The 144,179-nt window shown below is 45.2% G+C and overlaps 1 protein-coding gene, 1 long non-coding RNA gene and 2 other non-coding genes across 4 annotated transcripts; 2 read left to right on the top strand and 2 right to left on the bottom strand.

The window, feature by feature from the left end:
- The first annotated feature begins 26,805 nt into the window (after window positions 1-26,805).
- Window positions 26,806-26,878, top strand: TRNAT-CGU (transfer RNA threonine (anticodon CGU)). The gene has a single exon. It is a non-coding gene; the product is annotated as a tRNA-Thr (tRNA).
- Window positions 26,879-27,262: 384 nt separating this feature from the next.
- On the top strand, window positions 27,263-27,335 carry TRNAT-CGU (transfer RNA threonine (anticodon CGU)). The gene has a single exon. It is a non-coding gene; the product is annotated as a tRNA-Thr (tRNA).
- Window positions 27,336-58,941: 31,606 nt separating this feature from the next.
- LOC142775342 (adenylate kinase isoenzyme 1-like) lies at window positions 58,942-96,390 on the bottom strand. Its single transcript, XM_075876702.1, has 7 exons — window positions 96,385-96,390; window positions 89,015-89,110; window positions 79,692-80,085; window positions 70,932-71,095; window positions 65,685-65,801; window positions 62,929-63,114; window positions 58,942-59,019 (listed from the first exon to the last, which is right to left on the bottom strand). The coding sequence occupies exons 1-7, from the start codon at window positions 96,388-96,390 to the stop codon at window positions 58,942-58,944; spliced, it is 1,041 nt and encodes a 346-aa protein (XP_075732817.1).
- Window positions 96,391-103,095: 6,705 nt separating this feature from the next.
- Window positions 103,096-128,308, bottom strand: LOC142777258 (uncharacterized). The gene is made up of 3 exons (XR_012887994.1): window positions 128,219-128,308; window positions 116,308-116,336; window positions 103,096-103,179 (listed from the first exon to the last, which is right to left on the bottom strand). It is a non-coding gene; the product is annotated as an uncharacterized LOC142777258 (long non-coding RNA).
- Window positions 128,309-144,179: the final 15,871 nt, after the last annotated feature.

Below are 144,179 nucleotides of genomic sequence, written 5' to 3'. Positions count from 1 at the left end.
TTCTTTTAACACTGCAGAAAGATTAAACACGTGTTAGTTTTAAAAACAATGGAAAGACTTTCATACACTCTAAGGAGTTCGAGCACTTGGAGTTTTCTTGGAACACTGCAAAATGCCCATCACGTCAATGGAAGGTGACCCTCACAATCTTTCACGATTATAGAGTTCTCTGGTCAAATGATTTAATCGGAAATTCGGCTTTTCTATAACTTACCTATGTGAAGTTGAATATGCACCGGGAAGAATAGATGACATTTTTTCCTCATAGCACCGTTTTGCCCCACTCCAACGAATGTTTCTTGAAGGGGTGACTGCTATGCTGGAAGTAGCATTTATAGATCTAATCTGTTACCGTTTGGACCATTTGGTATGAACGGCAGTGCTCTTCTGTCTGCCTCACATGAATTCATTCAGGCAACGGGTAGGATATGTTGCTAGTTGAACGCTTTGATTAGTACCATTATTTCTATCTTATTTTTTATCTATGACTTTTCAAATGCTTCCATTCTTTTTTATACATTACGTTACGTCCTTCTCGTTTTTTTTTTCACATGACATAGCCTCTAGAAAGGGTTTATGAGGTGCAGGGTGGCCAGCATATGCGTATCAGCCGGGAGGGCAAGGGGGGCGCCCCTCCCCTCCTCCCACAGAGGAAAGTTAGGGGAGCTGAGCCCCCCTAACTTTTCAATAGTGGTCCCTTTCGATAGTAGTCACTGTTGGCTCCATGCTTGGGAAACCAACAAATAAGATGATGTTTTCTTTCACCACAGTAATCACACAATTATATTGTTACGACGGAATGTTATGAAATAATTTCCAAATAACGTTGCCATCTGTTGAGTAGGACGTGTTCAAGCACCTTGCCCACGCACGACGTTAGAGAGATGGGTCTCAGGATGTCTATGCTGGGTGGTTTGCCTGGTTTGGGGATCAGGACCGTTTTCGTGGTCTTCCATTGTTGCGGTAGCTTGCCCGTCCGCCAGCACTGGTTGTAGTACTTGGTGAGGGCTTCGATTGCCGTGTCGTTCAGGTTTCGTTCAAGTTCAGGTTCCGAAGCACATGCATCTGCAAGTACACCAAGAAAGAAGAACGGCGAGAGCCACGGCCCTCACAAAAGGTCACGCCAACGATCCGCGCGCGTACTACGTGGACGTGGCGAAGTATCCCCACCGGCCAAACACGTACGCAGCAGCAGTCATCGCAGCAGACACTGGAGTACTCACAACGTCGGGAAGCATACTGGTGCAAGTCGCCCACGCAAGCCGAGCAGTTTGCAATCGCACTGGCACTAGCGATACTGGATTGCCGCACGGTCCTCAGCGACTCGAAGACGGCAATAGTCAATTTTGCTACAACGTCCATGGAACCACTGCAAGAGTATGTTCAACTATAGCAAGACCGGAAACCAACGTTACCGTCAAGTGGTTCCCTGCGCACGACGGGGAGCTGGACGTGGGCCCGAACCGCAACGAGGAGGCAGATACGGAGGCACACACGCTAACTAGCCGCGGGTCTCTGTCAACGCATTCCTCGGAGCCGCAACGACCCGATGCCGAAGACGGAGAGTATTTTATCACAACCTACACCGACGTTCTGCAGTGGTACAGAACGAGCAGACACCCCCCGCCTCACGGAGACTTACAACGCAGAGAAGCAGCCACACTACGGCAGTTGCAAGTACAAGCCATATGGACCCCCGTCTGGGCAGAGCACGTTTGCCCGGAGGTTTATACGACTGATGTATGCCAACACTGCAAGAAGGCGCGAGCCACCCAGAGACACCTCCACTGGGTCTGTGCACCACCGCCGGGTAACCAAGAAGTAATGCCAACTGCCATAAGCAGTAAAATCATCAGCTGAGAGCCAGGCAACCAAAGAGACGTGGTCCGGCACGTGCTTAGCATCCTGGAACGCCAGCGGCCGAAAGCGGCGCCCCCACGGGTTTGACGCGAGTAGGTTGCTGCTCCGGTACGTCCGAGCACGCTAGTGTCTCGCTTTAATCCCTCCAACCCCTTCCCCCTTTATTCCTCATCGTCAATAAAGTTGTTTCACTCTCTCACGATTGTCACAGGTCCCGTTAATTCGGGAGGCGATCGCCGGGCTTATTCCAAGGGCCGAGGTATCAGCCCCCCGAACCGCACTACGAAAGCGTGGACAATTTAAAAGTGGTCCTTTTTGGCGCGCCAGCGGACGCCGGCTGTGGCCCAAAGAACAAGTCAGAGCCAAGAGTTGATAAACAAAACAAAATTATATTCTCAATAATTGCAGATCAAAAACAATACACAAGTATACACACTCCACAATAGTTGAGTACAATATGTCACCAATCAAACAACGTACTACACAGTACAATCAGCCACACTCGAAACAACGGACACAGACAACAATACGCACTACAATGCAGTGACGTGCATTGAACAACCAAGACACTTAAAGACTAAAGAGATAGAAAACCTATTCAGTCCAAAGTTCTTGGAAAAAAAGTCTGGATGATACTCTTCCGAGAATGACTCACTCAAAGTGCAGCATTGTTGTCATTCCACTGTCCCCAAAGTTTCTCTTCTAGGAATCCTCGCGTCTTCACTTGGCCACTATCCAAGCTTCAACCTTATTCGCCGGAAACACGTCAGCTTCACACACGCAGCTGTTGCCACGCGTCTTCGCTCCATAGCGGTAGACACGTGCTCTTGCCTGTAGCTCGAGCCTTCACCCCTCAGGTGGAAATCCTCTTCTTCTCCTGCTTTGTCCCTACGAACAAAACCTTCGCTGACTACACGGCGGGATACTCAACGCGCTCTGGCGCTAACTTGCGTCTTCTCCTGCTCTCCCATCTCGGCTGCTCGATTAAATACCTTCCGCGCGAGATTCCAGAAAGTTCTCATCGTTTCGTCGGCGCGATACGCAGCGAAGGCTGGGGAGTGGGCGAGACGGTGCGACGCATGACGCAACTTGGCATCACCACGCCCCTTTCCATCGAGAATCTTCTAGGGCCTGCTCAGCCGCCGATGTGGGGTGAGGAGGTTCGTCGGCGAGCCTACGCTTCCGAGGGGAGAGGGTCGCGTGCCCGGGGAGTCTTTGGATGCTTGTTTTCTTTCTTTTTTTTATTGTTGACCTCGCGGCGTCACTCCGGCGTTTCGTCGCGAGAATTCGGCGGCGCGCCCTTTTTTGAGCGCTCGTTTTGTGACACTACCCCCCACTTTAAGAATATTATCTCATAATATTCAAAACCACACAAACGAGCGCGAACAGTACCCACACTCTCAAAGACTGTAACATAGTCCACCGCTCATGACACGTCACATTCACAATAGATCACTCAATACAATTGTACATTGTAATTCAATCTCACAACAGATGAAATATAACTGCGGGTACATGAGTACAACACTCCATCAGATATTCGAAACAATACAATTGTACAAAGTTATCTCATTACAACAATGGTACAGTACTATACATCACATCACCGCAACAAAAGTTTTGATTTATTCGACATACAGTTGTGACACAAGACAACAACCACATTAACTTAACATATAGCACTGTCAAACACATTCCGGTTCGACCTCAACACCTATACCGTGTACTTCGAGCGGCGCTTGCGTTCTTTCTTGCGGTGCTCGCTCGAACTCTTCTTATTTTTCCTCGTTCCTTTTCGGCGAGCCCTTTCCAACGACGGTATCTGAGGCGGCGTCTCAGCCATCGTTGTCACTTCCGACACCGTTAACGGGTCATAACGTTCAACTGTCCTGTCTGTTTATTTACCAGCTTGTTCATGTCACGGCATTTGGCCTGGCTGGCCGACTCCGTCACCTTTACACTGTCGGTCGGTTGAGGTCGTGCCGACGTAAGTCCAGCTGCTCGGCCCGTGAACTCATTCGACACGATCATTTTCTCATTCACTGTCTCTTGCGCCGCGGCTTCACCTTCGGCTCGAGTGTGATCCGTCACGGGATGCTCCTCCACCGTATCTCGCGGTCGCTGGGTTGGCGAGGGCTCTATCTTAGGGTCTTCTCCCAAACATTCTGGATCATTCGGCCCTCGCGCCCCGTTGATGTTTCCGATGACGAGGTCGTACAGGGGGCTCGTCATGCATAGAGCGGTAACCTTCCTGCTGAAGTACGGGGTTTCGACCTCAATCTCTGCTTCGGGTAGCATCCGAATTTTACTGTCAATTAGGCAAACCAGTTTCGTTTTGCCTGTCAACTCACTTTCTCGTACCAAACTTCTCCGCACGATAACGGTGGAGCTACCGGTGTCTCTTAACACCGTAACCTTCTTGCCCGCAACTTTTCCAGGCAGCGTTGGCATTCCCTTCGTAACACCAGTTGGCTGTTCTGTCATTACAGCACCCACAATAGGAAGTTTCTCCCCATTTTCAACTCTACGAATCCGTCGGTGACGGCATTATCATCGGATTTCGGTGCTGCTAGCACACAGGATACCTGGTGAGTTTGACTCACTCCATTACGACATGCGTCTGCTTTGTGCCCAGTCTGACCACACTTGAAACATTTTACTACCGTAGGGCTCGTAAAGTTAGTACGACAGTTGCTCACGCGATGACCCACTCGGTTACACAGAAAACATCACGGAACACTCTCCGGTGCACGCTTCTTTGTTCGGGTGCCGATTTCTTCGAATATTCGGGACACTCCTTCTTGACTCTGGCCAAATTTGTGCCACCTTGTGCTTCCCAGAATTGATCAGCCAATTCAAGCATTCCTTCAAGTGACTCAGCCTTCCTCTCCTTCAAGTACAGCGACAGGCTTGGGTGGCAACTAATAAGAAATTGTTCTCTAATTAGGAGCTCTCTAAGTTCATCGTACTCCTGCGCTGTCCCTGAAAGTTCAATCCATCTGTCGAAATAATGGCTTAGTCGGGCGGCATACTGCGTAGCCGTCTCACCATCAGCTGGCTTTCCTGTCCGAAATCTGTCCCGAAATTCTTCCACAGTAAATCTAAATCGCTTCAGCAAAGCATTTTTCACCTTTGAATAGTTGGCTGCATCGGTCGGCGTCAGCCTACCGTACACACTGAGCGCTTCACCACTCAAGCAAGTACTCAAAGCAGTTGCCCATTGGTGTTCCGGCCAATTCTGGCTGCTCGCAATCGTCTCATATCGGTGAAGGTACGCGTCAAGGTCGTCTTTCCTTTCATCAAACGCTACAAACAGCTTGCTTGGGTTCAAGCGGAAGCCATGATCTCCCCGTTCGCTGCTTTCAACTCTAGCTTCGACGGGAGTTTCACTTCGCTGTTGCAAACGGAGCCGCTCGAGTTCCATTTCGTGCTGCCGCTGCCGTTCCCTTTCAGCCATCTCTGCTTCTCTTTCTTCTCTCGCCCTTTCGGCTGCCAACTTTTCTCTCTCCAACTCCAACTGCTGCTCTCTTTCTTCTTTCAGCTGTCGCTCCTTTGCCTCTCTTTCTTCTTTCACCCTTTCAGCTGCCAGCTTTTCTCTCTCCAACTCCAACTTCAATTGTTGCTCTTTTTCTTCCTTTGCCATCTCAGCGACCAGCCTTTCTCTCTCCAACTCAGCTGCTTTTTCTTCCTTGGCTCTCTCAGCTGCCAAACTCTCTCTCCCCAACTCAGCTTCTTTTTCCGCTTTGGCTCTTTCGACTGCCAACCTTTCTTTTTCCAGCTCAGCAGCTTTTTCTTCTTTGGCCTTCTCTTTTTCTTCTTTTTCCTTCTGGGTGACCCACTCCCGTAGTTCGGCGCCAGAAAGACCCATCATTTCACCAAGAGCAACTAACTTTTGGAGATCCATGGTGTCTTGCAAATAAAGTTTTGACGCGTTTAAAAGTATCTGCCTAAATCAGTATATCGGAACACTCTCCTGCACTCGTTAACGAGAACACTGAGCAACACACAAAATCGTTCCGATAGCCTTATCAACAACTCGAGGCTCTTTCTCACTACTTTAGACACACTGTGCACCAAAAGGTCCTGTTGCAGACGCCAGAATAATTGTCACAAGATAATTGTCACTGGTCCCGTTAATTTGGGAGGCGATCGCCGGGCTAATTCCAAGGGCCGAGGTATCGGCCCCCCGAACCACACCACGAAAGCGTGGACAATTTACAAGTGGTCCTTTTTGGCGCGCCAGCGGATGCCGGCTGTGGCCCAAAGAACAAGTCAGAGCCGAGAGTTTATAAACAAAACAAAATTATATTCTCAATAATTGCAGATCAAAAACAATACACAAGTATACACACTCCACAATAGTTGAGTACAATATGTCACCAATCAAACAACGTACCACACAGTACAATCAGCCACACTCGAAACAACGGACACAGACAACAATACGCACTACAATGCAGTCGCATGCATTGAACAACCAAGACAAAGACTAAAGAGATAGAAAACCTATTCAGTCCGAAGTTCTTGGAACAAAAGTCGGGATGATACTCTTCCGAGAATCACTCGCTCAACGTCCAGTGTTGTTGTTGTTCTGCTGCCCCCGAAGTTTCTCTTCTAGGAAACCTCGCGTCTTCACTCGGCCACTCTCCAAGCTTCAACCTTCTTCGCCGGAAACACGTCGGCTTCACACACGCAGCTGTTGCCACGCTTCTTCGCTCGATAGCGGTAGACACGCGCTCTTGCCTGTAGCTCGAGCCTTCACCCACAGGTGGAAATCCTCTTCTTCTCCTGCTTTGTCCCTACGAACAAAACCTTCGCCGACTACACGGCGGGACACCCAACGCGCTCTGGCGCTAACTTCCGTCTTCTCCTGCTGTCCCATCTCGGCTGCTCGATTAAATGCCTTCCGTGCGAGATTCCAGAAAGTTCTCATCATTTCGTCGGCGCGATACGCAGCGAAGGCTGGGGAGAGGGCGAGACGGTGCGACGGATGACGCAACCCGGCATCACCACGACCGTTTCCATCGAGAATCTTCTAGGGCCTGCTCGGCCGCCGATGTGGGGTGAGGAGGTTCGTCGGCGGGCCTACGCTTCCGAGGAGAGAGGGACGCGTGCCCGGGGAGTCTTTGGATGCTGGTTTTCTTTCTTTTTCAAGTGTGAATACACTTTATAAGCGACCCCAAACCACCCACCACCGTCGGCGGCGTCCGCAGTCTTCTCTCTATCTTTAAAAGAAAGAGGACTTGGCGGGCCGCAGTGCGACGCTGTACCGAGTAAGCCACGGACGCGACGCTGATATCGGTGTCAGTAACGCGCCTTATACACCCTCCCCCTACGCTCGCTCCTCCGCTCTCCTCGCTCGCTGCAGCTGCGCGCGCACCCCTCTCTCTCGCGCGCCTGCCTTCTCTCTCAGTCTCCCGTCGAGAGCGGGTCGTGAGGGGGAGTAAAGTTAAAATTCGTTGGCATTCGCCAGTGAGTTAACGTAAACTGCTCCGTGTGATCAAATTGCGATTCCCAGGAACCATTAGACCATAAAGGCACCATAGTGTGATTAAAAATTATAATAGTGCGAATTGATAAATACCCCACTTAGCATCACCCCGTGTATTCGCACTTAACCATGTTCACCCTCGGGGAAATTCTTGGGAGTTCTTTTTTTATCATTGACCTCGCGGCGTCACGTCGGCGTTTCGTCACGAGAATTCGGCGGCGCGCCCTTTTTTGAGCGCTGGTTTTGTGACAACGATATAATTTTTCATTCTTTCTTCTGTGCCGATTTTTCTTGTGGGCTCTTTGCGGTGCGGGCCACCTATGGGACGCTTTCGCGCCTTGTGCTTCAGCATTACGGGTCAGGCTAGCGCTGAACAGGGGCCCTATAGCATTACATCGCTTTTTTATGCTTTTATTCTGCTTCGACTCGCCGATGAAGTTACGGATGGGAAAGAGTAAACTTTCTGTGGTCTGGTCAAACCGTTTGCTGCTTCACAAAATCATTTTCTTTCATCGAAGCTGCTCTGTCGAATCTGCTGTGAGCCGATAAATAAGACAAATTTTTTTATGATTTTGTTTCTGAGAAGTGACAAAAAAAGAAATGTTTCCGCTTTAGTCTCCGATAAAGCTGATCGGCCTTGCTTACGGAAACTCGGAGGGATGGGAGCAGCTTGAAAAGTGGTGATGAGTAAAGCAGTCAAGTCGAGCACAGCGGCAAGCTTACCTTTTAAGCTTTCCCTGAATCTTGACCCACCAGACCAAGAAGAAGGTGAAAGACTATGGCTTTAGTACTAATGGGGCTTAATTAGGAGTTGGCCTAGCTGATGTTTATAAACATAAATTGTATTTTTCAGACCAAAATACTACTTGGACAGCAAAGAAGCACACAGGTGCTGTGCTGTTTAGTACTCTTTCTTTCTGTTTTTCTCTGCAAGGATTAGCTCCCAGAGATGTACACGTGCACAAACTTCTAAATGTCCTAATGTTGCCAGTGAACATATTTTATTATACTCATATCAATCCATTTAGCCAGCTGCTATAAGTATTGCTGCTGCTAATGGGACCGGTGGCTAGCCAACTTGAATTACATTTAGGAAGAGATGCCCTCCGGCTATTCAAAAACGTGTTAGGTATTGTTCAGCACGCGAATTCAATATTTATTCTGGATAGACTGCGATAAACACCACAATTCACAGATTCGTGACGTGATATTACAAGCAAGGGATGGTATGGCACGCAGAAAATTTAGAATGCTGAAGAATCGATGACAACCAATATGCCGCATTGAAAACGGTTCGTTTTTTTCTATTTTTTACGTGGTCGTGGATGAGTGGTCACTATGCGATGAATCATTTTAGCGTCAATTGTTGCCTCACGTAACAAGCTGATGCTGTGTGCTTGACCCGGAATGTCTGACCAATCATATACAGCTAAGAAACATTTCAAAAGGACGCAATGAGGCATAGTTTACGGTTTTAATCACGCAACATTTTCTTTGAAAAAAAAAGTTTGCTTACACCGTTTGTGTTGGCGTATTCATGTGGTTGCCTGGGGACCGTTTAACAAATGTTGTTAGTACAAATACGAAGAGTGTACACAATGTGCCTCGCCCCGTGATGCAGGTGCGTGCCACAGAGTTATTTTTGGTTTCGATGCGCACCATGAAGGAGACGGACCCTTAGGCTGAGGCCGCCACCTCGTGGCGCGTTAATGCAGTGACAAAATTGCACTTGAATTGAAAAGCGCAAATGAGACAGACGCGTGGCAATACGTGTTACAGGTGCTAATCACAGAGGCCACAGTAATGAAGAGCTACTTTACCACTTCAAAGAGATGACAATACCCTGCTGTTGTCCTCTTGTGTGTGAGATATATAAGGCGCCTATGTGCACCAGCTGAAATCTGTGGCTCTCGTGCAGTGAGTAGCATGCTCAGCACTTGTGGCGACAAATGAGTGTGTCATCACGTAACTTTTTTACATGCGGTTACATGCACTTTCTCAACGCTGTTCCCTAGACGGATATACGTCACTAAAGTCCAGTGAAGCGCCGCACATAACTATTTCGCGTTAATATTCTATGAGCTGTGGGAATCGATTTCACGCGAAGCTGTCAGTGAGTATACTCGTCTATGCCATAGTTCTTGTGTTCTTTCGCACAGGATTTACGGGTTGCATCAACAAAATCTTGTCAATCTTTAGTAGTGGTTGATTACACTGGTGTTTATAAGGGAATTTAGTACCTGACGGAATCTCAGCACTCACGTTATGGCACTGACATAAGTATAATGAAAACAAAGTGCGCACTATGATGGCATGATGTGAATATTAATCATCAGCGCATTCCACCGTTGTCAAACAACGCTCATTTATAGCTTGCTAAGTGATATGAGTGCGCATGCTGTTCATGAGACTGAATATCGGAGCCGACACTGAAGTCACATTGGTTTCAACCCAACCTAATGTGCGTTTGTATAGTAGGAGTACATATGCAATATTTATCTCCGTGTTGTAAATTTAGATAGCTTGCACTGTAACCATAATCGTTTTGCACTGAATGATGTCTGCACAGTACCTTTTTCAAATAGGATTCAAGACCTTGTGGGATTCCATGGTAGAATGCGTTACTGCCACACGATATTCTTGGGTTGGATTCCTGCTGGTATCGTGATTGTTATTCTTTGTAGTCGTCAAGCCAAGGCTGCCAATGCCGGATGTTTAAATGTTCTCGCGTTTGAATACGAACGTCTGCTGTCACTGCTTCTAGGTAGATACAAACTTTGAGGCGCATACCCGCAATGCGTAGCTTGTGGTATACAGGTATGCCACGTCGCGGTGGTCTAGTGGCTAAGGTACTCGGCTGCTGACCCGCAGGTTGCGGGATCGAATCCCAGCTGCAGCGGCTACACTTCCGATCCAGGCGGAAATGTTGAAGGCCCGTGTGCTCAGATTAGGGTGCACGTTAAAGAACCCCAGGTGGACGAAGTTTCCGGAGCCCTCCACTACGGCGTCTCTCATAATCACATGGTGCTATTGGGATGTTCAACCCCACATATCAATTATCAATCGATCAATCGTGGTATACAGGTATGTGTGACACATGACTGAAACAAGGAATTTCTTGACGTACACGACATGATTTTAAATAGAATACCCAGCTTTATTTTTCAGCCATCTGGAAAAACGGCGCTGGATCTGAACCGCTGGAACAATTGGTCACAAATTCAACCACCGTTAAACATCGTCGAGAATTATAAAGCTCACATAAGTATCCACGCGCAATGTTTCATTCATTGTCTCCATGATAGATCTCAATGGTTATACGTAAGATGTATACCGTATAATGAAAGTATGTTGACAATCTCTACGTCGAGACATGTGAGACACTGCTGAGTAATACCCAGCAGGTTTTATGCGGCGCATGTGAAAAGTATGCGCTCGAGTTTTGCATTATTGCATCAAAAAATTGTATTATAAAATTCTCGAAGCACGGCAGGATTTATACTTCGGTTCATTTTCGTCTTACATGTTTCGATATTCTTTTACAGCCTGCCATATTCTATCTACTCCTTTGTTGCTCGAGGCAATTGCTGAAGAAATAATAATTTATCGAATTATTTTTCTTGATGGGCCTTTAATACTTTCCGTTCATCAAATAACAAGAGCCGCCACTGCGCGACTAAAAAAAAAAGATAAATAATTTTACATTCGGCTTTCCGTCCTTCACACTTTCTACAAAAATGTGTCTCTATCCTATGCTTTTCTACAGATTAACATGAAATTACTCAAACTTTCAAATTTTGTCGCTATTAGCGGTCACGGCAGGTTCCGGTTAGACATAAATGAAAGGCCGCGCTTCTTTCTCCGTCGGCGTGCTCTGTTTCGATGTTCTAATTACGATGGTGAACATCCCAAGTTATGTGCAAGCTTATATCCAATTCCTGAAAAATAAGGAGGCTCTACTCATTAAAGGCATCAAACTTGCCCATATAAGCATGGCCGTCAAGTTAGTGATTTGATGGTTAACTAGCTTTTTCCTCTCGACAATGTATGAAGAAACAACACTGAACAGGTGTCTCCTATCAGAGCATATTTATAAAAATTCATATTACATCAAAGAAAAACTACGTGCATGGTTGCCACCACAACTTCCGGTGGATTTGGTTGCACGCAGGGTGACGGACAGTATGTTCTTTATGCACTGAATAGTGTTTATTTCTCTAGTTGGTTCTCCCAGTTGTATATATGTTCGACATTCACTTCTCTTTCAAGGTACGAAAGTTCTATGTATGGTGTACATTTGCTTGTATTTAGAGGAAGGAAGGCTGTGCGTTTTCTGCCCATGCGCATTCGGTCCTCTGGTGGTTTGTTTTCAATACATCTGGATCCGATGATTCGCTGTGAATGCGCAGATTACGGGAAAGTGCGGCGTTTTCCTAACTAAACGCAATGTATTAGTCTGTGCACCCACGCGTTGTGCTTGCTCAGAATGTGGCTATTTGTAACTCCAGAGAACGCTTTATGTGCTGGCAACACTGGTCGAAAAACCAAAGATGGCTGCACCTATCTAGGTCAACATGGCACTTTCACTTGGCTATGTGCTGAAGTTTTCTGATTGTGGAGTCGGATCACATTTTTTCGTGGAAGGCGAAAGGTCCTCTATGCCAATGAAATGAGGCAGGGCCCCCTCTTTGTCATTGGCATAAAGTATTTTACTCGCCAAGCAGTGGAAGTTGTAGCACTGTGCGCGCAAACATTGAGCCTTTTTGACGAATCGCATCACAATTATTTCAAGTTTATTTATTTTGTCAACCTGAGTAATGAGCCTGAGGTTGAAGAAGGCAACTGCTCATGTGTAGCGGACTTCGCCAAAAAGTTCTACCACTTTTACGCTGCGTTGCTACATTGCTACAGGAAAGCTTTAACAGTGTTCGAGATTACTGTTGACGCTGCGACTCGTGCTGCCGGTTGCAAGTTTCCCATTAAATTTCGTTGTCCCGTCAAAAGCTGAATACCAATTTTGTTAACTTGATAAAAGAACAGAGCTATGTCTGGGCATGTGTATTTTCAGATAAGGCAATCGTTGTTTCGATTGTAATAGTAGTACCCCTTTGCTTTGTTGCTTTTCCATTTCATTATGTTCACAAAAATTCCGATGATGCATACAAATTCAGAAGCTCACTCGCACATTATTTTTCCATCATTCGCATCTTTGAAACTTAGCTCTGCACTTATGACGGGAAATCGAACGAAGCAGAATACTGCCACCGTCATTCAGGTAGCTATGGTGGCTCTGCTATCTTTATCGCCTCAGGTCTTTCTTACAACCGACGAAAATACCTTTCTTTAAACATCCCGCTTTCTGAATCCGTGTGAATTTCATTTGATTATTCTTTTCCAAAAGGTTACCACTACATCAAGTTTGGGTGTACTTACCATTCCTCTTTTTTCGAGAGAGAAGGATTTTATTTCTCGCCTTAACACCATTTTGAATCAGCTGTCTTTTGAAAATAAGCGCACTTTCTTGGTTGAGAATATCAACATTGATTGATATGTGACGTTTAACGTACCAAAACCACCACAATATGGTGAAAGACGCCGTAGTGGAAGGATCCGAAAATCTCGACCACCTGTGGTTCTTTAACGTGCACACAAATCGGAACACATGGGCCTACAAAATTTTCGCCTTCATCGAAAATGCATCCGCCGAAACCGAGATTCAATCGCGCGACCTGCTTGTCAGCAGCCGAGTATGTCAGCCACTAGACCATCGCGGTGGGGCGGGGATATCAACACTAATTCACTTACATATCACCATTGTTTTTGCACGGAATATTTAGGTAGTTTTTCTGGTTATGGTTTTGAATGTCTTATTTCATCGCCTAATAGATGTCTTTGTCTCGTGGTATTTCAATGATTGATCATGCTATCTGTAATTTTTCACCACCTCCCTCTACAGGAGTTATTGAAGTGAATACCACTCATAACTATCCTATTTTTCTTGCATTTAGTGTCGTGAAGCCATTTGACACACCTTCGCATGTTACTTGCATACTTCACCAAGATTTGTTTTTCACGGCTGTAAATAAAACTGGTTGGTCAAGTGGTTCGTCAATACGCAATGTAGACGAGGCATTTAACATGCTCTCTGTACGTTTCAATAAAGCCGTAGATAAGGGTACAAAGATAGGTAAATGTAAAAAGAAATACAAATATCATAAAAGCCGATGGGTATCCCCAGGACTGTTGAAAACTATGAGTAAAAAAGATTACTTTTACTTTAAAAAAAGACAACCATTTAACGCTGCTTAAGTTCAACGTTGCAAAAATATTCCAGTGTTCTTTCATGTCTCTTGAAAAATGCTAATAAAAATTATTATAATGGACAATTATCTAATGAAAGTAACAACTCTAAAAGACAATAGCAACCGTTAAATGATTTTCAAAATCTATCACCACATAGTTCATCTTTCCAGAAAGTGATGTATAGCGGCATTGCATATTATAACCCTGAACGTGTTGCTTGTGCTTTTAGCAACGAACTTTTGCATTTTTTAGTCGGAAACAAAGAAGGTCACACTGTAATCTGCAGCGTTCTAACCTTGATTTCTTTATTTCTTTTCCTGCGTGAGCCTTGATGATGTACCAACAGAAATCAAAACTCTTGAGGAGACCAGCCCTGGCATAGATAGCCTTTCTGCACGCCACCTAAATCTTGCAGTAGATGTTCTTTATGATTCACTAGCTGCAATTATAAATCTTGCGTTCAAGCATGGCATTTTCCTACTTCTCTTAAGATAGTCAAAGCACTTTCAGTGTTTAAAAAAGGTGATAAACATTGTGTTTCCAATTATCGATCGATCTGTATTCTTTCTTATCTGAGTAAATTCATCGAAAAATTATTTATAGCTTGGCTAAATTAGTATCTGAATAAATTTATTGTATTAAAGCCGGTCAATTTGGCTCTCGCTCTGAAAATTCAATTAACTTTGCCCTTCTTTTTCTTTCTGACTACACCAAAGGCTCCATTGATTCATAGTGTATCGTCAGGTCAGTTTTCTTGGATTTATTAAAGGCATTCTACACCACTAATACTTTTCATTTTGTCCAAGAAGCTTGACGCATACGATATCATGGGTCCATCCCTCAAGTTCTTAAACAGTTACTCGGTTAACGTAAAACATGCTGTCTACACAGCAGGTTCATTTTTGTCTACTAAAACAATAAATCAAAGGGTTCCCCAAGGCTCACTATTGTGTCCCTTACGTTTTTGTTGTATATTATCGACCTTCCTGACATTATACACTTGGCTCATTGCGTTTTTTATGCTGACAATAATACCAATTTCTTTGCGGATAGAAGTGTTACTAGTATCACTAGTAAATTACATGCTGCACTTTGTAACGTGTCAATGTGGAGTCAAGAAAATAATCTAAACATTAATTCAACTGAATCTAAGTTCAAGGTTTTTAGATCACCTTATTGCAAACTAATTTCATCACTGGGGAGCACAGTTGTCTCTCATGTCATTTATATAAGTTACAGCGTATGATGGTGTTGTGTTCAACTCGATACTCACCTTAAATTCAATCTCCACATTGCTTACGTTAGAAAAATGGCAGCATTCGGACTGCGCGTGAACTTTAAAGCTTGCTCATATTTTTCTCACGAAGCACTCGTTTCTTTATACTTCGCATTTATGCAGCCTCTAAAATCAGTTATGGTATCGGTTCGTGGAGCAATACTTATCAGAGTCATTTTTCATCCTTGCAGCATTTACAAAATAGAGCTCTACGCATTATTTTTTACTGTATTCCTGACAGAAACTTCACTTACCTTCTCCATTGCAATATCTTAACTGTCAGTGCCCTATTTAGGTTTAATCTATTTATGCTTCTGTATCAACAATTAACACACAACCTTTCTACAAATTTTATTGAAAATGTTCTTTAGTAAATACTAACTCTATCACGTTTGCGGCTAACAATAACTTCCTGCTTCCTAACGTTCATAATAACTAAGGTAAATTGTTCTCACAGTTCTAAGACATCTCATTAAGGAGCTCCTTACCCTCTCCATTAAACTGTAAAATTTCATTGATCTCATCAAAAAATTCATTGAAGCAATATTTGTTTAATTTATGAAGTTCATTTTTCTATGATTGTACCCACCCAATTTGTATTGGTGTATACTGTACTTAAGATGTGTGTTTTCGTTCCATGTCTTTTCGTTTCTCATTCTACTTTATGCATGCCTTGTTTCTTCAGTTGTACCAGAATTGTGCTGATTTAAATTGGCCTCATTTTACGTTGTGTTTTTGGTTTCTTGCATTTTTGCTTTCCATGTGCGTTGTGTATTCCTTGTTTGGGCATTTCATTTCGGACTGCTGTTTATAATAGTTTTATTCATTTGTAACCATAATCAATGATACCGTCAGAGTCACGTACTTTTGGATCCTCGTAAGTATGTTTCATATATTGCTGTCATGAGAAAACTCATTGATTGATTGAGGTTTCTATTGAAAAAGCCGAGTCTTTCCGAGCACTCATGAACACAACATATATATATATGTAACGGATGAGACATGGCGTCAGTCAGAACACCAGTTTATTCTGACCCTTCGTCTTCCTCATCTTCCTTTCCCCCATTAACCTGTGAAGCGTCACACGTTTCCCCCTCCCCCCGAGAGAGCGTCAACTTATTGGGACAATAGTAGCGACGCAGTTTGTTGACGTGCACAATATCAGTAGTTCTGCTTAACGGAGCTACGCATCGGTCGATCTCATAGTTCACAGAAGAGGCTCTGCGAAGAATTGTGTAAGGTCCTTCCATGAGTGAACTGAGCTTTCCTTTGTTCGGGTGCCAAGGTGTTTCGTAGAGGACCAATTCACCAGGTTGGAGATCTTGTGGTAGGAATTTTTTGTCGTAGATTATCTTGTTCTTCTCATGATAGGCAAGCGTGTTCTTGATTGCACTTTTCCTTGCTTCTTGCACACTCTCCATTGGTGCGTCTAAAATTGTGTCGTATGAAGGAATTCCATACATTAGGTACGATGGTGGATATCGTGTTACTTCATGTGGGGTTCTGTTGTATTCATCGACAACATCCGAAAGATGTTTGACCCAAGACTTCTGTGGCTGCTCATTCATTTTTAGGCGGGTTACAATAGTCTGATTTGTACGTTCGTTCATGCCATTACATTGAGGGTGTTGGGAGGATGTGAACAATTGGTGGACACCATTTCGTTTTAGAAACTGCTTGAATTTTCCAGCTGTGAAAGCCGGTCCACGATCAGATAGGAATTTCTTGAGTTTTCCTGCTGCAAAGATGGCGGTGATGCACGAAATGTATGCGTCACAAGTTTCGTTCTTGTGGGGAAACGCCCAGACATACCGCGTAGCGTGGTCGATCGCCAAGTGAATAAACTTCTTTGTCGAGCCATATCCTGAAAAACCACCTATAGTGTCCATTGCTAAAAGATCAAAGGGTTGTTCTGCAGGTGGTAGTGACTCGAGAGATCCGAATCTCTTGGTTTTCGGCTTCTTGCAACGCTGACATATGTCACAGTGGCGGATGTAGGATGAAACGTCTGTGATGATTTCCGGCCAATAGTAGGATGATGACAACAAGCCCAGTGTTTTTTTTACTCCGACGTGTCCGAACTGACAGTGTGCTTTCTGCAGAAGGCCCAGTCGAAGCTTGAGAGGAACGTACACTTTGCGAATTCCTTTACGTGTCACGATAGTGACCCCGTTTTCCGTTGTGTACTTGCAGCGAGGGCGGTCATCCTGGTAAGTTTGGAGTTCTGGTAATGAAAGGAGTTGAACCATAGGGCTTCGCGAAAATGCGTCCGCGTCGATGTTTTCGCTGCCTTTTTGATGTCGAATGTTAACGTCATACATCGAAAGCTTCAAAGACCATCGAAAGGGCCGGCCATGTGGGTTTTTTATGTTTCTGAGCCATTGTAAAGCAGCATGATCGGTGACAACAGTGAATGGTCGTCCATGTAGGTAGCAGTGCCACTTGTCAACAGCGTCAATTATAGCGAGGCATTCGAGCTCTGTAATGGCATAATTTAATTCGTGCGTGAGTAGCTTACGCGAGTGATAGGCAACGGGGTGTTCTTTACCATCATGATCTCTTTGCTTCAGAACTGCACCTACGCCTACGTTAGATGCGTCGCAATAAAGAATGCATGGCTTCTCGCAAGACAAAATTCGTAAAATGGGTTCTTTGGTCAGACAGTATTTCATGTTCTCAAAGGCTTGTTCACATGAGGAATCCCATTCCCATGGTGTGTCCTTCTTCAACAGCTTCGTAAGTGGGAAAACTATGTCACTGAAGTGCGGTATAAACTGGCGGTAAACGTTGGTGGTGCCTAAAAAACGCTGAAGCTCTTTCGGGGATTTCGGTCTTGGGAATCGCAATACAGCTTCTATGTTTCTTCGTATAGGCGACACTGTACCGTGCGACACTCTGTGACCCAGATATTCAATAGAATCTTGGGCAAAATGGCATTTCTTCAATTTAAGTTTTATATTCTCCATTTTAGGGCATGCAATAGAGCTTGGAGGTGCTGTATGTGCTCAGTAAATGTGTCGGAGAAGACTACAATATCATCAAAATAATTAACGACATTCTTTAAGTTATGTTTTCTGATAACTGATTTCACAGCTCTTTCGAATGTAGCAGGAGCATTTCTCAAACCGAAAGGCATAACAAGCCACTCATAATGGCCATTCGGCGTGACGAAAGCTGTTTTTGGGATGTCCTCTGGGTTCATTTTGACATGCCAATAGCCTGATGTGATATCCAATGTCGAAAAATATTTCGATTTTCCCAGGTAGTCTAGAACATCGTCTATACGCGGAATAGGTTGGTAGTCAGGCACAGTGACAGAGTTAAGTTTTCGATAATCAATGCATAAACGTGTGCGTCCTTCACCTTTTTTCTCTGCAAGAATGACTGAAGCCGCGTATGGGGAAAAGATGGACGCACTACACCTTTCTTGAGAAGTAAGTCCACTTGCTTGACAATTTCCTCTTTGTCTGCCAGGGAGCATCGATACGGTGGTCTGTGGATAGGCACGTTGTTGCTGAGGGCAATGCAGTGTCGTTCCTCCGCGATACATCCGAAGTCCATCTGAGACTTTGAGAAAATGTCTTCGTAATTGTGAAGCACCTCTCCCAAAGCAGCTTGTTGCGATGGTGGAAGGTGCGTGACATCAACGGCTTGGAGAGGGGTTGTATCGGCGCTGAAGACACACTTTTGTGTTTGAAAGGAATTCTGCAAAGCTTTGTTGTCTTGAAACAAAGTCATTGTGTTTAAATCCAGTGACAGGTTGAAAAAGGAGGCGTTGTCCAAGCCTAGCAAGAATTCAGTCTTCATGCCTGGTAAAACGTGTGCTTGGACTGCCCGCTTTAACTTCCCTATTCCCAACTGTATGTGTACGCGGCCCAAAGTTTTTGTGGTTGAGGTGACTTGTTGGACACTAATACATGAATCCTTGAGCAACTGCAGCTTGAGTTTTTTGAACACAACTTCATTGATACAGGTAATAGTCGCTCCTGTATCCAGAGTTGCGTTCACTATGTGTCCGTTCACAAACGCACCAAAACGTATTAATGAGCCTTTGGGCCGCCCTCTTCGTTTCCCTGGTTGTCAGTTAGAGCAGACACCATTTTACGACGAGGGCACTCATTGTGCCAGTGAAACTGATTTGGCAAACCAGTAGATGCACAATGTCGGCACTCACTGTGAGGGGTGCGCATCAATCCTGTAGGGAGCCATGGTCGCGTAGAATGAGGCTCTCGACGCATGAGCTGCCGTTTTGACGAGTGTTGGGAAGCATCTCCGTGGACACAGTCTTCCGCTTGAAGCGCAGCAGCAAGCCACTTGGCTGGGGTGGTAAGCGTCAATCCAGCGAGGCACCTTTCGATCTCTTCAGGTACACCATCAGTCAATCCTGATACTATGTGAATGTCTTTTAAGCCTGCGAGGCGACCAAGGTGTGTCTTCTCTTCGTAGTAGTGCCTGATGCGCTGTTCTCTTTTGAGCCTGCAGTGTATGAATTGGCGGAAAGGGTCGCTAACAGGTGCAGAAAATCGTGATATCATGCTTGTTTTGATGCCTTCCCACGTATCTTCTGCGTCGAAAATCTCGGTGAGGTACCAGCGGAATGCCTCACCTTCCAGGTACTCGATGATGCAGTTGATGCGATCTCGTTCGGACCAGCTGACGTTGCTCGCCTTCGTTTCGAAGAGGTGCAACCACTTGTCAACAGGGACGTCGTCTTCAGCTCCGGTGTATTTCGGCAGGCTGATCATCTTCTTTGGTGGGCTCGTGATGTTGCTGCGTTAGATCCTGTCGACTTAGTGTAACGGGTGAGACATGGCGTCAGTCAGAACACCAGTTTATTCTGACCCTTCGTCTTCCTCATCTTCCTTTCCCCCATTCACCTGTGAAGCGTCACATATATATATATATATAGACGACGTTGCTTCTACTACGATTCCCCTGAGTGGGTACGAGCCATGGTGGTGTAATGGTCATCATCATCATCATACTGTGATCGTGGACCTGGTGCGCATTAAAGCGCCACCCGTTAATTTACCTTACGATACGTAACAATTTGGTGGATGGTGCTGGGTAGGACGAACCCAAAGACGGGAGCTTCACTACCAGGACTTCGTCGCAGCCACCGCCTCACCGGACTTCCACCTTCGCCGATCGTAATGGCCCAAGAGCTGCCATCCAACGCTTCGAGGCCAACTCCGATGGGTTCCGTGCCGTACTACAGAGTGTCACCAAACTTCGGCGGGACCTCAGGAGAAGACGCTAACGTGTGACTCAAGAACTACAAGAGGATGAGCAGAAGAAATGTCTGGTTTCGAACGAGCAGCTCAATCATGTTGTATTCTCGTTAACTGACACCGCCCTCATGTGGTACGAGAACCATGAGGACATGTTCACGACTTGGGATTGTTTTGTTGAAGAAGTGCAAAAGTGCTTCGGTGATTCTAATGCAAAGAAGAGACGCGCAGAGCAGACATTGTCTCAGAGGGCACAGCTTCTAGGAGAAACATGTACGGCGTACATTGAAGAAATCTTGAAGCTGTGCAACATCGTGAATGCAAGGATGTCTGAAGAAGACAAGGTTGGACACGTTCTCAAGGTTATAGCCGAAGACGTGTACAACTTCTTAATTGGGAAAGACTGCTTCAACTCCATGTCCGACGTGATGAAGCACTGTCGTACCTTTGAATCCCTCAAGATGCGACGAACTTCTCCGAAATTCGGCCGCCTGTACATCGTACCCGCTGTGGCTAGTGTTGAAACAGTGCCGCCTAACGACCTTGCTTTGACCATACGAAGATTGTCAGAGAAGAGCTGCTTTGATGTCAGCAGAGCTATCATCGACCCAGCGATTTTCAAAATGCGTACGCAAGCGAAGAAGAACGTGTGCAGACTCCTGTTTCTCTTCCACCATGGCAAGCATCGATCAACGCAGCAGACGCTTATGAATCAAGGCACACGGCAGGCTCGAATCCCACGTCAACCACCTTCAAACTACGAACTAAGTTTTCGCCCACCTGTTTACCCAACATCACCTACCTAGAGTGTGCCCCTGAAGGCTGGAACCAATATCCCATGCCTTCCGAGAGGAGTCGTTACTCTGAGCAGCCACGTTCCCCTCGACCGATTCCGTTGTGCTACAACTGTGGCATCTCTGGTCACATCGCACGTTTTTGTGACCACCGCCCATATCAGTGACAGTCTTGCTATATGTCTCACCAACCTTCCAACCATCCGCTCGCCATGTCACGAAAACCACACGCACCTACCGGGTCACGCTACCCATTGCCGGCCTCTGATCGAGGTTTGGCGCCACCACCAGCTCCCCGTGCTCCACGATCACCGTCGCCTCGGCGACGCGCACGTACACCGTCGCCGGAAAGCTAGTCGGTGCGGCCAGTGGGGGTGAGGTCGCGAGATCACAGGTGCTATCTACAGATATACCCCCGTCAGCGTTTATGTTGAAGAACAAAGTTAATGTAGTTGTCGATGGAGTGGCTACTATGGCACTTGTGGATACAGGCGCGACAGTCTCGGTGATGAGTGAAAATTTAAAGAACCTGCAAGGACCAAAAGTGATGTTTTGCCTGAACCATGGGGTGACTATTTGTGGTGTAAGCGGTCACGTGTTGTGTCCGGTTGGATATTGTACTGTGGACGTCTCGCTGTGTGGTAAGGAGTTTTGCACAGAGTTTGCGGTTATTCCGCGGTCTACACATGACGTTATCTTGGGTATCGACTTCTTGTGCGAGTGTGGGGCAACTGTAAGCTGCAGAAGTGGGTACCTTTCTATAGACGGCACTTTCCCAACGGTGCTCTTGGAGAATTCCTGTCTGGAGGAATCCATCTTTTCCGTCTCCGTGGACACAGTCGTTCCTGCATTTTCTGCTGTGTGTGTTCCCGTGACATGTTCCAGTAACAACTGTGGCACGTTTGACGCCATGCTCGAAGCAATTTATTTGGCATGCCTGAAAAAAAAAACATCCTAGTTCTTCATTGTATAGTGTCAGTCCTTGATGGACGGGCAGGTGTGTGGACAATAAACAGTTCCATGGAGCCTGTAGTTTTGCCAGACGGCATGAAACTTGCAGTATTTAGACCCGAATCATCTGCAACGCTGGTGCGCTTGTTGATGCTACAAGCCAAAATGAACATCTAGGCTTAAAAGGTTCAGAGGATGCCAAATTCACTTGGCATGCCTGAAAAAGAACATCCTCATTCCCCATTGTATAGTGTCAGCAAGTCACTTGACCAAAGCGAACGTCATACACTGCTCGGCGTTCTACCCAAGCACTCGAAATTGTTTGATTTTTCTAAAAACATCCAAAGGCCCTTAATCCCAGCGTCCCGGATACGTCATCAGATCCACACCAAGTCGGCGCATCCCATTAGGCAGAAACCTTACCGAGTGGCACCATCGGAGCGCAAGATCATCGACGAGCCAGTCCAAGAAATGCTGGAGAAGGGAATAATACAAGAATCGGCAAGTGCGTGGGCTGCTCCCGTCATTCTAGTGAGGAAGAAGGGTGGTACGTGGATATTTTTCGTTGACTACCGCCGACTGAATTCTGATAGCAAGAAAGACGTCTATCCACTTCTGCGCATCGATGACGCTCTAGACTGCCTGCATTCCACGTCCTACGTTTCGTCCGTTGACATGAGATCAGGTTTTGATGCACGCATCTGACAAAGAAAAGACGGCATTCGTTACGACCAAAGGAATTTACGAGTTCAACGTTATGTCATTCGGATTTTGTAATGCTCCTACGAAATTCGAAAGATTTGTGGACTCTATATTGCGTGGTTTAAAATGGCATATATGCATGTGTTACCTTGAAGAAGTCGTAATTTTTGGACGTACGTTTGAGGAGCACAACACCCGCCTGCACCTCGTGCTCAACTGCATTGAAAAAGCTAGCCTTGTATTGAATTTAAAAAAGTGCCACTTTGGTGAGCGACAGACATTAGTGTTGGGACATCTCGTCGACAAAGATAGCATTAGACCTGACCCCTAAGAGGCCGCGGCCGTTTAATTGTTCAAGTGTCCTAAATATGTGAAACAACTGCGTAGCTTTATCGGGCTGTGCTCGTATTCCCGCCGGCTCATATCCAGTTTTGCGGATGTCGTTCACCCCCTGACGAGTCTTCTACGCAAGAACAGCCTGTTTCAGTGGACCTCCGAGTCTGATGCCACTTTTCACCAGCTGAATTGTTTGTAAACTTCGCAGCCAATACTTCTGCACTTCAACCCTTCGTAGCACAAGGAAATTCACACAGAAGCAAGTGGCGTCGGTATCGGTGCCGTTCTCGTTCAGCGTTCTGGCAATAAAAAACACGTTGTGGCGTACGCAAGTCGTTCTTTAAGCAAGCCTAAACGCAACTACACAGTGACCGAATAGGAATGCCTAGCGGTAGTATTTGCCGTACAACGGTGTCGCTCATACATCTATGGTCTCCCGTTCACTATCGTCACAGATCACCATTCCCTGTGTTGACTGGTCCACCTTCTTGACCCTTCCGGCCGCCTCGCACGATGGGCCATTCGTTTGCAAGAATGTGTCTTCACCATTTCATACAAGATTGGCCGTCTACACGCTGATACGGATTGCCTCTCCAGGATGCCGCTACCGACGACAGATTGTGAAGCCGATAACTTTGACCACCCTATCACTTCTCTGTCGTCTGGCTTTCCCGATGCCGTGACTTTCGCCGCTGAGCAGCGTAATGACTCAAACTTGAAAGCTCTCTTCCCCGGAGCAAGAAAGTCATTAAGTGAAGGCCGATTCTGCGTCCGAAGTGGTCTTTTTTACCAGTGAAAGTTGTCCATGACGGGCGCCCGCTTTTTGCTGCGGTTGTTCCTGCGTCCCTCCAAACGTCTGTTCTGCGTCTCACGCATGATGATCCCACCTCTGGTCATCTAGGAACCGCACGTTTTTTTTTTACCTTCACACACGTCAATGTTTATTACGTGTCACCATTGGATGCTTTATTATGTATCTGTATTCTTTTATGTTCAACTCAGTGTTAATGAACTGTCGCGTTTCTGCATTTCGAAATCGTTATCTCCCCCTACACTAATGCCACTCACGGGCGCTGTAGGTACTGTAAATAAATAAATAAATAAACAATTTATCGCACGAAAGAGCAGTAATATTGGCCGAAAATGAGCAAGACAATTCAAAACTACGTGGCCAGCTGTACGCAGGGTAGGAGCCACAAGCGGCACACCTCGGGTCTAGTTCACCTGCAACCCGTAAAACTTCCCCGGTTCCCCTTTTGAAAAGGTCGGCATTGATCTGATGGGACCATTTCCACGCTCCTCAAAAGGTAACCGGTGGATAATTTTATGCGCCGACTACCTGACGTGGTACTGCGAGACGGCTGCCTTATCCTCTGCCACGGCAGTCCAGGTTTTGGAGTTCCTGTTGCATTCAGTCATCCTCCGACACGGGCCACCTCGTGTGATAATAAGTGACCATGGATGACAATTTACCACTGATATTGTGGAATCATTACGTCTTTTGTGTGCCTCCAACTTCCAACACTCAACTGCGTATCATCCACAAACTAACGGCCTCACCGAGCACACAAACGGAACGTTCATCAACATGTTGTCAATGTACGTCACCTCCAACCACAAAAACTGATATGAAGTACGTGCGCCTTCAACATGGCGAAACACGAAACGACAGGCTACAGCCCTTTCTATCTGCTCTACGCTCGCTTACCTCGACATACTCTGGACACTATCTTTCCTTTTGCCGTCCATGACAATTTAACAATTGCGGAAGCTTTGTTTCGTGCGGAATATACACGTCGACTTGCCTGCTTACGTACCCTGGCAGTGCAAGAGTCCTTCAAAACTTGCTACGACAGTAACACTGGCACGTAACCTATGCCCCCGGTGATCTAGAGTGGGTGTGGACCCCTATACGCAGACGTGGCTTGAGCCAAAAGCTACTCGCACACTACGCCAGTCCGTTCGTGATACTCCATCATCTCAGCGAGGTTAACAATGAAATTGCCCGTGTCACCACTAATGGCCGACGTTCATGCAAGACAGAGGTGACGCATGTTGCCCGCCTGAAGCCGTTTACACGAAGGATAGTAGAATGACTCGCCCAGAGGGCTTCGTCAGAGACAGGAGGAATGATACGAAGTGTCACTACCAGGAAAAACAAGGGTGGCGCGGGTAGAAAAGGAAGACAACGTTGCTTCTACTGCGATTCCCCTGAGTGGGTACGAGCCATGGCGGTGTAATGCATATCAAACTAACTCTAATACCTTCATCAAACTGTGATAGCGGAATATATATATATATATATATATATATATATATATATATATATATATATATATATATATATATATATATATATATATATATATATATATATATATATATATATATATATACGGGCTGTACGGGCGCAACGCCGGTCAGCGTTGTAAGTTCCTCCCTGATTATGTCACGTAAGGGCATTCCCGAAGGCTGTGTAGGTCGTGGTGTAGGAGGTGTGAAGCCCATGGACCGCAATTCTTCGCGTATAATGTCCCGGATAAGGTCGCGCAGGTGGCCATCTGACGTGGAGTGGTGGTCGCCAATGTCTGGTTGGAGGCGAACGGAGTCCAGCGCATCAAGGCGCTGGCATGTCGTCACGACATCAGCGATGGTAGCTGGGTTTTGCACAGCGAGTGCATTAAAGGCAACAGGCCCAATGCCTTTCAATATGTGGCGCACTTTGTCCGATTCCGGCATGAATTGATTGACACGCCGGCACAGTGCGAGGACATCCTCGATGTAGGAAGTGTACGATTCACCGGGATGTTGTCGGCGAGTATCAAGTGTCCTCTTCGCGACGGCGGATCGAACGTCCGGGGTGCCAAAAACGTGTCGCAGCTGCTGCTGGAAGGTAGCCCAGCCGGGTAAGTCAATGACGTGGTTAAAATACCATGTCTTTGCGACTCCGGTCAGATAAAATGGGACGGAACGCAGTTTGGCGGCCTCGTCCCACCGATTAGCGACACTTACGCGGTCGTAGTCCTCGAGCCAATCTTCTACGTCTTCTCCACGACGACCAGCGAAGAGCGGGGGTTCCCGCTGATGTCCGTGTATGTAAATAGGAGGGGCAGCTTGCGTCGGTGCGTGGTTGATGACATGAGCGCCGGTAGGCTCGGTCTGGGACATGCTGCCTGACAGTGGGCGCAATCGGCGGCCTGAACGAAGCTCCAGCGGGTAGAGCGGGCTGCGGGAGGTAAGAGGACCGAAAATCCACCTCCACCACGTATGAAGTCTTGGTAGTCTGGGTTGCGACAGCGTTTAATTGAGGAAAGACCTCGCAAAACGAACGGGCAGAGCCAGTACACAGACGATGACGATGATGATGAACCAGAGTGGCAATGAGGACAAAGAGACAAGCGGATGATGGTGATTGTGATCATGCAGGGATGAGGACGATGCAAGTAACAAATGCCCACAATATATATATATATATATATATATATATATATATATATATATATATATATATATATATATATATATATATATATATATATATATATATAATGAGATATAACAGACAGTAATGCCAAGGAATGTACAGGGGAAGTTATTAACATTAATGGAATGTAAATAAGAAGAAAGAAAAGTGGATGAAAAAATTACCAACTGTAAGCAGGAATCGAACCTACGACCTAATAAGTTCACGTGCTACGAACCTAATCGTGATCGAACCTAATAAGTTCACGTGCTACGTGACGCCAAACATGCGCATAAGAGTGTGTTCACACTCGTTGTTTGGCTTATAGATGGCGCTGACTGTCGCTCCTACTTCTAAATTCACAGATAAACCCAAAAAAAGTGGATGGAGGGAGTGCCGCTGTAATAGCTCAGTGGTTAGAGCATCGAACGCGTAATTCGAAGGTCGTAGGTTCGATTCCTGCTTACAGTTGGTAATTTTTTCATCCACTTTTCTTTCTTCTTATTTACATTCCATTAATGTTAATAACTTCCCCTGTACATTCCTTGGCATTACTGTCTGTTATATCTCATTATTATTGTGTTAAAAACACGGAAAAACGAGCCCTTAGGTATACACTTCTTTCCCTTATTTCATTGAACGAGGGTCTCGTACTGGCAGACTTGGTGTGTTTAGGTTGTATAAGAGGGACAATTAATCAGCTGCCCGCTCATAATAAGTTCACGTGCTACGTGACGCCAAACATGCGCATAGGAGTGTGTTCACACTCGTTGTTTGGCTTATAGATGGCGCTGACTGTCGCTCCTACTTCTAAATTCACAGATAAACCCAAAAAAAGTGGATGGAGGGAGTGCCGCTGTAATAGCTCAGTGGTTAGAGCATCGAACGCGTAATTCGAAGGTCGTAGGTTCGATTCCTGCTTACAGTTGGTAATTTTTTCATCCACTTTTCTTTCTTCTTATTTACATTCCATTAATGTTAATAACTTCCCCTGTACATTCCTTGGCATTACTGTCTGTTATATCTCATTATTATTGTGTTAAAAACACGGAAAAACGAGCCCTTAGGTATACACTTCTTTCCCTTATATATATATATATATATATATATATATATATGTATGTATGTATGTATTGTTACGCATGCCTGGGAAGAAAACGAAGATGGCTGAACATGCTGGCTGCCCCAAGCTGAAGAAAGAAAGAAGACGACGACACTGCGATCATCAACCTGTTGGCCGCTCCGGCGCTTCTCTTCTCGACCAAAATAAACGGCCCCCTTCAGCCGTATACCTCCTGGTCCTCCTTTTGCGTAACACATTGGTGGAAGCGTGCTGGGTAAGACAAGCCCACGACGGGAGCTTCACTACCTGGACTACGCCGCAGCCGCCGCCTTGCCGGGCTCCCGCCTGCGCCGATCGTAATGGCCCAAGATCAGCCATCTAATGCTTCAAGGCCAACTTCAATGGGTTCCGTGCCCTACTACCGAGTCCCGCCAACCTTTGGAGGAAAATCGGGAGAGGATGTCGACGCGTGGCTTTTCCAGTACAAGCGAGTCAGCAAGTCCAACGGCTGGGATGCCGCCGCTAAGCTCAGCAATGCGGTCTTTTGCCTTACGAATACTGCGCTCGTGTGGTACGAAAACCACGACGACGCACTGACGACGTGGGACGTTTTTGTTGCAGAGCTGAAAGCGTGTTTTGGCGACTCGAGCGTCAAAAGGTAGCGGACAGAGCAGACATTGTCTCAACTCGCGCAGCTTCCAGGTGAGACATGTACCACGTATATAGAGGATGTGCTGAAGCTCTGCAAGGTGGTCAATGATGAGATGTCAGAAGATCACAAAGTAGGGCATTTGCTGAAAGGCATAGCTGAAGCTGTCTATAATTTTCTCATCGGAAAAGAGCACCTGAGCTCGGTGTCCGACGTGATTCGGCATTGCCGAACTTTCGAACAGCTGAAAATGCGCAGGATTGCTCCAAAATTCGGGCGGCTCACAAATGTTACAACGGGTCCAGCATTGACACGAGCACCTGCCCAGACCTGTCCTCGACGATTCGAGAGATTGTTCGCGAAGAACTTTTTCGCTATAGAGAGCAGTTGATCACCATTCTGTAAACGACCAACATTCGGTATATGTGTCACGTAAGGCTGTGACTGCGCCGCCGCCTTCTACGACCCCTTGGCAATTGATGGTTAGTGCAGCAGCTGTTGAGTACAGCGCACCCCCACAGCCAAGGAGAGCACCACGCTTGTCAGCTCCTCGCCATGACCGACGCCCCCAGCGTCCGCCTTCTTCGCGACACCCGGTATATAACTATGATATACGGAACGAACCGACCCACTACGCCAGGGAAGACGATGTTAGATTCATCGACGAACAAAGAGAGTTTCGACCTCTCACAGTTTGCTACTCCTGTGGTGTACCAGGACATATTTCGCGATTTTTCAACCGTCGACGTGTAGCCCCACGGTATGGCTACCCACCACATTTTGCACGGCCTTCCAAACGACTTCGCGATGACCTGCGAGCAACGTATTATGGCCCACCACCACACTTCACACGATCGTCCGATCGACCGTACGACGACCCTAAGGCAACACACCTGCTGCTTCGCGACGACTACTGGACACGCAGCTTCCGGAACTACTCCCCTACATCTGACAGGAGTTTGACGCCTCCACCACCTCGTGTTCCCCATTCTCCTTCACCATGGCGTCGCAACACGTCTCCTTTGCCACAGGAAAACTAGCAAGCGCGGCCGATGGAGGTGAGGTCGCAAGAGACGTGCTAATATCAGAAATATCTCCTGTGTTGATGCTCAAGAACAAAGTACATGTTTTTGTTGACGATGTGCCTGTGATGGCTTTGGTGGATACGGGGGCAACCATTTCGGTCATGAGTGCGTGTTTTAAAGATACCTTGGGGCGGAAGGTTTTATTTAAGTGGAATCAAGCTTCGAAGTTTTGCGGAGTGAGTGTTGAGGCTTTGCATCCTGTTGGTGTGTGTCAAGCTGACGTGTATATATATATATATATATATATATATATATATATATATATATATATATATATATATATATATATATATATATATATATATATATATATATATATATATATATATATATATATATTCATATATATATATATATATATATATATATCTATATATATATATATATATATATATATATATATATATGAATCTTGCCGTGAGCAGGCTTCATCCTGCTCACGGCTGGTCATTTTTTCACCCACTTTTCTTCCTTCTTATCTACATTCCATTGGTTCTAATAACTTCCCCTATACATTCCTTGGCATTACTGCCTGTTAGATCTCATTAATATTGTGTCAAAAGACAGAAAAACGAGCCCTTAGGTACACACTTCTTTCCCTTATGTATATATATATATATATATATATATATATATATATATATATATATATATATATATAGTGTGTGTGTGAATCATATGCGCATGCATATCAGTACATAACTGCGCATTGTACACTTTAATGTACTTGAAGTGCCTAATATATTTCTTTCCATTTTTTCTTTTTTCTTCTTTTCTGGCATTGTTTTACTTTCTGTTCTGTTTTTTGTCCTTGTTTTTCTTTTCGTTTTTTTTTCTTTTTTTCCTCATTATTTATCTTTAGCAAGTGTTTAATTAGGTACATTTGACCTCGTAGTGCACCTGCGCCCGTAATGAATGCACTATGATATCATTTTGTAACTATTTAGCGACTATTAATATGCATTTTTCCCCACTTTTATCAGGTGCTGTACCCTTTCGTTTCGCCGCCGAAGGGTGGCTGGGGCTTTGTCAAGCTGCCGTTAGACAGCTTTTTTCCCGGCCTCCTTTTTTCACCATAAATGTTTTGTTTTTGGTGAAAATAAAGTTCTTTGATTGATTGATTGATTGATTGAAACCCTTGAAATTATTCACAACACCTCGCGTAAAATCTGAGGACGTAATGAACACAAGAAAATCGTCGACGTATTTGAATACTTGAACTGGGGTTCTGACGAATGATTTTGAAGTGCTACATCAATCTTTCCGAGAAAAGGTTTGCTTAAAATTGGAGATACTGAAAAGCTTATGCATATCCCTGATCTCTGGACACAAAGATTACCAACCCAAGCCACAAAGGTTGACTTCAGGTAGAAGCTAAGTAATTCTAGAAATTGAAATACAGAAGTTCCACACTTCAGGCTAAAATACAATTCATCATCATCCTGCGCGATGCAGCTTTGAACACTTGCCATCAGCTCATCTTGAGGTATCGAATAGTACAAGTCCTCAACGTCTTTACTGAAAGCGCTACATTTGCTAGAGCTATCGGTACTCAAAAAGTGTACCACCTCTTCGGAATTACTGACACGAAAAGAATCTGGGATAGCAAGAGTTTCTAAATTGCTTTGCAAGTATCTCAAAATAACGTTTTGACACGCGTCTCTGTCGGACACAATAGCTCTGAAAGGCATTTCTGGCTTGTGTATTTTGACCGAAAATATATATCAAGTTCAGATCGCTTAGCAGATTTGACCGCAGAAGCTAACCGCTGAAAATTCATGTCAGACAGCAAAAAACAAGCATTTCTTTTTAGTTTTGAGCTCTTGCAATTTGCAGGTACAAAGTTCTTGTCGAGTGCTTTCACGGCTCTCTCTGAAAAGGTGCCTTCATCCATAACAACAAAGAAACCTTGCTTGTCAGCTACAAGAAGTTGTAGTTTGTTATCTGCCAAAAATGTACAAATTGGGTGAACTCTGTCCCTACCCTGTGCGTTCGTCTCAGTCTTAGCAATGACATCCACACACTTCGAAATGCACCTGGGTGGCTCCTCTTCCACCACTTGCCTGGAAATGACCGTGCAAGAACCAACTTGTCCACCCGCTTGAGTGACGGCTCGAAACGATACTTGGGACCAAGACCAAGAACATCAAGGTGCTTGTCAGAAAGTGTTATGGCGCTGAGGTTCAACACTCTTACAGCTTGCGCATGCGACTTCTTTCTCTTTGGAAGTAATGAAAGAACTTGTCGCTAGAGATACTAGACCGCGTCGTTGCCAGTGCGTCACCAGTCCCTGTAGAATGGCTGCCAGCTAGTACCATGAATCAAGCTGCACGACACCTCCAACCAACCCTTGTAGCTCCTTACTTGCCATAGCAATTCGGACCACAGAATTCGACAGATTCTTCTTGAATGCCTGACGGAGGGTTGAAATTATCCACACAAGGCTTGAAGATCGGGAGGACAGGTTTCATAGCGAATGTGCCAATATGCCACTCTTGCCTTGCAAACGGTTACGGCAATCATTGAAGCCAGCGTGGCCGGGTCCGATAATTAAGGTAAGAAAAATAATTAGTGCCCTGGGTACTAGAAATGAATTGCAGCAGAATCGAAAGTTGGGCTAGTTGGATTTGCATGGTATAACTGTCAGTTCAAGAGCACGAATAAACAGAAAGGAAGAGAGGACAAGAGCTTTCTCGCAACTAAACTAATTAAAAGGGAAGAATGTTTAGAAAGGGAAGAACTATTTATTAAAAAGGGAAGCTGACAAGGAAGGTTTCTTTGTTGTTATAGATGAGGGTACCTTTTCGGAGATGGCCGTGAAAGCACTCAAGAACTTTGTACCTGCAAAAAGCAAGAGCTCAAAAGTAAAGAAAAAAGCTTGTTCTTTGCTTTATGACATGAATTTTGAGCGGTCAGCTTCTGCGGTCAAATCTGCTAAGCGATCTGAACTTGATATATTTTTTTGGTGAAAACACACAAGCCAGAACTTCCTTTCAGAGCGATTGTGTCCGAAAGAGACGCGTGTCAAAACGTGATTTCAAGATACTTGCAAAGCAATTTAGAAACTCTTGCTATCTCAGATCCTTTTCGTGTCAGTAATTCTGAAGAGGTGGTACACTTTCTGAGTACCGATAGCTCTAGCAAATGTAGCGCTTTCAGTATAGACATCGAGAACTTGTACTATTCGATACCTCAAGATGAGCTGATGGCAAGCGTTCAAAGCTGCATCGCGCAGGATCATCCTGCGCCATGCAGCTTTGAACGCTTGCCATGAATTATGAATTGTCCTTTAGCCTGAAGTGTGGAACTTCTGTATCTAGTTTTCTAGAATTACTCAGCTTCTACCTGAAGTCAACCTTTGTGGCTTGGAGTGGTAATATTTATGTCCAGAGATCAGGGATGTGCATAAGCTCTTCAGTAGCTCTAATTTTAAGAAAATTTTTCTTGGAAAGATTGATGTAGCTTTTCAAAATCATTGGTCAGGACTCCCGCTTCACGTATTCAGATACGTCGACAATTTATTTTGTTCACTACGTCCTCCAATTTTACGCGAGAGGTTGTGAATATTTTCAAGGTTTTTAAAGAAAGAGGCAAGAAACTAAACTTTTCTTTTCAATTGCCGTGTCTAAAGCAACTGCAATTTCTAGATCTTAACTTGGTCTTCGAACCCCAGCATGTTTGCTGGCAATATTCTCCTAGATCCGTAAAGCCTATACTCAATTACAGGTCGAGCCACTCTAAGCTAATGAAGAGAAGTATCGTTACTGCGAGTTTGAATTTTGCTCTGAAAAAGTCCTGTCAACATAGAATGAAAATGAGCTTTGATAGTCAAGTAAAGAGACTAGTACATGCATGGTATCCTAACGATGTCATCATGTCCGTTTGTAACAACTTGATTAGGAACTTAAATTTGAAGGGAACCACTCGGGGCGTCGTGATGAGAGTAGAAAAGGTAAGAGGATAGCAGTGATTCCTTATCTTGAAAAGACATCGCATGAACTTAAGCAACTCGCTAATAGATATAAAGTCGATGTGCTTTTCTCAGCCAAAAGCAAACTGCAGTCTATTTGTTCACGCATGCGCAGATAGTTCACGCAATGTCACTTGAAACGCAGCAAAAAGTTCGTGGACTGCACAATTGGCGTTGTTTACATGACTCCTTTTAGCTGTGGTAAAGTGTACATCAGTCAGTCGGGAAGGTGCGTCAATGTTCGTCTCAGAGAGCACGATTCTTTTTTGAAATCGTAGGACGCATCGCATCTCGCGGCTAATTGCAGAGATTGCGGTTGTTATCCTCTTTTTCAGGATACTGAAGTGGTTTTTTGATCTAACAATCAATTACCTCGTGAGTTGACAGGAGCTTTTCACATAAGAAAAAGAGGGGAACAATGCGTCAGCCAGCCTTCGGTTTTGATGAACGATTAAGAGTTTGCTTTTCTAGATTATATTCCGAGATCATCTTTCTTATTTTACCTTGTGTTCTCGTTGTGCTACGGGTGCACTCTAAAAAAAGAGCGAGTAAAGAGAGTGTCTTTTTGTCCCACAACAATAATCGTCATCTATATTGCGCTCCATCCTTGCGCTATCGCCCTGCACCCGATACATTCCGGTCACAATCGACATACCCACTATAAGGGTTACATTGCATTCTCGATAGGAAAGTGGCCATCGCCGAGTTTTCAAGAAAGGAAGAGCACAGAAATCTTATGACGATTATTTTGTGGGACAAAAAGACACCCTTTTTACTCGATATTTTTTAAAGTGTGTACTTTTCTGCCTGCACATGCATGCGTTGTTCTTTGATTGCCTGTTTATATATTCTTCCCTTTCTAATAAATAGTTTAGTTGCGAGAAAACGCTTGTCCTCTCTTCCTTTTTGTTTATTCGTGCGCTTGAACTGACAGTTATACCTGGGGTGCGGCCTCGCCGGTAACCACCGCCGGTAACGCACTCCCTCACCAGAGAAGAATTGGCCACCCTGGTGCAGTATCTGGTCAATACCTCCCACATGCATACGTCAATTAACTCACGGCCCTTAGTCCCCAGCCGTTGCGCAGCAACTGACCACGGCGGCGGTCAGATCTGCAACGCAGCAGAGGGTGCTAAGAATCTCTGGATCCGGACAGGCAGCCATAGGAACCTGAATTTGGCAACGTATAACAATAGAACCTTATCTAGAGAGGGAAGTCTAGCTGTATTATTTGAGTAGCTAGAGGGTGTTAAATGGGATATGATAGGCCTCAGTGAGGTTAGGACAGATGAGGCATGTATGGTGCTACAAAATGGGCACGTCCTTTGCTTTCGGGGCTTGGCTGACAGAAGAAAACTGCGAGTGGGGTTCCTAATTCACAGAAACTTAGCTGGCACCATATATGAATACTATAGCACTAATGAAAGGGTGGTAGGTATCATAATTAAACTGAATAAGAGATACAAAATTAAGGTGGTACAGGCGTACGCGCCTACATCCAGCCATGACGACGCTTCAGTTGAAAGACGTGGAATCAGCAATGAGCCAGGTAAAACACAGTATACTATACTGATGGGAGACTTTAATGCAAAAGTAGGGAAGAAGCAGGCTTGAGACCATGCAGTGGGAGATTATGGCATTGGTACTAGAAAAGCCAGAGGAGAGCTACTAGTAGAATTCGCAGGACGCAATAATTTACGGATTTTGAATACCTTCTACCGAAAACGAGAAAACCGTAAGTGGACATGGAAAAGCCCTAGTGGCGAAAATGAGAACGAAATAGGCTTTATAATGAGTGCACACCCAGGTATAGTGCAGGATGTGGAAGTGGTTTCCAAGGTACGATGCAGTGACCATAGAATGGTACGGTCTCTAATTCACCTAGATTCGAAGAAGGAACGACAGAAACTGATACGCAAGAAGCCAATCAATGAGCTAGCACTGAGAGGGAAAGTACAGGAATTCAGAGTCTCACTTCAGAACAGGTACTCGGCTCTTAGTGAGAAAACCAACCTTAGCGTATATACAATGAATGATAATCTGACGAGTATCATTACGGAGTGTGCAGTGGAAGTTAGAGGCAGGGTAGTCAGACAGGCCACTGGCAAGCTTTCCCAGGAAACGAAGAATCTCATTAAGAAGCGTGAAATCATGAAAGTCTTAAATGCAACAGACAAAATAGAACTGGCAAAGCTTTCGAAGTTGATTATTAGCCGTAAGGTATGCGATGTAACAAGGTATAACATGGAGAAAATTGAACACGCTCTGAAAAACGGAGGAAGCGTCAAGGCAGTGAAGAGGAAACTTGGGATAGGCAAAAATCGGATATATGCACTAAGGGACAAAGAAGGCAAAATAACTACCAATATGGGTAGGATAGTTAAAATAGCGGAGAAGTTTTACAGAGCTCTGTACAGTACCCGGGAAAACCACGACTTTAATACTATAAGAACTTGCAGTAACCCAGATGACACCCCACCAGTAATGATAGAAGTCAGGAAAGCTTTGGAGAGCATGCAAAGAGGCAAAGCTGCTGCTGAGGATCAGGTAACATCAGATCTGCTGAAAGATGGAGGACAGATTGTGTTAGAAAAACTACCCACCCTGTTTGCGAGGTGTCTCCTGACGGGAAGAGTACCAGATTCTTGGAAGAATGCTAACATCATCTTAATACATAAGAAAGGAGATGACAAGGACTTGAAGAATTACAGGCCGATCAGCTTGCTCTCTGTGGTATACAAACTATTTACAAAGGTAATTCCTAACAGAGTAAAGAAAACATTAGAACTCAATCAACCAAAGGAACAAGCACAATTTCGAACAGGCTACTCAACAATCGACCACATTCCTACTATCAATCAGGTAATAGAGAAATGCTCAGAATATAACAAACCACTATACATAGCCTTCGTAGATTACGAGAAGGCGTTTTATTCAGTAGAAATATCAGCCGTCATGCAGACACTGCGTAATCAGGGCGTCGATTAAGTATATATAAACATCCAGGAAGAAATATACAGGGGATCAACTGCTACCATAGTGCTTCGTAAAGAAAGCAACAGAATACCAATCAAGAAGGGTGTAACGCAGGGGGACACAATCTCCCCAATGCTATTTACCGCGTGCTTACAGGAGGTTTTCAGAAGCCTAGAATGGGAACAGTTAGGTATAAGAGTCAATGGAGAGTACTTTAGTAACCTGCGCTTCGCCGATGACATTGCATTGCTGAGTAACTCAGGGGACGAACTAAAACTCATGATTACGAGTTAGACAAGGAGAGCAGAAAGGTGGGTCTTAAAATTAATCTGCAGAAGACGAAAGTAATGTACAACAACCTCGGAAGAGAGCAGCGCTTCGAGATAGGTAATAGTGCGTTTCAAGTTGTAAAAGACTATGTCTACCTAGGGCAGGTAATAACCGCGGAGCCTTACCAGGAAATTGAAGTAACATGAAGAATAAGAATGGGTTGGAGCACATTTGTAAAGCACTCTCAAATTATGACAGGTAGATTGCCACTATCCCTCAAGAGGAAGGTATATAACAGCTGTATCTTGCCGGTACTTAGCTACGGAGCAGAAACCTGGAGACTTACAAAGAGGGTTCAGCTTAAATTGAGGACGAAGCAGCGAGCAATGGAAAGAAAAATGGTAGGTGTAACCTTAAGAGGCAAGAAGAGAGCAGAGTGGATAAGGAAACAAACCGGAGTTAAGGATATCATTGTTGAAATCAAGAAACGGAAATGGACATGGGCCGGGCATGTAGCACGTAGACAGGATAACCGCTGGTCAATATGGGTACCTAACTGGATTCCCATAGAAGGCAAGAGGGTTAGGGGGAGACAGAAGGTTAGGTGGGCAGATAAGATTAAGAGGTTTGCGGGTATAAATTGGCAGCAGCAAGCACAGGACTGTGTTAACTGGCGGAACATGGGAGAGACCTTTGTCCTGCAGTGGACGTAGTCAGGCTGATGATGATGATGATGATGCCGTTGGCCTCCCGTACCCTCGCTCATCGAGTGCTTGCCTGTCTTTGCCGCCGCGATGAGCTCCGGGCTGACGACATTGAGCTGAGACCTCGTCGCTGTATTGGAAGTCGTCGAAAACACATAGCGGGTTTTCGTAACGAGCTTTGTTGTAGTATGTCGCGCGCTGTCAGTGCACCAGCATGGGCTGGCGGGGCTTTCGCTAGCGTCGGTGCTCATTCAAAACTGGTTGCCATTACAGTTGGCTTCCCGTCAGTCGGTCGCAGGCAGCTCGGCGCCGTCCGTTGGCCGCGGTGGCGGACTCGCGTTTGCGCGCTGCACTCACTCGAGTTTGTGGAAAAGGGCCGCATTTCCGTCAAATTCTTCTGCGCTAGCTCCAAACCAGCTTGGCGCTGCTCGTGGCGGCGGCCAAGCGTACGCTCGCTTTCCTGTTCGAAGTTCGCTGGCGGCTGACACTCCGCGTACAGCGCCGTGTTTGGTCTCGCGTTCGCTTGCTCGAGCTGAACGACGTCGCTCGCTTAGGACTCGCCGACTTGTTGGCGGCAAGGTGGTTGGCTGAGTTGTGGCTGCGGCCGCCACTTCTAAGCTGTTGCGCTACAGGGATTCAAATGAGTCTGACAATGTGCGACATCATGATTAAAATATTAGCATGTGATATGTCACGTATGTTTTTATTTCACCTTGCACGTATTTCTCATATTCATTCGTATTCATCCTCTATCACCTGTGACTCACTATTTTACATGCTTATTGTGCAGCCTTGCGCACACACCGTGCTGAAGGCTGTGTGCGCTGGCGTCTGCGATGCCTGTCATCCATCTCTTTCTTCAAAGCAGCTTCAGAAGGACCATGCGAGATGTGAAGGTAAAGTTATTTGTGTGTCACATTTTACACGCATGTTTTTATATTAACTTGCACGTACTTGTCATATGCGTGCATCTTCATCTTCTGTCACGTATGTCTAACTATTTTTACTCTTATTGTATGTACAGCCGTGGGAACACAACAGGCATTAGGCTGCGTGCGCTGGCGTCTGCAATACCTGTCATCTATCGCTTCCGTCGGAGGAGCTTCACAAGGAGCTAACAAGATGTGACAACGAGACTGGACTTGTACACTTCACGATGAATTTACTTAAAATAATGAAGAAACTTCATGTGTATGTAGAAAAATAAAAGATTTTGATGTCTCACTTTTGTCTTTCGTTATTGCCGTGACTGCGAAAGCAGATACACATAGGTGACTAACTACTTTTTCGCATGTTTATTTCTCCGCTATTTGTTGCCCACTGCGCAGAAAAACAGGTGAAAAAAGTATTAGGCCTGACTGAAAATAAATAAAAAACTATGTTTGAACTGGAGACAAAAAGTTCATCTGATTGGAGTATTTGAGTGGATCAACCGTTTGTCCGGCGAGGTGCAACTGTAAGGAATAACAGTTGCCCGGTAAGGTGTAAATGTGGGGATTAACAGTTTCCCTATAAGGTGCAAATGAGAAGAATAAATCTTAGTCCTTTGAGGGGAATTGTGGGACTAACGGCTACTCACTAAGTGTAAATGTGAGGGCTAAATGTTAGTCTCTTGAGCTCGACTGTGGGGACTAACTGTTAGACCCTGTGCCGTTAGTCCTTAAAGCGATTATTGGTTGTGGCAGCCACATTAGTCCCCAAAAGGACGAACCACGCACCCTTTTAACACCCTTTTGTCTTAGAGTGCCGATACGTATACTTGCAATATAGGCATTTGATCTTACTTTGAAATGGCCAATCTTTCAGCACAGTCGTTCATTTCCTAACTGCACGATCGAGGCACGGACAGGCAACCTAAGCAGGCTAGCAGTCAGAAGGCAACGAGCATGAGTACTGATTATGCTAACGCAATCTGGTCATGAAAGGGAATTCAAGCGTCCTCCAATTTTTGGCATTGTTTCATGAACAAGTGGTGTTGAATATCTAACGTGCTACACAACCGCCTGTTGAGCAGTATAGGGCTCGAGTTATCTGATCTGTACAACTAGAATTATCTCGGTATCACATATCTTAATTGCTTGCAAAGCTAATGCTTAGCTGCGGTTTCAACTGTCTGGATAATTGCTGCACTACGTAATTACCGCCAATGTGTCTGAAATCCGGACCGACTGGGCAGATTCTGACAGCGTGCCGCTTCTACTAACATTAGCTAAAAATCAGAAAACATGAAGTTAAGCATTACGTTATACAACAGTTTCACAAAACATGAAACCGTAAGTTTACTTAGCACTGGGTAGTATTTTGCACCTCATGGATAAATAAATGCAAGTATTGTATTTGAAAACATCACCAAAACCGGAAAAGCGACCTTCAAGGGCTGGATATGAGATTTCCGTGCACATTAAAGAACTACAATTGCTCAAAATTATCCGAAGCCTCTATGATAGCCGGAGTTGCTTTGGAAGGTGTAGCTTCGTAAACCCGCTAACCGATCAGATGACGCTAGGAATGCATGAAATTAATCTATAAAAGTGGAAAGTGTGTTTGCATGAAGCCTGTTCGAAAGAAAGTTGATTTAGAATAATGATAATCGCTAGCGGTAACATAGTAGTGGGAAACCTAGAAACTTATTTACGTGATGCTGTATTTGCCATGATAGTGTCAATATAGAAACAAATTTTATATATGCAAGCAAGCAACCTTTTAGTAGGCTTCTTAAAGGCAGAGTATTCAAAGCGAAAGACTCAAACTTTAACAAAAGGTATCTAGCCCACGCTCTTGCTAAAAAAGTCTCTATGCAGTCATAGCCGTCTGTAAGCAAGAGTAACAATGCAATTGTTCAAGCATCTACTGGCCTTTATCTTTCGAGACTGGATTGATTTTATGCCTTACGTTTAATCACTAAAAAACGCTTTGTCTGAAGGGAAAGAAGCCTGGAGGAGTGAGGGTGAATGGTTGTTTTAATCTTGTGGTTATTTAACACCCGTATTTTATAACATCCTTGCATTCAACAATACACTGATTCGAATAAGTTATGGGTGGCATCTACGTTCATAAGCAGGAATGATCCCAGTGCATCACTTACATATTGTGTGTAAGAAGCGTTCAAAATGGGCGAGTTTGGCGTTCGAAATGGGCAATCTTCTAGCAAACTGCGCAGAAGGCGGGACACAAAGAAGGAAAAACGTGAAACAGGTGAGCGCAGACTCGGAATTGATTTATCGAAAATATAATCGACGTTAAGTACTGTCCAGCAAAAGGCAACGTGTCAAAGTTATTCTATAAGCGCATACCACAAAACGCGCACAAAACCCCCCAAACATTCAAAAAGGTGCATGTTTAAGACCTGAAAATGCTGTATAGGCTGGTGTGCTCAGATTCGGGCACAGGTTAAAGAACCCCAGGTGGTCGAAATTTCCGAAATTTCCACTACGGCATCTCTCATAATCACATATGATGTGAGGTTTAGCGTCCCAAAGCAACCATATATGATTTCTTTGGGACTTTAAACCCCACATATCAATAAATCAATGATTCAACGCGTAAGGCCCCGAAAGTCTGATTTGATTCATATGTGGGGCTTAATGTCCCAAAACCATAATATGATTATGAAAGACGCTGTAGTGGAGGGCTCTGAAAACTTTGACCACCCGGGTTCTTTAACGTGCACCCAAATCTGAGACACAGGCCTACAGCATTTTCGCCTCCATCGAAATTGCAGCCGCCACAGCCGGGATTCGATCCCGCAACCTGTAGGTCAGCACCGAGTACCTTAGCCACTATAAGTCACCGCGTCGAAGCAAGGCCACGAAAGTGAACAGTATATACCATGTTGAACTAAGATATGCATGTCCCTTATCCAACAGGCTTATAAAAGTTTCACTAATGCATCCTTCTCTGTTTCTTCTTATGTGGAAAGCCCATAATATTTCCCGGCCAACGTCTCTAGAAATGACGTTTTCATCTTGAAAAACAGGCCCGCAATGGACCATTCAGCAGTGCACAGGCAAATAAACCTTGAATAAAAAGTGGATAAAAAGTGCTCGTCCACTTGAATAAAAAGTGCACTTGGATAAAAAGTGCTCATGCTCTCGTGTTAGTTCTGCACCCGCCGTTAAATCTGTCAACGCATTCTATCTGATAGTATGACTGTTTTGCTCTTTTAGAATTTTGATTTCTCACCTGAGTTCTTTCTCACACAGTTTTTCTCCCATGTCAACGTCGGACTCCCTTTCCAACAACGTTTTGAGTATCATATGCGGCGAGTGTCAGATTATTCATTGGCATGTTATCATTCTTTGTTTTCACTCGAATCCTATTGGAATGCAGGCTAAGAGGGAAAGGTTTTAGAGTCTTTTGTGATAATTCTTGCTCTCAAGAACAAAGCAAATTAAAAAAAATAACTCTGGTAGGTATACTGTCAATAGTTTTTAAAATTAATTTCTTTGCATACTTCACTTTGAGCATCTATCTATCTATCTATCTATCTATCTATCTATCTATCTATCTATCTATCTATCTATCTATCTATCTATCTATCTATCTATCTATCTATCTATCTATCTATCTACCTGTCTGTCTGTCAATCTGTCCGTCCGTCCATCTGCCCATCCATCTGTCTGTCTGTCTGTCCGTCTGTCCATCTGTCTGCCTGTCCGTCCGTCCATCTGTCTGTCCATCTATTCATTCATCCGTCTGTGTGTCCGTCCGTCTGTCTGTCCGTCCGTCTTTCCGTCCGCCCGTCCATCCGTATGTCTGTCTGTCTGTCCGTCTGCGTATCTATCTATCTATCTATCTATCTATCTATCTATCTATCTATCTATCTATCTATCTATCTATCTATCTATCTATCTATCTATCTATCTATCTATCTATCTATCTATCTATCTATCTATCTATTGAATCGCCTACGTCTGGGTGCCCTCACGATCACCCCTTTAACTTAGGGTCTTCAAAATACTTTGCAAGAAGAGCGAAATGTTCGTGAAACGCCAATGGTGGTTGCAGTGTTGGCTATCTAATTTCTCGCATATATTTAGCGCCACTTCATAATGTTTCACTTAATAAAAAATCACAACAGAGTCACCTTGCATAGCATTGATTCCCAAGGTACGTGGGATCTGCGTTTTTTTTTGCGGGCAGTAGCGGATGGTGAAATGTATGCCACGAAATGATCTTCGTTTGGTATTGCAAAGCACGAGTACTGTGAAAGCAATCGAGTAGTTCTTATACAATAAACCATTATGTCAAAAAACTCTCCGAAAATGCAGGAAAATAATAGTTGGCCTCGCGCGGCTCGGCCTCCTGCAGGCTTCTCAGCGCTTGCAGATCGCAAGGATTGAATGCAAATGCACCCACTGGCACAGCAGCGCACCATGCGGGCGCTGCCGGCAGTTGTCAGCTGTGGGGCCATCTCCTAGCCCGCGGTCAGCACACTAGGCAGTATATTTCTAGACACTGTATAACGAGGGACATCAGGGCCTTTCCTACCTTTCCTTTCTCCGTGTACCATAACAACGGGAGGTAAACGACAATGCGACCGCGCCACTGTTTTGTACTAGGTTTCGCCGGCCTGTTTTTTTTTCGCGCTTGCTTGTTGTTAGAGTGTACTAGAACAAGGGGAGTGCCGGGAACGGCCACAGCACCAATGCATTAAAAGTGGTCAAAGCAGACTCAATGCGCTTGTGCGCTGTGATCGGTAGTCTGTAATGTGTCGTCGTTTTAAAAACCAAGCGCACCTTCACCGAAGTGGTTGAGGGGTAGAATGCTCGATTCACACTTAAAAGGTTCGAATCGCAGGTGTGGACGATAAGTTTTCTTTTTTGTTTAGTTTTACTTGCACAGGTATATTGGTTGTTTTTTTTTTAATCTGGCTTCAGTTGCTACATAAAGCTACAAAAAATCACGCGAGACATGCAGGTGTGCTTTCATCACAGGTGAGTGAAAGCACACCGTCTCTTATTCGCCAAAATCTCGGAAACAATGCTTTAAAATTTTCGTTAAATTCCGTGTGGTGGTGCTGCAAATAATTGCGGAGTAATCACGGAGGATAATAAGACAGTGTGGACATACAGGAATCTAAATTAGACTCTTTGAGCTAGAGCTTGCTAAGTCGCGTAACAAGTCACCCCGGAAAGGAAGACACAAACCCAAAAGTTGGTGGGATGAGGAAGTTAGGAGAGCCATAGCAAAACCTCAGGAAGCCTCTAGGGAACACAGACATGCTAAGCAGCGGGGCGAACCAACAGATGATGTTGAAAGAAAATGGGAAACCTTTCTAAGCTGTAGAAGGGCTGCATCCCTTCCAATCAATGAAAAGATTAGAAGAAAGGGAGCTCGGTGGCTGGCAGAAGTACATAAAAGATATAAAGGCAGCTGCGAAATTTAGAACCATCTAAACTCCCTAAGAAATGAGACGAGCCTAGAGTAGAGTTTTATAACTACAGCCCAAGGTACCAGGCTAGAAGGGGACGAAGCTATTGAATATATAAGAACAAGGGTGACAGAAAAAATTCAACAAAGAAGTACTTTTTGCACCACAATAGACAAGGGCAAATCAAGTGGTGCAATGGCTCAATTTTCACAACGAGAGTGGGAAAGGGCTGAGAAAAGGGTTCCTATTAGTACATCAACAGGCCCAGATGGCATTCCAATTAGGCTGATAAAGACATTACGTTCGAAGTCTAAGCAGGCGTTAAGAGAGGCAGTGAGCAAAATAATAATCGATGGTGAAGTTCCCGATGGATGCAAACTTAGCAGGATGAGCATGATCTATAAAGGAAAGGGGGACAAAGCTGACATAAACAACTACCGTCCTATAACAGTGACATCAGTGGTCGACAGGCTGGTGATGCAGATTATAAAGGAAAGACTGCAGGCATGGATAGAAGATGAGGGGGTGCGGGGGAACTGCAGAATGGGTTTCGGAAACACAGGACGTTGGAAGACAATCTGTTCTCACTGACGCAGTGCATCGAAATAGCAGAAAAGGAACACAGGCCCCTGTGGCTAGTATTCTTGGATATCGAGGGAGTGTATGATAGCGTGGTTCAAGAGGAATTGTGGGGAGAACTGGACACACTAGGCGTGGAACATGTAGCCACTAATCTTTTAAAGGGTATCTATAAAGGTAACAAGGAAGTTATAAAGTGGGAAAAACAGGTATCCAAGCCTGCAGAGGTAAAACGGGGGCTTGGGCAGGGATGCCCCCTGTCACCTTTATTATTCATGATGTACCTACAAGGATTAGAGGCAAAATTAAAGGGAAGTGGGCTGGGCTTCAACCTCTCTTTAGTCAAACAAGGAAAACTCATTGATCAGGCACTACCAGCTATAATGTACGCAGATGATGTAGTGCTAATGGCCAACAACAAGGAAGATTTGCAGAGATTGATGGACATCTGCGGTAATGAGGGAGATAGGTTAGATTTTAGATTCAGTAAGGAAAAATCAGCAGTCATGATTTTCAATGACAACGAAGGTAGTGAGCTTAGGATGCAGGAGGTCACGCTAGAGATAACAGATAAATACAAATATCTGGGCGTATGGATAAGCAATGGGACCGAGTACCTAAGGGAACACGAAATATACGTGACGACTAAAGGTAACAGGAATGCAGCAGTGATGAAAAATAGGGCACTGTGGAATTACAATAGGTATGATGTTGTGAGAGGAATATAGAAAGGGGTCATGGTTCCTGGGCTGACGTTCGGCAATGCGGTCTTGTGCATGAGATTAGAAGTTCAAGCAAGATTAGAAATTAAGCAACGTGGAATAGGTAGGCTTGCTTTAGGAGCTCACGGGAATACACCAAATCAGGGAGTACAAGGTGATATGGGATGGACGTCATTTGAGGGCAGGGAAGCTAGCAGCATGCAGATAAAGTTTGAGAAGCGATTGAGAGAAATGAAGGAGGAGCGTTGGGCTAGGAAGGTTTTCAGCTACTTGTACATGAGGAATGTCGATACACAATGGAGGAAGCGAACCAAGAAGTTGACTGGTAAATACTTAGAAAACAGCAGGTGGCCAAACCAAAAAGAACTATCGGTTAGGAAGAAAGTGAAGGAAACGGAGACTGACATGTGGAAAATGGGCATGATTAAGAAGTCCGCACTGAGATCTATCGAACTTTTAAGCAAGAAATTGCCAAGGAAAGGATCTATGATAAAACTCGGGGTAGTTTTCTACTGTTTGAGGCAAGGACGGGAGTACTGCGAACTAAGACATATCGGGCCAAATACGAAGGGGTAGACACAGTATGCAGTGCGTGGGGAGAGGAAGAAGAAACTGCCGAACACTTGATAATGTTCTGTAAAGGGCTTCACCCTATAGTTCAGGATGATGGCGCAGAGTTTTTCAAAGCACTGGGGTTTAGGGACTGGGAGGGCAAAATAGACTTTAAGCGTGTAGGCATAACTAGAAGGAGGTTATCTGATTGGTGGTTAAAGTCAAGGCACGAGTGAAAATTAAACCTTTGACTGCAAAGTACGAATCCTCAACTTCACTATTTAAAGTGGAAAAAAGATAAATGTAGTGGTTAGTTCACTTTGGTGTAATGGTTAGTTCACTGTAGTGGTTAGTTCACTTTGGGGTAGTGGTTAGTTCAAATTTGGTGTAACCAGGTCTCATTTAGTATCAACAGATTAAATTCTGCTGCTTTCCAAATATTCTATTGCTTTGCTATAACGCCATTGCAAATGAGTAAATTTATGACGGTGTTTTGCATGATAAGCGTAATGCGATATATACATATATATATATATATATATATATATATATATATATATATATATATATATATATATATATATATATATATATATATATATATATATATATTGTAATACAACGGTGCAGCTGACGCTTTATTGAAGCAACAGCAAAATGGCGCCGATCATGAAGAGGCACGGGCCGAAGACTGATGATGGTTATTGATAGATGAGGAAGATGACGTACAATGAATTCTCACACTAATTTCCCCCGTCGACGGAAGCGGCCAGCCTGGCCGCGAATTACGCTGTGGAACGCATAAAATAGGGCTTGAGACGCGAAACGTGCACAATCTCTGACCCGCGGCAGCGTTGGTCAGTGGGGACATGAACAGGTGTGACACGGTAGTTCACCGGTGAGGTCTGTTCGATAACTTTGTAAGGGCCAAGATAGCGTGACTCAAACTTTTCGCATAAGCCAGGCGTTCGCGCAGGAGTCCACAGAAGTACATTGTCGCCAGGGCGGTAGAGAACGACGCGGTGAGTGGCATCGTAACGATGTTTGCGATCTTCTTGGCTAGCTTCGGTGTTTACGCGGGCAAGACGACGGCATCGAGCAACGCGGGACAGAAACTGGTCGCAAACGAATGGTGAAGAGTTGACGGGGCCAGAAAAGAATGAAACGTCGAGTGGTGATGTCGGTTGGCGTCCGTATACTAGGAAGAATGGAGAATAGCCTGTGGTTCGTTGAACTGACGTATTATATGCATACGTGACAAAGGGTAGTATGGCATCCCAATTGCGATGGTCCGGTCGGATATACATGGACAGCATGTCACACAGCGTGCGATGAAATCTTTCCGTTAAGCCATTGGTTTGCGGGTGATAGCTAGATGTTGTTTTATGAACTGTTTTTGATGCTTGAAGAACTTCACTGAGCGTGCTTGAAAGAAATGCCTTTCCCCGGTCGCTCAAAAGGACACGAGGGGCTCCATGACGTAGATAAATAGCATTCAAGAAGAAAGTTGCTACTTCCGAAGCACTTCCTGAAGTGATTGAGGCCGTCTCAGCGTACCGGGTCAAGTGATCAACCGCGGTGACTATCCACCTCTTGCCATCTGATGTAGTTGGGAGGGGCCCGAAGAGGTCAATTCCGACGACAGAGAACGGCACTGATGGACAAGGAAGTGGTTGTAGGGTCCCGACTGGAGGAGTAGTTGGCCGCTTGCGGTGTTGGCAAAGTGCGCACGAGGCAATATATTTAGCTACTGTCGTGGAAAGACCTGGCCAGAAAAATCGACTGCGGATGCGCTCGTATGTTTTGTAGTAACCCAAGTGTCCTGACGTCGGGTCGTCGTGGGAAGCGCGCAGAACTTCAGTGCGTAGTGCGCGTGGTACGACGGGAACCCATCGGTGGCCTTCCGGGTGGAAAATGTATCGATATAGCACATCGTCCTCCAACTTGAATATTCGGAGTTGTTTCCGGAGCCTGGCCTTAGGGGAAGACGAAGCACCGGTAAGCCGACCAATGATGTCAGTGCAATAAGAATCGGCTCGCTGGTGAGTAGCAAGTGCTGACGGACGGGTGGATGAAGGTAGGGAAGAAATGGATGATATCGACGAGGCGTCCTCCGTATAGCCAATTTGACAAGGGGATGTGACGTGCACTGAAAACTGCGGCAAAGGGCATCGTGACAAAGCGTCGGCATCTTGATGTTGTCTTCCAGTCTTGTAGATGACGTCAAAGTCATAAGATTGTAATCGGAGAATCCAGCGGCCAAGTCGTCCCGACAAGTTTTTGATTGTGGACAACCAGCAAAGAGCATGGTGGTCTGTCACAACAGTAAAATGTCGACCATGTAGGTACGGACGAAATTTTTGGATGGACCAGACAACAGCCAAGCACTCTTGTTCGGTTATCGAGTACCTCTTCTCTGCAGTGGTCAGAGTGCGGCTTGCATACGCGACAACTTTCTCGCGAAAGGCATGGTCGCGCTGGAGCAGTACGGCGCCGATTCCTTGTCCACTCGCGTCAGTGTGTAATATCGTAGGTGCCTTGTCATCGAAATAACAAAGCACCGGTGGGGATGTCAGTGCCTGCTTGAGTTCTTGGAATGAGGCTTCGCATTGATCATTCCAATCGAAGGAACCGGTACTAGCAAGGAGCTTGTGGAGAGGAGCGGCAATAGTGGCAAAGTTGCGAATGAAGCGGCGAAAGTACGATGCGAGTCCAAGAAAACTGCGTAGTTCTTTGGAACGAAAGGGTCGCGGAAAGTTGAGGACTGCGTAAATTTTGTCCGGATCGGGCTGGATGCCATCTTTAGTAACGAGATGTCCTAGAACTTTTATAGCTGTGTTGCCAAAATGGCACTTCCTTGTGTTTAGTTGAAGTCCAGCGTTGGAGAGACATGTAAGCACTTGATCTAGGCGTTGCAGATGATCATCAAAAGTGGAAGAAAACACGACGATATCATCGAGGTAGCATAGACACGTTTTCCACTTGAGGCCACGAAGAACAGTGTCGATCATCCTTTCAAATGTGGCGGGAGCATTACATAGACCGAATGGCATTACGTTAAACTCGTAAAGACCGTCCGGCGTAGAAAAGGCGGTCTTTTTTTTGTCTGCTTCGTCCATTGGTATTTGCCAATATCCGGACCGAAGGTCAAGGGTGGAGAAGTATTGGGCGCCTTGCAATGAGTCAAGTGTATCATCTATACGGGGCATCGGATATACATCCTTTCGGGTAATCTTGTTGAGCGCGCGGTAATCAACACAAAATCGTACCGATCCATCCTTCTTTTGTACCAACACAACGGGTGATGACCAAGAGCTGGTAGAGGGTCGTATGATGTTTCTATTTAGCATATCGGTCACGTTCTCCTCGATGATTTTGCGTTCGGCCAAGGAGACTCGGTAGGGACGACGGCGTACAACAGTCTGACCTTCAGTGTCGATGCGATGATGCGCAACTGTGGTCTGTCCTAGTGCCGAAGCATTGGCGTCGAAGGAGGCCTGGTGTTTCCTGAGCAAATTCAGCAACGCCTCACGCTGAGAAGCAGAAAGGTCAGGATTTATCCCGGGAGCAAAGGAGGAGGACGTAACAGACTGGGCCTGTTGTGGCTGAGCTGTCAAGGCGTCAAGAGAGACCAAAGAAACCGGTTGGGTATCCACATAGCATGACACTGCAGAACCTTGGGGTAGGAAGACGGGCTCTGGGGTAGGGTTCAGGCCAATGATTATCGCTGCACTGTCTTTGAACCGCACCAGGCTGGAGGGGACTACAACGCCGCGAGCTAGACAGCTGCTGGAAGGGGTGATGAGGACGTCACCATTGGCAATATTTGGAGAAGTGATGGTGATGAGTTGCTCTTGACCCGGGAGTAGTATGGATTCGGAAGCTGTGAAGAAACGCAATGGTCTTTCGTCGACGCGTTCGCTGCAGTGATCAGTCTCGGTCATTTCGACTACACGTTGACGGCAAGAAATTAATGCAGATGCTGATGAGAGAAAGTCCCAGCCTAAAATTAGTTCATGAGCACATGAAATTAAGACAGCGAAGGTGATGTGACGAAGAATACCATCAATGAAGACACGCGCTGTACATTGGGCCGATGGTCTAATTATTGCTCCATTGGCCCCAATCAAAGATGATCCAAGGTAGGGTGTCTTCACTTTCCGCAATCGAGAACACAAGTCGGCACGCATAACTGAAATAGTTGCTCCCGTGTCCACCAAAGCCAACACCCGCACACCTTCCACAGTTACCAATAACATGTTTGACGGTCGTTCAGGAGGACTTGGGTCATTTCGCCGCGATGCAGTTTTCCCTCCAAAGACTGCACTGTTTAGTTTTCCGATCGCTGGGCAGCCAGTTGAGAGACAGGCCGAAGTGGTGAAACAGAGCGTCGGAGTGGCGAAGGGGAGCGTGGTCGGGGTGCACGTGTATTGTTGGTCGTGTTGGAAATGCGCACAGGAGACGGTGATCGGTGGTTGGAAGGACTGTCGGCATAACGGTAGTAACCTCGAGCATATGTGTCGTCTCGTTCAAAAGCGGCATAACGACGACGTTCATCTTGCTGCCGACGTCGACAGACCCGGGAAATGTGTCCTCGAATTCCACAGTAGTAGCAAATAGGACGTGGGGCCCGCCAGGAAGAATGGTAGGTAGGGTTCGGTGGACGGGCGACTAGAGGTGCGAGATGTTCGTGATCAGGTACAGGTGGTGGTGCTTGAGACGGCGAGGGTTGCATTGCAGCGATCTGTGCATACGAAGGGGGTTGGCGCATGGTGGAGCACGGTGAATGCTTTGGAACGCTGACATTTCTTCCCTAAAAATTCCACGCAGATCGCTAGAGGCGGGATGAGCGGGAACGTTGTTAGAATGAGGTAAAGTGTAGGCTTGCAATTCCTCACGAATTATGTCTCGAATGATGGATCGGAGCTCCATACGTTTGCCAGGGGGTTCTCAGAGAAGTCGGGTCGTAGGCGGATTGACTGCAAGGTATCAAGCCGCTGGCATACCGAGACGACGTCGGAAACCGTCGAAGGATTGTGTGCGACGAGGGCGTTGAAAGCGGTAGGTCCGATACCCTTCAGAAGGTGCCGGACACGATCACCTTCTGGCATGGTGTCGTCGATACGGCGGCAAAGTGCAAGCACATCCTCAATATAGGAAGTGTAGGACTCACCGCAATGTTGAACGCGTTCTGCCAGTTTCTTGCGAGCAACTTCTGAACGGACGGTCGGTGTACCGAAAATGCGTCGGAGCTGGTCTTTGAAGGAAGACCAATCGCGGAAGTCGCTCTCATGGTTCAGGAACCACGTCTTGGCAACCTGAGAGACGTAGAACTAGACGCGTGCTAATTTCGATGCCTCGTTCCAGTTGTTGTAGACACCTACGCGGTCATAGTTGTCGAGCCAGTCTTCGACATCTTCGCCAGGCAGACCGGAGAAGATTGGAGGCTCCCGAGGGGGGTTGTTGACCGGGCTATGGTTGGCGGCTGGTGGTTGCGCCGGCGAGTGGTTCGGTTGGGCTTGCTCTTGGGCCATGGTGCTCTGCTGGCGCAAGCGACGTCCCGAACGGAGCTCCAGGAGCTGGCTTTGGATAGAGAGAGGTCGAAGAGATCGGGAAGCACCTTCCACCACTTGTAATACAACGATGCAGCTGACGCTTTATTGAAGCAACAGCAAAATGGCGCCGATCATGAAGAGGCACGGGCCGAAGACTGATGATGGTTATTGATAGATGAGGAAGATGACGTACAATGAATTCTCACAATATATATATATATATATATATATATATATATATATATATATATACCCCTTAGCACAGCTCAGCTACTATTTTTAGGTGGTGCATTTTGCATTTCTCATCCGACTGCGTTCGACTCGAACTAGTTTTGTGACCTCATACTGTCGAAAAGGTGAAATTTACAGTGCGAAATACTGCAGAGCCACGCTATATTCAGTTTCGCCAATTGTAAACGTTTGGCGCAGGGCTACCCAGGATTTTTTTTTTTTGAGGGCGTGGCGTGTGCAGTAGAACGCCTAACTTTGGCCCTTGGTTGTCGTTGTGAATGCGTGTAAATATTTTAGTATACCCTGAAAAGTTAAATTACGAAAACATTTCGTGGTGTAGGGGGTTCAAATTCCCTTCCTCTCCCCTTTTTACTTAGGGCTTTCTTGTTCTGCGTGCGTGTGACATAGTAATTGTTTTTTTAATCTCGCAGCTTTCTGAACACAGCTAACTTCCAATAAATCGGCTCAGGTCTTTTGAATATTGTAGACGCCTAACCAACGAAAACAGAGTTAAGAGAGAAGAAATCAGTACAGGACACACCCCTTTCTGAATTATTTTCGATCTCTCACAAGGACTTTTATGGAGCTCAAATTCAGTAGATTGGCGTGTCATACTTCAAGCGCTATTGTATCATGTGCTAGACATGAATGATGGGCAGGTACGAAGAAATCTGCATCAAGAATGCCCAACGGGGGAGTCGAAGCACATAGCAGTTCCTGCACGCGGCAGGCATCAGGCGGCGAGGCGTGGTCACGCCACTCAACACTTCTAGTACACTCTACTACGGTGCAACACGCTGCTGGGTGTTGTGTTCTCTGGTGTTGACTTGTGTAATGCCAGTGCCACCCCTATAACTTTCAGTGCCTGGTGGATGGGGAGGAGAACAAAAGGCGTAACCGTCGGCGCGAGTACAACCGTTCACCGCCAGGCGCCGCCACCCAAACAGGGTTTCGCGGTCTTTCACTCGCTGCCCGCGCATCAGTTGCGCAGGTGCGGCTGCTAGTTTTGTGTCTTGATTTTTTCGACTTCAGGGTTTCTTGAGATGCTGACAATGATCGGTAGAAGCAAGGCCTACTCGATCGATAAGCTCTTGAGCTCGCTCGCAACAAACACAAAACAGGACTGCTGCTGTTTTGTTCAAGATCAACATCTGTGTGCCCAACAAAGCAATCCCTTTGCTTGTGGTACTGTAACTTTTCTTTTATCCTCATTTCGTCAACGATGAGAGAGCAGACCCTTGACTGAGGCTTGTCCAAGTTTTTAGCTTCTGTAGCTAACCTGGTTTCAACCAGTTTGCCGAAGCCTGTCTCACCGGTGGTAGTGCCAATGTAATTCGTCAGGGTTGTTCGACTTGGAAGTTTTAGAAGCGTTTCACGTCGCATGTGCTCGTATGCTTTTGTTGACAAATGTCGAAGGAACACGCACCGATGAGTTGTCTCTTCAGACCAGGTTGGCCTTTTTTTCTTAAAATTTGTGATTTGGTCTAGCAAAAACAATGCTGCAGGCTGTTGCTCTGTGGCCCTTTGTCTGATATACGAGGTATCTGACGCCAAAGAATCTTCTTGCAGCTTTCTTAGCTCCAACTTGTACTTTTCCACAGTCCCTTGCAACCTAAGTGCTGGGTTCCTCAGGTCCTTTTCTTTTCTTTTCCGTTTGGCTTTTTCTGTGGTCAGCAAACTTGACACTTGCCTGCTGTCGACCTCAATACCTCGGTCACATGCACGAGGCTTGAGTGCACCTTCCTTATCCTGCGTAACATAATTGCGCTGATCGGTGTGGCTGACACTATCGTCCATGGGCTCTGATTCCTCCCATTTAGGTTCTGGTGGTGTGGGTGCTGCAGGTGGCAACAACCCAGTAGCGCCGCTTGTCGCATGACCGCTCCCCACACTCAACGGAGCATAAGCTTGCTTTTCAATGCTTGCTCTGCTTCGTTCAGCGCTTCCTTTTGGCTGCAAGTGTTTTGGGTAATCTTCAAAAACTGAAGGCACTGCACCATTCTTCAACCGTCGTCTCTTTCCTTCAAGCAAGTCTTCAACGCGAAAATGACGGCTACATACCTTCATGTAACAAAACGTTGCATTTGGTGACTAGCCGTCCCGCCGAATAGCGGCCAACCACTTCTCTCGTACGTCGGCGGCAGCAGGAACTTCATGTAAAGATAGTCCAGGCACTTTCTTTTTTTCGTCCGACTTTCACAGCGGCATGCAGCAGTATGACATCGCAAATCATGCAACGTACGTGGTCACGACAAAAGAAAAAAAAACTTCCATCGCACTCAACTCGCCAAATCCAACCGCACGTGTCAAGGCACAACAAAGCAAACAAGCGCTCTAGGCCGCGCCCGCATCAGCACTACCGGCAGAGCACCCGACCCTATTTGCACAGCGCCACCACGCAGTGGCGGCGAGCGGGAGAAACGAAAGCGCCGATGGCCGCGAGAGGGTGTTCTACCAGGCACTGAAAGTTATAGAGGAGGCACTGGTAATGCGTGTGCGCTGTGTAAACTTAGGTGAAAATACGTAAACATTACACCGAAATGACAGCATGTGTGGGGTCATCGCGCGCGCGCCGGCACGGCCGTATGCTTTGCTTGTGCATATCGCAATTTTGGGATGCCGGATCAAATGAAAGACAAATTCTTCGTGGCCTTGGAGGAAGGAAGTCTCACCAGGTGGGTGGCGAAGAATGTGAACCACCGATTGTGGACTCAGCCCACCAGTACGTTGCCTCGTCCCAAAGGTATGTGAAACATGTTGTAATTAAGCCCACATTTCCTGCTCGACTCGTTTGATTGTGTTGGTTGCCGCGCAAAGTAGTGGTTCTTCGAACCCTTCCCCTTATCTTTATGTATATGCAGACCACCATGCCGTGGTCTGTATCGCTTTGCGTTGTAACAAACTAAAGTTTGCCTTGCAGTGGACTCCCCAATTTTATGACACGTAACACCTGTGCGTACTGCCGAGAAAGCATGTTTTTTGTGACGGATACAGCTGCGCAAAGAACAACTGGTGCCAACAGTGTTTGTAAACTCATGTGTCTGTTGCTTCCAAAATAACAAATGATATAATTAGCATAGGTGGTGAGAGGCGTTGTATGCACCACGATGTGCTGATCCAGTCCAGACGAGCGATAAAAAGAAGAGATGAAAAAGCTGAACCTAATTTAAAACAGCTTTCTATTTGTCTGTGCATTTAAAAGGGGGTACAAACTAAAGCTTAGAAAAAAAAGCATTTGTTGCTTGCAATACTACCTAGTCCGAATACAGCAAGTCCTTCAATGATACTAGGCATCACTGTGCACTATGCAGGTAAAGCATTATAGAAGTGGTGTGCATGTTTGGCAGCCTCATTGGGTAATTCGCCCATAGTTTATATGGAATAACTGCTTCATACCTTTCAATGCTCCTGTTCAAGGACTTCAACTGCCTTTTACTTTGCAACAGTGTACGAATGAAGGTTGAAGTAATAAGCATCAGCTGTAAGCAATACCCGTGCACTGCCAGCACTGGCTACATTAGCATGTTAGTACACTTGCGTGAAGGTCAGACAGTCTGGTTACCGTGTACTCTAGCATTATTCCTTAGTGGGCTACATGCTGGTAAGTTGTCGCCCTTTCTCTCAAGCGTGGTTTCCTCATGATTTTTTTTTTCATCTTAAAATTAGGATCACTTCTGGAATTGAGTAGTTTCCACACTATTGCCAACACAACCTTTAGCATTGCTGTGGAGGTAATAGGGCTTCAGTAGATTACCTGTACTCTGTTAAAAAGTGCCCCACATTTACAATAATTGCATTTGTTTTTATATCTATTGTATGCACATCACGGAAAATTGAGGTAGTTGACTGCAATTCAACACGAAACAAGGTGAGGCATGCAGGCACAGACAACAGAAAAGAACAAGACAGGGAAAATGTGGCTGTCAACTGAAAAGGCACACTGTGTCCTTCTAGTGAGCAACCATTTAGAAAAAATGGACAGTAACATTTACTTAAGGAAGGCTTCAGTGCACTTGAAGATCTGAGCTGGCAATAGTCCCCTAGATAATCAGGACTGTTGCTAAACCTTTGATCGAAGCAATTATTGTGTTTTTGACCTTTTATTTGAGTAGCCACTGCTGAATGCTTAAAAAGAAAAAAGTCCACCAGTTCGTCAAGTTCGAACATATCTGTTGGAAGAAGTAAACAAGAAAAGACATGTATATATTTTACCCTTGCATTCTTTGATGCGGGGGCTTAAGAAAGTACATATAGTATGAACATTGCTCTTGCAGCCATCGATAAGCTTTCAGATAAACTTTCAGCTGCTTCAACATTCTTTCACAAGGGTGTTATTAGTTCAGAAGGTCGAAGTATCGTATGAAGTTGTCATTGTGAGACTGCTGCTTTATTAAAAAGAAACACATCTTTGCAGGTCGTGCCCTGAAAAGTATAATGAAGCAAGGTTTCCAAATTTCTGCAAGCGTTCTTCAAGGATGCTATGAGACCCCAAGAAAGGGTATGCACAACACAAAGGAACAAAAATGCCAGTAAGAATCACTAAGCTTCTTGTGTATATCAGTGGAGGGGAGGGCAGGAGCATCAATACAGTATTATCAGATCAGAACATTGAAGTGTGCACAAACATGGACAGAAAGAGGTGATGACAACACAAGCCTTCACATCCAACTAGTCATTTATTCACAAAACTACACAATATTGGCACTTTCTTTCATGACGTGACAAGACATAAATGGAAAAGAGTGTACATGTTCAGAAATTGTTACTTGCGATGATAAAATAGTGAAAAGTGTGCTGATGCACAAGTGACTTGCCTTTCTAATATAATAAGCATCATTAATCTCCCTAACATGTTGGTTCTTAGTTCTCACTATTACCGGGTACTAATTATACAATTGGCTACGAAGCATCCGTCGCGGCCCGGTTGAATCTTGGACGTATTTTCGATGGAAGTGACAATGCTTGAGGCCCGCGAGCTTAGCTAGGTGCATGTTGAGAAATCCCAGTCGGTTGAAATTTCCAGAGCGCTTCACTACGGCATCTCTGGCAACTAGGGAGTTTTAGTGCTGTGCTGGGTGTCCAAGCGGCTTGCGAACGCAGGACGTTGGGGCGGCGGTATTGCGCATGCGCGAAACCTCAAACAGATGTGTCGCAAGATCGCTGGAGCGATGGGGCCATGCGTCCGCGCGGACCACCTTCGCAAGAACTCACGGTATCCGCACTGCGGATACTCTAGCCATCGAGTTAAAATAAGCCAAAGTGCGAGCACTTATAGCGATTACACGGTTTCAGCCAGATTTCCAAAGCAAGAATGGCCTGGAACATAGAAACTAAAAGGCATATTCCAGCCCCCGACCAGCTGGATAGGTGGCGCCATCTAGCACGGCCATAGTGAAACACACTACAACTTTGTTATTGCAGAAACATTGTGCATTGTACATCTGGTGCAAAAACTGTGCAGCGATAATATTAAAGATGAGTTACCTTTTTATTCATTTTCACCTCAAAAACATTACGCGTAAGCTAACATGTTCATGACTGCGGCTGCACGAAGTGTAACAAGATGTCGACACTGTCGTTACAGTAACTTTGTATTTTTCACTTTTTTGCGTACACCAGATTACTGTACAGAATAAAAAAGTGTACTGATCACTATTGATGTTTAATTTAACATTTTAAGTCATAAAAAGACTTAAATACTACTTACGCGACAAGACGCTATGGCTCTGCGAGCGCGTGTAAAATTCGTGCGGCTTGCGTTTGCGTGCGGGCCACCGTGGCGCCAACTAAAACGCATTCTGGTTGGGTATGGGTTGGGCACGCAACGCCGCACGCTCCCAAGTCCGCAACGCCCCAAGAGAATGCGTGCCCAGCACTAAAACTCCCTACTGTATTTTGGTCATGGGATGTTAAGCCCCAACCAATATTGCTATATATTTAACAATACTGCCAATCTCATCAGAGACTATAGTAGGGAGGGCATATGAGAAATAAGAAGCAGTCACAAGACTGCGTGCAGGCCAACGGACAGGCTGAAATTTGAATGAAATTTCCTGAAACCTGGTGTGTCAAGTTTTGGCTCTCTCGAAAGACAATTTTCTTTGCCTTTACCAATCAGGAATGATGTTGTTCCTAGTAGATGCCATCATAATTATGACGTTACGATGGCTGGTGACACGCCCTCACGCCTAGCCGTGTGTGGGTTACCTGTGTCTGGAGGAAAGGTTTGGTGGGGGTTGAGCTGCAGCTGGGTGCTTGGACCTTTCCGAGGCCCCCTGGAAGAGACAACACACCCCTGGCCCAGGCTTCGCCTAGAGAGCAGTCCTGAGCTGACCCACTCAAGGAAAGCCAGCAGTCACCATTTCTTATCTCACTACACATATATTTATCTCTTTCTCTCAATTTTCATGTTTCCTGCCTTATCTCTCGTTTATTTGCTTTCAATGTTTTTGGTGGCAACAATATATATGTGTTGTATTGAGCCTTGGGTAAAGATATTAGATTATAGTGGCGGTGTACAGCTGACGCATGCAGGTTCTTGAGACCTGTAGCAACTCCATGTTAGGCATGGCAGTAGGCGTCTACCAGTGCTGCTGAATTTCAAAACCATGTTATTGCTGCAACTTTCCCACACTTTACATATTGGCCTATCGAAAGAGATTGCATCAAAGCAGAATTTAACCTTATTCTCTGTTCCAGCCTATACTCCGTTTCACCAGCTGTTGGGAGTGTAGCCAAAGGTAGAGCTCTCATCCAATCAGGGCTGTGGAGGCACAGCAAATAGTCCCTGAAATATTTCAGAGATCAAATACTATTTCGCAAGCTACACTCATAGAAATTGAAAACGCGATTAAGATTGACTGTTTGAATGCATGCAGTTTTAAATCATTAGTGAAATTAAGACACACAGCCCACACGGACAGATCTCTGCGGAGTTTTTTGTGAGGTGGTGATGCGCCGTTTCTCGGAAACATGGTGTCACCGGAGTTGGTTGTGTCTGTGCAAGATGCCCCTCAAGCTGAGTGACCAGTAAGCCATCCTTCGAATGTGCGCGGTATTCCCAAGCTGGCAAAGCAGATAGCTTTAAATATTCTTTAAGGGGTTCGCATCGAGTGTGGAGACAGTGCAAGTGAGGATGCTCTTACTAAGAAAACTGCAAAACTGACCCAAGTGAGTGAGCGAACGCTGTATCAGTGGAAAACTGATACAGTTATAGTAGTGTCATTATGTTATAGCTGCTCTGGTTATGTGTGAAGTCCACTTGTCGCCGGAGTGCAGTGTGCTGGCACCAGCTGCAGAAGCGCACGCCAGCGGAGCACAGCTTGGCCCCGATTATGGAGCGTGCCATAAATGGGCTTTCTACGAGTGATTTTTGAGCATCTCCAGTAATTGGTTGAGATAAGAGAAAGGAACTTTTAGCTGACTTTAATAATTTACTGGGAATTCAAGGCCGCGTGCTGCACTGTAATATTTGGCTCGGGCGTTGTATGAAGGCTTTACCGATCGGCAGCGTTTTCTGATTTGGCTCAAAAAGTTTTGCAGGGCTTCTTTAAGTATACTTCTGGGCCCACTATTTCAAGCACTCGGCATGCCACCATTAATGTCAAAGTCACTGACGTGCTACCAAGCGCCTAACAATGATGGATTTTTAGAAATAAAAGCTGAGTTGATCATCTACAAAAAAGAGCGGAGAGAATGCACCAGAGACTAACTCAATGGTAAAACAAGTCATCTGAAGCTTACAGATCGAAGGCACTGCAAGTAAAGACCAACATGCAGCAGACACTTGACCTTTAATTTCTTGACTATTCAGTTTTAATGATGTTGTCCATGACAGCCATGACCGATGCGAACACTTTGTCCGGGTCGTCCTCAGCTGAGATCTGAAACACAAACACAACATACTTTATCAAAACTTTGCAGCAAGCCTTAAAGGGTGACTAGGAAAGTTTAAAGTATAATAGCGTGCCCCATGTATTTTAAACACACACACACTAACAGCAAGCAGAATAGACATATAACCCTACTTTGGGGTTTCTCGAGTTGTACAGGTGAGCTGACCGTGAACTCAGTCTTGCATTTGATCTTTTGGACTCGCATTGTAACCGCTCATTACTTGCATGTATGTGTTTCATGACTTGAGCCCGGATTTTTAGAAACTAAAAACAGTGTTTTAGGCAACAAAACTAAGTAGGCCGAAAAGTTTTAGGCTCCTAAACACGTAAATATGAACACAATATATTTTTACGAAAACTCAATATTTTGTGGAAATAGTTGCGCAACCTTTCTGCGACCGGAAGTAATGAAACCTTATAGCTTGTGATGGCACAAAGGCGCCAGTTCTTAGCATAAAGCCAATCAATTGTCCTTTTTTTCGCCTGGTTTGCGGAGCATTATCACCAGTTTAACTACGTCCACTGCAGAACGAAGGCCTCTCCCATGATCCGCCAATCAACCTGGTCTTGTGCTTTTTGCTTACACGTTATATCTGCGAACTTCTTAATCTCATCGGTCCACGTAACTTTCTGTCTCCCGCTCGAGCGTTTTCCCTCTGAAGGAATCTAGGCAGTTGCTTTGCATGACCAGCAGTTATGCTGCCTGAGGTTTAGTGGTTGATTATCATTTATTATTTAAGAATGCTCGCCGAATGTGATCCACCCTATCCTTATCGTTCTAGTTACTTCACTCTCATGGTTGGGCTCAACGGTTACTACCTGTCCTAAATAGATATATTCCTTAACAACTTGCAGAAGTCTCTCCAACTATCATGAAGCAATGTTCTCTGCCCAGACTGTTACACATTAGTAATATGCATGATAATTTTCAGACCTACTATTTTGCTTTCCATGTTCAGTTTAGTATTCATGACCTGTAATTTGTCCCCCGAGTTACTTATCAAGGCAATGTCATCAGTGAATCGTAGGCTACTAAGATACTTTCCATTAGCTCGATCCCCAACTCTTCATAATCTGGGGCCCTGAAAACCTCCTGTAAACACGTGGTGAAGAGCATTGGAAGGATTGCGTCTCCCTGCCTTACACCCTTCTTTATTGAGATTATGTCGCTTTCTTTAGAGAGAACTATAATGGCCGTGAATCTTCTGTAGATTTCTTCTAGATTGATTATGTAGGGTTCATCGACGCCCTAATTTTGTAGCGCCTGCATTACTGCTGATGTCTCGACTGAGTCAAACGCCTTCTCGTAATCTATGAAGGCAATGTATAGAGCTCGGTTATATTTCGAGCATTTCTCTATCACCTGATGCATAGTATGAATATGGCCCCACCGCAGTGTTCTAGTGGCTAAAGTACTCGGCTGCTGAACCGCAAGTCACGAGATCGAATCCCGGCTGCGGGGGCACGTGCATTTTCGATAAAGGGGGAAATGATGCAGGCCCATGTGCTCAGCTTCGGGTGGAAGTTAAAGAACCTCAGGCTATCGAAATTTCCGGCGCCCTCCACTATGGCATTTCTCATAATCATTAGGTGGTTGTGAGATGTTAAACCCCTCATATCAATCAATAGTATAAATATAGGCTATTCTGGAGCAGCCTGTACGAAATCCTGCTTGCTTTTTTGTTTGATTGAACTCTAATATCACCCTAATTCTACCAGCTATTATTTTTGTGAATAGTTTAGCGGGAATGGACGATAAGCTGATCGGTGTATTTTGTGGTCTTTCATATCTCTTTTTTTATAGGTTATGATGATTTTCACGTTCTTCAAAGATTTTGGTACCTTTCCTATCAAGAGACACTTGGTACATAAGGTGGCCAGTTTTTCTAACACAATTTCTCCACCATGTTTCAGCTGGTCCATTGTTACCTTATACTCACCAGCAGCTTTGCCTCTTTGCATTCTAGGGCATTCATTACTTCCCCTTTGATATTGATAGAATGTCGAATTCCTCTGGGCTATTATTGCTTCTTACGACATCATCCTGGTTGTTTTGGCTTCTGTACAGCTCCCTGTAGAACTAACTCCTCCGCCACCCCAACCACCCTATCCATAATGTTTATGAAATTGTCTTCCTTGTCCTTTAATGTATACATCGGATTTTTTGTTTATGCACAAATTTGCCTTTGCAGCTCTTAAAATTTCGCCGTTTTTTACCACCTGCTTGATTCTCCCAATGTTATACCTACTGATGTCGCCTACCTTACTTCTATTAATTAGCTTCGAAAGCGCTACTAGCTGTATTTCGTCGGTTCCATTTTTGGCTTGGTCAATAACATTTTTCGTCTCGTAGGGTAGTTTGCCATTGTCCTGTCCAGTGACTGTACCTCCGACTTCCATTGCTCAATCTTTGATGATACTAGTAAGAGTATTGTTCACTTTGCCAACGCTGAAACCGGGGATCTAATTTACAACCGCGACTCTAATCTGAGGCAAAACTATCCATTCCTGTACTTTACTTCTCAATACCAGCTTAGTTATTGGCTTCTTATGTATCAGTTTATGCGTTTCATTTTTTTTTCTAGGTGAATTCAAACTCTTATCATTCTTACCAAAAAGATTACCAGAAAGAGGTGAATCGTCAAACTGACCAGCACTTAATGGCCAACTTAATTGACGACATGCAGAATATATTCACTTATCTGAATAATAAGTATTGGGTTGATGGCATACTGCCTCAGGAACTGAAATCGGCCGAAAGTACCTTTATTCCCAAACACGGAAAGCCGATCAATATAGAGAACCTTCGTCCTATTTCTTTAACCTCCTGTGTAGGCAAGATATTGGAGAAGGCACTGTACATTCGGCTCACTGAATACATAGATATTCAGTAGTAAAAAAGAAGCATGAACAAGTACAAATATTCGAATTGTTCAAACCAACATCAGGAGACACAATCTTGTTACTCCTTCAAAATTCTCAACAATTTTGGGACGTGAATCATTTGATGAGGGACCCAACTGAATGCGTAATAACGCCACTTCAGGCTATGCGATAAGTTTGCCAGGCTCAAATCAGAGTTGAAAAGCATAAGAGCAGTGTAGCATTCACGTATGTCATCGGTTGAAACCATGCTGTCGCTTGAAAGACCATAAAGCCCTTCCGCAGTTTAGGGTGTTTTTGCTTTTGTAGGTCCATTTAAATGGCCCTGCACCCCTTTCTGAGCGTGGCCAGAAAATACTGCCGATTGGTATTATTAGTTCCCGAGAACACGCAAGCCGATAATTATAGGGTGGCACGAGCCTAGAATATACAACTCATTCTATGTCAACCAGGAAAAGCATTCCCTATTCTTCTGACCAATCATGGATAAACCGATTGGCTGGTTTGAGCATCGTGAGCAGCCTAGCTACGATGTCCGCCGCAAGATGCCCCCATATGTCTGCTCGCAAGCTCGCGACCACACTGAAAGAAAGCTAAGCGTTCAAAGAAAGTGCTCAAGCTCGTGACCCGCACTGATGAAGGCGTCATCTTTTTGCCCCCTTGTGATCTCTTTTTCTGCATAGCTTTTAGAACGCTCCCAAGTACAAAAAGGGAGTGAAAGCGCCATAAGCGCTGAATTCCTGTATGCTCCTACTTGACAGATTCTAGAAGTAGCAGTGGATTCGTGACGAAATAAGCTCTTTTAATTGAGCTATTAAACAATTACTTGCAAGAGTGTTTCAGAGCTCCATGATCAAGTCACCTTCACTCGTTTTGAACCCCGGTGAGCTGCCGAAGTTTCGATGACGAACTTCAGCGTAATGAAATGTGGGCTTCGAGTATGTGCCTTGCGTAATTTCACGTCGCAGCAAGCAAGGATACGGTCTTTTTTTCTAAAGGAAACCATAAGCCCACCTTGTGAACGATAGATTTGTACTTCTGAAGCACGGGCTCTGACTCGTCGTGAAAGGTCCTGATCCGCTTGACGATGGTGTCCTCATTGTCGTCCATGCGGCCGCTCGTCTGGCCCTGCTTCAGAAGCCGGGCCTTCATCGTATCGTCTGACACCTCGAAGTAGATCAGGTTCGTGCACTTGCACACCTGCACAGTTTCATTTGCAATAAATATGTGATTGCTCATATTTATTATTCAGCATGATATTCATAATATCAATTTTTCGATTGTTTGTTTTCTATTAGAAATATCCGGTGAAGACTGATATATTGCTACTATCTGTCTACAGATCACACAACTTGCCTATACGACACGACCTCCTTCGCCGACACGCGATTTGCTCGTTTCCCGTGAAGGCAGTGAAATTGGCATCATGACCACGATTTATTAGAGACATGTGCACGTAGCGCCGTCTGTCACATGTGGCAGCTGTGGTCAGCAGTAACTGAAGCGCAGATAGGTGAAAAGAAAATCATACTCGACAAAGAAAGCCAGTCAGGAAGAACTCCAGGTTCTACAGCAGGGACTCGCAAAGGACATTCTGGTAAAACTGTAGTGTCGAAATACAAATCGCGTGGCTTCCCCCGAGAATTTATTTCTTCATAATATGGCCGAGGTATTTCTAATGGGCTGTATTCAACTGTCCCGGGAAGTCACACGCCTTGTAGTGTGACAGTTCTTTTAGCAGAATTTTCAAGTAAGTTAGTGCATTATGGAACGGGGTTAACTTTTTGATACCTATCTTTTTTTCGTCAGATATACGTATATTTCGCCTCTTTCCCATTCACTTAAGGCAGGTCATCATTGCTTCTGTCAAAACAAGGCACCCCGTACAGGTGTCCTGGAAATCCTGGAAAGGTTCTTTATGTTCCAACTAGATTTTGCAGAAGGCAAAAGGTGTAATTTCCTGGCACGCACCAAATTAGCTCTGCTGTATATAGTCATACTTCTAAAAGCACATGCCTTTGAACTACAGCAAAACTTGTTCAGTTTAATTTATGCTAGATAATTTTGGGAAAATTTGTGTAATAGATGGTACACACGTTTCATTGAAATCTATTCATTGGTGAGGAGCAGATTATAAACCTCAGCAGTGGTCAGGTGCTTATATTTATGGATTGGCATGTGTATACTTACAGTAAATACACGAATTTTCACAGGTGCATCGGTTATCAAGTCGCATAGGAAACAAAAATAGAAAAATGTCTACGAAAGAGAAAACGATTGTCTAACAGAGTAGTATTCGTGGTAGCAACTTATGTGCTCAATGGCGCTCCCTTGGTGCGCTTTGCGTTTCAGAGTGCTTTTGCTGTGACAGGTCTGGCATTGAAAGATTATTTATTACGCATACAACAATTTGTACGCAGTATTCACCAAAAATCTAAAACTGCTATAATCGTACAATGACCAAAGTTTTTTTTACCGAAAATTAGGGTGAAAATCGCTGGCATTGCTCCCCATTGTGCAGAGATGGAGACTCTTTTGGTATATGTTTTCAGGGCTACTTGTCCTTCTTGAACTGCGGTACTAGAGTTTGCAGGGAAAACCGAAAAGGAACCTTGGCAACTTTCACCCAGTTCTAAGACCATTCACTTTACCGCGTCCTCCTCCCTCCTACTCATCATCCCAAATTCGCCTCTGTCCCAAATGAGGTTTTCTTCTGTTCCACACAACTCATTCGAGATCCTCGAACTTTTACTCCGTCATCTCGAAGGGAACTCCCCACCCTTGAAACATCTAGTGGCAAAATACGGAATCTATGGCAGCATATACAAAAGTGCCAGATTTCGACTGGAGCCACTCGATATGGACACATTTTAAGCCACTGATGTAGTACGAGGTGTAGTACAGATGCATTTTCTTTTTTTATAATAGCTATGTATTTATGGGTGTGTCTATTCTGGTAATATATTAAGGGCCAAGACCTTCGATTCCTTCATAAATGCAAAATTTGACTGTCCGCGTTAATACGAGTGAAAAAAAATCATCACCTGATGCCATGACTGTCATAAATCACCAAAATTTGACATATAATTATGGTGTCATCATGGCGTCATAAGACGATGTCAAATCGTCACTCGGTGGCGCCAATAACGGAGGCAATGAAAAGGCAGGTGAGCTGCCCACAGTTTGCAATGACTCCTATCCTAGAGGCAGTGCAGAGCCACATTACGTGCAAGAAGCTCGTGGAGGGAGGCAGTGGAGGATCAATTCATGTACGGAAAAGAAAAAAGGCGTTCGCCTTATAGTCGCCTTAGAAGAAAGGACTGTCCCAGAGAATTATATATACACCGCTTTCCAAAGCGATTTCGTGTGTGCCATCACAGCGTCACAAATGAATAGCACGTGTTCACAAAAAAAAAGTCCAGTAGGAAGCTCGGCTTTGCCTTAGCCGTATTTTTCTCTAGGCTTTTGCGCAGCAACATGAAGAATATACATATATCCTGAAAAAATAAAAGTACACAATACAACTCGACTACTTGCATTACCAACGGTTAACATGCTGCAAGAGCCACACGCAAGGACGTTATCGAAATATAGTCCTCAAATTGTTTAAGCAGCACGGTGCGTTGTTATGCTTAATTTCGATCTTCTTGTATGAAGATCAGGAATATGAACAGGTGAACACAAATGGCGTACATTCCTTGACGTGGACAAACTACCTTATATGTAAAATACATTAACGGCACGAAGCTGCACGTAGAGAAGAAGCTTACGTCAGATTCGAAGCGCTCCCCTTGCTCGACATTCCTGGGATAACCATCAAGGAGGAATCCTTTGGCTGTCAGTAAGTCTTTCTTGATTATTTCCTTTATCAGTTGAATGATCATATCCTGCAATACGAAAAAGAGGTGCTCATCAATTATATAAGCACTCGAATTTCTGGCACCTGTAACTCCCAAACAGCTGGATGATTAACAGGGCAAAGGAAGTTGCGATTATTGCTTATACAAACATACATACATGCCGACGGTATCTGCATGTTAAAGAATTGTGGTCTCACTGCATACCCAGTATAATTTCTGTTAATAATATGAAGCGAATCTGCTTAATAATCAATATCGTTCTTAATCTGCATGTGGTAGACCCGCTCAACAAGGTATGCCGAGAATATCAAAACTCACCGAAATGTTTATTTTTACCTATACAACTTGGCTAATAACTAAAAAGCACAACAAAGCATAGAACGACGAAGATATTATTTTAGTTTTGCACGCTCTTTAACAAATTCATAATACCGTGCGAACGCTAGTACAGAACAACCCTAAAAATCATCATAGCAAGAAAAGTTGCCCCACGCGGCTGCTTATTTAGGGTTAGTTGTATTGTTTTTATCTTGAGCACATATTTCATAGCGTCTAATACAACTCTCTCAACATGTAACATGGCCGTTTCGAAGGGGTAACCACCCCCTACCAGTTTGGGCAGAAGGAGGTGTTCGCGTGTTGCGCACCTACGCGTATGGTCGGATTGTGTCCTTTATCTGCATCTGTCGTCCACGAACTTAGCCCATATAGAATCTGCTCAAGAATGTTTCATATGGAAAGGACTGTATCACCTGCACACGCAGATGTGGCGAATGTGACAGGCGTGTAAGAAGAGCCATATATTGTATAATGCTGCACCTGAAAATGTTAGTCATGGTTTCTATAAAAAAACATAAGTTGTACGGATGAACGAACTATATCTGACGCACGAATTTCCAGTGCTTTTGGTCGTCTCTGTACAGCAGGGGTCCGAGCATGGGTACATGCGCCTCGAACGCAAGCTCGTGGTTCTACTTTGCCAATTATATTTCCACATGTGCTCCTTTTGCTCGATTTTTATGTAACATGTGTAACTTCGGACTGACGCAAACAGCGTCCGATTAACTGGAAACTATCTAAATAATACTAGAACCTTCCTATAAGATTATGCGCAAAACAAAACCATTATAGTTTGTTCTGGATCTCACGCGGCCTCTAGCGATAACCTCGGACTCTTCTATGGCACACATATAAACGCCGTCGCGCTTGGCCGCTTGACAGATTATCGACGGTAAATCAAAGTTTCACCTTGGACACGCCGACTGCTACCTTCGTCAACGCATTATACCCCATGAAAATATTGAGTTGCACGTGTCCTTTAGTGAACCCTAACCACTAAACGCAGACACGGTCGGGTGACTAACATTCCTGTGTCCACTCGTAACTCTTACGAACTGCTATCCCTGCTTCATCTAACGCCTGCTAAGCCACAACACCGAAGTTAAGAATCTTTAGCTGTAAATGCATTTTCTGTTCTATGCCTACACAGAACCATAAGTGTCTTATTTTCTGCGTAGATATAGCATGTCATGTCTATTGTGCGTTGAAATTAACCAATTTTAGAGCCAAATTTTGAGCGTTATATGAAACAAAACCTGAAAAATTTACTTTTTCCTTTCCCAGCTTATGAAAACGAAAAATAAAAAAGAAAAACGGGTGTCCTGGGAAGATGCTGCTCCTGGATGCCAGTACTACAGCAGGGCCACGCTCTTTAACAGCGAAGTTTCTTATACCTAGAAAGTTGTATGGGCTGTATACATCTGTTATCCCCACAACAGAGGTGTTGACGGCTTTTACCTTTTCTGAACTTTTGAGACGTCCTCCGCCTGGCGTGCTTCCGCAGAAGTGACCTATTATATACTCCCTGTTTACAATGTGCGTTGGAAACAGCTGAGTTTGCACGGACGTCCTAAGAGCCCAGTACCCGCAGCTTTGACAAATAACAACCCCCCTTCCTCGAAGTAAATTGTGAGGAAATGTGAATGCATTGCGTATCGTTCATAACGGTGTTTCGCATGTGAGATTCAAGAATTAGAAAAATATTGTTTTTTTAACCGTGCAGCCAAGAGCACCATTCGCAGCAGGTGGCATTTTTCTGTCGCGAAAAACACGATATGCGTGTCCAGCTCTTGTAGCTAGCATGCACGGTGAAAAAATACTGTGAAATGAATCAAAGTGCGTTCTCGGCTCGGGGTTGGTACACAATTCCGGATCTCCACATTTCTGGATCTTCACATTTTCGGATGTTCTTGATAGGCGCCCAGCCAGCGAACGGTCCAGAGTGAGGCGCGAGCGGACAAGAAAGTGGAGTGCAAGGAGAAGAGAGAGCGAACAGTGAGAGGAGCGGCGAAGTACTGCACCGGTCATTGTACCTGACGGCCGTAATGTCAGCATCTTATCAACAGAAACGCTACGCAAATGCTGGCAGCACAAATGCCACAAACGCGTTTCAAACGCACTGCATTGAGGCGGCGGCAAGTCAGGTACAAGGCAACAAGGTGGGGGCTCCGGTTGCTAAGGGCGAAAATAAGGGCACGTGCCTGCAGCTGTTGGTGACAGCTGCCACGCTGAAGCGTGATATGGTGGAGGCTCTGGTTGCTAAGGACGTGCACGCCCGCAGCTATTGCTATGGGAGAGGAGGTAGACAAATCCGGACGACTAAGACTAAGAAACGCATTTGCATTTAAAAAATATCAAATGAAGGACGTTCATTCCCCCGCGTTTCATTGCTGAAGTGTCCAGCCATAGAAAAAATTATTAAAGGGCTACTCACCAAGCTCTCAAAATTAAGAAAAAAAACAAGTGCAATATTTTCTTTTCTTTGCCTTGACCTTGTTGCTCACTTTTGTGACGCAGATTGTTGCTGTGACGTCTATAGTATATGTGCTCTCGATTGGTCTATATATCAAATGTGATTTGTCTTCTCCACTGCTCTGCTATGCAGCCGCCCCAGTCTTGCATGTATATCGTGCGTGACCAACCGATCACACATCATTTTGTGTGTTTAGAATTGCGCAAGAGGTGATAACAGCGTGTAGCCGATACGCCCGAAATCCTGATAGGCTTTAGTGCTAAATGCTGACATTGTTTAGGTTAGGTGCTTTTAGAACTAACTAAGGTCCAAGGATAATGCATCGCCTGTGAGAAGGGTAGCGAAAGAAATTAGAAAACCACCCCCTCGTCATTGAACAGTGGAGAATGGCCGTTTGAGAGCGTTTTCGTGCACTCCATTGCCGGTAACATCAAGTGGCCCTGCAGCACTTTTTAGCACGGTCAGAAAAGGCTGCCGGTCGGTAGTAGAAGGCTCTCATAACACGACAGCCCAACATTATAGCGTAGAACGCGGCCTGGATTTCGCAATTATTGAGAGATTTTGCAGATGTTCCGGCGTCAGCGTCGTTGATTATGAGCAAAAAATCTTCTGTGTGAGCAAAAAATGGGGAAAGATGTGAATAAAATAAATATACTAAAGTTCTAGCTCTGACAGGAGATCGAATCCGGGTCGTTTGCGTCGCAAGCAGGTGTTCTACGGCACAGCCACTCCCCTCCTTGTGAACATAGTGAAAATCTCTTCATCTGCTCAGAAATGCAAAGAAAGTAAGTTTCATGCTTTACAAATACACACGTCCTATATACATGCTTAGCAATACAACAAGAAATATTACAACAATAATGTGTCGTACAAGTGTACACTGCAATCGGGTGCTCCGTACATGTGAAATAAATAACGACTTCTTGGTTGAAAAGTTGTTCACCCATGCAGTAGAAACGCGACACACGTTACTGCGCCTATTCCCTTTTCATGCAATTAGTGCTTCAAGTACGCACTAGGGAAAGGATATCCCTCTTGGGTTCCAACTCTTAAAGGCAAAGCTTAAGGATCCCCCAATTTCTTTTTCTCAAAGTCCTCTAGAAATCATTCTCTTTTCTATATTGAAATATTGACATGTACAGTAATGGCCGCGCCATGTACTCGCATTCACGGTCATTGGGTTAATTGAGCATTCTGAGCAGCACAATTGCACCTACCACTTCTGCAGGCCACCATGTGCGTGACTGCAGACCGATTACTTTGAAAAGTAATGCAAAGTCTATTTAAAGCAACTGTCTGCCACTCGGAAAACTTTTTGTGATTGGGGCATGAATGAGAATATCGTTCATCACATTGGTGGCAAGAAAAATGCATTTGACTCATAAAAAGAAATAAGTTTATCTTGATCTTGAAAGTCAACAAAAAATGATCGCTTGCGATACCCAACAATTTTCTATTTGCTGTCCCATTTCCTTATTGTCTTGATGTAGGATTAAACTATGATCGAAATTTTCAAGCAATGGGCTAAATTCACTGGTAGGAGAATGAATCCTCACAAGTAGATTTATTTTGCTTAAAAACACATGCAAAGCTTGAAACTATTTTATGCACTTGAGGTAGCTTCAGGTGGTGCCAAATACTAACTTTTGCTTTTCTTTCTCAAGCATTCAATAGGCGCCCGGTGGCACTGCAGGCTGTTTGTTCACTTGCCTGCATGCCTGCCTACATTTCTGCCTGCAAACGGCGGAGAAACGTGAGCACGGTGCCCACCGTCACTCATAAGAACAACAAAATGTGGGTGCGCGGTTGTAACGACCGCCAGGGTATTGGTTTTAATCTGAAGCCTGCAAAAACTGCACGCGGTTTCAGTTTTCTATTTTCACCGGCAGTACAATCGCCGCCGCCGCCACCGACCAGTGCCCCGCCGCCGTGGTCTAGTGGCTAAGGTATTGTGCTGCTGACCCGCAGGTTGCGGCATTTAATCCCGGCTGCGGCGGCTGCATTTGCGATGAGACTGAAATGTTGTAGGCTGGTGTGTTCAGATTTGGGTGCACGTTAAAGAAACTTCCGGAGCCCTCCACTATGGCATCTCTCATAATCGTATGGTTGTTTTGGGACGTTAAAGACCACATATAATCAGCCACCGACCAGTGTTGTGAACATTTACCCGACCGTTAGAAGGCGACCAAACACAGATCGAAAAACTTTGTTTTAAGAGTTTCTACACACTTTCTAGACAAACTGCGGCATGGTTAGACAGTTCACATGGTAGGCTTTTTATTTCAACACAAAACAGAAAAGCCGTGAAGGACAATAGACGGTCCTTTTAAAGATGAGTCACTTACCAGTGGTTCAAGCTCTCCCTGCTTCATAATGTCGTTGATTTGCTTGCCCAGGTCGCTGCCAGACGCCACTTCAGCCCGCAGCAGGTCACCCGACGAGATGTATGTGAAGTCGTACTTCGCCACTATCTTGTCGCACTGTGTGCCCTTGCCGGATGCAGGTCCACCTGTGTGGCCCGGTACACATTTAGCGACACAAGTATAGACGATTTTATATAAGACACCCGGTTGCCGCTCCCATGGTCGGTTAAGCAAATGTTTTGTTATTTTTGCTTATTGCAGCTCGAGTTAAAATGGTCATTACACATCGAGTGTGTCAGCGCAATCATTTTATATGTATGGGTCTACCATAGCACAAACTGTGCCACTGTCGGTTTATTCGATGAAGACACAAAGTGACAAGGCTTTGTATGCTCTCCTTCTTAGTTGGGATTGGTGGAGAAGGTACGAAGCATATATACACAAAGGCAAAGGAAATCAGTCTTGAAAAAGACAAGTCCACTTGTCGAAATGTCAGCTCCTGCAACCATCCCCTGTTTATAAATTTCACAAATACACTTGTAGTAGGCACTCTGGGCCAGTTCTAATGGTCATTTACTCGTTTCTTTATGAAACGGTAGTACCGTATACCAAGGATTGAAGGTAGACTAGCAATTGAGAAGGTGATATGTACGGGGCTCGTTTATAAGATCGACTTCTGCACTTAAAAAGAAACTTCAAGCGAACTCCAATTTTTTTTTCTAACGTGAACTATGGTATCGGCTGTCCATGTTAGTTCTTGGATTTTCTCTGGTATTGGACAGTTTGGTCCTAAAGTGACTCAGGCTGTGCGCGACGCGCCTTAGTGAAAGACTCCGGACGATCTTGACTACCTCAGGTTCTTTCACTGAAATGACACAGCACAACAGTCGATCACTTTGACATCATCCAAATGTCATCCCAGTGGCCGGGGCCAAGCACGCGACTTTCGAATTAAAAGTCGAATATTGTAACCGGGCAGTCAGCCACCCCAGAAGTAACATCTGCTCTGATGTCTTCTTATCATTTTTGATAGAGTCAAGAATGCAAAAATGCTTCCTTACATTGATCTCAGTGCAAATTTGAAATTATAACTCACCCGATAGTCAAGACATCGAAAGGGTTCGTACATGCCACCTCTCATAACGCATAATGACAGCTACAGGTACACTTGTCGCGGGTGCGTGGTGGCAGACCCGAAAGGAGGAGCTTCGATTCCAGCAACGGCGAATTTCGGTGGAAATTAAACATTAGAGGTCCGTGTATCATGACATAAAAGTGCACATTAAGATACATCAAATGGTTAACTCACGTGCAGAGTTATAAGCGATCTCCATTAGAAATCTTGGACCACTTGTAGTGCTTTCAAACTACACATACACTGCCGCGTTCCTTTTTCGCCAGAACGAGGAAATCGCAACACGGAGGTTGATCTTAAACATGAGGATGCCGGAGCGTCGTCTTCAAGAGTAGAACGTTATAGCGTAATCTGACCCTGTTCGCGTTGTGTTCTCATTTACAGGCCAGACTTCATTTCTGAGTGAGCATCTCAATCATACCGCTAGGAAATGAATGCCTGTCCACGTAACACTGCCTATTGTGGACTCTCTTTGCGTGTATGCATACTGCCGGAGCATTTGAGTGCGCACTACACCACGAGTCATCATATTGTGAATCAGCGAAGTAGTAACCACTACGCGTCAACGAGGCAATATAAACGCAGGTGCACACCTTGTTGATGACGTTTCCGATTAATTACAGGTGAACACTTTGCAATGGGTGGACTTTTTATCTCAGCGGATTTCACATGGCAAAGCACCTCGTGCAACTCTACCCATTTTTATGACCGGTGCAGGGCCTGACAAGGGAACGGCGTCCTTTTTGATGTTCAAACAAGTCACCGACCGGTCGGCGGCCTATGTCTATCATGTATTGTTCCCCCCAGGCCGGAGGGTGAGGCGGCTTGCCGCCACAACGCCGTAAGCAGTTCGAGAGACGACTACAAGTGCAGCATCTTCCTTAAAAGATGACAGCGGCAGCTGCAAATCGTCCCGCTAATTAAGTGAGCAGTTCGGCAGATCATTTTAAGCTTGTTTACGGCAGCCCTTTTGATTGATGCTGTCATGAGCTTCAGACCCCTCGCCCAGCAGCACACTTCGACAAGGAGGAGCCACGTTTGTGCCACATAGCCATGCAAAGACCACGCTTCAATATTGGACGTTTACGTGGGCTGTGCATGCCCGTCACCCTCGCCGGTTATGTGTGATCCATGATTGGACAGTGCCATCTGTACGCATTCCCAAATCTAGGTATCTAGGGAGAACATACCTTTTATAATGAGCCCCCCTCCCCTCCGGCTCATTTGGGGTGCTTTTTTGAGAGGAGAGCTCGGTATGTTTGAAGAATACCACTATGTAACTAAACTTTTTATTGACCTTTCTGTAGTGTAAATAAACGTATGTTCTCTGTTTTCCTGTACAAGCATTGCTCCTCGTTGTAAGGGACGAGTTCGATGGGGTGGCCAGCTACCAATGAAGAGACCCACTGAACCAGAGTCACAACTGGTTGACAGTGGTGGGATCGAGCTCATCGACCAGAAGGCAATTCTGAGACCTGCGGCCTGGAGGACCTAGCGTCAGACGAAAGTGCTTTGCAGCATCACTGACAACACTGGAAGGAACGCGTCCGAATTCACGACTGCATAGGATGAGTGCACTGCTTTTTTTTGTTGAGATATCGCCAGGCTTTGCGTAGGATTGTAAACAATGCACTGATTTGGTAACTGTTGGTTGAAGCATTGATAGTACGTTGAGTTGTTTAGTTAAGGGTTAGCAGCACCAAGGACAGCCATGAATTTGAAGGGACTATAAAAGCCAGAGTTGTTAGAGTTGGCCTGAGAGCTAGGCCTGCAAATTGCCGAGATGAAAAGAAAGCCGGAAATCATTGACGTTATCGAGCAGACCGGGGCAGATGACGAGAAGCTCAGCGAATGCTTAGAGGACATTAAGCAAAGAAAAAACGAGCACAGACTTCGTGAGGAAAAAGAAAGAAAATGTATCGATCGTATGGAAATGAAATGCCTAGAATTTGAACTAGCGAAGGCTCAATCAACGAACGAAGCTAGCCCAGTGGCACGAGAAAGAGAGCGCCGAATGACAGATTTGATGCCATCCTATGCGATATGAGGGGACATTGGTCTTTTTCTGTTGTACTTGGAACGCACGTGTGAGAGGGAAAATTTTGCTAAAGACACGTGGCCGCATCACTTGCTTACGCTGCTGCCGTGTGAAGTAGCTGACATTATAGCCTACATGGGGAAAGAAAACGCAGACCACTATGACAGAGTCAAAGCGAGTCTGCTCAATAAGTGCAGACTGTCAGCGAAAGTGTTCAGGCGAAAATTTAGTGAGATCGAGATATCCAGAAACAAGTCATACCTAGAGTTTGAGTACACCTTAAAGGTAAATCTTGAGGAATGGCTTAGAGAGGAGGGCACGCTTGGTGATACGGAAAAGACTCTGCAGTGCTTTCCGTTAGAGCAGTTCTTTCGGCGTCTACCAGAAAACATCAAATACGAGGTTCAGGATAGGCAAGGAGTAGATACTATCACGAGAGCGGCAGAGCTCGCAGAGGAGTATGTAAATCGCCGTGCTCTCCAAGGCAAAGATGTTCCTAGGAGGGAGATGAGTAAATATCATGCCGACAAGCCTCCGCGATGGGCAAAGTCGAGTCGATATATGCTGAAAGAGGGGTTAGACTCCAAAGAAAGTGGTGACGAGAACAAGTGAAAGGAAGAAGCACCCAAGAAAAGGGCGGAGGGGCAATAGAAAAAGGCGTTCGGGGCCAAGAAGCCGATAGTTTGCTACAACTGCCAACAAACGGGGCATATTTCTCTAGGTTGTAAGAACCCGCAAGTTCTGGTAATGTCGCTGTGTAGTAAGGACGAAAATATGAAATTGCGAGAACCATGCATGCGAGACCTAGTCATGAATGGCCAACCGTGCCGCGTGCTCCGCGATTCGGCCACCACTATGGATGTAGTGCACCCATCTTATGTCGAGAAAAGTCAGTTTACAGGAGAATGTGCGTGGATAAGACAAGCAGTAGAAACTAATAGTGCATGTCTCCCAGTAGCAAGAGTCTGCATTGAAGGCCCTTTCTGAGTTCTAGACACTGAAGGTGCCGTTTCGGCACATCTTCCAGTGCAGTACCCGTATTTGTTTTCTAATAAGTCAGAGTATTTGCTGTGACAAAGAGGAATTGGGTTCAGTGAGGGTATCGTACAGGCCCTAACTCGCTCCAAAGCAAGGGAGCTTGCAGCTCAGACAATTTGTAAAGATCTGGTGTCAGAGGAAACAGCTTCAGCGGACCCTTTTTTACCTGGTACTAAACCCAACAGCCCTATAAGGGAATCTGAAAACACACTATCTAAATAAAGATGTAGGAAACCAGATGAACCTGAGGTCTCGAGAAGTAGAATGCACTATAAAGTGGTTAAATGCAAGTTCTACAGAACTGATAGCGGAACAGGAAAATGACTCCACTCTCCGTAACCTAACGCCAGACGTGAAGGAAGTGGTGGCTAAGCAGAGGGTTCAGTTCAGCAAGGGAGGCATCCTGTACAGAAAGTACAGGATTCGAAAAGGAGTTCGGTTTAATCAACTAGTTGTACCGTATTCTTTCCGCAAGGAGCTGCTGCACCTGGTCAGGGCTTTGTCAGGGTTTGCGGTCAGGGCACCTCGGCATCAAAAAAAAAAGAATATTTGTTACGGGAGTTTTACTGACCCGAATGCTATCGGGAGACGGAGGCTTCGGTTAGAAGCTCCGACACGTGCCAACGCATTGGCAAGCCAAGGAATAAGGCCAAAGCACTTATGAAGCTGGTCCCCATAATCATAGAACCGTTTCGTAGGCTAGTTATAGATACAGTGGGTACGCTTCCTGTAACGCAGTCCGGGTACCGGCATATACTCAGTGCTCTGCAGAGCCACGAAATTTCCAGAAGTGGTACCATTAAAGAAGCTTAGCTCGGAGGAGATAGTTATCTTTGGACGTGTAAGCTTCCCCGCAAAATTCATTCACACCAGGGATCTGTTTTTACAAGTTCACTGACCTTGACATTTCTAGGAAAATGTGGGGTTAAAGTCATCCACAGTTCAGTGTACCACCCTCGGTTAAATGCCGTAGAGAAGGTACATTCAGTCATGAAACGGCTGCTGCGAGCCCTTTGTCATGAGCACAAAGAGGGTTGGAAGGATCACTTGCCTGCAGCTATGTTCGCGCTTCCGATCGCTCTTGACGAATCAGCAGGGTTTTCACCTGCGGAGCTTGTTTACGAATGTACTCTTTGGTCCCCACTTCGCGTTATTCAAGAATCTTGGGAGGGCCGGGCGGACGACCCTTCGTTTGTAGCATACGTGCTTGAGCTGTTGGACCGACTTCACGCAGCTAAAGAACTAGCGGTGCACAAAATGCGCAGAGCTCAAAGCAACGCTAAGCGCTATTATGACAACACAGCCCAGATGCAAAGCTTTTTAGTAGGGGAAAAAGTAAAGATACTGAGCCCTCATTGAAAAATAAACTTCAGATCTACTGGGAGTGACCTGGTCAAGTAGTTCATAAATTGTCAGACACCAATTACTTGGTTACTGGACCGGGAAGGCGTAAAACGCAACAGGTGTACCACACTAATCTGCTCAAACCATACCAGCAGAGGTAAGCTGTTGTAAACATGTCGCTCAATCAATCAGAAAAATGCCTATTGATTTCCCGGAGTTAAAGACGGAGAACAAAGACATTGGCAATACTATTAGTAACCTGGTAGAGCAGGCGGATTTGGAGCCAGATCATAAGGCGGAACTGAAATAACTATTATTTGACTTTAAAGAAACATTTTCAGATACGCCCGGCAGAACCACAGCCCTATTTCATGATATTGAGCAGACATCATTAGATCCAATACTTTCTAAAGCTTACCGTGTTGCACCTAGGCAACAGGAAATAGTGGCCACGGAGATAAACCGAATGCTCGAGCTAGGAGTGATTGACCCAGGAGAGAGTGATTATACCTCGTCTCCGATCTTGGTTGAGGTCCCAGGGAAGGAGCCACGGCCATCTATTGACTGCTGGAGGCTCATCTCAATTACAAAAGACCAAACCTATCCGATTCCACATATTGAGAAAAGGCTTGAGCAAGTCAGAGTGCCAATTTCATCTCGATTTTGGATTTAGTCAGGGGCTACTGGCAGGTGCCTCTAACTGAGAGGGCTAGTAGGCTTGCGGTGTTTATTTCCCCGATGGGAACCTTCCGGCCGAAGGTCCTTAGTTTTGGATTAAAGAATGCCCCCTATTGCTTTTCTGGCCTAATGGGCAAAGTGCTGCAGGGTATGGTGGACTTTGCCCTCTCATACCTAGATGATATTGCTATTTTTCTTCATCCTGGGTAGGCCACATGAAACACTTGCGAGCTGTGCTATGTCTTTTGCGTGAGGCCGGCTTTAACTCTGAAAGTTGCGAAATGCCAATTTGGGTGCTCTGAGGTAGCTTATCTAGAGCATGTAATAGGTCAAGGCTACCGCCGGCCGTTAGAGGTGAAGCTGGCCGCAATATCTTCCCCCAACCACGAACCAAGAAGGACATTTGGTCATTTTTTGGTTTGGCCGATTATTACCAAAGGTACATATCCCGGGTTACTCTGACATTGCAAGTTCCTTGACAGACGCTCTTAGAAAGGCTGAACCCCAGATCGTACAATGGAATGGGGCCAAAGAACATGCATTTTCCATGCTAAAAAAGGCACTGACGAGTCAGCCAGTGTTGACTACTCTAAGCCATTCATTCAGTGTGACGCCAGCGACCGGGGTGTGGTTGTTGTGCTTTGTCAAAGAGGAGAGAACGACCAGGAACACCCTGTACTGTATGCCAGTAGAAAGCTTTCGGTGCGTGAGAAAGCCTACAGTGCGTCAGAAAAGGAATGTGCCTGCATTGTTTAAGGTGTGCAGAAGCTAGCCTGCTACATCGTCTGTTTCAGGTTCACAATAGAGACTGACCACTGTCCCCTCACATGGCTACAGTCCATGTCATCGAAAAACGGCCGTCTCTTGCGCTGGAGCTTAGCTCTTCAACAATACACTTTTGATATTCATTACAAAAAGGGTAAGCTCAACGGCAACACAGATGGTCTGAGTTGTTGCCCCTAGTGCCCCGAAGGCTTCAAAACGATTTTCTCTTTTGTTTTTGATTTGAGGCCTACTAACTTTTCTGTATTTATCCACTAATGTGTCAAGAGTTTTGTTTACTTTTATATCTTCAAAAGTGGCTCATTTGGTGTTGCCACATAGTGGGGTCCACAGGATTAAAGTTAAGAAAGAGGGAAATGACTTCCACAGGTGGAGCTAGGTCTGGTGATTCTTGGTAGGGAATGATCGTGTGTTTGATTGTTTGTGGGTGTGCTTTCGGCGCAGTTTCCACAGCCTCATTTGGGGTGTCGCGAGAATATGATGAAGGGGGTCACCTCATCCCTGCGAGCAATGCTCTCTTGGTCCATGATCATCGGATCCCGTGTTCGGGACAAGAGTAATAGAGGAAGAGCCGACAAGCTGCAATACAGATCCCGTTGCACAGTATCTGCTGGCCACTGCAACTCAGGATCTTCTTTCCCCGGCGCAGAAGCTGTTATGAGCGGGGCCGGGGCTGAAAACTGATCGGCGTTCCTTTTTATGTTCATACAAGTCGCCGACCGGTCGGCGGCCTATGTCCGTCATGTCTTGCTCCCTCTTGGCGGGAGGGTGAGGTGCCTTGCTGCCATGGGGCCGTAAGCAGTTTGGGAGATGACTAAAAGTGCAGCATCTTCCTCAGAAGATGATGATGGCGGCTGCGAATTGCCCCGCTAATTAAGCGGGCAGTTCGGCAGACCATTTTAACCTTGTTTACAGCAGCCCTTTTGATGGATGCTGCCATGAGCTTCAGACCCCTCGCCCAGTGGCACACATCGACAAGGAAGAGCCACGTTTGTGCCACATGGCCGTGCAGAGACCACGCTTCAATATTCGACGCTCACGTGGGCCGTGCATGCTTGTCACCCTCGCCGGTTATGTGTGATCCGTGATTGGACAGTGCCATCTGTACGCGTTCCTCGATCTAGGGATCTGGGGAGAACATACCCTTTTTATTGAGACCTTTCGGCTCATTTGGGGTGCTTCTTTGAGTAGAGAGCTCGCTATGTACGAAGAACGCCACTATGTAACTAAACTTTCTTATTGACGTCTCTCTAATGTAAATAAACGTCTGTTCTCTATTTTCTCATACAAGCGTTGCTCCGTTGTAAGGGACGAGTCCGATGGGATGGCGAGGTACCAACAACGAGACCCACCGGACCCGAGTCGCAACACCATCTGCCACGGAATGATACACTTGTTAACAAGACCGATTCCTCTATATGACTTATGCCTAGCGTTTCTTTAGAAGTGATTTCAAGCGCTGATGTTGATGTGTGAAAACACTTAACTCTACAGCGCAGAATGCATTGGTTCCAGTCCTACTTGCACTAAAGATTGTGACTCTTTATTTTTATATATCTTGATTTTTTCGCTCACAACCAACAACGCCAACACTGAAAATTCAGTGACATGGACTCTTCAATACAAGCGTGTTAAAACGCTGCTTCCTTGCGCATCAGCTCTATGCAATGGACACTAAACTGAAGTAACGTGTCACTGAAGCAAACTACCAATTTTCGCATCTTACCGAAGACGAACACGACTGGCACCTTGACGTCCAGTGGCCCTTCCATTGGAGCAGGTGCTGCTGCTGTTGGTGGTTTTGTTGGTGTTGCAGGCACACCTGGTGCTGCCGCTCTTGGTGTTGCACCCAGTGCTGCCGGTCTTTTTGGTGTTGCACCTAGTGCTCCCGGTCTTTTTGGTATTGCACCTGCTGCTGCTCTTGTTGATGTTGAACCAGGTGCTGCTGGTCTTGTTGATGTTGCCGGTGCTCCAGGTGGTGCTGGTATGGCCGGTGCTGGTGCTCCTGGCGCTGCAGGTGCACCTGTTGCGGCAGGTTTTTCGCCTGTTGCAGGTGCTACTGGTACAGCAAGCTTTTCAGATTCTGCAGCTCCTGGTGCTGCGACAGCAGCAGGCTGCACCTGCGAAGTGAAATGCAAGAGATCACACAACCAACTGTGCAGCTGTGGGCATGAAAATGAGCTGGTTGGGAGTAACCAGTGTGATATGCACTACCCCCCCAAAAATATAGCTGATTATGTAGCTCTTTACGCCAACAAGAAAGGAACGCATTACCACCCTGCGTTGCCGGCAAAAAAAAACAAAAACTAATGCGTTAGCGCTACCGAAAAAAGTAACAGACGTTACTTCTGCCATTACTCCACGGTCACAAATTTCTATCTACTGCGTGCCGTCATTCTAAAAATAAGAACAAGAAGTAAATAAATTTAATATTTATATTTCACACAAACGGTTTAGCAAAAACACTGATTTCCACTGAATTACAAATGTAATTAAAAACTTTTGCGCAGGTGTGTGGAACTTGAGTAATAATAACGTGGCCTAATGTTTACAGCAGCGCTGCACGCGATGGCTTATAAGCTCAGGTCACACATTTAAGACATTGTCAACATAGAAGTAAACAGAAAGGGAGATTTCTTCAAAGATACCCTGAAAGAAAAAAACTGCTCGCAACTCAACAAATATGGAGTAATTATGAAGGTGTGCTTCTACTCGCGTTAAAAACATGCTCGCTGATCTTGTAGGAATAAAGAAATACTTAATATGCATATTTCCGGAAGAAAGCGTTTTCAGCATAAATAATGTTTGGCTCTTTAACCTATATTCGCGGGATTCGCGGCCAACGGCTCCCACGGCTAAGTTCTGCTCTCGCTGTTTTAGATACCATCGCCTCGTGCCGCTGATTGCTGTCTGGCCGCTCTCGTCACCGAGAATTGGGGCTACTTCATTCTGTTCCTGCATCATCGATGTTCCCGTGATTCCATCCACTGATGTCACAACAAGAGCAGCGCCACCGTGGGCTACAAAAAGAGTACCGGCCATCAACTCTCTTTTTCAGGTAGGCATGTAGTTTGGCACACGCTGCTTTATACGTTACCTCGAGTGTATGGCCGCTGATCCCACTCTGTTGTATCTTTTTTGCTGGAAGTGTGATGGGTGTTGAGGTGTTGACGTATCGCGTGAGGATTGGCTCATTTGTTCCTTGCCGGCAACCTAGGAAGTCCAGCAATGCTCGCTTTAGCTTTGCGTCCGCTTTTGTTAGATCCCTGTGCCCTAGACCAATCTTCCTGCTTCTAGGTTCTGTTATTTCACTCATCCTGCTCTGCTGTGGTGACGTGGAATCTAACCCTGGTCCTTAGATTGATGATGTTCTCGCCCTAATGAAAGATTTTTACGATGAAACCATGGCTACTCTCACCACAAAGAAACAGTCAATCAATAGTATTATTTCAAGAATATGTGCAATAGAAAATAACCTGAGCAAAATGTCACAAATCGAAACAAAGTGTGAGAATGAAGGCGACTCTGTACGCGAAGTGCAGACAAGCATCGCAAAGGTAAACGATGAATTATTTGACGTAGTTGATAATATCAATAACAGGATGCGAAGGAACAACTTGATTGTCAAGCGAATAGCAGAAACAGAAAAGGAGGGGTACGAAGAGTCAGAAACAATCGTGAAAGAATTCTTTGCAACTCACCTAGGCGTACAAACCGGGAACATCGAACGCGCTCACCGATTGGGTCAGCGGCGTGCGAACGTCGACTGGCCCATAATCGTAAAATTTCCCAACTTTAAATCAAAAATGGATGTTCTACGCAATGCCCCTAAACTTAAAAAGCTAGAAAACCCAAAAATCTGGCTCGACAAAGATTTAACCCCTAATGTACAATTGGCGCGCAAAAAGCTTCGCAACTTTATTAAAGCTACTCGTAATGATAATGAAAGCTATTCACTTCGCTTCAATTTCCTTTCCGTAAAAACTCTTATAGGTACTTGGACAGTATCGTCCAAGTACCCGCCAAATACCAAAATTTCGCGAATAATACTACGGGAAAACAGAACAGCGCAGGCGTGGCCACAAACTATAGACCTGTAACGGCTTGACACAACGTATCCGCCAGACCATCATCTGCTAAGAAATCAACTGTGAATGAAAAGCTATCAATAATCCTTGCGAATTTTCGCAGTATATATAGCAAACTTGACTAACTTAAAGCCCTTATACACACATGCAATTCTGATGTTAATCTTGGCACGGAGACGTGGCTAAATTCTGACACGGAAAACAGAGAACTTGGCTTCCTTGCGCAGTACACGATATTTCGACAAGAGCCGCTTGTCGTGGTGGAGGGGTGATTATTGCCATTAGGAAAGAATTTCGTCTTTCCGTCATAGTCTACGACTCGTCCCTTGAAAGCGTGGGTTTTGGCACGCTTAGGGCATGTACCGCGCGTCATAGGCGTGTGCTACAGACCTCCCAGTGGCCCAGAGTTCATTGAACATTCGAATGATTTTATTGATCATGTCTTAAACAAGCACCCAAACTGTGTTGCGATTATTGGAGGGGACTTCAATTATTCCGACATAGACTGGTCTTCTTCCACTGTTAGCTGTGGTAGCATTCGTCAAGAAAGCCTTAACTTCATAAACCTAGCACATTTGCACAACATGTCCCAGCTCGGCAGAACCAACACGCAAAAACAACATATTGGACCTCATACTTACTAACCAACCCGATGATGCAGTTACTCATGTCCTGGAGAAAATCAGTGATCACCGCGCCATACATTGCTCCTTATCTATCCCACTGCCCTATAAAACCGTAACGGACAAGCACATACTCAGTTATGCACGCACCAATGTCGAGAAATTGAATCATATGCTGGAAGAGTTTACACCCCAGTTCGAAGCCAGCTTTGCAAATTGCACTGAAAATGAAGACTGGATTGAATTTCGTGACATATTAAAACAAATCGAAGATAGTTGCGTACCAAGAATGGCTATTAGATTAACCAAAAACGATCCGTGGTTCACACTGGATGTGAAAAGAAGTCCTAATAAAAAGAAGCGTGCATTTAGGAAGGCGTCTTGGACAAAATCGACAGTAGACTGGGATAATTATAAGAATGTATCAAGAAAAACCGAAGCCATCATTAAAAAAGCCAAACATAAATTTTTCAATTGCACACTGCCTAAACTCCTCAAAAATGACCCTAAAAATTTTTGGCAAGGAGTAAACCCTAAAAACACTGATTCTCTGACCTTGCTAGACGGTGAGCATGGCGATTCTTCATCAGATGAGGAAACCGCGGAAATATTCAGCGATCAGTTTGTATCAGTATTTTCAAATGAGCTTCCATTAGATTTCCTCGGCCTATCAGGGACCGTCATTCATGATATCTTTCTTTCAATAGAAATATCCGAAAATGGCGTAGCACGTGCCATTGAGCGACTAGAGTACAAGATGAGTCCAGGGCCCGATGGCATTAGCTCCAAACTTCTGAAATTAACCGCTCAAAATTCATCGTACCTATTGAAACTAATATTTCAGCAGTCACTGAACAGGGTTGCATTTCAGATGATTGGAAATCAGCATTAGTGGTACCTATATTCAAATCTGGGTTAAAATCATGTGCTAATAATTACCGGCCAATCTCTCTTACTTCTATTCCGTGCAAAATACTCCAGCATATTCTGTTTACGCACATCGTGTCTCACCTCAATAAAAATAACTTGCTAATAGATAACCAACATGGCTTCCGCAATAATCGCTCGTGCAAAACTCGGCTGCTTGAATCGGTAACTGACCTTAATGATTCTCTGAATAACTCCTGCTACACTGACGCAACTTTTATAGATTTCGCTAAAGCATTTGACAGCGTGCAACACAAAAGGTTGATGACTAAAATCTGTAATATATAGCTATGCAATAAAACAACCTCAGTGGATAAGCGGTTTTCTTACTAACAGGGTTTAGTTAGTTAAACTTAACAACGTTATCTCTACTCCCAGACCCGTCAAATCCGCGGTACCCCAGGGATCCGTACTAGGCCCTCTGTTGTTTCAGTCTATAATAACGATATCGGATCCAATAATAACTCTTCACTGCGCCTCTTTGCAGACTGTTGCGTAATTTATAAGGAAATCACCGAACCAAACGACGTAAACATCTTGCTGTTCGACTTGACAAAATTATCAGAATGGTGCCGTTTATGGCAAATGGAAATAAATGTAAACAAAACTGAACACGTGCACTTTTTATCCGCTGCACATCCTGCGCCCAGTGAGTATGTCATAAACAACTTCGTAACTCAAACAGTTTTATCTATTAAATATCTAGGTATTTTATTCCACTTTGATGTAACCTGGACTAGCCACGTAGGATACATTACCGCCAAAGCACTACGGAAACTTGGTCTTCTTAAGCGCCGCCTGAAACTTACAAACAAAGACACCAAACTTCACGCATACAATACTGTTATCAGGCCAACCCTAGAATATGCTTCCATAGTATGGCACCCCCACACAGCAACCCTTACTGATACGCTCGAAACTGTCCCAAACAAAGCCGCGCAATTTGTTTTGTAATGTTATTCCCGCTATGAAAGTGTGTCATTCATTAAAAAAAATTCAAATCTCTCCCCTCTTTCCATGCGCAGGAAATATTTTCGCTTATCTTTCTTCTACAAATTATATCACAGTGATTCGCCGTTCCGCCATACGTTCATTCACCCTGCTTTGTACATTTCCGCACGCGTTGACCATGATCATAAAATTGAACCTATATTTTCTCGCACAAAAAAACACCAATACTCACCCCTTGTCTTAGCGATAACCGAGTGGAACGCTCTGCCTGTCCGCATTGTAACGCATACACATAATCATCTTTCCAGTCTGCATTATTTGCATTCCTTGAATATGTTGGACAATCTTAGGCATTGCTGTAGAACGTGTCGTGCAGCTCTTTCAATGTGCTCGCTTGTGAAAACCTTGCTGTGTTATTTCTTGCTTATCTTGGCTGACAGACTGTGTACTCTGCGCATGTTTTCTTGTCTTCTTTTCTTGTTAAAAATTGCTGTTTTCACTATTACTGTATGAAACCCCTCTTATGTAATGCCCTAGAGGCCCTTAAGGTATATAAATAAATAAATAAATAAATATATTATTTCCATGAAAATTGCGAGTGCGTATGGGAAGGCATTAAAGCTTAGCCTCGTTCATTCAGGAATTCAACAACTAGAAATGTATACTCGCTGTTAGAAACAGGTAGAAGCGAATCTCATTTTCACCACGGAACTGACAAACTACGCTATAGTATTGCAGGGACAGCTTGTTGACCTTTAGAACTTGAGGAATTTAAGCAAAAATGAATTCTTCGCTTCTTAGTAAATTCGTCCGCAGCTATACGGTAAATAAGCACTTGGTGGGCGCATTTATGGTGCTCCTATTGGCATCTGGCGAGCCGATAGCAACTTGCTGCTGTGACATATGGATAGCTTAGAGAATGCACCGCCTACGAGACCTAGGCTCTTGGCAAAATGAAAAAAAAAGTTGCGAATAACGTGACACCTGATGTCACCGAAATGTGTTAACTTATGCTAGTCGTTACATTATGAATTAGTAACGAGTACATCACTAAAGTACCAAAACAAGCAAGGCATTCTGGTAATGGCATTACATGTAACTTGTTACCGCCAACACATAGAGTAACACCGAAATTCCAGCTCACCGTGTCTCGCAAATGGAAGTGTAGTGCTTGTTCAGACAAAAAAAATGCGGACATACAAACGTTACTCTCTGTCAAACATGCACTACGCCTTACACTGAGGGAAGATTCCCAGCGAAAGGCTAGAGGCACCTCTAGATGGTAATTGAAAACTGCACACACAATGTTAGCAGAGTGTCTAAGAAACGTGTGCACCGTGCTTGCAGTATACTGTCAGAGGTAATCGAAGGACATGACGTCAGACGTCAGCTTTTATACGGAGAGCCGAACCAATTTCGACCACCTGAGGTTCTTTAACGTACACCCAAATCTGAGCACACAGGCCTACAACATTTTCGCCTCCATCAAAAATGCAGCCGCCGCAGCCGGAATTCGATCCTGCGACCTGTGAGTCTGCAGCAGAGTACCTTAGCCACTAGACCACCACAGCAGGGCGATTATCTAGACTGGGCTTCTTGGGGCTTGCCATGACGCAAAACTGCAAAGAAACGCCGAACAACTCGATCGCAATGTCTGAGGCTTCGCTCTTCTGCTGGAAAGATAGGAGGGGGAGGAAGACGAGCGCACCGCCAACCAATGGCAGAAAGCAAAAACTTTTCAGAAAACTGCGACTTTTCGACCCACGTTTTCCCTTAAAACAACTAGCGTATGTCTTCCTGGGATGGCAATATTTATGGCACGAGAACAAAATGAAGACAGAGAGACAAGACGAACATGAGCACTAACTTCCAACTGCACATTTCGCACATTTCCTCTGATTTTCGCTGCACATTTTGTGTCCTTCTTGTCTCTTGGTCGTCTTTCTGTTCTCCCGCAATAACTATCGTCATGTCATACCAACTAGCCCAAGCTGTCACATTTCTAAGTCTTCCTGGGACACACGTCAACGAACGGGACAGCGCAGCTGGCTGCCGCAAAAGCGCGTGTCAAAGGGGGCAGGACTTCTAAAAAGCTTGTTATGAGTAAAGTGCACGAGTGAAGTGATTTTCCAATTTGGCGCAGCAAGATGAACTACTGGCAGTGTGTTACCTGTGCCAGTGTGATGAACACTGGCAATTGAAAAAAAAAAGAAAAGCCTCAAGAAAATCACAGAAAAGAATCCAGAGCCACGGCATCGAAGAAGGAGGAAGAGGAAGAATCGTGCTGGTGCTTGGAAGAATGCGGCTAGGGTGCGACTTGTGAGTTCAACGGGTGCAGGTACCGAGGCGTCAAGGCATCCACCTAGCCGGCGACGACAATCATGGGGTCCTGGTGACCATTCAACCACCACCGAGGCTATTGGCTAGTTCTTGGCACGACCTGGTTCTGGTGTTCGAGCTGAAGACAGCGCCGTAGATGATGTCGTCTACTTGGAGCTGGAGCGAGCCGTCGGGCTACAGGCCCTAGCTCATGCACTCCCACCACGGCAGCTTCACCGCCCGACTGTTGAAGAACGTGAAACACTGGTGAGCCGTATTTATCTCCTTACGCTTCTGGACTCTAACCCAAGAACTCGAGAGACTGCTTAGACTCGTAGAGGTTTCCCCTCATTAACAAGAACTGCCGGTGCTTCTCAGTTTACCTTTTGCTGATCTTAGCATTCCTCTTTTTGTGTTTTCTTGTTTTTGTGAAAATTTATATATTTTTTTTCAGGCAAATGAAATGCTCACCTCCTTTTCTCTCTAGAGAACAACGTTTCACAGCTAACCCGACTGGCTTTATTTATCGAACCTGTAACAAATTGGCATCCGCTATGACAGGACGTGAGCGTTTGACACTATAGCGTAGATTTGCATAACGATAAAAAAAGAGGAAAATGGGCTCGCGAGATTTGATGACGCTGGCACAATGCATGGGGTTGGAAGGAGCGGAATTAAAGGCGTGGTTTGACGCACGAGAGCACGTGAGCGCGATGAACGAGTGGCTGAAAAAGATGCAAAGAAAGAACAAAGGCCGCAACTTACAGCTTCAAGTAGCACAACGGCGAGCCAAAGTCGAGAAGCAAGCCAGTGGCACTTGGAAATGGAAGGAAGGAAGCTGCAACTTTGCCTGAGAGTAGCTGAAGCCGGTGTCGGTGAGCCTATGGTGGTTGACACGAGCATCCAAAAGAACGCATCTGTGGTAGTGAACCTGCACAACTTTATACCCGTTTTTATCGAGGACAAAGACGACCTCGATGCCTACCTGAAGAGGTTCGAGAGAGTGGCAACAGGTCAAGATTGGCCACGGGAAAAGTGGGCCACCGCTCTTAGTTTTTGCCTTAGCGGAGAGGTTCAGAAAGTATTTGGACGGTTGTCACCGGACAATTCCCTGTCATACGACAGAATCAAATTGGCACTGCTCCAGCGTTTTTGCTTCACGGCTGATGGCTACCATGAGAAGTTTCGGAAAAGCAAGCCTGAAGACGGCGAAACTGAAAGACAGTAAGCCATAAGACTCCAAAGTTTCTTTGATAGGTGGGTAGAAATGTCTCAGACAGAGAACTTCGATTCTGTCCGTGACTTGATTGTGGCCGAGCAATTTATGGCTAACTGCAGCAGGCAGCTGGCGCTCTTATCACGGGAGATCTGCAAGACTCTGGAAGCCATGGCAGAGGCAGCTGATATAAGTATATATATCGAAGCAAAGAGAATAAAGAACTTTTTAATAGTTCAGGATAAAAGTGAGGACACAACTGTAAAGGCTGAATTACTTTTAAGCCCAAGGGTAGAGACACAATGTTTTGTTGCTGGCCGCAAGGGTCACTATGCCATCGTATAATGGCGACTGCATACACCTGACAATAGTCCTGCCAGAGAAGTATGGAGATCTGATATGTATCTCCGCATTAGGTACTATGGTGATGCTACCATCAGCCAACCACAACGTCGTGGTAGTGCCATTCAGTGCTTCATCAAGTACTAATGACCGGCGTACTACCAACGTGTTGCTTCCGGTGTCCCTTAGGACTCGAACAATTTGTGCATTCACCTCACCTGGTAATACTGGCATGGGACGTTTCTCACATTGCGCTTGTGTCTTCATCATACTCGTAACATTGTCATCTTGGTCCGAGTCGTTGCCATTAATCATCGATTGTTGTGGTGGAATCTCCTCTTTGGGTAGCATCAAACAAGATGTAGTTGACTTTCAAGTGCTATTCATTTTCTGACAGCTCATAAAATCATGCCCTCATTTACGGCAGTTGGTGCGATATACTTGTTTCGGCTTACTTCGACAGTCAGAAGCTTTGTGCCGCAGAGATTGTCAACATACTTCCATTATACGGTATACATCTTACGTATAATCATTGAGATGTATCATGGAGACAATGAATGACACATTGCGCGTGGGTACTTACGCGAGCTTTATCTTTTTGGACTATGAATCCCGGTGTTGGAAGCTGCTTCAACTTGTGCCTCCGGTGGGTCAGGTCCAGGCCCGTTCTTCCAGAAGGCTGAAAAATAAAGCCGGGTATTCAAGGTAAAGTTATGTCATGTATGTCATGAAATTCCTTGTTTCAGTCAGGTGTGACACATACCCATATACCACAAGCTACGCTCTGCGGGTACGCGTCTCAAAGTTTGTATCTACTTAGGAGCAGTGACAACAGACATTCGTATTTAACGCGAGAACATTTAAACATCCGGCGTTATCAGCTTTGACCTGACGACTGCAAAAAATAACAATCTCAATCCCAGCAGGAATCGAACCCAACAATTTCATGTGGCAATAACGTATCGTACCACGGAACCCCGCAAAGTCTTGAATCTTCTTTGGAAAAGGTACTGTGCAGACATCAAGTCGGTGCAAAACGAGTATGGTTACAGTGCAAGCTATCTAAATTTACAACACGGAGATAAACATCGCATATGTCCTCCTACTATACAAACACACATTTGACGGGTTAACATCAATGTGGCTTCAGTGTCAGCTCTGCTATTACAAAAGTCTCATGAACAGTATACGGCACTCATATTGCTTGGCAAGATATTGCCACGTTCTATTTCCCAAGTTTTGTTATCGACCCAAAACACCACACCATTCTCAGCGCAAACCGCGCCTGCAGTTTTCGAGAAGGTTCCGGACTGTAGTAGATCATTTCGATAAGATCACGCCCACTGTGCGAACGGTACAGATTGTTCTGGAACCTACGCCGCCGCCAGCGATAACGCTAGAACATGTGACGGCAAGAGTATAAACGCCGACGCGCTTCGCCGCTTGTCAGTTGTTGATCGAAGGCCGACGCTCCGTTCACCGCTATCAGTCCGAGACTGCTATCTGTGCGAGACTGCTGCTGTAATTGGAATTTCCGTTTACCGGGCACACGTTCGCCCAAATAAACAGTTAAATCCCAACACGAAATCTCCTGTCTTCGGCCACGTCACGACCCCGTGACATCTGGTGGAGGTGCTGCTTCGTTCATGTACCGGACGCCCCCGTCAAGCCGTGAACCCAGCCCACGTCGCGGAGAAGACACCGACGCCAACCAGGAGCAGCGAACAAGCCGCCGACAGCAAGGGCTACCACCAGAGTACGGGATTCTAGAAGACAAGGCGCGGAAGACCAAGGCCATGACCACGACTGCAGCGACAATGACAACCGCCGCATCCCAGCCCACGATGGTCATGCATCAACCCAGGGAACCACCAATTTTCCATGGGTCATTGTTCGAAGACCCGGAGTCCTGGCTAGAAACATACGACCGTGTGGCCGCCCTCAACCACTGGGACAACGAAGAAAAGCTCCGTCGTGTGTACTTCTACCTGGAAGACACCGCAAGGACCTGGCTAGAGAATCGTGAGTCCACGCTACGAACGTGGGATGTCTTCTGCGGCGCATTTCTGCAAACGTTCGCGAGCGTCGCTCGCAAAGAAAGGGCCGCTGCTCAACTAGAGACCCGGGTTCAGCTACCAAATGAGAAGGTTGGAATTTTCACAGAGGAGATGACCCGCCTATTTCGTCACGCTGACCCAGACATGCCTGAGGAGAAGAAAGTTCGTTTCCTCATGCGAGGGGTCAAACAGGAGCTTTTCGCGGGACTAATGAGGAATCCACCGAGCACCGTCCAAGAATTTGTATCCGAGGCGACCACCATCGAAAAAACCCTTGACATGCGCACCAGACAGTATAATCGTCGCCTGACTCCAGAATGCGCTGCTGCTCAAACCAGTGACTCCGAAAACCTGCGTGAAACGATCGGAGCGATCGTGCGGGAAGAGCTGCGCAAACTGTTGCCTTCGGCGCACCCTCAAGTGGATTCGATCGCCGACATTGTGCGAGGAGAAGTTCGGCAATCACTTCGAATTCCCCAAACACCGCTGCCCGAGCCAGAAACTATGAGCTACGCCGCTGCAGTACGCCACAACGCTCCTCCCCGTCCACGCCAAAACGCCGTCCTGTCGCACTTCCGTCGCCGGACACCACCGCCGCCACCACCCCCACCGACGACCTACCGTTCACCAGCGGGCCAGCGCAGTGCGCCGAGGAAAACCGACGTTTGGCGCACCCCTGACCACCACCCATTGTGCTACCACTGGGGCGAGGCCGGGCACACTTACTGCCGTTGCCAGTACCGACAGATGGGACTGCGTGGCTTCGCCGTCGATGCACCACGTCCGCAGCCAGGGGAACGGCCACGTGACATCGCCAACTACCTGACAGGAACTCAATGGACACCCCGAAGTCCTTCCCGTTCGCCGTCGCCCAGCCGCCGCATGTCACCGCACCCCCGGCAGTACTCCGGCCCAACGCGGGGCCGGTCTCCTAGCCCGTATCCGGGAAACTAAGGGCAGCAACCGGTGGAGGTGCGGTTGCTGTGCGACGAACTACCGAAGATCCTCCGACGACGACGACGCCGCGACGGAGCTTTCCGAACACAATGCCAACCAGGCAAAGCCCTGACGGCAAAAGCTCACTTACCGGAGGTGGCCTGACGACGCAACATGGAAGCAGCGGATCAAGCCGACGCAGCCGTGACCCGACGCCACGCCCTAACTGTAATGCGAGACGGCGAACTAGCGACATCGACGTTCTTATTGACGGCCACAGTGTGACCGCTCTCGTCGATACTGGAGCCGACTATTCTGTCATCACTGGGTCGTTCGCCGCGAAGTTAAAGAAAGTTAAGACAGCTTGGAAAGGCCCTGAAATCCGCACAGCCGGAGGTCATCTTGTAACGCCTGCAGGAATCTGCACAGCGAGAGTCACCATTAACGGCCGTATTTATCCTACAGACTTCGTAGTCCTGCAGCGTTGCTCGAGAGATGTCATCCTTGGCATGGACTTCTTATGCCTCCATGGTGCTGTCATCAACCTAAAAACAAAGTCGATAGCGTTATCCACAGAAAAAGCACTACCACCGCGCACGCTGTCAGGACACCATGCCATGAATGTGCTGGAAGAACAAGTCACCATTCCGCCTCGCTCAAGCGTCATTATTTCAGTCGGCGCTCCTAAATCACCTGACTTGGAAGGCGTCGTTGAAGGCAGTCCGCATCTGTTGGTCACCCGAAATATTTGCGTCGCAAGAGGAATAGCAGAGCTGCAGGGAGGCAAAGCAACGGTTATGCTCATGAATTTCAGCAATGAGTACAAACATGTGAACAAAGGAACAACGGTCGCATACATTGAAGAAATTGTCGAAGCCACCAGTGCTTTCGCCCTCGCCGATTCTGCGGAACTTGCTCAGAGGAACCAAGCCCCTCCCATAGCTTTCGACGTCAATCCCAGACTACCGAACGATAAGCAAGAACAGCTCAAGGCCCTGCTCCTGCAATACGAAGATTGCTTTTCGTCGTCATCGAAAATTCGGCAGAATCCAATCACGAAACATTGCATCATAACTGAAGAAAATGCCAGACCACTCCGTCAGAGTCCGTACAGGGTTTCGACGCGAGAACGTGAGGCCATGAAGAGACAAGTTGATGAAATGCTGCGGGATGACATTATCCAGCCGTCCAAGAGCCCATGGGCATCCCTCATGGTGTTAGTGAAGAAAAAGGATGGGACCCTACGTTTCTGCGTCGATTATCGCCGCCTGAACAAAATCACAAGAAAGGACGTGTATCCTCTCCCACGAATAGACGACGAACTTGATCGGCTCCATAACGCCAAGTACTTTTCGTCAATGGACCTCAAGACTGGCTATTGGCAAATCGAAGTCAACGAAAGAGACCGAGAGAAGACGGCATTTATAACACCGGACGGCCTCTTCGAGTTTAAGGTGATGCCCTTCGGCCTTTGCTCAGCGCCTGCAACATTTCAACGCGTTATGGATACAGTACTGGCAGGATTGAAGTGGCAAACTTGCCTTCTGTACTTGGACGACGTCGTCGTGTTTTCTTCGAGTTTCGACGAGCATCTTCGGCGCCTTGAAGCTGTACTTCAAGCCATCAAGACGTTCGGACTCACACTGAAGCCAGAAAAGTGCAGATTTGCGTATGAGGAGCTCTTGTTTCTGGGACACGTTATCAGCAAGTCTGGAGTTCGTCCCGATCCACGGAAAACAGCCGCCATCGCCGACTTCCCGCCGCCCACTGACAAGAAGGCCGTGCGCCGATTTCTGGGCCTGTGCGCCTATTATAGGCGGTTCGTGAAAAACTTCGCCCGCATCGCCGATCCTCTCACTAACCTTACCAAGGCCGACGTGGAGTTCAAGTGGGAAACGCCACAGGAACACGCTTTCCAGGAGCTTAAACATCGCCTCCAGACGCCTCCGTTACTTGCCCATTTCGACGAATTCGCCGAGACAGAAATACATACTGACGCAAGCAGCGTAGGTCTTGGCGCCGTTCTTGTGCAGAGGGCTGACGGACTTGAAAGGGTTATTAGTTACGCCAGCCGATCGCTATCCAAAGTAGAAGCAAATTATTCCACAACAGAAAAGGAGTGCCTCGCCATCATCTGGGCTACGTCGAAATTTCGCCCCTACCTCTACGGCAGGCCCTTCAAAGTTGTGAGCGACCACCACGCCTTGTGTTGGCTAGCCACCTTGAAGGACCCTTCAGGTCGCCTCGCACGATGGAGCCTGAGACTTCAAGAGTATGACATTACTGTCATTTACAAGTCCGGCAAAAAACACTCTGACGCCGACTGTCTCTCTCGTGCGCCTGTCGACCAACCGCTACCCGACGACCCGGATGACGAGTACTTCTTGGGAACGATAACTACCGACGACTTCGCTGAACGACAGCGGGCCGACCTGGAGCTTAAGGCCCTAATAGAATACCTCGAAGGCAGGACCGCCGAAGTCCCGAAGGTATTCAAGCGCACACTTGCGTCGTTCTTTCTACGAAGCGGTCTTGTACAAAAGAAAAACTTTTCACCGCTTCGAGCTAAGTACCTCCTTGTGGTGCCTTCAGCTCTGCGACCAGAACTCCTGCAGGCCCTGCACGACGATCCGACGGCAGGGCACCTCGGTGTTTCTCGCACGCTCGCGAGGATACAAGAAAGGTACTACTGGCCACGTCTTACCACGTCACTCGTTATGTGAGGACATGCCGGGACTGTCAGCGACGCAATACACCGCCGACAAGGCCAGCGGGACTTCTGCAGCCGATTGATCCACCTTGCCGACCTTTCCAGCAGATTGGTATGGGCCTACTGGGGCCGTTCCCGACGTCGACTTTCGGAAACAAGTGGATCGTGGTAGCTACCGACTACCTCACCCCGCTACGCCGAGACAAAAGCCCTGCCAAAAGGCAGTGCATCCGAGGTAGCTAAGTTCTTCGTCGAAAATATCGTCCTACGTCACGGCGCCCCGGAGGTCCTTATCACCGACAGAGGAACGGCATTCACTGCCGACTTAACTCAAGCGATCTTGGCAGACAGCCAAACAAACCACCGCCGGACGACAGCGTACCACCCACAGACCAACGGCCTCACCGAGCGGCTTAACAAGACGATCGCCGACATGCTGTCAATGTACGTCGATGTCGAACACAAGACGTGGGACGCCATTCTTCCGTATGTGACCTTCGCATACAACACCGTGGTGCAGGAGACGACGCAGATATCTCCATACAAATTGGTCTACGGAAGGAGCCCGGCAACGACGCTCGATGCCATGTTACCCAACGTCACCGACGAAGAAAACCTCGATGTGAGCGAGTACCTTCAACGCGCCGAAGAAGCCCGACAACTTGCGCGTCTCCATATCAAGAATCAACAGATGACCGACAGCCACCGTTACAACCTTCGACGACGCTTCGTGGAATACCAGCCCGGTGAACGTGTTTGGGTGTGGACGCCGATACGCCGACGTGGACTAAGTGAAAAGCTTCTGCGACGGTACTTCGGACCGTACAGGGTGGTTTGACGTCTCGGCCCACTTGATTACGAGGTTGTCCCCAACGGCATCACGAACTCTCAACGACGCCGATCGCGACCTGAAGTCGTACATGTCGCGCGCCTCAAGCCGTTTCATGCGCGTTAACAAACTGAAACAGTGTTTTTTTTGTATTATAGTTGTATCGTAATTTATTCATTGTACTTTCTAGCATTATTATTTTACCTTCATCTTTCGTTAAAGCATCGGGACGATGCCTTTTTTTCAGAGGGGGGCAATGCCACGTTCCATTTCCCAAGTTTTTGTTATCGTCCCAAAACACCACACCATTCTCAGCGCAAACCGCGCCTGCAGTTTTGGAGAAGGTTCCGGACTGTAGTAGATCATTTCGATAAGATCACGCCCACTGTGCGAACGGTACAGATTGTTCTGGAACCTACGCCGCCGCCAGCGATAACGCTAGAACATTCGACGGCAAGAGTATAAATGCCGACGCGCTTCGCCGCTTGTCAGTTGTTGATCGAAGGCCGACGCTCCGTTCACCGCTATCAGTCCGAGACTGCTATCTGTGCGAGACTGCTGCTGTAATTGGACTTTCCGTTTACCGGGCACAGGTTCGCCCAAATAAACAGTTAAATCCCAACACGAAGTCTCCTGTCTTCGGCCACGTCACGACCCCGTGACAATATAAATGAGCATTGTTGGGCATCGATGGAATGTGCTGTTGATTGATATTCACATCATCCCATCCCAGTGCGCACTTTGTTTCCGTAATATTTATGTCAATGCCATAACGTGAGTGCTGAGGTTGCGTCAAATACTAAATTTCCCATTAAACACCAGTGTAGTCAACCACTACTAGAGATTGACAAGATTTCGTCGATGCTACCCGTAAATCCTGTGCGAAAGAACATACTCACTGACAGCTTCGCAATAAATTGATTCCCACAGCTTATGAAATATTAACGCGAAATAGTTATAAGTGCCACAGTTCACTTGGACTTCAGTCACGTATTTCCGTCTCGGAAACAATGTTAAAAAGGTGCACGTAACCACATGTAGAAAAAAAGTTTTGTCAACGGGAATCGAATTGATAACACCTCAATCCGTCGCCACAAGTGCTGAGCATACTATCTGCAGTGCAACGGCCAAGATAGCTACTGCACAAAGGTGCCTTAGATATCTTATACACAAGAGGACAACGGCAGGGTATTGTCATTTCCTTGGAGCGGTAAAGTAGCTCATCATTACTGCGGCCTCAGCGATTAGCACCTGTAACGCGTACTGCCACGCATACTGCCACGCGTCTGTCTCATTTGCGCTTTTCGATACAAGTGCAATTTTGTCACTGCATTAACGCGCCACGAGGTGGCGGCCTCAGCCTAAGGGTCCGTCTCGTTCATGGTGCGCATCGAAACCAAAAATAACTCTGTGGCACGCACCTGCATCACGGGGCGAGGCACATTGTGTACACTCTTCGTATTTGTATTAACAACATTTGTTAAAGGGTCTCAAGGCAACCGCATGAATATGCCAACACAAACGGTGTAAGCAAGTTTTTCTTTCGAAGAAAAAAGTTGGGTGATTATAACCGTAAACTATACCTCATTGCTTCCTTTTGAAATGTTCCTTAGCTGTATATAATTGGTCAAAACATTCTGGGTCATGCACACAGCACCAGCTTGTTATGTGAGGCAACAAAAGACGCGAAAATGATCTATCACATAGTGACCACTTATCCACGACCACGTAAAAAATAGAAAAATTAACTATTTTGAATGCAGCATATTGTTTGTCTTTGATTCTTCAGCATTTAAAATTTTCTGCATGCCATAACACCTTTCGCTTGTTATACGACGTAACGAATCTGTAAAATGTGGTGTTTATTACAGTCTATGCAGAATAAACATTGAATTCACATGCTGAATGATACCTAACACTTTTTGGAATAGCCCGAGGGCATCTCCTTCTAAATGTAATTCAAGTAGGCCAGCCGCCGCTAAATTAGCTGCAGATATATGTATAGAAGCTGGCCAAATAGGTTGATATGAATATAATAAAATATGTTCACTTGCAACATTAGGGCATTTAGAAGTTTGTGCACGTGTATATCTCTGGGAGCTCATCCTTGCAGAGAAAGACAGGAAGAGAGAGAACTAAGCAGCATTGCACTTTTGTGCTTCTTTGCTGTACATGTAGTATTTTGATTTGAAAAAGACAACTTAAGTTTAATAAAAATTCGCTAGGCCAAATCCTAATTAAGCTTCATTAGTGCTAAAACCATGGTGTTTCACCTGCTCCTTGGTCTGGTGGGTCAAGTTTCGGGGCAAGCTCAAAAGCTAAGCTTGCCGCTGTGCTCGATTAATATGTGGGGTTTAACATCCCAAAACCACCATATGATTATGAGAGACGCCGTAGTGGAGGGCTCCGAAGATTTAGACCACCTCGGGTTCTTTAATGGACACCTAAATCTGAAGACACGGGCCTACAACATTTCCGCCTCCATCGGAAATGCAGCTGCCGCAGCCGGGATTCAATCTCCCGACCTGCGGGTCAGCAGCCGAGTACCTTAGCCACTAGAACACCACGGCGGGGCACCTGCTGCGCTCGAGTTGACTGCTTTATTTATCGCCGCTTTTCAATCTGCCGTCATCGCTTCAAGTTACCATAAGCAAGGCCGGTCATGTTTATCGAATACTAAAGTGGAAAGATTTCTTTTGTTTTTTGGCACTTCTAAAAAACACTAAATCATTAAAAAATTTGTCGCAATCATCTGCTCACAGCAGATTCAACAGAGCAGCTTTGATGAAAGAAAATGATTTTTCTGAAGCAGCAAACGCTTTGACCAGTCCACAAAAAGTTTACTCGTTCCAATCCGTAGCTTCGTCGGTGAGTCAAAGCAAAATAAAAGCATGAACAAGAGATGTAATGCTATAGGGCCCCTGTTCAGCACTAACCTGATCTGTAATGCTAAAAAACAAGGCACACCGCAAAGCCTACAAGAAAAATCAGCACAGAAGAAATAATGGAAAATTATATCGTAACATTCCATCGCAATAATATATTTGTGTGATTACTGTGGTGAAAGAAAACATCACCTTATTTGTTGGTTTCCCCAGCATGTAGCCAAGAGTGACTACTATGGAAAGTGGGGGGGCTCAGCTGCCTTAACTTTTCTCAGTGGGAGGGGTGCTTACCTTGCCCCCCTCCCCAGCTGATAGGCTTATTCTGGCCACCCTGCACTTTATAAACCACTTTTAAAGGCTATGCCATGTGAAAAAAAATAAAGGACATAACGTAATGTAGAAAAAAGAACAAAAGGATTGAAAAAGTCAGAGATAAATGAAGAAGAGAGAAATAATGGTGTTACTCAGAGCATTTAACTAGCAACTTAACCTACCCATTGCCTGAATGAATTTATGTAGGGCAGACAGAGGAGCGCTGCTGTTCATACCAAGCTAAATGGTCCAAGTGATAATAGGTTAGATCTATTAAATGCTAATCTCGGCATACCAGTCGCCCCTTCAAGAAACATTCGGTGGAGTGAGGCAAAATGGTGCTATGATGAAAAAAAGTGATCTGTTCTTCCTGGTGCATTGCCAACTTCAAATAGGTAAGTTAATGAGAAGCCGAATTTCTCATTAAATCATTAGACCGAAGAACTGTACAGCGAAAGTTTGTAAAGGTCACCTTTCATTGATGGGAAGGGCATTTTGCGGTGTTCCAAGAGTACTGCAAGTGCTCAAACTCCTTAGAATGTATGAAAGGGGTTTCATTGTGCTTGAATTTTTCTACAGTACTAAATGAAAAAAAATGAGCAGTTGTATAATAGCGGGCCATTTAAAGCCGCTGTAGTGAGCGAGTCAGCCGCTTCATTGAGAAATACTCAAGCGTGCCTGGGAACTCAAACCGAATTTTTCATATGCTACGCCTTACAAAAGTCAAAAATATCCTTAGATGAGGTGACTGCATGCAGTATGTTAATTTTTTATTTATTTATTTACAAAAGACTGCAGATTCTTACTAGAGCCCATGCAGGAGTGGAAACAAGCACTTGTATAAAAAAATCATAATAAAAGTCAGTAGTGCACACACGCATTGTACACACATTATTACTCACATACATAGGAGTGTCGCCTCTTTCAATGAGCCACCTTACACCGCATAGGTTGGCATAGGTTGGCGTTCCAATATATGCACCTAAGCATATTTCTTTGCATTTTCGCACATATAATATAAAAAAAGGCAATATTGTGCGCAGTTCTAAAACGTTTTGCACTGCTCCGCAGTCAGGGCCAAGGTGTGCTCCAGGGGCCTTCTTGTAGTCAGGAGAAGCTCTGATGGTTTTTCGTGAGATATAAGTGTGTACTTGCACACTTTTTCTCAGTAAATTTTTGTTCTGTTGCGATAAGAGTCTCCTGGTGTTCCAATAGGTGTAGATGGATACCCGTGATGTGAATAATTCCTCTATTTTTTATTTACAAAAACTGTAGGCACTACTCTGGTCCAAGCAGGAGTAGGAATATCATTAAAAACAATACCAACAATAAAGCTTAGAACTATCGACAACATAAGCAGTAAACCTCAATTAACAAGAAAAAGAAAATGAATAAATATTTTCTTTGCAGTAACAAACACACAGCATTATAAATGATAAAATAGGCACATACAATATTTCAACACATGAGACTATGCATACGAAAGTAAACGTGAGAATCAACTGCAACAAAGCTGTTCAGCATAAACAGAACTTTACATATCAAACAAAAGATTTTTTAAAAATTGAACAAATGATTCAGCTGTGTTAGCATTTACAACTTTTTCGGGTAATTTATTCCATTGTGATGTAGCATGAGAAAAAAAAGGAATACTGATGTATTTATCAAAAGGCTGCTTGATTGTTTTGTTGTAGTTTGTATGACCAGACTGCATTGGGGCTCAGTTTAAAATTTTCACATGGTATTTTGTAGTAACCGTGGTAAAGCTGATATAAAAATTTCAAGCGAGGTACAGTTCTGTGATGAGCTAGTTTTTTTCAATTTGGCCTGGTTGCGAAGAACTGACTCACTGGAAAAACGGGAGTATGTAGTGCATATAAACCTCAAGGCCAAGTTTTGCACTCTTTCTAATTTCCTGATCAAGTACTTTTGGTGCGGGCTCCAGATCAGATTCGCACATTCTTATTTTTTTCTGACGAAAGCTTTTTATTCACTTAATATTACGGTCGATGACGTACAATCTTCTTTTTGTTTAAAAAATGCAAGTTTTTTTAGCGCATTGCTGCAAACGTTTCTTATGTGTGTTTCCCAAGTTAAACTGTTTGTAATTCTAAGACCTAAATAGTTTAACTGACTGGTTTTTTTAATGTAAGCATAATTAATAGTATTAAGAAAATTGTAGGGGTTCTTCTTTGTTGCTAAATGTAATACATGCTGTCTTCGAAGTATTAAGCTTCAATTCCCATGTTTCACACCATACGCCCATTGAGTGCAACGTATCATTGAGTCGAACTTGGTCGGAATGGTCAGTCACATTAGCATACACAACACAGTCCTTCGCAAACAGTCGGGTCTTCACAGGCGAATAAACAGACAAATAAATATCATTTATATAAACTAAGAACAATAAAGAGCCAAGTACCGAATCTTACAGTACTCCCGAGTGAACATCCAATGTATCGGAAATACAATCATTAATGGCAACACTGTTTCCTTGAGGACAAATAACATTCTATTCAACTAATGATATTGTGTTCAATGCCCATACAATGTAGTTTGGTTACTAAATCAGCATGCGGAACAACATCAAACGCTTCGGAAAATTCCAAAAATACTGCATCAGTTTGACCCCTCATGTTTAGTAAACTTAAAAAGTCATCCGTTATCTCAGCTAACTGAGTTATTGTAGATAAAGCAGACATAAAACAATGTTGATGTGGATGAATTGAATTGTTATTCTTGAGATGCATCATAATTGCTTTAAATAAAATATGTTCAAGCAGTCTACAAGCTGTGGATGTCAAAGAAACTGGTCTGTAATTATTTCATTCTAAAGAGGAGCCAAATTTGTGAATAGGAACTATTCTTGCAGAGCGCCAGTCATCAGGTATCACACATGTTTTTAACAACTTTTTGTAAATTATATAGGTACTCTGCTACCCACATTGCATATGGGTTGAGAAAAACATTCGATATTTCGTCTAGACCTGGCAATTTTTTCATTTCTAAATTCCGCAAAAGATTCAGAACGCCGTTCTTGCTTAAATTTATTTCGGATATCGGGTTACGAAAGCGTGTTAGGTTGTAAGTGTGTATGCGATGCTGTCAAAGTAAAAACAGACTGAAAGAACGCGTTGAATTCATTGGCAATGATAAAGGATCGTCAATACCAATGCCAGACGTTCTGATCTATGTGATGCCACTTTTATCGTTAGATAGATATCGCCAAAACTTTCTTGGTTGTTCCAACATGAAAGAAGTCAAGGTGCAAGAAAAAAACTGGTCTCTTGCGGCACGCACTTAACTAAACTTGCAAGTTGTCTCCTATCACCACGTTTTCAAAATCGCTTTATCTTGCGTTTCAGATGTCTAATGAGATGTCAAATTCAGATGATAATTGAGATGTTCAATGAATTTCGCTATTTCATCTAGCGTCACCTCTTTCCATGAGCCATCTTACACCACATAGGTACGCGTTCCAATATATGCAACCAAGCGTATTTATTTGCATTTTTACACATATCACATTTAAAAAAGGGCAATATCCTGCGCAGTTCTAAAACATTTCACACTGTTTTATAGTCAGGGCCAAGATGTGCTCCAGGGGCCTTCTTGTTGTAAGGAGAAGCCCTGCAGCCAGCACGAGCACCTTGCGCCCCAGCGAAGTTTGGACCACGCAAGTAACCAGAGTAGCTATAAGATTGTGCGCAAAGGTCAAAAGCTATACACACTTGTAGCGGTGGAAACAACTTGAGGATGTAAACAAAAACAAATCCATGAATGGCTGTGGATGTATCAGGCTGACGCAAAACATTGTCTCCATAAAACTTCGAGGATGACAGCTGAGGTGTTGTCATCCTCGAATGCTAAGCTTGCGTCAATCAATTCAGGCGGGGTTGCAAGACAGTTTCGAGCAGCGCATGTGTTTTTTAGCGCTGATACGCACCCATGCGCGCGTGACAACGACATCATAGAAGCAACTACTGACACTAGATGCGACCCTGCGTTTGATATAACGGTGCAAGCAAAACCAAAGCTACTGGAAGCTGTCATAGAAGGCCACTTCAACACTTTAAACATGCGGCGGACATTCACAAACACTTTTTGTAAAACAATTTTTTCCTGACTCCTAGGAACAGCTTTTTATCACATATATGTCATAAATTTTTGGCTATCATTACTGCTCAACATAGTCAAATTGCGAAGCTGACACTTTAACTCCATATTCGGCTTGCAAATGTTCTTTTTATTTCAGAACTTCGTTCTTACTCTTCCAAAATCACGAGCGGCACACACATCTGTCAAGTTCGCCAGCCTAGTGCACTTTTCCAATAATACACGCACATTTGTTCACGCAAAAGTCCGTGGAAAATCACAATAATGTCGAAAAGAGCAAATTCAAATTGATTTTGAAAGTTGAGTGGCTGGACTAACTACTAGAAAGTCTTGAATACACGAGAAACAAATTTAACATGCCAAAGTTGATCCAAAAGTGTCGATCACTGTTGATCGGTTTGGATAGGCGTGGTAACGAAAGAGTTAAGAAGTTTCTCCTGTATTCGACAAATGGCGTTCTTCTGCAAAAAGCGAGAATTTTATTTTAAACTTGAATTGACATCATCCATATTCGCGCTACTCGCCACTGTTTAGCATGGTTGAGAAACTATGCTTTGACTTTTATTGCATCGTTATTTTGTGATATAACAGCTTAAGTTAACTTAACGTTGTTTCGATCATCAAAGGCACTGGCTACCGCACCAAAAGAAAATGAACAGATACATTAATTTCTTTTTTTCAAGATTCAAGGTGGGGGGTGGATTAATACGTAAGTACGATATGTTATCTCTTGATGAAGCATTTATAACCAATACCTTTGGTGCATCGGCAAGTGAATGCAGGAAATACGGGTTGCTCTGTACACTTACCCTGCACAATAAACGTTCCAGTGTACTAATGCGCTCCTGTAGCTTTTTGTTCTCTTTCTGCAGGTTCTTAAGCTCATTCTCCAAGTTCGAAACTCTGCAAACAAAACATTAGACAAAAACACAACACAGTTTTTTAATCTCAAAAACCACAGTACCAGACAATAAAATGGTACGGAGATGGAGCTCGTGACAGGGACTTAGAACAATATCATTTCACACAAGATTCTAGAAATACCTTAGGAACATAGAGAAAGACCAAACCAAAACAACATTTCTGTTTCAATTTTATTTGAGTGCAGTGACAAGAAAAACATTGCACGGATGCAATGGCTTGTGCAAATAGTGAATTTTACTTTTGATGCGAACTCAAAGCGAATAGAAATTCTGGCCAAATAATTTCCGACCAACTTTTCATGGTGTATATATCACATATTATGAATGAAAATTGGCAGATTTGTCGTGACCTAATCCTGCCCAACATTTTTTAAAAATAGACTTTTTTCAAGCACACTAGCACCGCCAACAAGCATGTAAGCGCTCATGAAATAAGTCGGTACGCCGCCGCGATGAGCACGTGGGCCTCGCACTTCAACTGTCCATCGGCGCCGTACCAGCACTTCTCAGATCAAGTGAACTCTGCAAGGTGTGATATATTACTGTGGGATTCACTGACAAACTTCACTGTTTAACTGTGATGGCTTATCTATGATTTCCACCTGTCCCCATGTTCAACTATCTTTACGGCTGAGAAGCACTATTTATTTATTATTATGCTGTACCGTCTGTCTGTCTTCAGCATAAATAAAAACAAGCACAACTTGGTTGCCTAAAAGGTGTAAGTACTGTCCATTATTCGCAAATACATTAATCAATGTCCTTTGACGCTGTTTATTAGAAAAATGTTAGGTTCTCGTATTTAAAAAGTGCTCTAGAAATAAGTGCCATTTTTGAAATAAGATACATTGAATACACTACTGTGCGGCATTCGCAGCATATGTACCCACCAAATTCCCTTGGCAGTAAAACTGCAGGTTGGAATAAACCTTGCAGGGCAAAAATAAAGCCGGACTAGGAAAGTAATATGCACACCGAAAAGACTACCTCACAACTGAAAGGTTATCATGGTAAAAAACATATACAATAAAATAGTGAACATTGCCCCTGTCACAAAGAGGCACAAAAAGGCAAACAACCAAGGCGTGTGTTCACAATTGATCAATAAAGTTAGGTTTCTTGTCTTGCAACTATAATGAACGTTGACTTAAATATGATGTGGCGTCTCAGGGATTTCTTGCGTGGTCTGGTTAGGGTGATGATAAATGTAATGGTGTTTTGTGGCACAAGGGCCAAGGCTGGTCACATTTCATGTTGGGATGTCGATGAATCATGAGTAACAATGTGTTAATGATATCGTGGCTGTAAAAAGGCATATATATATATATATATATATATATATATATATATATATATATATTTATATATATATATATACAACAAATGGAAGTTCGGTTCATTTACTGGGGTGGGCGATGAGCTACATTTCCAAGTGGTAGGAGGTTGAAACAGATTAGTAGTTGACAAAAAATTTAAAATTGCACTGGTGTTTCGTGAAAATGGCAATATTGCCTCAACAGGGCCCTTGTTTGACCTCAAGGGCTTGGAGACATGCGCCTGTTAAACCTACCGCAGCAACAGCCTCTCCTGAGAGGCTGAGCTACGGAACTGTTTGGGCAAGAACACACAATGTTTGAGCTTCATTTAAAAAAGCCTTAAATCGAGCCTATGCTGATTAAGGAATCTGAGTCAAGGAATAGCACTGGTTGTAGTGGTTTATTCTGTTTATACGCCCAGGCAAAGTACTTTCTTTTTAGTGGGTCAAGTCTCCAGCATTTTAATAATGTGTGAAGGACTGTTAGTGTCTCGCCCCACTCACCACAGATAGGAGGATCATTGCCAAGGAGCAGGTGGGTGTGCGTATCGTATGTATGGCCTGTTCTTAGTCGGCAGAGCGTGACCTCAGTGCGTTGCACTTTACTACAAGGAGGTCATTTTCCTATTTGTGGTTTGATTAGGTGAAGTTTGTTCAAAGCCCTAGTATCCCACAATTGCTGCCAGTAGTCCCTCACCTTTCTACACACAATTCTTTTAAGATCTAAGGCAGGAATACCTATAGAAAGGTTTCTACATTCCGTTTCTATAGTAGTAGCCATTCTGTCAGCAAGCACATTGCCTTCGATGCCCCTATGGCCAGGAAGCCAGCATACTAATACATGTTGTTCTGCTAGGTACACTTTACACAGAGCTAAAAAGAGTTTGACAAGAATTGGATTTTTGTCTGTTTTAGTGGTTTCTAAGCTTTAACAACACTAAGCGAGTCTGTATAGATAACTGCCTTTTATAGCTTCATACTATAAGTATACCTAACAGCGGAATGGAGTGCACATGCCTCAGCTGTAAAAATACTCGTCTGTGGGTGCAACCTCTCGCATTCCGAGAACGACGGACCCACAGCGGCATAGGACACGCTCGCGTTAGATTTTGACAGCATAAGTACTTAGACTTTAGTTCTCGGTAGTGCATTTGTATGTGTATTTCTGGGGCGTGCTTAGTTACCTCCCCAAAAGGCGTGTCACACTTTAATACTTGCCACTGCCATGGTGTAAAAAGCCTGGCAGGGGGCAGTAAAACATGCTGAAGGGGGACATTCATTTCTTCACTTAGGTTTCTCACCCGTAATGAGAATGGCTGCCACACTGCAGGTTTGTGTGCATACAGTGTGGCTGAGCTCACATCATTTAGAGTGGCGTAAGTGGGATGCTGTGAATCAGATCGTGTTTTAAGAAAGTACATGAAGCTTAAATATGAACTTTGCAAGTGAAGCGACCATTCGCCACATTCCACATAAATTCTCTCTACTGGACTTGTCCTGAATGCTCCAGAAGCCAGCCGGATACCGAGATTATGAACTGGATCGAGCATTTTCAAAGCACTTGGAGCGGCAGAATGATAAGTCACAGAGCCATAGTCTAAGCGTGTGCATATGAGGCTTTTGTAAAGTTTTTTTAGGCATTCTCTATCCCTGCCCCATGCCGCGTGTGACAGTATTTTGTGGATATTCATGGTTTTAAGACATTTGTTTTTCAGGTATTTTATGTGGGATATAAAAGTCAGCTTCAAGTCTAAGATCACGCCTAAAAGTTTTTGTTTTTTGTTAAAGTCAATATAGTGCCCTTGTATATGAACATTAAAGCGACGAATTAGGCCTCTATTTCTTGAGAAAAAATTCAGGAGCTTTTCTGAGGGTTTAATTAGAACCCATTGTCATTGACACAGGTTGACAGCTTGAGACCTAACTGTATCTGCCGCTCACATACTGCAATATTACAAGATCTAAAGCCTATGAAAACATCATCAACGTAGACTGAATAAAACATGTTTCTTGGAATGAATGACCATAGAGAGGTCATTTTTACTATGAAAAAGGTACAGCTTAGTACTCCGCCCTGCAGTACACCAGTCTCTGGGATAAATGGTTTTGACAGAGCACTGCCCATTCTGACGCGGAAGGTGCAATCACGTAAGTAGCTTTCTATTACACTTTACATGTTGTCTCGAATACCAAATTCTGAGAGGTTTTGCAAGATTTGAAATCGCCAAGTAGTGTCATAAGTCTTTTTCATATCAAGAAACACAGAGAAAAAATTGCTTGTGGATGAAGGCTGCAATACACACGAGATGGTCGGTTGTAGAGCGGCCCTGCCTGAAAACCGCATTGATACATATCAAGAAGTCCATTAGTTTCGAGAAAGTACAAAAGCCGGTAGTTTATCGTCTTTTCGAATAGTTTACAAAAACAGCTTCTCAGGGTTATAGGCCGGTAACTTGCTGCGCAAAATGGTCCTTTGCTCTGTTTCAGGGCGGGGATTACAATAGCCTCTTTTCATGATAAAGGAATACACCCCGCGGTCCAGATCTTGTTGTAGAGACTCAAAAGCGCCACTTGCGCATCGGGATGTAGAATTTTTAACATTGTGTACATGATTTTATCAGCTCCCGGAGAAGAGTTGCGACAAGCGTTCAAGGAATCCATAAACTCAGCCATGCTAAAGGGACGATTGTACTGTTCATTTCTATTAAACTTGTGGTTCAGTGGCTTCTTTTTTGCTATTTCTTTGTATTTACGGAAACCTGCTGAATAGTTTGAGGAGCTAGACACGCGCTTAAAATGTTCACCAAGTGCATTTGCCTGGTGTTCAAGGCTGTAGCTCTGGTTGTCAACAAAAGGTACAGCATTGAAGTGCTTATCTGATAGTTTTTTTAACCTACTCCACAGTTTTACTTCTAGTGTGTATGAGTTGATACTCGAGAGATAGTTCACCCAGCTATCTCTTTTAGCACTACGACGAGTGCGCCTTCCCTTGGATTTTACTTGTTTAAAGTTTTCTAGCTTTTCTGCCATCGGATGCTGGCGTAGCAAATGCCATGCCTTATTTTGCTTTTTCCGTGCATTTCTGCAATGCTCATTCCAGCATAGAACACACTTTTTTCTTTTGGTCCCATTTGTCATGCGAATACACTTTAGTGCAGCATCAACTATAAAAGCGGTAAAATGTGCAATAGCATAGTTTATGTCAAAAGGTATAACATGGAAAAAATTGAACACGCTCTGAAAAACGGCCCCTGCCACGGTGGTCTAGTGGCTAAGGTACTCGGCTGCTGACCCGCAGGCCGCGGGATCGAATCCCGGCTGTGGTGGCTGCATTTCCGATGGAGGCGGAAATGTTGTAGGCCCGTGTGCTCAGATTTGGGTGCACGTTAAAGAACCCCAGGTGGTCGAAATTTCCGGAGCCCTCCACTACGGCGTCTCTCATAATCATATCGTGGTTTTGAGACGTTAAACACCAAAAATCAATCACGCTCTGAAAACGGAGGAAGCGTCAAAGCAGTGAAAAGGAAACTTGGGATAGGCAAAAATCGGATGTTTGCACTAAGGGACAAAGAAGGCAAAATGACTACCAACATGAATAGAATAGTTAAAATAGCGGAGGAGTTTACACAGATCTGTACAGTAGCCGGAACAACCGCGACCTTAATACTATAAGAACTAGTAGTAACCCAGATGACACCCCACCAGTAATGATAGAAGAAGTCAGAAAAGCTTTGGAGAGCATGCAAAGAGGTAAAGCTGCTGGTGAGGGTCAGGTAACATCAGATCTGCTGAAAGATGGAGGACAGATTGTGTTAGAAAAACTACCCACCCTGTTTACGAGGTGTCTCCTGACGGGAAGAGTACCAGAGTCTTGGAATAATGCTAACATCATCTTACTACATAAGAAAGGAGATGACAAGGACTTGAAGAATTACAAGCCGATCAGCTTGCTCTCTGTAGTATACAAACTATTTACAAAGGTAATTCCTAACAGAGTAAAGAAAACGTTAGAATTCAATCAACCAAAGGAACAAGCACGATTTCGAACAGGCTGCTCAACAATCGACCACATTTATACTATCAATCAGGTAATAGAGAAATGCTCAGAATATAACGAACCACTATACATAGCCTTCGTAGATTACGAGAAGGCGTTTGATTCAGTAGAAATATCAGCCGTCATGCAGACACTGCGTAATCAGGGCGTCGATGAAGTATATATAAACATCCAGGAAGAAATCTACAGGGGATCAACTGCTACCATAGTGCTTCGTAAAGAAAGCAACAGAATACCAATCAAGAAGGGTGTAACGCAGGGGGACACAATCTCCCCAATGCTATTTACCGCGTGCTTACAGGAGGTTTTCAGAAGCCTAGAATGGGAACAGTTAGGGATAAGAGTCAATAGAGAGTACTTTAGTAACCTGCGCTTTGCCGATGACATTGCATTGCTGAGTAACTCAGGGGACGAATTACAACTCATGATTACGAGTTAGACAAGGAGAGCAGAAAGGTGGGTCTTAAAATTAATATGCAGAAGACGAAAGTAATGTACAACAACCTCGGAAGAGAGCAGCGCTTTGAGATAGGTAATAGTGCACTTCAAGTTGTAAAAGACTATGTCTACTTAGGGCAGGTAATAACCGCGGAGCCTTACCAGGAAATTGAAGTAACTGGAAGAATAAGAATGGGTTGGAGCACATTTGTAAAGCACTCTCAAATTATGACAGGTAGATTGCCACTATCCCTCAAGAGGAAGGTATATAACAGCTGTATCTTGCCGGTACTTAGCTACGGAGCAGAAACCTGGAGACTTACAAAGAGGGTTAAGCTTAAATTGAGGACGAAGCAGCGAGCAATGAAAAGAAAAATGGTAGGTGTAACCTTAAGAGGCAAGAAGAGAGCAGAGTGGATAAGGAAACAAACCGGAGTTAAGGATATCATTGTTGAAATCATGAAACGTAAATGGACATGGGCCGGGCATGTAGCACGTAGACAGGATAACCGCTGGTCAATAAGGGTACCTAACTGAATTCCCATAGAATGCAAGAGGGTTAGGGGGAGACGGAAGGTTAGGTGGGCAGATGAGATTAAGAAGTTTGGAGGTATAAATTGGCAGCAGCAAGCACAGGACCGGGTTAACTGGCGGAACATGGGAGAGGCCTTTGTCTTGCAGAGGACAAAGTCAGGCTGACGATGATGATGATAATGATGTCAAATTCATTAAAAGCATTCGTAGGTATACAAGTTATACGAGAGAACTTTTCTCAATCTGCATATGATAATTTACACTTGGGGTTATGTGGTATAGAAAGCTCCTCTGTGGTCTTGAGGCAGATTGGTCACTTCCGAAGGGGTTTTGAACCACCTCCCAATCTAGGCAAGGTAAAAGAGTGGCTGAGCAGATTGTTAGGTCTATTGTAGAATAAGTGTTGTGTGTGGTGCTGTAATATGTTGGTTGTTTTTTTGTTGAGAAGGCTTGTGCCAGAGTTCAAGAGATACCGCTCTATCAAGCGGCCCTGTGCATCACATCGAGAGTCTCCCCACAGTGAGGTGTGTGCATTGAAATCGCCAGATAAAATAAATCGCTCTGGGAGCTAGTTAACTAGGTCTTCAAGATCAGCCCAGCTAAGCACTTGATCTGGGGGGGATATATAGAGAGCAGATAGTTATGGTTATATTAAGCAAGAGGCATGACTGGCCACTGCCTCCAAAGAAGTTAAAGGATATAACTGCTCGCTTGCAATGGACCTTACTGCAATGATAGCTACCCCACCTGACAAGGCAAGGCGGTAGGTACGGTCCTTACAAAAAATGACATTTATTTAAGAATCTTGTGTTTTTTGGCTGTAGATGTGCTTCCAATATACATAGTACTTTAGGATTAAAGGTGCTAATTAGTTCTTGCACGTCATCTATGTTATGTAAAAGGCCTCTAACATTAAACTGCAGGATCTCTGCAGTCATTACTACCTGGGAGGGTAAAGTACTCTGTACATCGTGATCTGTTTCATGGCAGACCTTCTTTTGGTGGAGCTGTTATACGATGTTTGTTTTTAGCAGCACGCTCAAGGGAGCGGTGACGCTCCTTTGACACCACCGGTGGCAAGGTGACTGGTGGTGTATCCATCGCCTCGCTGGAGACGCAGGATGAACCCGCAGTGTGCGCAGACTGTTGTTTCAGCCTCGACTCATAAGAGGCCGTGGAGGCCACTGAGCCACTAGGCTGTTGGTTTTTAGTTGAGGGCAGAGCAGCAGCAGGTGCTGCATCCCACTGGGGGGCAGGTCGCTTAGCCGCTGCATTCGTGCACGAGGTCTGAGCGGAAACCACTGGCCATTATGACACTGCCCCCTCGCGTGTCACATCGACATATGTAGTGTGCTGTACTATTGAGAACTGCTTTCGTGCTTCCTTGAACGATACATTTTCTTTGAATTTGAAAGTTAAAATGTCTTTTTCCATGCAGGGCATGATCAGGAGTAAGAAGGGTGTTCACCATCGCAGTTCGCACAGTGGGGTGTGTTGTTACAATCATCAGAGCAGTGTTCATGCTCACCGCATTTTGCACACGTTGGCCATCCTCGGCAACTCAAAGATCCGTGACCATACCTCGGGCACCGGAAACATTATCTGGGATTAGGTATGTATGCTCTGACACAAACTTTCATATACCCTGTTCCAATATGCTCTGGCAGCCTGCTCGAGTCGAATGTGAGGATAAGGTGCTTGGTTGGCATTTATTTGTTATCCCTTTTTATCTTTATTCTCTTACCATCAATCACATTTTGCTCTTTCCATCTGTCCAATAATTCTGCCTCAGTCAGTGGAATAAGGTCATTGTCAGTCACTACACCACGAACCGTATTCATTGATTGGTGTGCTGTCACAGTTATGGGGATATGTCCAAATTTCTCAAGGCTGGCAAGTTTCTCATGTTGGGACTTACAAAAGGTCTCAAGGAGAAGATCTCCACTTGGCATTTTACTGATCTTATATCCTGGTCCTAGTTTTCCTCGGAGGCATTTGGCAACAAGGAAAGATAAGACATCCCTCGCTGGCTTGTTGGTTTGCTCGCTGTGGATTACGTGATACCGGGGGAAATTGTCTTTGTACGATGCGAAAAAGCTCGATGTCACTTCGGTGCACACTCTTTTGAGAAAGCGATCAGAAAGTAGAAGGAAGGGAGTATCCAGGAAATCTTTTATGATTCAGCAGCTATAGTAGCCACCCACCATCGAGCCCAACAAGAGGACGCTACAATGCTTGGGTAACACATGTAGACGCCAGCTATACATAGCTGCTATAACCCAATATAATATATCCAAGGCTAGATGTAGAACGCAAGGTTAACCCAGGCCATTTACGAAAACTGGGAAGCAACTGAAAGGATTAGAATACAGGACAGTAAGGAAAGAAGATGGGAAGAAAAAGGTATGATAAGGTGGATAGGAAAAGGCGACCCCCGATTTCTCCTGGGTGGGTCAGCCCAGGGGTGCCGTCTGAGTGAAGCTAGGGCCGAAGGGGTGTGCTGCCTCTGCCAAGGGGCCTTAAAGGTTCAATCACCCGACGTCGCCTCAGTCCTCCAGGATCCCCTTTTTCCCGGACACGGCTCAGCCACGCACGACTAGGCATGGGAGGGAGTCGAAACCCCTCCATCAGCTGGGGTCCGTGGTGTCGCTAGACACCAAACGCCTGCTTGCACAGACACCCCTGCGGGGGTGGTTAGGGTCACTGTACACGATTACTATGCCTTCAAAGATGAAATTCCATTTGCATGACTGCAAATGCGAGGTGAGATGAAATGGCTCCATTCAATTAATTTTGATGATATCTGATGGACGTGTTGATACATCAACCAGTCTGACTGATGTATATATGTGAGCACATGAGGAAGTCGGTTAGCGACTCTTAGACAACAATGGAAAGAACAGTTGACATGCTTCTCATAGTACTATTCTCTACCCACTGCAGACCCCTGCGACCTTTTGTGCTCTACGGAAGAAATGTTACTAAACTTATGGGGCCTTTCCTTGCCTCGTATCGCTTCCAAACTTTCGTTCAGACTGTGCAGAACGTATGCATGAAATAATTGCAATATTCAGTTTCTTTGAGGGTGAAGGTCGTCTGAATTAATCTGTTTGCAGAGCGAATGAGCTGCTCACGAACGGATGCAATATGATATAGGAAGGACACCGCGCCTTCTTGCAGCAGAAAAATATTGCTCATGTAATGTTCCCAAGTTTTTTCTTTATTCTTCACCGAGCGTAAGTACATCATTATTCTTCATTGAACAATATTTGAATGTGCAGACTAAAATTCAATAGTAGTTTCACTCAATGACGGATTTACTGCCAGCAAACATGCTCCGCAGTGACGCTTAAACATCTTATAAGAAACCGCAAATTATCAGAGCAAGACATCTCGCTCATGAATTTCAGTTCCATCCCGTCGTTTTTAAGCACGTTTAGAACATCTTTACTCTTTTTGAGCGCGTGACGTTCACTGAAATGAAAAAAACTCTAGCTTAACACTTCTCTGCAGTTTATTGTTAATAGCCCAATCAAACCACGATGGTATTAAATGCCATAGCACTTTTTGAGCAGTTCATCATTGAATAACTATGAATTCAGTGTTCCAGTTGACATTCCCCTCAATAGCATGTTTTGATCACATGTATCAGTGCGCCACAAATCGCATGCCGATAATCTGCTACGTTCGATGTACACCCGCCCAGTGATACCTACACTGACTGCATTATTCATTTCACATTTCATCTGTAGATATGCATGCCGGTGCATTCGGACCTATCTATTCAACAAGCGGCAGCATGTTCGTTTTGTGCTCGCATGGCGCCAACGAGCAGTGGGCGACGGAAGAGCCGCTTCACTCGGCGTACGCACTTTTCCCAAAATGTCTGGTGCCCACGTTAGGCCTTGTGGGATTGCTTAAAGAAGGTCTACTGATACAAGGCCTGTGCACTTGTCTTTTTTTCATCTTTTTTTAAGTAGGAACAATTTTGAATAGTAGCAGGATTTGACTTTTGGTAAAATGCAAGTGATAGCTTGTAAAATATGTTACTTCTTAAAAATTTTCTATACTCAGAGCATATAATTCATTATTACAAGCTATTAAACAAAAAAGTATGAACTGATGTGAGCGTAACATACTTATTGAACCTTGAAGCAGGGCTTGGCAGGAATGCGAATTTTCTCTGAAGACTTGCTTTTACGGCTTAGCACTATTTGACTACAGTCAAACCACATTTACAGGAAGTTATGCGAGTCAAAGTGCACTTGAATAGGTGGTTTCACGGCTTGGCACGACTCAGCTGCAGTGAAACCGCTTTCACAAAGTGTTGCATGTGGAATGATACGCACCTACTCGTTCTCTGAATAATTTGAAATTTTAAAAGTTGAATTCGATTCTAATCATATTTAAAATTTGCTCTATTTGTTTGAAAATTTAGAGCATTCAAATATTTGCTCAAGTCTATAGCTAACCAATTTTATAGCAGCTGTGTTTCAACATATGTGGGCATTCTCACATTTCACCCCTGTGGCTAAGAGAGGAACCCAAATTTTTGAGCTTAACAGTGCACCAAGTTAGCCACTAAAATACCATGACAAGTTCTGTTAAATACAAGGAGTGAATGCCTACGACGGCTTCTTGAAGGACAAATGCCATGATGTGCTAATCATTGATGTCCATACATAATAAAAGTGTAGTCGAACCAAACGAACAACTGACAAAGGCATGCAAGAGGAAAAAAGTATTGCTTCTTTTCAAGGTCAGATTCACGTCTGACGTATGGCAGGAGTGATGTGTGTGAAGGTCCAGTACTATAAGTCTTAGCACAATAACACTTGCCTGCTGTTTCAGAATTTTTGAAAGTGTATGGCAAACCATCTGTTAACCAAAAAGGAGTAGGTTAAAGTTAAAAGCAATGCTCAGGGGTGAAACAGGGTACATGGGCTTGGGCGCAGTCCTGGGAGCAGGCAAAAGTGCTTCGTGTAGTAAGGTTGGAGCACCCAGAAAGACTTTTTGGAGCAAGCTTGGAGCAGCCAGAAAAAGACCCCTTTGAGCGAATTCGAAGAAGTCAGAGATTGAGACATAACATTCAGAGCAGAGCCCGTTACAGATCACTTTAAAGCAACATTTGTGCAAAGATGCATTGTCCACAAAACTGTGCCCCTTATTATTGCGATAGCAGTCACTCCTAATGGGTTTTCGCAGTGGCCGTCACGTGCCATATAAAGTCCATATTGGTAACATACCCCCGCGCATCATATGTTCTATCCGCGGGTGAAAGTGCTCGAGCGAGGCTGAGGAATATGGCTGAAGCAGAGATTGAACAAGCCGGCCCTTCTCTCACTCGGAGGGCGCGTGCTATAACATCACCCTTCTCGAGAGGGGTACCATCCAAACAGAGAGGAAACACCCCACCCGTTTGAACGAGATGCAGATGCGAATGATATGAGGGGAGGGGAGGTGTGAAGAGAGGGGTGTTGCTCGAGCAGCAACTGTGAACTTTGCTTCTAATGATGTGGTCGTGATTGCTGGTGTACGTGCTAGCTCGGCAGCCATAAGAGTATGGCACGCTTACACTTCTACACGCATAGGTATACACTTGTACACCCCTGTAGAGAACTCTTTTGTTTTTATATCTTTTGTTATTCCTTATTTCGTGGATTTTAATTCATTTGAAGTGCGGGAAGTGACTGACTTGGGTTCATAGCGCTTGCCTCCGCTCCTTGCTCCTCGCTCAGCGATATTAAAAGTTAGATCTCCCTATGTTGGCGTGTTAGCTACGGAAAAGATAAAAACGGCAAGTTGTGGCGGGCAGGTAACGGAAGCCGCAGTGAGCTACGCCTAGCAAGTCAACTATGCATTCGTCGAAGATGGCTTAATCGGGCAACATGTGATTTCCATGTCTCTACGATGTGCTGACCCTGGAATTTGTAGTTCTGTGAATGTTTTTCAGCATTTCCTAAAGGCAACGGGTGAGCACAAGAATTTCGACTCATTATTTGAGTAGGTATTGATTGTGCATGAGTACATGTGAGTAAACCCAGTTCTTTGCAAACCTGACTGGACTGACAGAAGGGCAGTGTCGGTTGACTAATTGGTGAAGACTACAGCCTAGCTTCTGACAGGCAAATGCGTTTATTGAAAGGCCTGAATTTGAGTTGGCTCGGCTACATAATTTTAGTTTCTTTTACTTTTGGAGTGTAGTTAAAATTATGACATGTAATTATAGGCTGCTTCCTGCTCATGAAATTCTTGTGGTCACAGCTTCAAAATTTGTGAGTCTTTACTTCTAACATTGTCAGTCAAATACACGTGATAGACAAAATGCTTCTAAAAATTTTTACGGAGAATGTCAATGCATCCAACTTTTTGAAATGTGAACTTTTCTTCATCAAGGCAACGCTGTTGCCCTGATGAAGACAAGTCAACTTGCTGAAACACTGTTTCCAGCTACGTTCTTTCTCAAAAAAAAAAGAATGACAACAGCGGTTCTCATAAAAAGCGGGCATGGTGTCCGGTTCCCGGAAAAGCCTAGCAGACGACAGGTGCCCAGAACTGCTCAAAGCCCGCATGCGCATATTCACTTTCATTTACGCCGCGCTCCACATTGAGGCGCTGATCAGCTCGGCGATCGACGCTCGCTCGTTCAAATTAAAAAATGGGCGGGTGTACATAATACTGAGTCACAGAAGCGTTACCATCTTAGTATGTTTACCATTCCATTATTTTTCGTTTTGCAACAAAACATGGCCAGCATTGCTTACCTTTCTGCACATGCGGGGCTGTTGCAAGTCTGCAAAGCAAGAATGTAATTAGGTTTGAGAAACATGCCAAGGCAATGTTCAGAAGACACAAAAAGACGTTTGCCCATCATAATGCTAGCATGAGAAACAAGTTTTCTCCCTGACTTATTTTTCAGAAGCATTTGTTCACACAAACACCTCGAGGCTGTTACAGCCTATTCAGTGTGTGGGGCTATGCGCTGTTATAACAAATATTATGGAAGCCATAAAACTGCAGCTGCCTTTCCAGTTGTGACCAGAATAGATCGCAGCGTGCAAGCAGGACTATATTTAATTCCATGCACCCAGTGGGTTTACACGATCTTCTGAAAAGCCTTTACGACACACGTTATGACAGACTAACGGATTCGAATGAAGTACTGATCTTCCTGACACTTCCAGAAAATCTGCTATGTAAATTGACCTACGTTTCTTTGATCTAAAGGAAGCTTTGAAGGGGTGAGACATGGTCAACCAACAATATGTGGTTTTGATTGATTGATATGTGGGGTTTAACGTCCCAACACCACTATATGATTATGAGAGACGCCGTAGTGGAGGGCTCCGGAAATTTAGACCACCTGGGGTTCTTTAACGTGCACCCAAATCTGAGCACACGGGCCTACAACATTTCCGCCTCCATCGGAAATGCAGCCGCCGCAGCCGGGATTCGAACCCGCGCCCTGCGGGTCAGCAGCCGAGTACCTTAGCCACTAGACCACCGCGGCGGGGCAATATGTGGTTTTCAGCAAAAACTAGAAGTATAGGATCTGATATGCCTATACAGCCGACTCTCATTAATACGAAGTTCATGGGGACTCGCGAAAAAATTCAAATTAACCACAACAAATCAAAAATACATTTATGTCAAAGCAGTTTGTGCAAAAATCGGTGATTGAAGTTTGCCTTTGTCTGCTAAATCTTGCAGCAGAAAGGAGTCTTGCAGTCTGTGTATGTGCCTAAAAGCTTCCTCGGCGATGCTGTCAGCAGCAAAAAACCGCTGCGCGAGGGCAAGGCCCACAGTTACATCAGCAGCTCGCGGTTGTGGCTCACTTACAACGTCGTTGTCGTCCGCCTCAGTTTCATGACTATCCTCGCTGGGCTGAACCACCTTGATGATCTCAGCGTCCGTCAACGCACTACACGTTTCTACGGCACTGTCAGTAGCAACGTATTCTTCAAAAGAGACATCACCAAGAGCTGGCAGGAGACTGTCAAGTTCAATCTCACTTGTGTCTGCTTCCCCTTGCGGTATAAAATGAATCATCTGCAGCACTTGCAATGAAACCGTGCGCCCTAAAGCAGTTCGCGATTGTCTCGTCCTTACGCGACCCCACGCTCACACCAGCGTATGTATAGCGCTGCGAAGGCTCACCTCATATTGAGTTGAATTGTCCATACACAACACCGTCCGCTCAAGAAGATGTTTCCGATAAAGTATTTTCACGTTCTTTATAATCCCCTGGTCTATAGGTTGTAACACTGATGTAGTGTTCGATGGCAAGTAAGCGACATGGATGGCACTCAAGGGCGGCACATTATGTGTGCACTACAATGGTCCACAAGCAGCAACACTTTGCGTTTTGCTAACGTGAACTTGCGATCTAATTTCATTAGCCAATCTTTGAATATGTCTGCGGTCATCCACACTTTCCTGTTAGACGCGTTGTCTACAGGCAACATTTTCACACCCTTAAAACATCTAGGCTTAACGGCTTTCCTGATTACAAGCAGGCGACATCGCTCAGAGTCCGTCATGTTGGCCACCATCAGCACTGACACTTTACTCCGCTTACCTCCTGCGCAGTCATCGTCTTTAAAGGTCAGTGTCTTCTCTAGCAACATTCTGCAAAAAAAAGGGCCGTCTCATCGGCATTAAAGATATCTTGCCACTGATATTCGTCCAAGTAGCTGCGAAGCTTATCTTCTCTCCACATTGCAAATGTTGCCGCGTCGACGGCAGCCCTATCTCCATTCACGATTTTAAACACCATATCATGTCGTTGCTTAAAGCGTCTAAGCCATCAATCGGACGAAGCGAAGTTCTCAATGCCTAGCATGGTTGCAAGCCATGAGGATTTCGCTGCATTGATTTCACCCTTGAGTGGAAGTTGGTTGCTTTGTGCCTCCCGAATCCAGGCGAGCAACGCTTGCTCCAACTATGGGTGGGCACCAGTGCGCATCCTCTTGCAAGACAACTTAAACTGGTCATTTTCATTTTCAAACGTGTCCAGCAACGAGCTTTTACTCTTGAGGATGTTTGACAGGGTGTTAGGCTTGATGCCGTGTTTCCAAGCAATATCTTGCTTGGGGGTGCCTCCTACTTCCACTTCTTTTAAAATTTTGACTTTCATCGCTAAGTTCAGCAAACGATAGGGCTCGCGAGTTGCCATAGTCATGACTGCACCTGAAATACATGTAGAGCTCCGTTGCATGTGGAAACGCTGTCCGCTCAACGAGATAAGCGGTTAGGCTCAGCGCTTGTCACTGCACAGGCCGCTCACAGAATTGCCTCACCGCTTCATGGTCTGAGGCGCTCTAAGCAGCTGCGATGTAAACCCCCATACTTCGTAAAAGTACTGCCATCTACTCTTCCCCTCGCTGCCTCCTCTCCGGTGCATTGTTTTTTTTTCCCCTTTCGATTGCGACAATGGTGCCCCCTGTTACACGCCAGGAGCTTGCAGTTTGCTTTCGAGCCGGTGGTGTGCCACCGCTGCTGCATTAGTTAGAGCCGCTCCTGTACATCTGTGGCCGTGCCTCCCATACGGCTTTATGTAATCATTCTTCTGCATTGATTTTCTCAGCAAGACTAGATGCGCTCACCATTACGGCAGAAGAGCTGCTGCTGCAAGTCATGCACAAGCTGTAGTGAATCGCACGTCATTTAAACTTCTTTTTTCAGGGTAGTGTTTCCTTGCGTATCTAGCGCTGATATACGTAACCGTTTGGAAAGAAATAGTTCCCTTGTGTACAAACAATCTCGATATTTTATAACTGCAGCAATGTCAACAATGTCTATGAAAGTGCTTGCTCAAAACTTCGTGACGTTTCACATGCTACCTCTTCTTTGCCTGTCCAATAACTTGTGCTTACAGTACGCCGTTCTAGAATGTTTGTCCTCTGCGGCACAGTTTGTTACCATTTTCTTTAGGTTTTGCATGTCTTCATGGGAGTTGCAGATAATGTGGGTGATAAAGGTCATGCTTGCTCAAGGAAACTAATATTGAATTGCTGGACGGCCAAGATGGTGCTGTGATGTAGAATTCAAAAAACGCAGTCACGTCAACACTGTCGAAATTACTCCGCGCCCATTTCTAGCGATGTATTTTGTGAACTCAATGCACAGTATCACCTCAAAGCAATGAAAAACTTTGGCACATCATCATATGTATTGTGACAAATTGTTTTTTTTTTTTGCAAGTGCCAGCGGTTCATTTCATAAGGAGCGCACGAGACGTTGTTGCAGACAGGGGCTGCGCTTGAGAACAGCCGCGATAATCATGAAATTCGGAACATTGACCACTTTTGAGAGAAAAGCTTTCACGTGAAAAACAGATATGCAGGCAATGGCTGAATGCATATTTCTGCTATATCATGACAACGCGCCACATCATGCATAACTGCAGTTCACATCTATGAATGATATGACATTCTTCAATCGTTCAATGTATGGTTAATAAATAATCTGTTTTGTCTATAATAATAAACAAATAAAGATAGAACCAGTCTTGTCAAACCAAAAACATCCCCCTACTCATTGTATACAAGTGTCACACTTAAAACGCGCATGTTCAGTGGCGGCCGCTTAATAATAAAGTAATAAAGATAGAACCAGTCTTGTCAAACCAAAAACATCCCCCTACTCATTGTATACAAGTGTCGCACTTAAAACGCGCATGTTCAGTGGCGGCCGCTTAATAATAAACAAATAAAGATAGAACCAGTCTTGTCAAACCAAAAACATCCCCCTACTCATTGTATACAAGTGTCCCATTTAAAACGCACATGTTCAGTGGCGGCCGCTTGACCGAAAATCCCGCTCAACAAGTATATTTTTTGGAAATGTTTTCTTATTTCCATAATTTTATGAAATGGGAGATATTTCGCAAAAATAAAAAGAAAGTGTCATAAGACATTTACAGCTTTTTACAGAGCAACCCGGCATAGTAAAAAACTAGTGAGATGCACACGTGCACTTCGCACGTCCTCAACTTTGCATGCCCGAACAAGCAACACAGTGGCGCTTTGGCGCATCCAACATGGCGCCGAGCAGCGAAAACCGGTTTTTCGCTGCATCCACCCGAACAGACAAGAAGCTCTGGCGGGTAGAAGAGAAAACGGCGCAGATTAGAAGAATGGTTACTTTTCCGCAGCTATAGGGGATTTACTGCGATGCCAACGGCGTCGGTAAGCTACAGGAAGTGTTGAACTGTGGTGCTGTGGTCTGCTGGGATCTCTTTGAGTGCCGGGCACACTGAAATCGTTATTTTGCACTTTAAAACTAGCAAATTTATCAAATATTATTATAATTTTCTTCGGGAATTCGATAGAAAATTTGAATTAACCGAGATTTCAGACTTCTAGCTTCCAATTAGCGAGCATTTCTTTCTATTGAATTGCATGCAAAACTGACGGGACCTCCATTGCACTTCCAATGAAGCGACAATTCCAGTTAAGTGACTTCAAATTATTGGGAGCCAACTGTATAGATATTGTTGCGTGAAGGCACGTTGCGTATTGTTGCGTGTCAAATACGTCCCAGTATGACTCAAGAACGCGAAGGAGTTCGTCAGCTTGATGCGGCAAAAGGTCTGACGCGATCATTTTTTTAACATCAGGAGACGGGCTTCCTTGCGAAGATCGAGCATGTGTGAAGCTGGAGTGTCGAGCCTCGTTCGAAGACAGAGCTGATATGACGCATTCTTCAGAAGGAGTCAGCATGGCGAGGGCGATTCCGCGCGGAAGCACTTGCGGACACAGAGCAAAGTTGAGCACAGGAATGCAGGCGTGGTTTGCACGTAACTGAATAACAGTGTGTGGTAAGGTAACACTGTGGGTCAAGAGAAGGGATGTGATGGGCGCGAGCACATAGTCACCATCGGATACAGGTGGCGAGGGCGTAACGGTGATGCAGGTCACGGTTTGCGGTAACAAACGGACATGTTCAGCAGAGCACATACGGGCTTGCGGTCGACTGGGCGGATCAATCGGACACGGTAGGTCAAGTTGCACAGTACCGGCTGAACAGTCGATGAGAGCGGAATGAGTGGACAAAAAGTCAAGACCGAGGATCACATCATTGGTGCAGTGAGAAAGAACAGTGAAGAGAACTGAAGTTTGACGGCCGGCAATAGTAACGCGTGCAGTACAGACGCCAATAACAGCAGCCGTACTACCATCAGCAACGCGAACGCTGCGTGAAGGGGCTGGAGTAAGTACTTTCTTTAAGCGGTCTCGAATGTGCAGGCTCATCACAGAAATATGGGCGCCAGTGTCTACTAAGGCTTTAACAGATAAACCGTCCACTTCAACGTCGATCAAGTTCTGATTGGTCGGGAGCGTCAACAGAGGAATTGGAGAGCAAGTCGTATCAGCAGCGTCACCTCCAGGAGCTGCAGCCGTTAGTTTTCCGAAGAAAACCGCCGGGCAGAGGACGGGGACGGGGAACGAGGTGGTGGTGGAGATCGGGAAAATCTACGTCGAGGTGAAGGTGAGCGACTGTACTGGGCAGTGGTCGTAGTGGTCGGGTCGTAATTAGCTGAGCCCTCACGCCGTGGTGGTTCCTGGTCATAGAGGTGGGCCGGTGAATGGGGGTTGGAGAAGTTTGGGTTTGCCCGATACGGTGAGGTCCACGTGCTTCGGCAATGACGGGAAATGTGTCCCACTCGTTCACATCGGAAGCAAATCGGCCTGTCATCAGGCGTTCTCCACGCATTTGGGTCACGATTACGTGGAGCAGGGCGGCGATACTGCTGTGGGTGGCTCGGGGTAGACGAACTGACAGCGCCGGGACGGTGCACAGAACAGACTGTGTGAACACCCGCGTTGGCTAGTTCCTGGCGAACAACGGTCTGTATTAGCGATATGGTCGGCTGAGGATCACTCGGTGCCAGTGCTCTCAAGGGGGCGGGTGAGATGGCTTCGATTTCACGGCGTACAATTCTCGTGATGTCACTGGAGTGTGAATTGGGCAGGGTCGGTACATGGAGATCCGCACATGTTGACGTCGCAGCAGTGTTGGGAAGGCGCGTAAAGTGGTAAGCAATGCGACGGCTTTTAGCCTCTTGAAACTGTTGGCACTCCAAGATAACATCTTGCACGGTGGAACAGCCTTTGCACACAATGAGGTTAAATGCATCGTCTGCGATGCCCTTGAGCACGTGCGCTACCTTGTCGGCTTCAGCCATGGTTCGGTCAACTTTACGGCAAAGGGTCAGCACATCTTGAATATACGCCAGGTAGGACTCCGTGGACGTCTGAACACGTGTGCCAAGTTCTTTCCTAGCGGCCTGCTTGCAGCCGGCAGATTGACCAAACAACTCGCGTAATTTGGTCTTGCATACGTCCCAGCTTGTGATACCGTCCACATTGTTATTAAACCACGCCTTGGCCGTTCCTTGTAAATAAAAGATGATGTTTGCCAGCATTAAGGTTGGGTCCCACCTGTGATTTGTGCTGAAGAGTTCGTAGAGTTTAAGCCACTCATCCACGTCCTCGCCGTCCGTTCCCGAAAAGTTGCCGGGATCGCGGGGTGGAGCGGCCACGAGATAAACAGGAGAGGTCGGCGCCATTGATGCAGTGGGCGTAGCAGTTGAGGAAGCGTCGCTGCCGGTGGACATGTTGGGAGCAGAGACTAGGCGTCCGCTGCGTAACTCCGTCGTGCGTTGTACCCCGCACCTCCACCAAAATGTTGCGTGAAGGCACAAGGGAAACTAGGCGTTTTAAAATATATTTACACAGCGCCAACGCGCAAGCCAAGATGGCGAACAAGAGAGAGCGCGCGCACACACAAGTCACCTCGTCTTCCTCAGCGCCTATCTCACTGTTTAAGTGGGGCATTGTCTCGTAACAATATGAAAAGTGGGCTGTAAAAGAAAAAATATTTCCGTTTGGACCAACCGCAAAGTCACTAAAAATATAAAGGTCAACTTCGTCCCTTTGCCTCTGCCTTTTCTCCTAGAAGCTGCTGCAGCAGTGTCTCTAGCATGTCCAGCAGGGAACAACAGATGTTTTTACGCTGTAGTAAAAACAACTTTCCGCAGTTGTACTCAAGTTTGCCATCATTGGCACAGTAAGTTGGCACACCGAAAAATCCAGAACTACCGTATGGACAGACTGAAACGTGGTTGACCATGTACCAAGCACTAATGAAAATGCGAATGAACGAGATGGCACTCGCATGATACCCTAAGAAGCCAGTGTGCCACTTTAAAAGGTTAGCGATTCTTTAGCGCCGCTGAGTTTGTAGGGACGCTGCCATCAGAAGTGAGTAGACTTGTGCAAATAGTGAATTTTAGGCTAAAAGCGAATTACAAGTGAATAGTGATTGTGGTCGAATAATTTCGAATCTCATTCGATTAGTATATACGGCATACAAAGAAAATACGCATATTTATCACAACCTAACTGACCTGCACAATATATTTTTTAACTGAAGTAGGGCCTCTATGCAAATGCATCTTTTTTTCACTCGAAGGAAGGGGAAAGAACTAAACAGTAGTAGGACTTGACTTTCTGTAGGGTGTAAATCGTAACATTATAAAATTTATCATACTTAAATATAAAAGCTATCATAACGAGCCTGTAAGCTTCCTAATATGATGAATTGATTTGAAGGTAAAATTTGGCACATGCATTCACATCATAGAAGGCCAACAGCACATACTATCAAGACATACAATTTTTCCCTCCAACAGCCCAGAGCTTATAAACTGGAATTCACTTGGGAACAAAGATAGCGAAGGGGCACTTACACGAAGGTCCTTTCTTTTATTTTTGATGCCTGGGTGAGTGTGTGAGTGTCTCGTGTGTTTGCGCTCAAATGAAGTTTTTTGAGTTGCAAAGATTTGTTCTACGCTGCAATTGCTACAAGTGACGGCATCTCGCAGTAGCCCCAGTAACGACCGAGTGCGCCATGCCCAAATAGGCCAGTGGCAGGTACAGTGGCTGTGATGAATGATATTTGATCTTGTAGCATCATTTGTTTTTAGCTAATTTTGAGAATTTGTTGGAATCGTAAGATGCGTGCTTAGGTATAATATTTGGCTTGCGTGTTCTCGGTAGTTACTCGGTAGCCTCGACTTGCAATCAGCAGCATTTTCTGTTCATGGCCATTAAGTGTTGCAGGGCCCCTTTAAATTTGAGGAGGGGCTTCGTGGCGAAGTGGATTTCTTCTGAATAAGTGAATTCACGGCTTAGCATTCTTACACTGCAACGAACCTATCTCTACAGGCAGTTACAAGAGGACTAATATACACCTATTCTTTTATTACGAATACTTCGGTATTTTCAATTATTTAAATTTGAATCAAAGTGAATTCGAATACTTTATTGTTCTTTCGAATATTTGAAGCGTTCGAATATTTGCACAAGCCTAGAAGCGAGCATTTTTGCGCACTAAGAAATTGCAAACCATACATTTTCTTGCTGTCAGACACCATTAAAACATGCTTCTTGCATCCATACACGTTACATTGCCATATATCGCTATATTACATATTCGTCGTTTCCCAAACTTTTTCTATTGTATCAAATATAACCGCAGCCCTTCGGGTGCTCTAGCATAAAAATTGCGCAAGCCCTTTTTCGTCCAATAGCCATGTTCCTCAAGCTTTGCAGCTCAACTAACTTCATTTGCATTCTACAACGCACAGCGGAGAGAAGGTGCCTGGTGCATTGACACGAATGATACAAACTTAGTAACTTTAAGGAACTTTAACCCACTGCTGGCGACAGACATTTTGCCATAGCTCATGTGACGTGATGTGTTTGGAAGGATTGGAGCAGTCATCTTCCCCCGAAGCTCCAGCCGCTACAGACAGTAATACTTCAGTGCCAATCTGAAGAAACCTTGAACACTTCAAGTACATGTGCATTAGAAAATTGAACAGTCGACTGAATGCAGGCCTTTGCACTGCTTCTTACATCACTGCCCTTGAGTGCACCAGCGCTGCCCAAATCTCGGGCCACTAGCGTGTTTATAAAGACATTCAATTATAAAAAAAGTGCTTGAATAAATGCACCAACCTTTCACGATCTTATTTGTGAATGCTCAAGGATACCATGTAACACAGAATATGATAGAAAATTGGGTGTCCTGGCCCCTTTTACAACTTCATGCAATTCTGTAAAATTATGAGAGAGGGCCAAAAATTTTTAGTCACCTTACAAAGCATCAATATAACTTCACTCATTAGTAAGTACCTGTGACTAATAAGATGTCACGGTGAGCCACACATGCTGAAGTTTTCGGGGACGAAAATCATAAAAATTTGTGTGCAGAGGTGAAAATCTGATCATTCGGCACTCTTCAACCGAGGACCCTACTCTGAACCTCCAAGTTTTTGTACCATGCACTGTGTAAATTGAAGTATTCAAGAGCTTTTGCCTTCCATCCCCCTTCGAACATAATTGTCACAAATAGGAATGAATTTCATACATGAATCCCCATAGTGAAACACCATATCCTGTGAACCAACACAACGTTTCTGCATTCAGCTGCCACTAACTCCAATATCTATGCCCAACACATTGCACAGTTTGGCCTTAATGGGTGCGGACCTTTGCAGGGGAACAAAATGAAAAGCTTTAAAATGAGTAGCTATCAGTCATCAGCAGTATAGCTGTTAGAAGATTCATTACACCAAAGTAATGCCTTATTTACTCGCGTAATCCATACTCTCACATAATGAACACTCACAACTTCAGTTGTCAAAATTTGGATTTTTTTCATTTCTCCCCCGTAACAAACGCACCTCTTACACACGTCCGCTGCAGTCCCGCTTACCGACTTGCCCATTGAGTCTCTCCCATTTTTTATTATTAAGCCAACCCCCCTCGGCTCCCACCCTCCCCACTTTCGCATACTGCCGCGTGCCGCATAGTTTCTGTGCGTGGCACGTACACAGTCTTTTTTTAAATATCTATGCACCAGAGCAGGGTTCATGAGCAGTGCGAGTGTAGAGACATCACAGCTGACAAGCACGCAGCAAGCGAAGGTGAGGAAACTTCCCGTGCCAACCAACGGTCCCTTCCTGCAAATTTGAGACTTTAGGGCCCAACCACATGCACGCAATTTTTGAGCGGCAACGACAGGATTCGCTGTCGCAAAAGGTCATTCTTCATCATCGCATCGAAAGTTTCTGGAAAACCTGCGACACCTAGAAAAGATCGTGACTACTTCCACAACATTGTCCCCGATTCTCGTTTTGGTTGAGAGAAAGGCAGTTGCTGTATTTAGTCGTTAATCTTGTTATTGACGGTTTGTTTTAATGCTTCGGTAGTAGCTTGCTGCAATGTTGGTTGCTTGCTACAATGCAAACGGCGGTGGCGCGGTCGTCGTACGAAGTTGGCTTAGTGCGGCGTGGCATCGTAGCACACGCTTCTAGGCAATCGTCGAGATCGCAGCAGATACCACTGTTGCGATTAAACGATTGCAAGAATAGATAACCGTGAAACGCTTTTAATGCATGCATGGGCAGCGTGTAAACAGCTTGCATAAGATGGCGCATTCAATCACCAAAGATGAGTGAAGTGCAGCAAAGAAGCTGAGCCACCTAAATTTTTTGCATTACCGCATTTTTTCGCTCATACCAAAAAGGTTTTCGTAATATATTCCCAGCATAATAAATGCACCCCAACTTTTCTCCGATTCTTCTAGAAAAAAAGTGTGTTCATTACGCAAGTAAATACTATATTTATTCAGCTACTCATGGCTGTTAAAATGTTGGCCTCATCTACAATATGACAATAAACTTGAATAAAGTGTATATTTCTCTCAACTAGTATCTTGTGACCAACAGAAATATTATTGTCAATGGAAGTAGACTATATCCCCACTTTTGTGGTTGTGTAGAAAAAGAATAGGTCACTTGCAGTGTTTATATATGATGAGGACAGAATGAGAATGCCAGGGATGATATGCAGGCAACGTTTAGAAATGCATGAGTTGAAGTGAAATGTAAAAGGTTGAACCCTCGCCCTTAACCTGCTTTGAAATACTAGTATGCATATAAAATGTTAACCTACTGCCTTGAAAGCACCGGTAAAAGAAGTACTATACCTTACATATTTGGGGATTATAGAAGCCATGCCATTGGTGGCAACTTCGAAAAATTTAAGACGTGTTGGTCGGCGACTATGCGCATTAAAAATAGTTGCCGATGCCTGCTTTCTCTTCATGCATTGTATTGATTATGTAGCAAGATTTCTTGATCTCGGTGACAAACTGTGGAAAGCATGCAGTGAGTGAAGAGTGATTTCATGTGTGTATATCTATCACATCCTTTGTAGGAAATTCTTTATCCCAAGTGTTACAGCATGCCGCATCACTATTCTGAAATATTTCCTAGAGCCATCAAACAAATGTTTTAACATGGAAATAGTTCAGATTGAGCAAAAACATTTAGCATGTTAAGCATGATGTGCAATAAAACATTCAGGCTTCTGGATAATTATAAGCATATAATTTCAATCAGTAATGCATAAACTGACACCAGTGAATAAAGATATCTTATAACCAGATATAACTAGCCAACAAAATCGCAAAAATTATAGTACGATTCCCTCAGAAGATCTGCAGATAAACGTCCGCTGTTTGAACTGGTCAACAAATATTGCCTCTTAACAAAAAAAGGAAAGTCAATTCACTGTTTGCTCAAACGAAAGCACTTACATTTGAAAAGTCACCTGTTTGAAGAGCAGCCGACTTTCGAATCCTCTCTTCCCTCTGAAGCTCCTTTTCAAATTTGTCAGGGGAAATGGCTACAGAACAGAACATTTAAAATGAGCTCTACAGAATCTCACAAGATGGCGGGAGGGTGACGAAAGAGATCACTCACAAACATTCATTCGTAGCCTGAGGCTAGACAGATCCGTATGGATTTAGTTGTGCCATCCCGCTACAAGTGGATGTTCGTCAGTTCTCTCTTTTCAAAACAGAAGATGTCATTCACTAATTAATGATAGAGTAAAAGCAGTGTTATTGAAATTTCATGAGACTGGAAAAACTGTTTTAATCAACCGAATGCAGAGTTATCGAAATTATCAAGAAAAAACTTGAAAAATGTCTGTTTCATCAATGCACTCTCATTTTCTTGAGAAATACATGAATCCAGGAATTAGGAGCAACAGTTTTTGTAATTTGTAACATCGTTCCCCATGTGATTGTGGCTCAAACACTGTGTCTTAAGCCAAAACATGTTCTGATCTAATAAGTTATTACGAACCAGCAATGCGATTGTGGATTAGTCCCGGACATTTATTATGTATGTCTATTCCCGGGATAGTCAGTATAGGGGCAGGTTTGGGCCATGTTTTCAAATGACGTTTTCGATGCTTTAATGTCGCAGCGCTTTGAGATTCATATTTGATATGTGCTATATATATATGTATGGTTTATATATATATATATATATATATATATATATATATATATATATATATATATATATATATATATATATATATATATATTGTAATGACGAAAACCGAAACTGGAACTCTCTCTGGCACAGACTCGCATGCTAGGAGGAAGAGGACGAAGACGAAGTCAGAATAAGAACAGCCGGCCTGCAGCAAAGGCGTTGTGTCTTATTTCTCTCGTCGTTACAATGGCGCAGTCGATGAAGAAGACGTCATACGTCCCGGCTTCGTCATCCAGGACGCCCGCCGACGTGCAGATGCGGTAAGCGTCGCTCGGGGACGGCGTCAAGGCCTCCTCAGCAGCTGTTCACCTGCCGCCACTGCCACCACCGTTCGGGGATGGCGCCAAGGCCTCCTCGGCGGCTCTAGTATACCCATCACCGGTATTTCTTCATGAAAAGGGACACCGTCTACGCGTCCTTCGCCACGGATTGTGCCGTGAGCACAGGTCGACAAGTGAACCCTGCGGCACAAGCCACCTGTCCGTACCCTCGTGGATCATCGGCAGCGTGGTTCTCTCATCGTAAAAACGCTGTTCACGCTTCCTCGATCATGGAGCCGACAGCCCTCCTGCAGCCGGGAGCACCTGTGCCGCCATTCGGGGACGGCGTCCAGGCCTTCTCGATGGCTCCTGGGCAGGCTTGCCCCGGCCCCACCACGACAGTACATGGCCTGTCGTTGACCGGGAATGCCGTTCACGCTTCCCACTGCGACAACGTCCTGCTCAGTGCTTCATCGGCACCTCAGCCGCTCAGGGGTGCTGTTCAAGCTCCCTCGGCCGAGGGTACCACAGCAGTGAGTACGCTGATCGGGGAACACGTCCCCACTGGCTCCGCATGTGGGCCGCCCGAGAGTGCCACCGAGCTTTCGCGCACCATTGCGCGACTCCGCCTCGAGGTCGGCGCCCTGACAGCGTCGAGTTCTGCGATATTCCCTGCTGCCTTGCCGGGACTTCACATTATCGATGAGGCGTTGGCCGCGGCCGCCTCGCAAGACCATTCAACAACTTCCCCCGAGAGCCGCAGCAAGCTCCAGTATACTCTCGCGGCTCTTTCACACCAACTTGGCTGTGTGGCGTCGCTATTTTCTGGAGCTTCGCCTGCCGTGACACCACCACCGGCTGCCTCCGAGCTACCCGAGTTTCGCGGCTTCCAGGACGATGCCGTCGATTGGGTGGCTACCATCAATGCTCTCGGAGCTCGCAAGGGATGGAGCGACAATCAGAAGTGGTGCGTGGCCTTAGACCGCCTTCAAAATCCTGCTGCTGCGTGGCACAGGTACGAAGGCGTGCGGCAGCAGTCCTGGGCGGACTGGAGCGCCAAGCTCATTGCTGCGTTTGGAAGAAATGAGTCTGACCTCACTGCTACCTCTCATTCTACCCTCGCCACTACCGAGCAAGGGGCTATTGAGAAGCACAACGACGAGGCAGCTGCACCCTCTGCCAACCTGCCCTACCTCGGAGATCAACCTCACGAGGCGCCGCGCCCCCCTACAGCTGTGCCGCGTGCCCCCTCCCCGGACAGCTTCCCAGAGTACCCTGCGGCAATCATCGAGACAAGCTGGACGGTGTACTCCTCCGGGCAAATCTCTGACTCCGCGTCGACACCTGACACACAATTACCCTTGACCCAACTTAGGACCGCCTATAAAGCACAGAAGCCAGTGAGCCAGCCTCCAAGCTGGTCAGCCCCAAATGGCCTGGATCCATTGACCTGCTGCGTGACGACGGCGGCTCTTTCACAACCAGCCGGAGACCAAGCACACGTCACAACGGCCAGTTTGACCCATAGTAAGGAGCCGCACCATCCCCTGCCACCTTTGCCGTCATTGGCCGAGTGCGTGGACGCTCGTAACTTGCCAAATGCCGTCTCCCCTAACGAGCCACAAGTGCCTACTCCACCTGAGGAGGATGCCATCGAAGTCATTCCGGTGCAGTTCACGGTTGCTCCGGATGGCGAGGCAACTGGCCATGTCGACATGAACGCACGTGACGGATTGGCAAAAACCTCCACTTCGACCAGCAGTGCATCAGCGAAGACGCTAGAGCACGACTTGCGTCGCAAGTCTACGCGCAAAGTCTACACAGCGATGTCGCTGATATCTATCGATATAGCCCATCGTACCTTCCCTCGCTCTGAACAACGCAGGCGTCCCCGCTCAGTGTGGGCCGCAGTACTGCATACTGGTGTCCCTGCAATGTCATCCAAGCAGCGAAGGGGTAGTCATCGCGATGGTCCGCCACCAATGCGATCACTCCGCACCAGCCAGTATCACCTGCTGGGTTTACATTCTCCAGGTGACTACATTAACTTGCCGCGCGGACGCGACCTGCAACGACCACCTCGACACAGCCAGGGTCGTCCACCAGAGTACAGGACAGTTCCACAGGACAGCTCGAGGCGTGCACATGACAGACTACCACGGCACTCCCAGTGCCGCCCTCCAGAGAAAATTGCCCTTTGCGCGCTAGCAGTCATGGCCGAGTGTAATGACGAAAACCGAAACTGGAACTCTCTCTGGCACAGACTCGCATGCTAGGAGGAAGAGGACGAAGACGAAGTCAGAATAAGAACAGCCGGCCTGCAGCAAAGGCGTTGTCTCTTATTTCTCGTCGTTACAATATATATATATATATATATATATATATATATATATATATTAGGATGAGAGAACAGGTCTGAATTATCCAATATTCTGAATAAACAAGGGAATGTTGAATGAACTAGCTCCTACTGTGTAACACTTCTTTAGGCCCGAATAACTGAACGGGTGATAGCACACAAATAACAGCAGTCTAAGAATCAACCTGACGAACTGAACTACTTGTTTCGTTCCAGCAGAGAATCATATTTTGAACAGCAATATTCTTGAACGTGAAAAATACACTAGCAAACAGAAGTTATCACTCTCTCTTTTTGTGGCATGTGTGTCACTAGAGATAATCATGCTTAAAGGAGCTCCCTTTACGTCGAATTGCATTTTGTTTGAATATTTTTTCGGTCCACTAGCTGTTCAAAATGAGGCCACTGCATGCTCCTTGGAGCTTCTAAACCGCAAGGTTTGCTCTCTTACCTGCAGCTCTGGATTAATATTATAGTGCTTAGCATTGAGTAATAATAGCGATAATAGCGAGCATTGAGGTCTGCATTGAGGTCTGCAATGCACTTAGCATTGAGGTCTGGTTTTTTCTTTTTTGCTTTTGTTATCACCATATTTACTGGACTGTAACGCAAGTGTTTCCAGATTTTGGCTGCTTGAAGCCAACCCTCACGCTACAATCGAATACCGAAATTCAAGTTGTCTAAAAAGTACAATAGTGCACACAAGTCCCATTTTCGTTCAATTTTTCCTCTTGGAAACTCAGTGGTAGCATTACAATCGTGGTTGCTACATTTGGGTGAATACACTGCCTAGTTGCAAAGCAAATGTCAAACTTGCAAATCAAAGCTGCTACCACATGTTCAGCAAAAATGTTGCAGTCTGGCCACAAAGAAAGGCACAAACTATAAAGGTTGAGTGATCACCATCAGCTTAACTAAGCCCCCTCCAGGGCAAGGGCCTCTCCCAATCTGCCAATCAACCTGGTCCTGTACTAAAGCAGCTCCTACATGAGTATGTTCTGTGAACCACAGATTTATTAACAAGGCCTTTAGTTAATCATTAACAAAGGCTCGTTAACATGCACAGATATATAACCTGCTTTTGGAATATATGTGCTGCAACCGGGAATTGCAACTCATGAAATCAAACTCGAGAGGAAATGTTAATGCTAGTGCTTTGCATGCAGAAGTTTCATTGACATGTAAAAATTTTGCTTTTGTTTTTTCCTCAAAGATATACAAGTATAAACATTCAAGAGCTGTAGACAGTGCACTGGGATCGAGGTAAGGCAGAGGCTGCATGAAAGATTGTCAAAAACTTAAGCAAAGAAAACCCATACAAGCTTCTTAGTAAAAAAAAGTTACCCCCCCCCCTCCCCGAAGGACATTTTGAGGAAATTCGAATGCATTTCTTGCGCCGAGACTATGACATAGTATTTTAATGGCGAAAATTCATGATGAGACAAGGATTTGTACCGTAACCATTTATTTACACATTGATCAGCCAGGGAACAGTCGAGAATGAGGTATGGGCTTCACTCCATGTATATATACTTATGAGCTAGTGAACCTGAGAGTGGGGCGCAGGGAGAAGAGAGAGTGAACAGCAAGAGAAGGAGCAGCGAAGCACTGCAACTACCTTCTCCTACACTCTCTCAACAAAAGCGAGAGCTCCGCTGAGCTCCCATGATGCGTCGCATGTCACAGCGCGTTCCTCCTCTTCTTGCTCTTCACTACTCCGCTTGCAACACCTGCACCGGTTACTAAAGGCGACGATGAGCGCGTGCGCCTGCAGTTGTTGCTATGGGAGAAGGAGTGAGAGTGGATAGATAACACCTGCCGGCACGCAGACTCCGACAGACACCTGACGTGCTCCGACTAAGAAATGCCCTCACATTTAAATGGTTCGCACCTAAAAGTGACCTATGTCCTTGTCTAATGAGTGAACCAGCACTCTTTGTAAACTCTGAATTGAAGATATGTAAATTAAACATATGAAATTGACTGTACACACTCTTGTGAGACCAAAGTTTCAAATAAAAATCTAGAAATCTTTTGGTTGTGGCTCATACATGAATACTATCATGGGCGTAGCCAAGGGGTTGACAGAGGGGGAGTTCAAACCCAATTAAAAAATTCACGTTTGTTTGCATCCATGCCAATACATAAAGTATAAGTGGCCCTCCCCCAACCCTGAAAAAATGTCTGGTTATTGTGCTGAATAGTATATACCGTATTTACTCGATTCTACTGCGCCCTCGATTGTAACGCGCACCCGATTTCCACCGCGAAAAAAAAAAAAACGTAAGACATCAATTGCAACGCGCACCCATTTTTCTCGCTGGCCCGCACGATCACACCACTCGAAAAAATGACTCCTTTCGGGAGCGTCTTCCATTTAAATATGAGGTACGGGCGAAGATTGTGCCCATCTGACGTGTAACAGAGCATTGCCGTCACTGTAGTTTTACCGTGGACCGATGTCAGCACGCGAACTTGTTTCGCCCTCTTCTTCTCAACGGTTGTGGTGCCAGGCATGTCGAAGTAAAACGGTGTCTGATCGGCATTCCCGATTTGCCCAAGCAGGTAGCCGTTGTTGCGCCGCAAGTTTAGGACGAACCTCTGAAAACTGTGAAGCTTTTCATCGTACTCCTTCGCAAAACTTTTCGCATATGCATGTTTCCCTTCGGAGGGAAAAGCTTTTCCTCTTCATAAAGTTAGTTAGCCAGCACGTGCTCGCTTTAAACTGGCTCCGCATTAGACCTTTTTCTAAGACCAATTGCATAGCCCGCACTTCTAGCAGTCCTGTCGTCACGGACCACTGTGCCGCTCGCTGCTCAAGCACATACTCGCCGAGCAGCTCTTTAATTTGTGGAAACCGACCCTGCTGTGGTCCACTGAAGCCTTTGCGTGAACCTTTGCTGTCGACAATCTTCTGCTTTTGTTTCCGCCGGTCCCGCACGCACGTTTCGAGAACTCCGAACGACCGCGATGCGGCCCGATTTCCGTCCGTTTCTGCACACGCGATGACTTTTCTTTTAAAAGCGGCATCGTGGTGCACTCGTGTTTTTGGAGTCAGCCCTTCGACGCCGTCGATGATAGTGCACTACTGGATGACGAACTCCTCAGCACACGTACGAAGTGCCACACATGGAAAACACATAGGCAGAAATGGCCGACGCGCCATGCCGACGCACGTAGGGGGCAGCCATTTTGGACTTGCCGATGGCAATAGATTGACCATAATTTTTTTGTTCGTACTCGATTCTAACGCGCACGCGATTTATGAACTCGCTTAACCGGAAAAAAGGTGCACGTTAGATTCGAGTAATTACGGTAATTTTTTCGCATCGCAAATGCCTCTCATCAAGTAATAATCACACTGCATAATTTGGTCATCTGAATTACGCCTATGACTTTTTTTCAGATTCTCATAAACAAAAGCATGACCTCAGAAATCTGTACTTCAAATTAGAAATACTGTAGCTGTGGTATATTTCAAGTAGACTTAGCAAAAGCAAAGCCTGAGACAAAAGCATGAGACATGTGTCTCTTGCCTAAACCTGTTGCATTGGCATCAGCTAATCATCACTATGGCAGGTGCTTCACCCTTCTCCACGTTTGATCCTGATCCCATTGCCTTTGCATTTCTGGTGTTCGTGATTCAAGGCGCAAGTGTGCTGCATACGTTTAGTTTTTCAGCACGTCTAACTGCTATTGCCTAAGAAATCACTTAATGATTGCTGTACTGTGGATGAAGCCATCTCCACGGTTTTGTGTCAATCCATGGCCTCCCAGGCCATGCTCAATCTGCACAGCTGCAGTGGCTAGAGTGCACGGATGAAGTTTGGAAGTATTATACTCAGTCACGAGCATTCGCCTCTTTGCTGTCAAAAGACATCACCTCTCGCCAATGGTGTCACTGCGTCGACGTGATGTTGCGGCTACTTTGTAACATGCTTAAACAAGCTTTCTCGTTCCTCTCACGGGTGCGGCACAAAGGCCATTGCCCACGACGTCACAACAACGCCATGACGTCGTTTGCTGGAGGGTGGGGGGCCCTTTGACGGTGAAGAAAGTCCGCACTGCTGTTCACATGCAACTGAGTGCAGCAAGGGGCACGTTAAGGACGATCGTTTGCAGATGCACTTTTGCAAGACATTTGGCTGTCTACGTACCGCAACAGTTTTGTACTCTGCCATGTGTGCTGATACAGCTTGCCAGAATTATCGCTTTGAGCTGCCGACGCATTTTAGCAAAAATATCACCAGATGTGATTGCTAGCCAGGCAGAAGATCCAATGTCTTCTTGGCCATAAAAGTGCTAAATGAAGAAGTTATGGCACTGCATGTGCTAAAAAACACTCTTTGCTTTGTGCTATAAATTGTAGGTTGCAACGCAAATATGGTGGAACGGCTTCACTTGGCGGGTGCTTCAAGAAGGAGAGTGTGTGTGTTACATGAATAACATTTCTCAATTATTTGGTTTGAAAAATGTAGGTGCAGCCCTGCCTAGGAATTATACAGTAAAAAGAGGTGTGTATATCTTTGAAATTTGGATGTATCAAGATTGCTTAGCGTTGTATACTTCACATGGTCTTGACAATCAATATCCACTAGTGCTTAAAAACAGGCATAATTTTAACAGCTTACAAATGATTCAAAACTTCAACCAATAAGGTAATAAATTGGGCCAAACTTTTTTATTTCTGTGGGTATAGTATGAACACAATGTATGAGAGCTTACATAGTGCAGAAGACTACAGAGCCAGACTCCATCAACTACACACAAAGATCACTCGCACACAATACGTTCTGTGTATGCAAACAATCTGTCTAATTGTTCCCAATGGCCAATTTCTAGTTCTAATGCTAAAGTTTTGAATGCTATGACGCGAGCAACACTTGTGATAAAATGTAAAAAGCAGCTATTCAATATTGCAAAATTACTTGAAAAGCATTAGTAATAGCATTTATTTGTTCAGATAATTTTTATTTCATTTTGTTACCACTACGTAACACAAATTACAATACATTGTGTACATATGAAAAAAATTCAGAGATCTCTCGTACTCGAACAACCATGCAAAGATGCTACTTGAGCATCAGTAGTGAATTAAAAAAAACACCCTCAGTTCAATTTCAATGAATATCATTCTGTGTGCTGCTGGCACTACTCGGTTCTCATTTGAAATTTTATTCCGTGTATTACGAGTCTCAAAACTAACTGGACTGAGCAGTAGTGAGAAATCTATACCCTTGAATGACTCGCTCCTTTCGACGACAGGGGATAGCCTGCCTCGCCCCAACTCTGGACTTTCCTCGATCGAGCTCGGTGGTGGAGGTGTCCATTGAGGTTGTGGGCAAACCAGGGGCCTCGGCAAGCTGCCGATGCTCGTTGGCGCTGGCCACGTCTCTCGGCGCTGTTTTCGTATCTGTAAGAAGCAAATGGCACCCTGCATTCAGCGCAAGTGAAGAACAAGTAAAGACTTGAGCACAAGTATTTTTTTTTGCCAAGCACTTTCCTGTCTGGTATTTCTTTATATTGTATATCTTCAATGCCTAATGAGTAGAGCAGGAAAGAATTGAGAAAGAGTAAGAGTTATGCAAGGATGGTACGGAGGTTTCTCTGGCCGTGGTCATACACCTTTCATCAGGGGTGTCAAACACAGGACCCGCAGACCTTTTGCTACTGACCTCGTTCACTCATCACTCAAGTTTTCTAAAATTATCTACACAAATACACTCAAGCCCGCTTATAACGAACCTGAGCGTGATGTGACATCCGTTTGCTGTATCCCAAAGTCCGTAGTAAATGAAACACATATTCTAAAAAAAGTTGCGAGTGAAAACATAGTCTTTCTTGCCCCAAAAAGTCCGTGATGCACCTTTTTCAAAGAGCAGAAGTGATAAGGGCGGTCTCGAGTTCATTTGAAATGGCAGGGTGCTCGTTCGCCGAGGCTGGTGGCATGAGCTGCATGAGGCTCTGGCTCAAAAGTTTCGTCGTTCTAGCAATCCAATTCCTCCAAATCGCTCTCGCCACGTACTTCATTCACAATGCCTCAATAAGTGCACGGTTCCGCAGCGTCGGCATCATCTTCGGCCGTAATTAAACCATGCCAACAGATGTCCCACCCGCTCTCCCAGGTCGGAGTCGACGACGCACTGCTACAAATCACTGCCCCAGTGGCCCTGTTCGGAAGCTTCAGGCTTGGCATCGGGCCCAATGTCAACGAAGTCGGCCTCGCGAAAATAGTTTCACGCGCATGTAGCTGTCAATGCCACCCACAAAATATTCACCATCTCCACAGCTGAATACTGAGACGCCCGAAGCGGCAAATTTGCTTCCAGGTGGTCAACAGCTATGAGCAAGCGCTCCGCAACACGGCACCTAACGCGGCACCTAACGCGCGCATTACACTCAAGCCAAGCAGTGACACTTTCAACGTTTTGTTGAGCGGCATGAAAAAGCGTGCTAGTCCTCCTCTGCCATCATGACCACACATGCACACCAAGAGCAAGCAGGACGCGCACACGCGACACACATGCCAGAACGCATTGAACAGCTCTGGGCCTGTTCCCAGTCAGAAAGCGTGGCTGGCATCGCGGAGCGGTGGAGACGGGTGAAGGGGTTGTGATCAAGAGAGGAGAGCAGATTTGCAAGAGAAGGGCAAGGAGTTGCGATAAAGGGAGGGGAGGACGTGGTGGGAGGGCAACCTTGAAAACCAAAACACATGGGAAGGAGGTAGGTTGGGTAGCTTGCTTGAAAGATCTGCCAAACTCGCATGTAAAAAAACTTGAAAGAGTGCCTGCACGCGCATAAGTGAAAGCACGGCCGCCTGGATCGTTGCACACGGCGGTGTTCGAAGAATTAGCGGCCGTGGTCGAAAAATCGTTTTGTTGCGCCGGCGGGTTTGCGTGGCCTCACGAACATTGATATTTCGTGACTCATTCCGCGCGAATTAACAGCCATTTTCGCGCTTCCGCACGCATGCGAAAAGCATGCTGAGCCGAGTGCGAAGTGAGCGAGAACAAGTCCTAAACACGAAACGAATCGCACATGATCAGAGTTGGTGGGGTAGCGTACATGCGGGCACTAGACGCAGACTGTCGGTTGCCGACGATGTTGGCAAAGGGTCTGGTCACTCCAGGCCAGCGATGCCAATGACACTACCAGAGATCAAAAACAGGAGAGATAGTCGACCGGTCTTCCAAGGATCATTGGCAATGTGAAAACGCAGGCCTCGTCTGGCGGTGCGAGGTGCTCAGAGTAGCAGGGGGACAAAGGATGAAGGGGTGCCAAACAAAAAGCAGTCGGGGCATAGAGGAAGAAAAGCAGCTTTCCTTCCTCCATGGGTCGGGGAGAGCGGCAACTAGAGAGTCGCGGAGGCAGGGTCGGCGTTTAACAATAAGAATGTATGGGCACCCCACCGATGCCTGATTGATGGTCGAAAGTGGTTTCCCAGGAAGTTGGCAGACCCCTGACTTCGTTCACTATAACCGATCAGCGGTGCTCGGAGACATTCGTTGTAAGTGCGTTTTTGTGCCATTGAACCAATGTATATTTTCACGGTCACGTGGATATTGTTTGTTTTAAGCTAAAGTTCAATTTAAGTGGGGCCGTTATATGTGGGCTTAAACTGTATAATCATCAACTACACAAATATCACTGGTCTCAAGCAATGTCTTTTCTGAGGCACCCCACCCAGTAACGATGGAACATTACAGTGGGAAAAAAAATTTATATTTTCGAATCGCCACCCACTTTTCAGTCACTCTGGCAGTCAGTACAGATGAAGCTTGTGTGAATAGTGAACTTTAGGTTCTAAGCGAAGAGCGATTTCCGATGAATAATTTCAAACCAAGTTGAAATACAAACCAAATTGAAATCTCGATGATACGATTACGGTTGTTGCAATTTCGTGATCATGTGCATTTTAAGGTTGTTTTAGAAGCACTACATTATACAAAATATGCCGTGAATGGATGTTATACGATCAGTTTTCCCTGCCACCTCGAATTGTACGAATGTGCGATGAACCGCTGCACGCAAACGACGCAACGCGGCTTGTCTCTGGGAGGAAGGCCCGTTCACTTTTGGCCTTGAAGGGAGTGAATGTGGCAAAACTCGCCAGAATTTTCCCTCACTTTAGTAGCTGAAAAAACAAGGGCCTTTTTTTAGTAAGGAGTTGCCAGTAAAGTTCTTGTTCATCTTCAATATCAGCTCTAATTTGTTTTTGGTACATAAAATTTCGGGATGATACAAATGTTTTGCATGCACCCTTCGAATTCGTATCATCGAGGTTCTACTGTAGTATATTATCACGTATTATAAAGAAAATTGGCATACTTGTCTTGACACAACAAACCTACACAGTAAGAAGCAACTGGGTTTTATAAAAAAGCTTGCCTGTGGAAAGGTGGAGACGAGCAGTTTCTTCTGCAGTGACGAAACCTTGCTCTTGAGTTGAACGATTTGGCTGTTCTTTTCTTCAAGTTCTTTTGTCAACTGAGTTTCTTCCATGGCCTGCATGCATAATTAAGTAAAGCACTGTTCTCCTGGGAAGTAAAATATGATTTCACACAACCTGCACATAGGCACAGAATACAGGGACATGCGCAATACGGTTGTGCTCATCCCTGTACTCTTTTTCTATGTGTAGTCTGTGTGCTGCCATCTTTTTCTTCGAAGTATGAACCAACTAGCCCAGCAGCAAGTTTTGTTGAGTTCTTCTTTTTACTGTACAAAAAAGAGAACATTTAGAGCACAGCCTGGGGTATTCAGGCATGGACTGGTGCACATGGAACAGCCTTCTGCATCACGTGCAACAGTAACATGTAGTGCCTTGTTGCAGTTAACTAAAATAGGAAGAAATTTGGACTGGATGCTTCTGTCTTGCTACACCTGGGAGACAGGATCTCAAATACAGTTGAACCCCGCTACAACAAAACTGATGGGGCGCAGAAAAAATTTCGTCGAAAAGAAAATTTTGTTTTAGTGAAATCGAAAAATATAGTTGATCTGAGCTAGCAAAAGAAAGGAACGTTTACTCTCAAAAATCAAAAAGTGTGCGCAGCTTTCTATTCTTTCCCAGCAGCGCCACGAGTGATTCTCACCCATGCATAGCAAGGCCATCGTGAAAAGCACGCTGAAATAACACCTACAACCGCTTTTGTGAATGAACCAAACAGTTGCATTAACACGTTAAGACCAGCAGCTGTCCACCGTTAGTGTATACGACAACGCCGAAATGGAGGCAGGGTAGCAGGAGCGGTGACTTTTGCCTTATTCTGATTTGTTGATAACGCGGACAAGCAGCCACTTATGATTAGTTAGCACAATGGCCAAGCGGGAACAAAATGATAAATTGGCATCGGAAAAGGCACCGTTCAGCGGTTACACCCAACAGCAGCATGAAGAAAACCATGAATTGAGTGACTGAGCTTCAGCTTCGGATTGTCTGCAGCTCAAAAGCAAGCCAGTGGTGAAAGCAGGGCAGTGTCATTGCCATCGCTCTCGAGCAATGGCGGCACCTGTGCTTGCTGAACAGCAATGGTTTCTGGTGGTGCCAACGCGTGTTTGGGACTTCGCCGACGTATTTCCAAATTCGGAAAACACATAAAAATGTTCAAGATTGTGTTTGCTGTATAGCAATAAATATCTGAGCCTGGAATTGCGTCGTGAAATTTCATTGAAGTGGGACAGCAGACGAAAAAGTGTGTTGGGGCGACTATATTTATGCATTGACTCCTGTGGACTGCTGACGGGGAACCGTGAAGTTTTCATTGTAGCGGAAATTTTGTTGAAGCAGCATTCGCTGTAGCGGGGTTCGACTGTATTGCGGTCTTAAAGAAATGCTTTAACGACTTAGTTCCAGGGAAGATATATTCGCACACGTATACAGTATTTTCCCTTTAACCAGTATAACTGACATAAATATTGCCAGCTTTATGTAACAGTGTTTAAGCTGCACTTACAACTTGTTGCTGGGTGAGTAGGTGCATATTAACAAAAAAAGGATAACTGCGCTACACAGTGTAGCGCAGTTATCCCTTTTGTAATACAGTTAAAGCTGCTTAAAAGGAACATTCATATAACGAATTCCTCGATATAACGACATTTTTCTATTTCCCCCCATTGCTCCATGGAAGCACATGTATTTGCGACCTCTATGTAACAAAGTAACAGCGGGAGACAATCTTGATATAACGCATTTTCCCCACGAACAATTTAGGAATTTAGCTCTGCATTTTGTTATGAGCATGCATCTTCCGTGGCTGCCACACCGCTGACGAGGCGCGAAGTGACGCAGTGCGCACGACGCACCAGGGAGAGCAAGCGCTCGTTATTGCACGCGGGTGAGCGCGAGTCGGGCGGGCCTGCACCCTACGAGCTGGCGTGTCTGTCGTTCTCGTCACCGCAGGTGCATGCGCGAGTGGGCCCCCCACCCACTCCAAATAAAAACAAAAATGAAAACGACTTTTGCGGGTTGGCAGTGCCACGCTTTAGTTAGCGTCACATATGTGGGGCCGCGCTGCATATGGAGGGTGCTTTATCGAATAGTTTTCCTCGGCATTCGTGTCGTTCGCTCTTCCTTTTCGACGCCGTGCGCGCGTGCATAATTTTACTGCGCGTGCATGGTGTGGCCCCTGGCAACATTCAGCTTTGCTGTTTTTTTTTATTACCATAGCATTTATGCGGAGGGTCCCAACTGTTTATTGCCGTCGCCGCCGTCATTCACCGTATAAGTACGTATCCAATATGAAAACTCAAGCAAAAAAAAAAAAGTTGCCCATGCTCGGCACCCAGCCCGTCACGATTCGCTGACGCACGCTTATCTCGCACGCATACTTTGCCCCGCAGAGGGCAGGGGGAGGGGAGGTTAGATGCCTGTGCACGCACGTTTATTTTCGGAGGGGAAAATAGCACCTTTGACTTTGACCGGAACAATTAAGTTTAGTTGCCAGGTGCACAAAGATTACTTCACTCGCTGGACAGACACCGTTTGCGAAAAGAGTGCGATTTTTAAACTTGGCAAAGTAACACCTGGGGCACTTGTTAGTTTGTACTCATATCTGTACCAGTGATTACGTTTCATGCCTCGTTTTTGTTTAAACAGTGCATTAGATGTCGAGCGGTAAAAGTTGTTAGTTTGCTCTCGTCCTGTGAATTGTTTTCGTGCGTCATTTGTGCGTGAGCAGCACGTTGCACCATTCAATCTGCTTTTCCTTCTTAGCATTATAATCAAAGTTGTTGCTATTGCAGTAATTAGTTGCTTTGTCCTTGTGACAAAACTATGACTTTTCTTAATTTCGAACAACTGTGTCGTCGTCACCGAGGGGATGTCAGATGAGGCGTTCATGGAAACTCTCCAAGACGGTTCCGTGGAGGTCAACTCGTCACATGCATTCGTCTTGTGCCGCGAGTTCCCAGGCTGGTAGCTTTCACGATTAGCTGATTAGTTCTGGCACAACGACGGTGCGTTGAATGCAATGCAATGAATGCGATAGCAAGAAACTGTAATGGTATATGAAATAAGGCTGCAGCCAACTTTTCTGGATCGAATATCGCGGAACTCCTACAAAATGCTGGCGTGAGCAAATACGCCCTCTCCAGGAAGAAGTGCTCTTTTGAAATAGTCACTTCGCATTGAAACCGCACGTATATGATGCTCGCCGAGAGAGAAAGTGTTGCAGCGATCGCTACTTCCCTTGAAATCTAAGTTCATTAATGCTACTCGATCGATTCCCCCCGCCCTCCCCGTGTTGTTTCATGCTCGTTCAAGACTGGTGGTTTTCTCTGAGAATTCGACGGTAGTTCTAACACGCGGGGTCATTTGTCTTAGGCACTTTCCAGGTGATAGGAATGGGCCGACTGATTTGATCTCTGCTTCAGCAGCGCTCACGCGCTTTTACCCGTTCGTGAAAGTTACGATGTGCGGGGGCATCTTATAAATTCGAACTTGTTATGGAACATGGCGGCGACGGAAAAAAACCCGTGGAGTGTGTCCATGTAAATGCTATCGCAATAATAACGCAGTTTTTTTTATTGTAAAATAGGTGTTTTCGGTCAGCTATTCTTCAGTACCCCTCTCATTGAATTTGCGCATTTATTTTCCAAAATTTTGTACCAAACCTGCATATAACGAAATCCTTTTTTAACAAATTTTTCTGAGACTTCATCAATTTCGATATATCCAGGTTTAACTACTAGCTCAGTTGGTAGAGCATCGGATGCATTATTCCCAGGTCGCAGGTTCAATCGCTGCCCACAACAAGGTATCTTTTTATCCACTTTTCTTTCTTCACATTTACATAATAATTAACTCATATAACATCCCCTATACTTTTCTAATGTACACAACCAGACACAGTTATGATGAGCATGCATTTAATATTTCACCAACATGATTTTATTTGTAAAATAATTTCATACAACACGAATGTGTTTTCACATCGATAATCTGAAGGCACTGTATTATGCATTCATTCACCGTGTGCTCAGATTTGCGTTCATGTTAAAGAACCCCAGGTGGTCAAAATTTCCGGAGCCCTCCCCTACGGCGTCTCTCGTAATCATATGGTGGTTTTGGGACGTTAAACCCCACAAATC

Source organism: Rhipicephalus microplus, chromosome X, assembly GCF_043290135.1.
Source record: "Rhipicephalus microplus isolate Deutch F79 chromosome X, USDA_Rmic, whole genome shotgun sequence".
Taxonomy (NCBI): domain Eukaryota; kingdom Metazoa; phylum Arthropoda; class Arachnida; order Ixodida; family Ixodidae; genus Rhipicephalus; species Rhipicephalus microplus.
Note: the sequence above shows the minus strand (reverse complement) of the source record. Positions and strands in the feature narration are given on the sequence as shown.

Coding starts and splice junctions, on each gene's coding strand:
- LOC142775342 (XM_075876702.1), bottom strand. Junction 80,086..89,014: donor TCCAAAAAGATAAAGCTCGC/GTAAGTACCCAC, acceptor TTCACTTCGCAG/GTGCAGCCTGCTGCTGTCGC. Junction 63,115..65,684: donor GGGAGCGCTTCGAATCTGAC/GTAAGCTTCTTC, acceptor GAAACTGTGCAG/GTGTGCAAGTGCACGAACCT.